General features: G+C 43.3%; 3 protein-coding genes across 5 annotated transcripts; 1 reads left to right on the top strand and 2 right to left on the bottom strand.

Moving 5' to 3' along the window:
• Positions 1-20,661: 20,661 nt before the first annotated feature.
• Positions 20,662-67,462, bottom strand: PDXK (pyridoxal kinase). The gene is made up of 11 exons (XM_038132567.1): positions 67,152-67,462; positions 48,175-48,229; positions 41,328-41,432; positions 38,210-38,293; positions 36,510-36,556; positions 35,505-35,590; positions 34,642-34,687; positions 32,155-32,266; positions 31,055-31,191; positions 30,426-30,492; positions 20,662-29,704 (listed from the first exon to the last, which is right to left on the bottom strand). Exons 1-11 carry the CDS (start codon positions 67,236-67,238, stop codon positions 29,592-29,594), a joined length of 939 nt encoding a protein of 312 aa, XP_037988495.1. The 5' UTR covers positions 67,239-67,462; the 3' UTR covers positions 20,662-29,591.
• Positions 67,463-78,208: 10,746 nt separating this feature from the next.
• Positions 78,209-100,949, bottom strand: RRP1B (ribosomal RNA processing 1B). Its single transcript, XM_038144990.1, has 16 exons — positions 100,817-100,949; positions 96,366-96,448; positions 95,419-95,476; positions 94,631-94,716; positions 93,522-93,583; positions 92,030-92,159; positions 90,591-90,655; positions 89,932-90,095; positions 89,624-89,718; positions 88,709-88,806; positions 88,291-88,310; positions 87,768-87,896; positions 86,344-87,086; positions 83,368-83,514; positions 82,561-82,627; positions 78,209-81,499 (listed from the first exon to the last, which is right to left on the bottom strand). Exons 1-16 carry the CDS (start codon positions 100,947-100,949, stop codon positions 81,309-81,311), a joined length of 2,271 nt encoding a protein of 756 aa, XP_038000918.1. The 3' UTR covers positions 78,209-81,308.
• A 1,014-nt stretch (positions 100,950-101,963) lies between these two features.
• On the top strand, positions 101,964-133,397 carry LOC119708107 (heat shock transcription factor 2 binding protein). 3 transcript variants are annotated; one of them, XM_038154057.1, is made up of 8 exons: positions 101,964-102,031; positions 104,138-104,288; positions 108,692-108,795; positions 112,563-112,712; positions 116,593-116,731; positions 118,103-118,220; positions 122,636-122,739; positions 132,532-133,397. In XM_038154057.1, the coding sequence occupies exons 1-8, from the start codon at positions 101,996-101,998 to the stop codon at positions 132,738-132,740; spliced, it is 1,011 nt and encodes a 336-aa protein (XP_038009985.1). In that variant the 5' UTR covers positions 101,964-101,995; the 3' UTR covers positions 132,741-133,397. The 3 variants fall into 3 exon arrangements, with proteins under 3 accessions (XP_038009985.1, XP_038010007.1, XP_038009997.1); XM_038154069.1 differs by having other exon boundaries at positions 101,967-102,031; positions 104,141-104,288; XM_038154079.1 differs by lacking the exon at positions 122,636-122,739.
• Positions 133,398-143,712: the final 10,315 nt, after the last annotated feature.

Below are 143,712 nucleotides of genomic sequence, written 5' to 3'. Positions count from 1 at the left end.
GCCCAGCCATGGCTTTGGGTGTGGAGGGACTTTCTGCCAGCACAGAACAAGTCTGCTAAGGAACCTCCTGGAGACCACAACAAGCAGGCTTGCTCCAGGATTTAGAGCTGCCCTCTCTCCTGTGGTGAAATTTCAGCCCCGGAGAGGGGCTGTCCTAGCTCAGGGGCTGAGGGGGTTGTTTAATTGTAGGAAGATGTTTAACTTCCCTCCCCAAGCCATCATCCTCCCAAGCGCCTTGTAAAGACACTCCTTCACAGCTTCATTTTTATGGCCAGACGTAAGTACAGATAATTTAGAGTCTTCCAGTTATTATTTCTCATTAGTTTTTAATTCAGGAGAAGAAGCTCATACAGTCTGTTAAATGCTTTACTCACTGCCTCGCTGAGACTCTCATCTGATTTACTGATGGGCTGTGAGGACTTTCTCATTGATTTTTCTTTGCCCTTTCACTGCATTACTCTAGTACAGGAGTAAAAAGATTAACTGGGATTGGTGGGTGGCAGGATGAATGTGCTGGCAGAGGAAAGAGAAGCCAGGCTAGGAGAAGACAAAGCAGTTCTGGGGCCACCAAGGGATGTGTTTGAGTCACCTCATTGCTCTTGTCATGTACTTTTGAGAGCCCATCAATGAGAGGTGGGAGGCACCCTGAACACAAAAAATCCTGTAAGGAACAAAGAGGGAAAGAGAGAAGCCAGGGACTGGCCAAAGCTTCACTTTACTGAAATGCATGATAAAAGTCTGGAAAAAATGTTACAAGTCTTTGAGGAAATAAAAATCAGAAGGCTGATTAAATAAAAAATACACACCAAAATGTATAAATGTATTTAAGTCTCATAGCTTTGCATCATAGCTGTGGTTGTGAGGGGAGCATGAACCATTGAAATCACCCCAAGTGACAGAGTCACCAACAAAGGAAGAGGCAAGGGAGGGACCCACTTGGGGCACAGAAGCCAAACCTGAGGCAATTAAAATAGATACTTTCTCCACCTGGAATAGGCAGCTGATCCATACCAACAAGTCAGGAATTCAGGGAAAAGGGGGAGAAAGATTTTTAGATGGAGGTAGAGAGAAACAAGGCAGTACACTGCAATTATTGAACTCTCTGACCAAATAATATTGTTTTCCCGGACTAATTAGTATTCTATGCATCACAAGTAGCACTGAAAAAGAAACCCCAACTCTGACATGCCCTCCACTTCAAGCTCTGGCTATTTATAGCCCCTCCATTTTCAAGAGTGCACCAATTACAGCAGCTCTGCCTCGGCCTCTGAGTTTCAGCAGAGCTGGGAGGGGGAGCTGGCCAGAACACAGCCTCACCATCCTGCAGCCTTTGCTCTGCCTGGCCCCCTTAGTGGGGGGCATATTTCACCCCAAGGCTTTCCTGAGATAAAGGATGCTTTGTCCAAACCCTGCAATGCAAACAGGTGACCTGTCCCCTTGGTTTTGGCTCAGACTCTGCTCTCCAGTTCTTGCTCTCCATGGCTGAGCCCATCTGAAGGCTGCCAGGAGCAGCTGATGGGGAGCCAGGCCAAGGCAGCTGCTCCAGAAATCTCCTTTTACTCCCTTTTCCCCTCCTCCCTTCCTTGCACAGCCCTAGAGATGGTGCACGGGGCCAGGGCAGCTGCTGTGGCAGTGCTTGAAGCTTCGTTGTAAGAATAAAACTAGAGAGAAAGGCAGGGATTCTTTCTTATCCATACCCCAGGCTTTGAGACACAACTGAAAGCAGAACAGAGCTTTGTGAATAAAAGCCTGGGGACTTCATTTTATCATCTTACTCCTCAGAGAAAAGCAGCAGATCCTGATGAGGGGCAGTAACACATCCCAAGGAGAAACATAACTTGCTGTTTCTGACTTTCATCCACAGAACTGACCTCTGTCTCAAAGACAATGAGCTTTGCTGTAGACGCTGTGATTTAGGGTATATTCACTTTTTTTTTTTTTTCAATATTAATATTTTCTAGCCTGGGAAACGTGCACACAAACACCCCCAATCTGCAGACCTATGAAAATCAGCTGCTCAGCAGCACCATGTCCAGCTTGTCTTGAAGGATAAAATGCAGCTGTATCTTCACTATGAGGACAACTACTGTTTTTCCCCTACTTTCAGTGCCCAGAGCACCCCAAAACCTGACTGTGAGCACTGGAATTCATCTTTTTATAGTAGTTTTGGGGGCAGCATCTCAGTCTTCACAGCAGGAGGCAGCTTGCCATGGAACCTTAGCAAAGATCACCACAAAATACTCAGCAGCAGTTCTCCAGATGTAATATTTGGCAACAGGCTTTTTTAGCATTCCAGCTCACTCCAGCCCAGAAAAATCTGACTCCTTTCACCAAATAATTGTTAATTTGAGAGAGCCTCTTATGCTCACTTCATTCAGCGTTTTGTGTGCTATTCACTTTGGAAGGACATTTTTCTTCTTTCTGCAGATGGAGAATCCTGTAGCCAAATAGTTCTGGATGTCATCCCAGGCCTTTTCTTCTCCCTTCCTCATTCCCCTTCTTCCCTACATCTTCCCAGGCTGAAGCAGACTTTTCACAGGTTTGGAGGATTTTTAATTTAATAGTGTGTTTGAAAAACTGGAGTGACTCGGGGGATACAAAACATATGCAAAGATGTGATGATTTCAACTATAAAATTTTGAAATCCAATGCCTTCTTATTCCATGCCTGCATTAATTTGGTTAAACAAGTTACCACTGTCAGCTATTCTTACAGATGCCTTCCCACCTCGATTCCCAAGAAAGAGCACAAACAAGAACATGAATTTTCATTCCTTATTGAATGTACCTGTGCCCATCTCAAATTTCCCAAGGCCATTTCCTGAGACATTCCTTTGGAATGTTTGTATTCCAGGTGCATTTTAGTACTTAAAAAGAAAAAGAAGTGAGAAACCATTTACCCATCACCTCCACACACCTCACTTAATGCCCTCTTCACTCACTTCTTTCAATACTGAATTGAACCTTGCTAAAGAGTAAAGAATAGGTACGAACAATTTTTTTGTCCAGTTAACTGACTCTGAAACTAACAGCTTTTGCTTCCAACTTCTTTTTCTCTTTTTTTTTTTTAACAGAAAATTGGCAAACTAACCAAGCTAGGGAAAAAAAAAAAAAAAGACAAAATTAAGGGATGAAGGGTGGAGAATGTCCCAGAAGGATGAAGAGCCAATAAAATACTTTTTAGTAGAGCACAAGTGATTTTTAACAATATGTCACTGACATTCTCTAGCTCTGACTGGAGGAACTGACTGTGATCCTCCAAGGAATGCAAACACACACGTGCAGCATCTGCAGCAGGAATCTTTCTTGGTCAGTCCCTGAGTGCCTAGCTTGCTTGCCATGACCATAATGCTGTCCTCACCTGTGAAAAATCCCAGAGTGCAGATATTAACAACCATCCTTTTAGCACACAGAATGTACCTCCTCCCTCTCCCTCCCAAAATTCCTGAAAAACAAAAGGTTTATCAAATGAAATGCGTATTGCTTCTGGAGGTAGTTACCCCCACACACCTGTACAGTTTCCCCCTCTCAGAAACAGATTTCCTCTGAAAGGACATTCCCAGATGCCCAGAAGCCAGGACAGCCAAAGCTCCAGTCTGGTGCTTTCTTTATTTGTCTTGTTCCCTTATTTTCACCAGCAGGATAAATTCCTTTTCTTTCCCTCTCGTTACAAATGCCCTGTCACAAAGGCAAGGTTGGAAATGGGGGTGTGTGTTCTGTTTCCATCTGTCAGAGCTGGGGCAGTTCTCTGCTGTTCATGGGGCAGATTTTTCTTTATCTCTCCCACAGCCAATCCTCCCTCCAGGAGATCTCTGCTGTCCATGGCCACTGAGTGTCCCTGCATGGCTGAGAAAATTCCATCATCCCACGGGGAGATGCTCTGCCCAGGGCAGGAGCCAAGCATTCCCACCTGGATCCAATCTGAGCCTGGAACAGCACAGCAGCCTTTGCCCCCTGCATTCCCAGAGGAGCAGCTTTCTCCTGCCCTGCATTCCCAGAGGAAGAGCAGGCCCATCTCCAGCAGCCCTGGAGCTGCAGAGGAAAACTCCAGCCTTGTGCAGGATCCCTGCTCCAGCAGAACCACAGCTGGCACTGCAGGAGGGCTGAGCCACCATGGAATGGCCCTGCTGCCACCACCCTGACCCACAGGGTGCTAAGTCAGATTCTGACTCTGGCAGTGATTTTTTTTGTTGATGTTTGTACTATTACATTTGTATTTTTAGTTTTCCCAGTAAAGAACTGTTATTCCTACTCCCAAATCTTTGCCTGAGAGCCTTTTAATTTCAAAATCATAATTATTCATAGGGAGGGGGTTTATATTTTTCATTTCAGGGGAGGCTCCTGCCTTCCTTAAGCAAACACCTGTCTGTTCAAACCAAGACACAAGGTATGAACAGCAGGGGATGGAGACTGAATTGTGGCTGGTCCCTGCCCCAGGCCCCCTGTACTGCATCAGGGGGTAGAAAAGAGGGCAGAAGGGAAAGAAAACAAAAACAATGATTTAAAATTTACCAGTCAGCACTCCCTGAGGGAGAAGAGGGAAATGCAGACAAGCAGGTTACTCTTTAGGAGCACACCTGTTAGGTTGGTCATGGTGGGAACCCTGCCTCAATGCCTCAAAATTTGGATAGGAAAGAGAAGACCTGAAGGTGGGAACCATTAGGGCAAAAAACCACTAGGCACTGTAAGGACAAAAAAAGATGGTACTCCCATGTTTTTCTCCCTGTTTGTGTTGTAGTCAGTATTCAGTAATTTAAAATAGAGTGTGAGCTGCACTGTAAGGGCTTGCAGTGAGTGCCACGCAGTGCCTGCTGCTGGGATTTAGTGTTGAGGGTGTTTTCTTTGTGTCTTACCAGGGACAAAAGTCCCAGTGAGGAGGAATTGTGGAGTCTGCTGCAGCCCCAAAACAGCCACCTGCTCACTCCCCTGAGATGGGATGTGTGGGAACCCTGGTTACTGAGAATTTCAGACTTTCTGTGCTGACAGACACTGAGCCCCAAGAGAACACTGCATTTGACCTGAGGCCATGGAGAAAACGGCCAGAATTGAATGATAGAATGGATTGTGGGTGTGGAGTTTGAATAGAAGTGTGTGATGTCACAGGGTGGAAAATTTAGAGTTTAAGGTTTTAGAATATAGTAATAGATATAAAGCAAAATAGAAGTTTTGAGACAGAAACTAGTCCTCCTTCTTCACCCTCTTCTTCATGGGTTTAAGTAATATTGTGTAATTAGATAAAAAAGTCTACATTGTGAACCACGAGTAGTTAGCTAGTAAGTTAAAAGGGAAAATAATTTAAATGTCATTTCTTAATTAAACAACTTATCCTTAAAAAGCCTTGTAGAGAGAGTTTTTGTAGTTTGTTAGTGAAGTGCTGTAGAACTCACAATTTGTGAAACTGTAATATAGAGAAGAACTAATAAACAGCTGAGTCCAAACAAGAAATACCTTCTCACACATTTGATCCTGAATTTAGCAAAAAAAAAAAAAAAAAAAAAAAAAAAAAAGAAACAAAAGAAACAAAAGAATCCACAGGGTTGGGGGAGAGAATCAGAAGGGTAGCAGAGAGAAAACTGGGATGAGATAAAGACAGTCCAACAGGAAAAGCTACTCATGAAAACAAAACACAAAATTCATTCCCCACTTGCCATGGCAGGCAGGAGTTCAGGGCTCCATCACAGTGAAGTGATACACCTAACAGTGACTTGGGAAGACAAATTAACCACTCCTTCCTCCTCCTCCCCCCAGTTCTCCATGCTGAGCATGGCCCCATATGGTGGGGGACATCCCTGGGTCGTGGCTGTGTCCCCTCCCCTCTCCTCGCTGGGCTGAGGGGCAGAAAAGGCCTCAGCTCTGTGTGAGAGTGTTGGAACCCAGGACATTCCTCTGACTGCCTTGGGTGTCTCAAGACCCTGGCAGGGGGCTCAGAGACCTTGGCATGGAGTCAAAGACACCTGTGCCTTGGATTTTAACCCATGGAAAAAATTACCAGCGTTGTGTGAGGATTTACAAGCCACAAGAGTTTGAGTAGAATGACAGTTAATTTGTCACAGGGTGAAAAAGTAGAATTTTGGGGTTTTTAGAATGGGGTCAAAGAGGCAAGATGGAGGAATCTGGGCATGTCCTGTCTTCCTTCTTCTTCTTGTCCTCCACCTTCTGCTGTGATGGTGGCACTTTTGGATTGGTTTAGAGTAGAGACAGACTGTCTAACATAGGTGAGAGGTATTGGAAAATTATTGTAAATAAAGTATACGTAGTTCTTAGTATAAAAAACTAACACCACCCCAAGGGTGGTCAGTGTGCCATGAACCAGCCTGCCAGACAGACCTCAGCGGGTCAGGGAAAGAATACATTAAATAAGGAAAAATAAACAACCTTGAAAAGCAGAACCGACGCATCTCGGCTTCTTCTTCAGTCTCAGGGCTGGGAAAAAGAGACTTTCTAACACCTTGGGGTCATCTCAACCTCAGAGACCCCGTCATGAGAGCTGCTCAGCAACAGCTGAAACACCCCTGCCTCCAGCACAAACCCAAAGCACAGCCCCACTCCAGAGAAAATCAACTCTACCCCAGCCCAAACCAGCACAGCCATAGGAAATACATCGTTCTTATCAGGAGACATCATTTCCCAGGGAACAGGACAAATGCTGCTTCCCTGAGTAAAAGGCAGGCATGACCTGACTCCCTGTGCACAGCCATGGGACAGAGGGAGAAATTCATCCATTTAGAGGAACCCAGTGTGGGTCTAAGCCTGGAGAAAGGATCTGTGTGGGAAATAACCTGCAGCTATTTTAATAAAAGCTCAGTCCAACACTTGCTGGGCTCTGTGCTGATGAAAAACCAGCCTTGTTCCTCCGGCCTGCTGCCCACCAAGGAGCACAGCAAGGAAACACAGGACACCAAATGATTGTTTCCTTCACCTCGAGATTTGATGGCAAAAAAATAGCTGATTTCAATGTATCGTGCAGCCCCCCTCCTGCCTTTTACATTTCTTCAGGCATATTTATCTGCAGCTACTGCATTGATTTCAATGCTGGGGAAAGGTGTCAGAGGAATAGCTCTGGAAAATTGGAGAGCAGAACTTGGGTAGCCTTTCCCTCAGTGCAAGATCAATGAGTACCCCAAAGGATGGATGAGAACCACCAGTGTCAATAAGGGTGACTCACTGCCTCTGCCCACGTGTTCCTTGACTCCTACCTGAGATAAAAGAGAAGAATCTCAGAGAAAGTCTGGCAAACAGGTTATTTTCTCAGGCCTTGTTTGCTGATAGCTGCTGGAGCTTGTGTTTGCTCCAGGGACTCAGCCCTGGGTTTGCTTTTGGCAATCAGGGAACCTTCATGGGTTTTTTCCAATCAACAGCATGGGAATTTTCTGGAAGTCACTTGAAATGCAAATGGCTTCCACTCACCCTGCTAAATATTTTAGTAATGGAAAGGAGTATCAGAAAATAGCTCATTCTGATAATTGGTAGAATTTTCTCAGTTAGTTATACAAAGATTCCTGTACCTGATCAGTCAGTTTTGATCTTTCTTTGTTTAGACAAGCATCCATTGAAATAAGTCAGTTTTGTGCAGTTGTGGCCACAGACACTCATGCAGAGTTTCCTGATCAAATCCTCTCCTTCAGAAAACAAGAAAGTGCTGCTATTGAATCAGAAATTAAGAAGTGTTTTTGAAATGGTAATTTGATTTTACATTTTGTTTTAACATTCTTTTTTTTCTTCTTTTAAATATATCACAAAAACCTCTCCTGAGATACAATTTTAATCTTAGGAAAACCATTACCTTTTGTTCTGGTCATCCCTCAGGGGTTGTGAAGGTGAATTTATAAGAATAGCATATAATATATATAAAACCAGCTTGAAGTTACAGTACATTTAAAAGATGAGCTATCCAATTTACACCACATATGCACACAGGACCAGTTCACTTTTTAAAGAACATGATTTGTTTTGTTTCACTTAGCTAGCTTTCCTCCAAAAGAAAAATCATTTTGTACATTGAAATACTTCAAGCATATTAAAATACAGCTCAACATTCTGGCCTCACTGAATCCAATGACGGATTTCCACACCAGATTATAATAGCACCAATATTTCATTTCCAGGTAGGAAAAAAAAAAAAAGAAATCCAGCCAGCCTTTAGCAAGCTAAAAGCACCTCTGTCTTAAGACAGATGCTTTTAGGGACCCAGAAGGGGTGGGGGGAGAATGAAAAACAAAAGGAAAAAAGAAAATGGAATACTAGTGCATCAGGTTTATGCCATCTGGCAAAGTGATGAACAAAGCCTGTTGTGTCTGAGGCTGGGGCTTGAACTGCCATAAACTCTGCTCATTCACATCCACTGGGGATGCTCTGCAGGGGCATTCCCTGGGAAAAGGGGAGGGAGATGTCCCCGTGTGAATGGCCTGATGATGACAGCTCCTTCTCCAGAGGCACCACTTCATCAGGAAGGCAGAATGTGTGCAAATGCAGAAATAAGCAAAGAAAGGTCAGAGGAGCAGGCAGGGGTTGATGAGGAGAGACAAAAACCTCTCCTAGTCTCTAGCCTAGGCAAGCAGAGATGTAAAACCCCTCAGGTGTTTAAAGTCTGGCCTGGGAGGGAAGGAAATTGCCCCTTTTACTGCAGAGGACAGAACGATGTTGGCTAATCACACCCGGGTGAAATGCATGGAGCGCAGTGGAGGCTCCTGGAGAACTTTCTGGAAATGTCAGTCTTTGGGGTTATTCAGAGCAGGTCTGGGCACAGCCCCGAGCAGCTTTGGGAGCCTCAGCAGCCACTGGGGCATAGAAGGAGAGAAGGGTGGGCTGGGGAGGGGATGGGGGCAGGGGCAGAAGCAGTTTTGGTTAAGCCTTTGCGTTTCCTAGCGAGCAGCAGCCCGTGGGTTTCTGCATCTTTATGGTTTGCTCTGAGAGCAAACACACGGGCTGGGCTTATAAAGAAAAAAAAAATAAATCATGAAAAACCCCCATATTTGTGCACACTGATGAGAAGACCTGTTATTACACATACCAGAGGTCACAGAAGAAGGCATTTGGAAGCTGCCCAGGCTGTCCTGCTGTAAAAGCTGCCAGGTTTTTGCAGCGCTGCCTCTGCGGCTGTGCCCGAGGCACCACTGGCAGGCTGAGCCTCCAAAGCTCGTTGTGGGCAGCTTGGCAGGGACAGGAGGTTTCTGGCAGGTAAACAAAGCTCTGGTGGTTGGCAGGCTTCTATCAAGAGTGTGGAAGCAGGGGATATAAAAAGAAGGATGGTTTTGGATCAGCTGGAGTCGCAGGTCTGTGCTTGCAGACGCGCTGCGGGTCACCCTGTGCTGGGGGACAGCTGCTCCCAGGGATGCCAGCAGGAGCAGGGTGGGACATCCACTCTCCAAGGAGCCAGGGCTAGGTCATCAAGGGTTCTTACTAGGCAAAAAAGAAAAGAGAAGCCCACCATGGCTCTTCCAAAGTAGCTGCTGTACCTTGAAACCAGTTACGAAAGCACTCTTCGTTTTATGTAACAAAACCTTTTACTTTAATCTTTTCATTTCAAAGTGCCTGGGGTAGAAAAAAATGAGCTCTTGAGATAAATGCGTCAGATTTCATGGCCGCTTCATTGGGTATTTAAGTCCAGCTAATTTCTTACAAGGTAAGAAAATTTCCCGTGACCCTGGATTCCCTTTGTTCCCCCTCAGGCACACAGTGCCCAGTCTGTGCTCTCACAGCAAGAGTTTAGAGAGCCTTGGAAAAAAATCTCCTGCAGGCTTGTGGGGGAGGAGGCAATCCTTGGTTGGAAAAGATAATTTTTTGGTAAAAGGCAGCTTTTCCTCCAGCTGATCCTTGAATCAGTTAGTGGCAGTCACCATCCTCAGCTGGCTGAAGGAGCCCTCCTGGATGTGGGTGTATCATTGCCTCTGCATTATTCCTCTCACTGATATCATGGGAAGGGCTTGGGGTTTCATCGCTGAGTAAAGCAGACTGCTGTTAGGCTCCTGGATATCCAACACTCCAGTTTTTTTCCATCTGCTGTCCTTTTTGATCAAATGAGATGCTCATACTATCCTAGGTGTGAGAAGAGAGGCAGACCAGCATCAGATGACTTTGATACCAGTTTATTTGTTAACAAAACCCCACAAATTTTGATGGAGAAATCATCAAGCTTTCCTGCTACCCATGCTAAATATCCTCTAGCTGGCATTCCTCCTCCTCCTCTCAGAAGTTCTGTTCCTTGGGTCACAAAAGTTTGTTCAACCCCTTTTCACATCTTCATGTACATACACTTACACATCCCTACCTCCAAAAAACACTCAGTTAAAAAAAGATTTACACAATGTTGAGGTTAGAATCCTCAACATTTCCCTTAATTAAGCCCATCAAGAGGCCCAGACCCAGTTTGGCCAATAAACCCTGGATAACAGGGCTTGAATTCCAAGTCAGGAAGCCATCCAGCCTGGAACAACGCTGAATATTGAAAGTCCAAGCTCTCCCCTGTTAATGAGCACATGCATCAAGAGGCGGAGCAGTGGCCTGTGCTACCTACCACTGACTGCTGCTGCTAATGAACAGATTAAAAGCTGTTCTCTTCTCTCCTGTCCATATTCTTTACTGAAGGAAGTTCCTCCAGTAAATTAAATCCTCAGGGAAATTATCATTAGAGGGTGTAGGTCGGTGAAGTATATTGGAAATCTGCTAAAATGGGGGTAGAGTTGAAAGCACTTTTAATTAATTTAGGGTCCAATCGTCCCTGGGATGTCGAAGTGGTCTCTCGCAATACCCCCCAAAACTACACTTCCAAGAGACAGGTGAGAAAGGTGTCAGGATTCCCGGGATAACGAGTGGCAGGAGGCAATTAGCAGCTCCACTCGTGAAGATGAAGCAGGGAGAGCAGCACACAAACAGTCTCACCGGCAGAAGGTGAGCCAGCGCTGACAGCTGGGCTGTGTCTGCTCAGGTTACCAAGGATTTCTTGCTTCACAGCCTGTCTGTAACACCCAGGGTGCCAGAAGCCTCCCAGAGCTGGTTTGGGCTCACAGCACTCCCCAGCCCCTTGGGTTGAGCACAGCAATGCAAAAGAAGAGCCCTGAAATGGTAACGAGCTGCAGACGTGACACGGCAGCCACAGGGCTCTCAGGGTGTCAAGGGATGTGGCTGAGAAAGGGGCCTTTTTGGCCCAGAGCCAGGTGAGATGATGGAGAAGCAGGAGCTAAAAGTGACCTTTCATTCCCCAGTGCAGCCAACAGGTCTGCAGTGATGGGATGAGTTGGTACAGACTCCAGAAACGAAGCCCATCATCACGCACATTGGAGATCTGAGGGAAAGGTGATTAACATGCCCAGATTTTTATATATTTGATAAAAGTGCTAAATATTACACAGCAGGATAAATTCTGGGCTGCCCTGGGAGAGGCTGGGAGCCTGCCTGAGCTGCAGCCCAGCGTTGTGTTGGGGAAGGAGCAAATAGCAACGTGTGTCCCATGGCAGGCAGGGAGTGCTCCCATCCTGTGGTCCTTTACCCAGATAACACATTTATCACTCGGGCTTTGCACAACAGAAGGAACTGACTTGCCTTGCTCTGATTATTGGGATATGCTAATGAGTTCTCAGTCACAGCTAGATAATTGCAGGAAGCATCTGAGACCTTAAGAATTGCATGTCTAAAACCAGATGTTTAGATAATGAGGTCCTCAAGAAACCCAGCTAACAGTAATTAAACAGATAACAAATTTAACATTTAACAGCACCAATTGCTATTTTTTTTTTCCTTAGCAAATTACCACTAAATTAGAAATCGCCATTTCTTTGCCCTGTGGCTATTTTTTAACTCAAAATGACAACAGGGGGAAAAATTTGCCATCTCACAGAGCCTTTGCTTCTCTCTGTTTTCACTGTGGATCCAAAGCAGGGAGAGGAGGGAAGGCAAATAAATGTCACTGAATTAGAAGCAAAGTGATGAGTGCTGGGACACAGAGAGCAGTATGTGGAGAATGTCAAATAAGAAATTTCAGGAATGTATTAAAGAATTACAGTGAATTGGATGGTGGTGACTCAAGGAGAACAAGATCTAGATGCTCCTTATAGGAATTACCAGTGCCTGACAACAAATGCACCCCCAAAGGAGACTGCACAAAGAGAGAAGTCAGGGACCCCTCTGAGGCTGGAGAAGCTGCAATGCACATCAGGGCACCTGCTTGGCAACAGGGTTTTAAACCCCTGCCCCAAAATACACACACTTGCCCTGATAAAGCTGGAGGGTGGCCACGGGAGAGCAGGAATATAAAAATTCAGATTTAAATTCAGGCTACATCAACATTGCAAGGACAAAGAACTGCATTAATGCTGCTCTCTATTGACAGATAAAAGCAAAACTCAGGGAACATGACTTGCAATTCTTTTCCCCTTTCTGTAACTGGCTAATACTCTTGGGACCCTCTGGGATGTTATTATATCATTGGGGGCTGTTACTGGAGAAGGTAACAAACCTAGGGAATTTAAGGAAGGAGGGAAAGGCTGTGCTGAACAATGGATTGGAGTTTTTTTTTTTTTTTTTTGCTGCCAAGTATCCCACAAAGGATGAGAAAGAAGCAAACACAGGCTCCTGAGTTAAGGTTTGAGTACAGCAGGGGCTGTTAATTATTGCCTTTAGCATGTCATGATCCACATTTGCTGAAATGGGAATGTCAAGAGGGAATATCATGCACAGCCTGGATTCAGGCAGCATTTATACCAGCTGTGGAGAGCTCAGTCAAGGATTTAATGTGCTCTCTTCTCTCCAGCTTATCTGTTCCACCAGCCCAGGATGTCACCCTGCTTGTTATCAGATTGAATGGGGTGGGCTTTGGGCTCTGATTCTCCCACTCGACCCTGAGGTCCTGTAGTTTCTCCTGTTTTTTTACTGGGTTTGGCTTCATGTTCAGTCTTCCCTCATTTTATTACTGTCAGGGTGCTTCCATCCATTCTTCAGGGGATGTTATTTCTCTAAGCTGTGCAGTGTCTGGGGGATCAGGACCCTGCATATTCATCACCTCAAACTTTTCTTCCAACTTTTCATTTTTTTCTCCTTGTCTCCCTGTTTTCTTCTGCCCAGTTTTCAAAGACAGTGATAACCCCGCTGCTTTCCTGCCTTCTGTTTGTTCCTTTAGGTCCTGCTCCCTTTTATTATCATTCTTCAGGAACTGCCAAGCAGCTGTTGGGTGGCTGCCGAACATTTTACAAACAATTCCATTTCCCTCCTGTACGTGATCCCTGGCCACCTTTAGGTGTTCTTCCACAGCTTTCCAGTGGTGCCAGCCATCACAAGTGCACTCTCCTGAGGGTTCAGGACTTGGATTCCTTCCATGTTGGTGAGGAATCAGGGATATCACTTGCCATCCTGCCCACTCTGCTGATTTGTTATGCATTAGTGGTTCCAGGTTGCTCCAAGTTCCACCATCAAAGGTATTAGCAGAAGTAGGTTCAATATGAATTTGTAAAAGTGGGACTTAACAAAATCTGATGGCAAGGGTCACTCTGTTACTAACTACACTGATGAAGCACACAAAGGAAAATTGAGTTAAAATTGGCTTAGAATGATTTACACACAGACTGAAGATGCAAAAGGTCAAAGGCAACCCTCCCATTGATCAGAGGACCCTCCCTTACCCTCTAAACCCCTGATAAGGCTTAGGTGAGCTAGGTCCAACCTTAATCTCAGACTTCATCAATAGTTTTTATCTAAAAAACTTTATTTAGCAGCACTTAATCATCGACTAAACATTTGTGGAGTGAATCAATAGGATTTACTACAGTCACAAGAGTGATTTAATTATAGATCTGAGATCCCGATGTTTATACTATATTTGCTACAGGGATTTCAATCAATTAACCCATGCACAAACAAAGGAAAAAAAAAAAAGATAAATATATGTATGAAGGATTCAATATATAAAGGTATTTCTGTTAAAAAAATCCCAGTGAGTTCAGTTAAATACTTCAAATGTCTTGGTATTTCCCAATGGGTGAGGGTGGAGCTTTGAGCAGTGAGGAATTTCATCCCAGGCTCTGTTGTCAGCCTTTGATGGCCATCCTCTGAGTATGGAAAACCTGAGGCTTGGAGAGCTCCAAGAGATGTCCTGATCTCTTGCTCTTCATGCTAATCTGGCCCACATTCTTTAGTCCTGTCATCATCTTCCTCTGAAACAGGGAGTTTCCAGCTTTCCAGCTTTATCTCCTCTCTATCTTCTGGTTACTCCAAGATTCTTGAAAGGTCATAAATTTACAATCCCAGGTATCCAATCTCCAGCTCCCTTTGGCTTTGTTCATTGAAGCTTGTCAGGGTTAGTTTCAGCAAACCTAAGGTTTGGGTGATTTCATGATCAAAGTAACAATGAGGATCTGTGAAGAAACTCCCAAGTGCTCACACAGGCACTGGCAAGATGATGTAAATTGGGATGATTTCTGGCTGCTCCATCTTCCCTCCCCAGGGCTCATAAAAGATTTCCCCAGGCTGACCTCACAATTCTGAGATGGGGTAAGAGCCTTCCAGAAAATAAATGATGAAGAAACCCCCAGTCATTTAATAATAAATCAAGAGCAAAATCTATTTATAATCCTTGAGGTCATGAGGTAATGCTTTGGGTTGAGTCTCCTAATTTTAGAGCGGGAGCCACTTTGCAGATCCTCTCTCTCAGCCTTTCCTTGGCCTTTTGCAAGCCCCTACGGGCTGTGTGGCACCTGATTAAAAATGTCACTTAGGGATGCAGGAAGGATAAAAGGGCTTTCCAAGAGCCACCTTCTCTCCTCCTCCCCTGAGCTCTTATTCTGTGCTGCAGCTCCTGTGCTCAGGACTGTGGAATTTGCAGGTCCCAGGACGAGGGAAGAGATGAGAATCTTGACTCCATGCTTCAGAAGGATATTACATTACATTACATTACATTACATTACATTATATTACATTACATTATATATGCTATACTAAAACCATGCTAAAAGAACAGAGAGACAGACACAGACAGAAGGCTGGACAAGAACAGAATAAAATAGAATGAATAACAAAAACCTGTGACTGCTCAGAGCCTCGACACAGCTGGACCATGACTGGCCTTCAAGCAAAAACAATTCACATGAGACCAATCGAAGATTCACCTGCCACCTTCCACAGCAGCAGAGAATTATTGTTGACATTTCTTTTCTGAGGCTCTTCAGCTTCTCAGGAGAAAAAAATATGACAGCGACACAGGACAGCACCCAGGACTGTGCTGTGTCCTCAAAATCAGCACTTTAGGACAAGGCCCATTAATTGCTGAGGCACGGCCTGAAATTCTTGAGTTCCCTGGGGAGAGATGAGCATTCCCAGCCTGCAGCACCAGCCAGGAGCTGGGAATTCCCATGGGGCTGAAGCTTTGGACAGCTTTGAGCAGGCTTTGCTCAACAAGGTCATATCTGATAGAGAGACTCCAGGGAGCTTTCTCAAAAGGAGCCTTTGACTTTATTCTGATTTGCCCTGTGTTTCTGCATCTCTGTTATAGCGACAATTGGCCGTTTTGAGATTAATTTTGTTTAGTCTGGGGCGATTTCCTCTGTCATTTGGGGCAATTTTCTCTTATGGCTGGGAAGAGTCATTCACTCCTCAGGGGAAAACCCACCAGCTTCAGTTCACATGTTCGTGAGAGACTTTGGGAGGAAGGGAGAAGGGGCAGGTGGGGTTGGCCTGGGGATGACCATTTTTAGCAAGGAGGGAAAAACTCCACTGTCCTGCTTTGCTTTGGAAGAGCTGCCTAGCTGGGGTGCCTGGAGGGAGTGCAGCACTACCATGATAGACCAGGAAAATGCAAATAACTCCCCTGCTTTTTTTTTCTACAGCTTTAAAAGAAATAATGAAATCTAATAATAAATAATAGACTATAAATAAATATTATTAACACATATATTGTTAATTAATAATATATAATTAATATAAATTATATAAATAATTTTTTACATTTATAATAAATTTTAAAAATAAATTTTCTACATTAAATACATGACAATAAAGGTGATTTTATTTTGAACATTCAGAAACAAAACTCAGACTTTTCTTTCCGTTTAAAACTGCCTTTTTTTCTCTTTGCATTTTTGTCCAGCTAACACTGTGGATATTTTCCTGCTCATTTCCAGTGCACCATGCCCTTGCTTCAAAAGGTTTTTCCCACTCACCTTCAACAATTCTGGGTTTCCAAGTAGGCACCTCTTGGGGTTATCCACAACCCTCCAGCTCAGGCAGTGAGGGGCACCCCCCACCTCAGAGGGGGGAAGAGCAGCCCAGTTTTTGGGGGGTTCCTGGGGAGGGGGAACAGAGAGGGAGCAGTTCCCTCTCCCTGGAGCACTGGGACAGAGCAGAGAATCCATCCCCCTGCCCGGGTGTTTTCAGGGCTGGTTAGCCCAGGTTTGACCATCAGAGCACTTCAGCAGGGCGAAGGTGAATCCAACATTTCCTGCTGGTCTAATAAATCAGCAGCTGCACCATTTCCCAGCTCTCTCTCCTTGTTCCTTCGTGCCTTCCTCTGCTCTGCAGGAAGCCACTTGACAGGCAATAGAACAGCCCCTGAGGAGTGTGGTGGGGTAACTCAGCTCCACGCAGACTCTCTCAGAATATTCCCCAAAGGCAGGACTGATTCTCCCCCAGAATCATTCCAAAACCACCGTGTCCCTGGTCCCAAGAGAAAGGCAGGAACAACCCACTCCTTAACCTCATTTGTCCGTATGAAGTGAGGATCTCACTATCTGTCTTAAAAGGTCCCATGCAATTTATTAAATATCTGTGCCCTCCTTCCAGCCCTTTGCCCCGGCACTATTCTGGCAGCCTGGTGGCTCAGGAAGCTGATCCAGGTGAAAAGCAATCCCATTTTTGCCTGGCTGTGGTTTTCAGCAGGAACAGCTCACTGTGGGCTTCCTTGGCAGCTGAAGGGAGAGCTCTGGAGTGCCCTGCACTGAACCAACCCCCTCAGCTGCCTTGAGCCATGTGTATTTAACCAGCAGCAGGTGGAAATTTCACCACACACCTGAAAACCCCCTCTGTCCCTGCCCCTGTCACCCTGGCCTGTCCAAGGCACCTCTGTTGCAGCTTAACTGCTTAAGTGTCTGCTGCGAGAGCCTGAATTGTGTCAAGGGGGTAAAAAAGCCTGAAGAATGATTCAGATCCAGGGAATAACACAGGTGACCTCTAAAAGTGTGCCTTAGATTATTTGGGTGTGTTTATCTTACTGATAAGGGCAGCCGGGTTGTATTTTTTTTTTAGCAGTGGTTTAGCAAACTGCCATTTAAATCTTAAACACAAAGCTCCACCTTCACTAGCATGAATGAAGTTGGGTTTTGCACTCCAGCAGCCTTGTTGGTCACCAGCACAGCCCAAAAAGCCCAACTGGAGGAGCCCAGGCTGAGGAAGGAGCCTGAATGTGTTGATGCTGCATCATCAGCCAGGACCCAGGTGTGAAAAGCCGGTACCAGTGAAGGGGGATGTTAAATCCCTCCCTGGTTTCCCTGCAGCTGAGGTATTGCTGACAGCAGATTTAATTGCCTTTGTCCTGGCAGGCAGCTAATGAGCATTGTGAATAATGCCATGGCTTTCCAGCCCTCCTGAAGCCATTTGTGGGACCTGACTCATAATTCAACTCAAATCAAAAGGTTGCCAACCTCCTGTATTACCCTTCTGTTCATGCTTCATGCTTATTATTCAGGCTAGCCTTTGGAATTAAAGGGAGGCAATGGGATAGGGAGGTGGCAGTAGCTTTTGTTGTTTCACTACAATTCCTCTTGGTTATGTGGCCTGTAATGATCTTTTGCTGTGTTTGCAACTAAATTTATTTATCAGAGGAAAACAGGGGTGAAAAGAAGTCCACCAGGGGGTAACTAGCCTGCTCCATGGAGAGGGCTGGGCTTTGGGCAGTCACAGTTTGTGGCTGGGGCAGGAATGTGAGGCTCCAGCCCCTTTCATCCTCAGCAGCACTCCTGGGGCACCAACAGGGCATGCAGAGCTCTAAGGCAGAATGGACCTTTCTGTAGCAGGTAAACTCCCTGTTCAAAGCCAAGTTACATCCAAAAATTCTCCCTGGAGTCACACCCACCTCCTGAGCCTTTTCCTCCTTACATTTCGTTCCCCCTGGCTGTCTGCTCTCTGCACCACCACAGCAGCATTCAAACCTGTCCCAAAGGGACTGCAAGAGCAGTGTTTCTCACCCAGTCCCTGATCCTCAGCTCTCCCAGCTGAGCCAGGGAAAGACCTGGCTGCCACAGTGACCTCCTTTTTTTCAGGAGACATTCTCTGGTTTTGTTTTTGGTTTTCTTTGGGTTTTTTTGTTTGTTTGGTTGGTTGGTTGGTTGTTTTTTTTTTTTTCACAGAGCCCCTGGGCTGTGTAGATAAATACAGATATAGAGAGATACAGACAGATGCCATAGAATCACAGAATGGTTTGGGTTGGAAGGGATCTCCAGTATCATCTAGTTGCCATGGGCAGGGACATCTTTCACCAGACCAGGTTGCTCAGAGCCTCATCCAGCCTGGCCTTGGACACTTCCAGACTGGGTGGAGCCCTGAGCATCCATATGGATGGATGGGGCTGGACAGAGCTCTGTACACATCTCTGTATAAAACCTGATGTGTGCATGTCTTTGCCTATGTGCATCCATGTGAATTGAGTACGATATGATTGTTATCATGGATCTGTAATTCAGTCACTGGTATAATTGTAGCCAATCCTATTGAGCCACTTTTTAAGTGTTAAATTAGTTGATGATTAAGAGCTGCTCACCTCCTCTGCACCCTTATCCACATCCTTTACCTCCTTACCCTTCTGCATCTCTGGTCTCTGTGTAAATCATCCTAAATTGACTCTAATCTGATTTTCTTACACATGCTTCATCCACGGCCTAAGTAATAGAGCCACCTTTGCCACTGAACTCTAATAGTTGCACTCTGATAAATTCATATTAAAACCTGCTTCTTGCCAGCCCCTCTGACAGTGGCTCTCTGAGTGCCTCAACTGCTCATTCTCACAGGGCTGTGAAGAGGGAGCAGCTTCAGCACTTTCCCCTAAAATATTCACATCTTTTCAGACCTCTCCCCAGCTGCTGTTTGTATGGGAAATTGTGGGGTTTCCAGCCCCAGATTGGGGTGACCCCGAAAGATGGAAAAGTCTCTGCTCCAACCCGTGCCTTCAAAGAAAGACTCAGTAGTCTTCTGTTGTCCGGTCTCAAGGTTGTTTATTGTTGGTTATCTACAAGATTCTTCTCCCTGAACTGCTGTGGCCGTTCAGCAGCTCAGACAAAGGCACACTGCCCTCCCAGGGGGCTGGTGCCATCTTTTATATCATATATTACATACTACATGTTTATACCTTTTCCCCAATGCCTACTATCTATATTGAATGGTGACTTTCTACTCTAAACCAATCTGTGAGTGCCAACATCACCAAAGACATGGAGGCTAGGAAGGAGAAAGAAGGAGGACAGGGCACACCCAAATCCCTCCATTTTAGACCTCCTGACCCCCATGTACAAAACTTGGACCCCTGCGTACAAGGCTTAAAACCCCCCTGTACAGCACTCAAAAATCCTTCCTTTCATTCCGTAATTACTTCTACTACAACACCTAAACTTTTGTGTGTGGCTTGTAATTCTTCATACAGAGTTGGTAATTTGCTCCACGGGCTAAGATCAAAACCCCACGTGTGTCTTTGGCTGCATGCCAGGGTCTCAGAGCCCCCTGCCAGCGGCTCTGGCCATCCAGGGCACCCAGAGGGATGCTCTGGATTCCGACAGGAAATAGGAGAAACAAACAGATGAAGTGGAAGCATTGGGCAGCTCCCAGAGCTCTGATACCTGGTTTTGGTCAGACTTGGAATGTGTCCCACGTTGGGAGTGTTGGGATGGAGGATGCAGGCTCAGGAGAGGTGTAAGGGAGAGGTTGTGATGAGGTTGCAGTTCGTGATGATGTGGTTCAGAGCCTTGCAGTGGGGACTGGAGGGGATGGAAAAGTCAGGAAATTTGCTGTGGGTGTGCATTACCGATGGCCCAGCATCAATGAGTTGTTCTGTGGGCACTTAGGAGAAGTTTCTGGACCTTCATCCCTGTGGAAGATTTCAACTTCCCAGACACCAGCTGGGAATGTCATTCTGCCAAGATGAGCAGATCTTGGAAATTCCTGACTTTTGTAGGAGATAACTTCTAATCACAGACACTCAGTGAGGCAACTGGCAAAGATGCCCTCCTAGACTTGCTCTTTGTGGCTAGCAGAGGACTTTTGGGGATGTAGTGGTTTGTGGCTGCCATGGCCACAGTGAAATGGCAGAGTATATCATTTTCAGTGTGATGAGAAAAATGTTCAGTGGAATGAGAAAAAAGGACAGCAGAGTTGCTACCCTGGACTGCAGGAGAGCAAATTTTAGGCTATGCAGGGAGGTGTTTTAATGGAGTACACTCAGAATCTGCTTCTGAGGGTTTAGGGAGCCCACAAGGGTAGGTCAGACTTTAGGAACCACCTTTTAGAACCACTGGAGCAGATGATTCCACTGTGGTTTGAGTCAAGCACGTGCAGCAGAAGGCCAGCTTGGCTGAACAGGGAACTCCTCACGGAGCTCAACAGGAAACAGAAATCATGCAAGGTCTGGCATCAGAAGACACAAAAAGCCAAAACTCCATTAGAGTTGAAAGAGAAACATCACCAAAACCAGAGACCCATGTTTAGGAAAGGAAATGTATTTTATTGAAAAAAAAAATTACATTTCACTTATACACCATGAAAATACTGAGTTGTGTGTTATTTTCATAAGAAGAGGTCAAGACTTGCACAAGAAAACCACATTCTTTATTACAGCATTACTCCATGAGATGAGGCTCTGGTGGCATCTGCACTGGGCATTTTCACTAAACAGTAGAGCAGGGCTAAATGTGCTTTGGGCAAAAACCCTAAATATTGGCCTCTTCCAGGTGCTATTGCCCATTGAAGACATGGCACTCATTTGGTCAATACTGAATTATTTCTGAATTAGAGACAAATCTCGTATTTCTCTACTCACAAAGGTCCTAGGCAAATTCATAGCTATCCCTCCCCTCCATTTTTAACAATCTCAATTAGTTTTCCACATTCAGCCAGATAAAAGCATATTAAAGCAGAATATGGGCTGCCAGTCTCCCACCTCCCAGAAAGAAAACAACACTGAAAGGGGATGCATTGCACCAACAAACACTGACAGCAAATGGCAATCTCAAATTTCCTCCTCACCAAGGCATGTATTCACACCTAGCAGGCATGTGAATGTACCAAATGCAGGACAGGAGCGCCTGCAGGTGGCATCCCAATGCCATCTGTCACAGCTGTGTCCCAAGGACTGTGCTCCAGGCCAGCTGTGACGGGCTCCATCACACCTCTGACAGCCCTTGTGAACTAGAGACCTCTGGGGTGGAAAATCTTATCAATCTGTCAATGAAAATTAATACTAATGCCTCATAATTCCCAGCAAACTGCCCCTTATTTATTTATAGATTTATTGATGTCATTTTTTCCTTTCTTAAAGGGGGTGGAAAGGAAAAGAGCCAGACCTGGACAACTCTGACACCATTCAGGTGCTGTGAAAACAAACTGGGCATTTTCTCCACTTGGATCTCCCCATTACATTCCCTATCTAGAGCACTGATTTATTCAATGCTATTTCCTGCTCTGCTAGGCACAAGCATCACACAGTTCATTAAGAACAGCCACCCCAAATCTTTTAGTACTATAATATTTCTGCTACACAGGGAATGGGATGGATTGAGAACACCAAACACTGATTATTGTATCACCAGCTCTTCTTTCAAGTACTTCACTACAGAGATTTCCTTTCTTTACCATTAACAATGCAGCTCTGCAATTAGGTCCTGCTCAGCCAGCACCTCACTGCCAGGGAGAGGCAACTCCACTCTCCCTCCTTTTGAGCAGCTGCATTGTCCCAGACCCTCTCTGGCAGCAGCACGGGCACTCATCTGTTCTAGCACGAGGAGGTTAAGGGAACTAAAGAAGATTAAAACTTCAGGAGTTTTGGCTGGATGAATTCCCCCATTGATTTTAGCTCCTTCATGTCCCTTGTTACGGGGAGAGGCAAATCAGGGACAGCAGAGATGATGGGAGAGGAAGGTCAGGGCAGTTTTATGGTGTAGCTGAGGTGGACAAGGTAGGTCTACCACAGCAGCTGATACTTCTCTACCTTTCTTTTCAAAAGCACAAAAGCCAAGCCTGAATCATCTGAATAATGCACTTCCAGAGTCTCTTGGTTCTCCATGGCCTGCAGGAGAAATCTAAGGGAATTACGCCGTGGCCAGGAGAGCAGGGGGCTGTACACCAGGAGCTTTTGGGTGCACAAAGAGCTGTGCTGAACCACAGCCTTGGGACAGCACTGCCCAACATCCCCAACAGCTCCCACCAGCCTCAGCTCCCACTTGCTCAGAGTTAACTCCTCCACATTTCCCCCGCAGGAGGATGCAGGGAAAACAGTCCCTCTGCCACCACCACGCTGCACCCACGGATTCCCAGGGGAGGAAAGCCAGGCACAACAAACCCGAGGCACTGCTGTTCCCTGCCACAGCCTCCCTCCTCAGCAATGCATTATTCATTTCTGTGACATTTCCACTGCTAACTTAGCAAAGCAGAAGCGCTTCTTTTTTAACACATCCAGAAATCGGGAACTCTCGGGAGAAAAACTCAGGAAAAATTCTCCTCTGCTTTTTGCAGTGGTGATTTATTCACAAGAGTGAGGATGCTGCCATGTTAATTAAAAGGGACGTAACAAGTGGTGCTCAGTTTTGCCAAATCACCAACTGCTCTGGTAGGTAATGGCATTTATCATAGGACAATGCTCCAAAAACTCCTTTATGATGCAGATCCTTGTGCTTTTTACAGAGACCCTCAAAGTTCAACCAAAAAAATTAATCTGGACAGTTGTGCTTTAGCTCTGGTCTCCCAGCCATAAGAAACAAAAGACTCACTCTGCTTAGCAAGATGAAAAAAATCCTGCTCTGGTTTTGAACCCCGTGAGCAGCTTTGCCTTTTGACTGAATGGGATTTTATCAGGAACTCAGCTCTCCTGAAAGGTATTTATGAATTTGAATTCAGAACAAACAACTGAAATTCTTCAGGCTATTACAGCTGACAAACTACAGGGAAAAAAAAATCTTTACTTTCCTCATTTGCCTATTCAGCTGTCTGTGCACAGGTTTAGCACAAGCTGTGAATTAGCTTGGTCAGGTCCATACAATGGGGAAAAGCCATTTTTGTTCCATCTCTTGGCTTGTCCATGTTGCTATTAAGCACTTTTAAGACCCCCCCCGGTCTCATTTAGTTAAATAAACAAACCCATCCCCAATTTTTAACCTAACCTAGATGTATTTGAAACTTCTTTCCAGTGCAAAAATTCCAGGCTTATGCCACAAAGCTTACCTGATTTTAAAGTGGATAAGGTAGCAATATTTAGGGTTTTCTTTTTAAACAATGGTTATCTACCATCCTATTGCCTCTCTCTACAAGGTAGAAGCCTTACTGCAGGAAGGATACAACTTGTAATGGCCAACCAGAAAAATACACGAACACTAGAAAGCCTACAGTTTCATCAGAAATTAAATCGTTTGCTATTACACAGAAATTCATTGTTTTTCTGGCACAGAAGTAGTTGAATTACTACACACACACCTCAAGGACAATCATTTAAGATGTGTAAACAGATAACAGGTCCACCTAGTCAGTACAAAGCACCACACAAACTTTAAGTACATAGAAAGTTTGCTCATAAATATTTCTTTGTTTAACAATTCAGCACTAAAAAAATATTACTTAAAAAGGCATCTTTTATTAAGTTATTCAGTTTGTCCAGGGCTGGTGGGGTTGTACTATCCCTACTATATTACAGCCACCTGACTCTCTTTCCAAACCATTTTACTTCTCTGGAAGAAAAGGCTGTGTGTGGCTGGGACCCAAAGCTTCAGCACAATCTATAAAAATATAATTCTTTAAGACCTTCTGCTCACATCCTGAAGGCCTACTCAGCCAGCCCCCCAAATGCTGTTTCCCACCCCTACCACATTGCAAATAAAGCTTCAACATACACACACACACACACAGAGTACATAAATTACACTCTTCTACACACAGATTTTTTTTTCTAAACAGCAATGCAACCACGAGGGCAATAGGTAAGGTGTGATTTCAGTGGTAACATATGGCACAGCCTTCTCATATTGCTGGTTTTCTCTCTCTGAATAATGTGCTGCCTTATTCACTGCTCTGCCCGTTGGGGGATTTATTACCATTATTTGCACTGTGGAGGCACTGATCAGGAAATGTGTGCACATCTAGCAGCATCCCACCTGCCTCGAGGTCCTCTGCTGCCAGAGCAGCCAAAGCACCAAACTGGCGGCACTGGGGCTGTCACCTGGCACTGGTTCCCTGGCTGCTGAATGCCACACCACATTCCTCCCTTCTGGGAAATGGTGACAATGGCTGGGTGTCTCCTGAAGCAGCGCCCTGGCAGCAGCAGCCCTTGCTCAGGGCACACTCCTCCAGTGGCTGACTGAACCTTGGGGGTGCACCTGAACTCTGCTCCTGCATGCGTGTACAAACTCACTGGTTTACTCATTTAAGGACAATGATGCCCTTTCAAGAGTTTCCATTTCTTTGAAAGAGCTATTTTTGGGCTGTGATTGAACATCACGAAGCTTAGTTTCCATGGCTGACAAATGTCTCCAATGGAGGTGTTTCAGAAGGCTACAGAACTGCTCAGCAGGCTCTCACTTACCAGGAACACGAAGAACATGTGCTTGCAGGAAGAACAGCTCTCTGGATATCTAATCCTGGGATTCTACAGTGACTACAGCCAATAAGCCAGTCGAGCAGCAAGGGGATGTAAAAGGGATGTGTTTCCCTTTATGAAGAAATATTTTACTACCAGAGTGACCAAAATTTGTAACATGTCTCAGCTTTTAAAAGCGTTCTTCACCTGGACAAGAACCTTTACTTGGAAGGGGTGTTTTTCTCTTCAGTATAAATAGAAACCAAACCTCTCCAGGACACAAGTGGAATGACACAGCACTTCCTGCTCTCCTCAACCTGGATCCCTGCTCTCCTCCTCCTGCAAACCACCACGCTGGCAGGGACACTGCTGAGTGCTGGCAGAAGCTCTTGTTCCCACATGAGGAACATTTGTTTCCCACTCTACAGCCCTGTGTGCTCTACCCTACACAGTGAAGGTACAAATTCACACAAATGCTGCACAAGGAAGAGATCTCAAAATGAGTTATGGCTCTTACTCCAAGCCTCTCTGCTCACCTTGTTTGCAGGAAAAAAGAGCACAACACAATGAGGTCCTACACATACAAGCAAGAAGAATGCAAGGGAGTGGTGCAGAATGCCAGAGACTTTCTTCCCATGAACCTCTTAAAAAATAAATTAAGACAACAAGGATGATACTTCCACATCCACATCTTACAGTAAAGTGATTACAGGGCACAAATGTGCTCTCTTCCATTAACTACCCTTTCTCTATCCTAGGACATAACTAAGGAAACATTTAATTACATCCACTTTATTCAGCAAGACTATCAAACCATTCTTGTGCTGTTTAATTTGGAAATGATTAACATATTTAAAAATAGGATCTAACAATTTGTGTGTGCACAGTATAATAAAGGTAGATGCTTTTATTACAATCTTCCTTGCCACATATTTTAAAATAAAATTAATCAATACAATCACCATTAACAGTCTCAGACAACAAATTAACACCATCCAATCAAGACACAGTTAAGATACTCAAAAGGCAGTATGAGTAGCTGGAAACCTTGGTCCTCCAATTCTTTTGTGTAACACATGGATTATGGATTTCTCCCCATCTGAGATAAAAATCAGCACACAAACATTAACAATTCATACTGCAGGTTTCTGAAGTGTTTCTATTGAGTGTGAATAGCAGTGATTTTAGCACAATGTCTTTATGCACTTCTCAATTCTCAGCATGTAGAGACTAATCCAGGCCCAGAGTAGATGGTTTGTAAACAACTTTTGGTCTCTCCTGCACAGGTGGCTCCAAAAAGGAGTGAGTGGACTTGAGCAGTGGCCACAGGCACAGCAAATCACTCCAGGAAAAGGGGATCTGACACAAATTAATTCCAGAATGGAGAAAGAACGTGAGGGCAGTCGAGTGGACACAAACACAAAGCATTCACCTCTCCCACAGCTCCATGTGCTGCAGCAAGAGAAGCCTCCTGTGCCTCTGAGCCCACACAGGTGGCACTGAAGCCACCAGTCCCCAGCAGGTGAGGGCTGCACTGCTGGCTTACACCTTTCCTGCTCCCAGGATGGCCAGGAAAGATTATCCATTATTACAAACTCCATCTCTGGGCTAAAGTGCTTGTTCTCCTGTCATCAATTGGGACCTAAGCTAGTTTAAATTAACCTTTTATCTTTAACTAAAGGTTTGCAAGTGAATCAGACAATGCTGCTCAGGCTCCTCCAAGCCCCTAAATAAACAGTGGGCACTGTCTGACACTGAGACAGATGCATGAGACAGACAGCAGGAACTCAGGAAAAGATACAGGTATAACATGCAGGAGGAGAGAAGGGAATGGAGTATTAGACAGGACTGTGCTGAGTCTTTGAATTTTGCTCTGCACGTGAGCTTTGTGTAACTCTAAACAAATAAAAATGTGTACCTTGACATTCAAAAATACCTGTTAGCCTGCTGTGGCTACAAAACATTAGCTACAGAATATATTAACAGGTGATTTCTGATGGCAAGAGATGTTAAGCCCAATTCTTCACCGAGGATAAAAACCTGAGCTCATTTGGATCAGGTCAGTGGGAGTTTAAAACAGGATTCACATGAGCAACCCTCAGGGACTCAAGCAGATGAAGCCAGCAGCCCATTGCTACAGGATCCAGCTACTGTGAAACAGAACTTCTGCAAATTGAGCACATTAGTATGAATAGTCTTTTTTTTTTTTTTTTTTTTTTTTAACATGGTTATGTTACAGATTCTAAGAAAGGTGTGAATTACTGAACAGATCCATTCTCTCAAGAAGTGGGCAAAGATTACACCTAACAGGTGTAAACTGCTCCAACAAACATATCACTTTGTCTTTTATGTCAAGACCATGGCTCCTCACGGTTTATAATTAAAATCTTGTTTGCAAGGTAGCTCCAAGCGTCCCAAACTCCAAGCTTCTTTATTTCAGAGAAAACAGCCCTTGCCTTGCTCTCAATCCTCTTGTGAAGTCTGTTTATTCTACTGGCAAAATAAAATTGTGCTGTCTCACACTTAGTAAAAGGGCATTGACCATTGTCTGTGCAGGCAGGGAAGTTCAGGATGTTGATCCCTTCTTCCTGAGAGGATAGCAGGGATTATACACTTCCACGTGAAATAGTCTAATTTTAAAAGATTAATAAACTCCTTCTTATGTTTGGAATATGGCATGCAGCACTTGGTTAATCAGTGTTAGAAACAGTTAAAATCCTTTTCATGTCCAAGTGCTGAAACATATCACCAGCTACAGTATTTAAATATCTTTGCTGAAAGCAAGTATCTCAAAAGAGGTAATTGTCTTCTGGCACAGCTGCCCAAGCAAACAGCAGCTTATCTAAAAAGGGGGGGGGGGGGGAATATTAGTATGAGTATTTTCCAGCCCATCTGGAAGTTTGTGTTGCAGGGAGAACAAATTTTAAAACTGTAGTGCTGCAAAGAAAGGTTGTTCAACATGCTCAGAGAATCATGGAATGGCTGAGGTGGGGAGGGAGCTCTGGAGATCCTCTGCTCCAACCTCTGAGCAAGCAGGGCCAAGTACAGCAGGGTGCTCAGGGCCATGTGCAGTCAGCATCTGAGTATCTCCAAGAATAGAGACTCCACAACCCAACCTCTCTGGGCAACCTGTGCCAGTGTTTGATCACCTTCACAGTGAATTACATTTTTTTTTAATGTTTAAATGGATTTTCCTGTATTTCGATTTGTGCTCCTGTCTATTTATCACTTCCTTGGGCACCACTGGGAAGAGCCTGGTTCCTTCTTCACTGCTTCCCATAAGACACTTGTACACACTGTCAAGGCAGGTCACATCTTTTTATGGGTTGGGCAGCAGCCATGAGCTCATATCTCTGTTACTGACTGATGATTTTAGCAACTCTGCCCAACACCAAAAGTATTATTGCTAGAAATTTATTTCATTACAGTGGTTACTAAAACTGGCTGTAGAGTCTCATTTTGTAGATAAATTCCTGCTGATTTTTTTTTCCTTAAATTCTCAAGTAACATAATTTGTTTTTTCACTTCTGATGCCAAATGCAGGAGAGGAAATCAATCAGAAATGCATTTTCCATCCCCTTATGCAGCCTGAGACAAGTAAAGCTCCTCAATTTGATCTGGATTTAACGTCACACTAGACTTTATCTTGGGACAAGCAAGAACATGGATCCCATACAGAAATCCTACACAAGTGTCAGTGTCCTATCCCTGTCAGCAGAGCTGCCTTGCTGCTTTAGTATGTGGCTATGAGCCAGGGGACACTGAAATTATTCACAATCCCATTCTGAAGCCTTATCAAGCAGAATTGTGCATTAATAATAATAATAATATGTATTTCTGTAATATCTAATTGGTGTTGCTTGCAGAGACTTCATGAATAAGTTGATTTTTCTACTTCACTGCATTTGGTAAACATGTGTTAACTGACCAGGTCTTATTAAACCAAAAATGCTACTTTTGCCACATGGCTTCATTGCTAAGGCTGCCAGCAGGGCTCACTAATGTTAAGGGAAGTGCCCAGGTAGTTTCTAAGCACATCCAGCCACAATGAACAAACCAAGGCAGCCAACTCCAGGCTAAGAGCTGCTTTCTCTTTTGCCCTTAGTTAAAAGAGAATCAAAGCTGGCCTCAGAGGCCGCCCTTCTAACCAGTGGTACTGAATAAAGGCATGATCTTGTTGATGAAGATGTTTTTGGAGCAGCTTTTGGAGGAAAATCAAGTGGGCACCCACAGACATGAGAAATAAGCAGCCAGAACCTGTGCCAACTGAACTTGTGCAGCTGTTCGTGGACAAGAAACAGGAGCAGAGATCAGCAACATGAATGACACCTCAAGGTCACTTCAGAGTACTGAACACGCCAGACATCTTCACGGTACTCCTACACACGAGCAGAGCTGTGTGTGTAGCTTTAACCCTGCTTAGTTTCGTAGCAGCTGAGATACTGAATACCAGGGTAGGTAACCAGGTACCTCCAGGAAAAGGGAGCATGGAGCCAGCTCCATTGGCACTAGATGCCATCTTGAAATACATTTTCCAGTCAGTCAAGCATTCCATTAGCAAATTCACATCTTTGGCAAGGCAGGAACATTGCTCTCTTGCCCTGGGTAATCACACAGACTAAGTGAATCTGACAGACATTGGGATACCTGGGAATAGGCTTCGATGCACACTAACTGTTCTGGATTTAAAACTGAGCAAGGCCAGCACATATGTTTGAGAGTGGATATCTGCCTATGCTGGGCACTATTTCATGAAAGTCAGGTTTCTGTCACAGATCTAAGGCAAATATTACAATTTACAGGAAAGAAATGAGGACATGGATACATTGTGCGTTATTGGAGACGTGGAGCCTTTATAACACGGTGGCTTTCACTATGATCTCTGGGTTTTCTATGTCCTTTTTGCTTTGGACCATTCTCAGTTCCAGCTGGGCTGAGTTTGGTTTGTTTCCTTCTCCAGCTTGCACTAAAAAGATGACATCAGAATGTCATTAAAAACAGCAGTATAAAAAGAAAACAAGTTACATTGTTCTGTTACCCCACGATTTTCTCTACCTGCCTCCCTTCCCCATTCTCCCTTACTGCTCCCTGCTAAAGGCTTCCAAGGTCAGCACTGATTTCTTATCACCACTGTTCCACACCTCTCTCCAGGAAAGAAACATAGCTCTGCTGTTAATGAGGAAGTCACACAGACATGCTCAGAGAACCCACAGATTTCCTTAAGAACTGAAAGATGGGAACTCCAAGAGAAGCTGAAAAAAAAATCGCTCCTTGCATGGGCCAACACAGCAATAAATTGATTATTTGATAAACCCCTCTCAGTGCTAAACACACACTCAGAGGGACAGTGGGTGAGCTACGCTGAAGCAGGAGCTCTCTGGCACACCAAACTCAGCATCTCCTCGAGTTCTGCTGGTTTTGCAGAGCTGACTCAGGCACAGTCAGCACGACTGTCACCCAGCACAAGCTAAACAGTGACATCTGCAGTCAGCTCTGGTCAAAAATGGCCCTGGAGGACACAGCAGCAACATGCAGACTAAACTACCAAGCTCTCATTCTGTAAATTCTCTGCCTGCCTCTGCAGTGAGGGGATGCCTTTAGTCAGGAAACCCAGAAAGCTCCTTGAATACTTCTTCTGATGCCAATCCAGACAACACGGGAATGAGGTCTGGATGAATTTAATTTACCTTTTGCACTCTTAATGGTCCTTTGCAGAACATGCTGCATGGCTGACACAGTCTTTTCACATGCCACCTGCAACAACATATTTAGGGTTCAGTAAAACTTCAGCTACCTACTTTAATATTACTTAATTTTACTTAATATTATTTCAAAAAAACTGCTATTAAAGAGGAAAACATAACTGACAAAACAAACTTGATGACAACTATGCAATGCAGAGTTTGGGGAAAAAAAATTTTTACTTAATTCTCCCCAAGGAGGTATTAGAAATCATAACTGTATCAAGGACTCTGTGTCCTTAAGGGAAAGAAACAGAAAAATGGATTTGAGAAATTATTTTCAGTGCTTATTATGAAGTGGGGATAAAAAATGTAATTGTAAACATGGATGCAATCTGTCTCTCTAGAAAGAACAACATCCTATTTGGCAAAATTACAAAATCAATCTAACTGAAATATGGCTGTTCAATGTCCCTTTTGGCCAAAGGGAAATTCTGTGGCTTTTTCTCTGAGGTGAGAAAAAAAAAGCCAAAAGAGAAGACAATATTTAAATAATGTCCTAGGTTAGAAGTTTTTAAAAATCTCAAGAGAAACTCGGTCCAAACTTGCAGAGAGATGAGCAACTTCTCCCCCACCTTCAAATTGTTTGGGTGCTTGTGTGTCCATGCCAGAAGCATAGCAGCAAACAAGTCTCCTGTTCCCACAAAGACAGCATCCACTTTGGGAGACTCCACTCGAATTCTCTGTGTTATCCTGGTACCATCTGCTTTAGCTACAACACAGATCCACAGGTAAGTGACAGACCCAGCCACTAATACAACAGCAATCACTAGAATTTAAGAAGAAATCTTTTTAAAAGTCACTATCAGATCTGAATTCCTCTGCTGTTTGGAACATAAAGGAGAATTGTAAACTTTGTATCAGCTCTTTTAAAAGGTATAGCCTTCCAAAACTTGGCCAGCTTGGGACAGCATTTACAACTTCTACGCTGTACATACTTCATTTAAGAGGGAGGAGGGAGCTACCACCTTCATTTTCATCCCTCAAAACTGTGCCTTTCTCAGGTGGAAACATTGTGTGACAGTCTGAACACACAGGGAGTCCTGGTGACAGCACAAAAGGGGGCACAGAGAAGAAGCAGGAGGTATTTTATAGCCTATCAAGGGAGGAACAATCTGCTAAGAGGAAGGACGGAGTGACTTTTCAGAAAAGCATTCAAACATGCGTTCCTGTTTCACATCCTCACTGCCAGGGTCAGCACCAGGGGCTGTAAGAGTCCCCATAAACCTTGCCCAGGACATCCTCCTCCTCTGCCCAGGAGCTGCAGGGAAGCTCAGGCCTGGGCACCTGAGATATGGTGCAGATATTCCTGTGCACAGCCCTGCTGTCCTGAGGTACTTACTGAATTTTCCAGATTCATCTCAGACCTGGCTCGCCTCCCTAATTCTGGACTGTCACTGGGACCTGTCTGCCACCACCCCCCTGTCCTGCTGACCTTATTCAGGTCCTGTGGGTGGGGACAGAGTCCTGCCAGGGCTATGATCACACTCAGCTCCTGTCCTCCCTCATGGAGCAGCCCCAGCCTCACCAGTGCTGATATTACTGCAGGACAAGGGGCTCACTTAGGAATCTGTGCTGCTCCATGCACTGCAGATGGAGCTACTTCTTCAAGGAGTGACTGCAAGCACAGACGGGTTAAAGGAGAGCACAGGTAAGGAAGGAGCTCTTCACTTACTTTTTCTGTGGCTTCCCAGAGCAATCAGGTAGTCATTTCCTAGAGGTGCCTGTAGATCTGAGCTTGTGATCACCACAGTCTCTGGTCCCATGGCATGGAGCATATCCATTACCTTTCAGTGTGCAAAAAGGCAGGAATCAGTCACTGCAATATGCGTGCAATAAACTTTCATTCATAGTACTGAGGATTTTTAACAAACACCTTATTTTGCCATCTTTTGTAAAGAGTAAAAAACCAGTCCCACTTGAATCAGGGGCATTACTTTGAACTAGGGGAATCAAAACACCCACATTTAAATGTAAACACTTGTTAAAATATACAAGTATTTCTGTTTGTGTTATCTTTGGATGTTCCTCTGGAAAGATTACTCGGTTTCAGCTGTGATCAGAATTTTTGCCTGCATCATGTTTTCAGAACATATTGTCAAAAGAGTAAGAGAATAAATATACAGACACATGCACCTCATCTGGCATCCTGAAGCACTTTCTAGAAAGCCAACAACTCCAGGTCATGAAATCTTATTTAGCTACTACTTTTAGAGTTACCAAAAATTTAAAAAGCTAAATCACAGGCACAAGTGTGTCTATCTTAATCTTCTTTTCTCATTCTGTTTCAACCCCCAAACTACAGCTGTAAATTATAAACTTTTGCAGATGTATTTCCATTCTGTGTTCCTCACTTGAACTCATTAATACTCTGCTGCTGACATCACAATTGGTTTTTACAGACAGAAGTGATTTTGATTTCACAGAAAAAAGAATGACTTCAATAATGAGTTTAGTATAAAACATGGATAAAATATTAATTCTCCCAGAATAGTTTAACTAAAAACCCTCTCAGGCTAGCTATGACTCATGAGCAGCTGAATGATAAGGATTTATTTCTGCTATTTTTTAATACTTTATTGCTTTTCTTTCTTGTCTAAGCCTCCAAGTTTCTTCATCTGTCAGACCTCTTTGCACAGACATCAGTGGGGTTTTGGAGAAGCAGTAAATCCACCAGCACACACTGACACAATCAGTCTGGGCAGGAATATTCAACTAAATTTCATTCCTCAGTCACAATCAGGGACCCTAATCTCCACTGTCTTTAGTTGTAGGACTTAGTCCTTTCTACATTAATATCACATCATGCTTAATTTTCTGTTAGAAGACACTACTGTCATCACAGGTCTTGTTAAGGAAAGGACAGCAAGCATGAAATCATGGAAATCAATGCCAGAATTCCTGCCACCTTTAAAAGGGACAAATTCCAGCATGGATTATTACTCAGAACCATATATGACATGCAGCTGGAAAGACAAAACAGATTAAAGTATCCTGCAAACAACTTCTTTAAAAAAATATTTCCATTTCTAAGTATAATTCCATCTTTTTGGGAGGGATTTTTTTTAAAGCCCATCACAAATCAGAGCTATGGCATTATTCAGTCAGAAGACTAATTGGCAAAACTGTTTAGCACATGCAAATCAGGTTTGCAGCTGAAGTATGCAAATTTAAAACTAATGGCTGCTCAGCTAATTATGTGCTTCTCAAGACTGGTTCCACTGGTGAGATGAGAACAGAAGAACTGAGTTGCAGGTTGCTGTTATCCTCACCCAGCACAGTGGGGTAATGTAAAACTGAGGGCAGTGGGAACTCAAAGAGATGAGATCTCTGTAGCTGCTTCCTGCTGTGAAGGGATGGTGACCAACCCGTGTTGTTTGATGTCGCTATAGCAAAAAAAAACAACAAACATTTGGGCTGACAGACCCCCAGCTACTCTCCAGGGTGCCACTGCAGCTGCTGCTTGTTTAAAGATGTTGTGTTCTTTTGAAGTTCAAAACCAAACTGGAGGGAATTGCATCAGTCCGTTATGAAAGCACTTGAGTAGCCAACAAAACAAAGAGCTCAGCCCTTCCCAAGACATCTATAAAACCGGATTTCTATTTGTCCTTCGCCACCAAGCCCTACCAGTTTTTATTTTCTTCACTTTGTGTGAAAGGGCAAATCATTACACCTCCATGCAATCTACTTGCAGGCCATCTATCAGCTCTGTGTGGCAATGACAGCAGCTGTCAGTGCTGTGGATTTATCTGGGAGAATGGGGAAAAGCTGTCCTCACACTCAGCATTGCTGAATGTGGACAGCAGAGCCCCAAACAGGTTCCCCTGGGGTTTTCACCCCAACCAAATAATATCCACAGAGCTGGCATTGTCTGGGTATTTGCCACGTGTGCTGCTGCCACTGCTCCTTCACTGCAGAAAGCAAGTTCAGAGAGATGTTCTCACTACCACTGTAATCCCTTTATCTGGAGCTCTTTTGGGAAGTTTCTTTGGAATTCTGACACTGAAACAGGAAACCTTTTGTGCCTGAAGTGTACAAGCTTTAATGATGAACACATGGCAAGGACAGAGGCCAAAGTGACTCCAAGGCTGAAGGCAAACTGCAGCACTGCAGGCAGGAATGCAGAGAGATGTCACACACACCCCACCCTTCGCCCACTTACCTCCAGTGCATCTTTTTCTGTGTAAATCTTCCTGCCTGTGAGTAACCTGAAAATGAAACAGGAACCTTAAAAGAGCAGGAATTCTCCAGGCAGAGACTGTTTGTTTGCCCTTTCAGAGGAGGAAAGCTGGGACTGCACCAAACAGGCCAAACCCATCTGTAGCTCCACGGTCTGCTGGCCCAGACCTCGGTGTTTGAGAGCTACGTGCACAGACACACAGTGCACTCACAGCAGCCCTACCCTGCCTCCTCCAGAGAGCCCTGCATCACAAACATTCCCTCACAAGTGTTTTCTCTCCCTCTCCCATCTAGCTGCTCCCTCCCCTTAAGGGCACAGCCTGTGCTGCACCACCACAGATTATCTCCTGACCAAAGAGTCACAACTGGGTACACAGGACAGGCAGGAGGCATTTAAATTCTTAGATCCTCTGAGATGTTCCCACGGTGGTAATTCTGAGTCTAATTTTTTGTGGGGGGCGGAATTTGAACCAAACTATTTCAGTTCTGATATTCTGTCACATAACAAAAATTTTCATAGCAATGGGTAAGGATGGGGAAGGTATTTTTTAACCTGTCCAAGAAACAGGCCTCTGGTGATAATAAGAAATAATCATGAAAATAAGACACTGAAGAAAACAAGAAGAATCTTTTCCTCACATAACTCCTGGATTTTTTATTGGTTTTGACATGCAGCAATTGAGGTCATCTGAAAAACACCACTTAAAACTAACAGCTAAAACCCAAAACCCAACACCTACATGCATAAGGTACTATATTGAAACAAATAAAATTAAGGGGTATCAGTGTTCCCTGCTTTTTTTTTTCCACAAGTTTATTTGGCTAGAAAAAGAAACACACACTTACTCAGCTTCAAACTGGTTAGGAGTGATTATATCTGCAACAGGTACAACTTTGTCCCTGTAGACTGGCAGGAGATCCTTGGGCACATACTGGGGAGGAAAAAACAGAGCCAGGAGTTGTCAGCAGTGTCTGAGATGTGGGACTGCAACTCTCCTTCCCTCAACCACCACTCCTGCTGCCACTGAGTGACCTGACAGCTCCAAACTCTGCAACTGCAGGGGCAGAGCATCCTACAGCTGGGGACGCTGTCACCAACAACCCTTTCTTACCTGGAGGTGATGGGAAGCACCATTTTTAAGGAGATGGACATAAACTGGCAGCATTAAAAGGAAATGATGCCTGGGTGAGGAACTTTGAAGTTCTCTCTCACCAAGGTGACACAGCAGCATTAGGAAATACAGAGTCCCAGTTCAATCATGTCCTTACCTCCAAACCAAACTGTTTTGTAAAAAAAAAATGGATTAAAAATGAATGGATTTTTGTCAGTGTGCAGCCTGGTATTGGCACATGGGACCTTTCTGTCACTGATCCCAGCCCAGAGTCCAACAGCTGTCAGATCCCACACGAATTAAGTCATCTTCATTTAGGCTTCAGGGCTGTGTCAATTCCCAGGATGACTGACAATGGCACCCAGGCTACCAGCCAGAACACAGCTCTGGAGAGATGCTGAGAGAACTCCAGAGAGACAAGGATGGGGAGCAGGGGGATATTTTCCTGTGGACAGGGTCTGTAGGGGAATATTTTCCTGTGGACAGGGTCTGTATACCCTCTGTTGTCTCAGGAGAGAGCCAGAAATAATCCCAGGGCTGGGCATTTGTCATTCTTTCCAGATACCAATCTCATTCAAAACCAAGAAGTTTAAGTACAAACTTACTTGATTCTGGGATCCAAAGCCACACTAAGGTAAAGCACCTTTTTTTTTTTGTTGTTTAAAAAATAATAAATCTTTGTACATCTTTATACAACAAACATTCACTACACAGAGAATCCAAACAGAAAAGGACTCACCATAGAGCCTTCTCCATTCCACTTGTCACCCATCACTGGATCACACACTGGAAAGAAATTTAGGTTTAGAAATAGGGTACAGTTATAAAGACCCTGGTGGGAAGGAGAAATTTTAGGTTACAGTGGTGGCTACAGAACAGCATTGAGCACTTCAAAGCTTACACACTCTCACAGCTCTTGTAGCACACTGAAATTTGTATCTGGCAGCTGCTAATTTTGAAAGAGTAGGTCATGTGCCTTAAAAAGTTTTCTAGAATGGTAGTATGGAGGGGAGAAATATGGGAGAAGATAACAGCTCTGAAAAGTGTCCTATTTTTACTTTAGTGTGAAAAAATATATTCCAAATGTACACACCAAAATGCTGTGTGTGTATTAAATAAAGTGTTATAATGAAACAATAAGAAAATTCATGCCAAAGTACTTGGTGTAATGGTATTAACACGATTGGCACAGGTTCTGGATCACCAGCAGTACTGACAACTCCCTCCAAGTGTCCTCAGTGAGGATGGAAACAGCCTAGCATTGCACTTCAAAAAGGAACATTGAAAGATCTTTAAGCAAGATCAAAAAGAAGCACAAATCCAAAGGTATCAAATCGATCTCAGTATTTCAGGAAGTTTCTATGAATAAAAAGAGGGCAATTTGTTTTACATTTAAAAAAATATTTTCTTTACGTTAGAATCTATTTATTAAACTTACAGGATCTTAGAAGCCTTGTTGTGATCTCACCACCTGACCACTTCCTTCCTGTTCTACACAGTGAGATGTCTCTTTCTGTTCATATTCCAAAAGAGTCTTTAGCTTTCACACAAGGCTATGAAGAATTTGACAATCCAATCATGTAAATAAAGACTAAAAAGCAACAAAGCCCAGACAAGATTTCTCTGCTATATTCTGCTAATTAAGACCTATGCTTTGTTAATTTGAAGTCAGGTATCACCGCTCAGTACAACACCCTGCAAATCCTGCCAATCATTCTAGATATTTCCTGGCCACGCTGTTTACAGAGCCTGAAGATGACAGCTCAAACCATCATCCCCAGCTTTTTATCCCACTAAATCCTCACTGACTTTGCCCCATCAGCTGAAATTCAAGCCTATGCTGGTTATGTTCAAAATTCCTGAAACACTCGGGAGAGCAAGAAAGGGAAAGAAGAAATCTCTTCTCCCAGGCTGAAGCCTGGAGCCTCTCACTCCCTGGCTAGTCCTGGGGAATATTAGAAAGCACCAGAGCTAAAAAAGCCCTGGAGTTCAAGGTTAAATCATGAAGCTTATGAGGCAAAGCAGGACATTTCTGGGACGTGACGTGGAACCGTGGCAGGGTGACATGGGAGAGCCTGTCCTGCTCTGGCTGACTTGGAAATCAAGGAGAGGTTTCATCTGCCAGCACACACAGCCTCTGAGCTAGCAGCAGCAGCTGGCTGGGATTTTTATTTTCTCCTGGATACAGACAACCAGTCCTCAAGGCACACTCTCCTTTGGATGGCATAATAAGAAGCTCACTGAAAGGCAGCAAACGCAGAGATAAAACCCCACCTCCCTGACCACCTAAAGCTGAAATGCAACATCCCTGCAGGCCCAGCTGGCTCCAGACAGACCAGAAGTGTTGTGTAACATCAGAACAGCGTTTCCATCCTAGAATGTGAAAATGATGAGCATACTCAGTGAGGAAGCAGGAAGGATTATAATGCACATCCTTACCATACACGAGGTTAGAATTTTGTTGCTTCAACTCCTGGACGATATCCACCACCATTGCAAGAAATGATGTGTCTCTTGTATACCCTTTCAGGAAAAAAAAAACAACAAACCAAAACCACCTTTGAAGTCCAATTTCATGAACACTTTTGCTGGTTTTAGTTTTAGACAGGAATGCTGCATACTTCTCATTCTTTGGATAAATGCATTTTTATAAGAGAGGTATTTCAGCAGTTGACTCAGGAATAACAGGTTGTAATACAAATTCAGACAGTGCTTGCACAACTACAAGTATAACCTTAAAAATCCATTTACTAAGAATGTTCTATAGGAAAGGCTCATGTAACTTCAAAATGCTTGAACATATATGAACAAAGGTCAGGCTAGAAGGAAAAAACATTCCCTTTATTAAAAACAATATTTTGATCAGTATTATTTTTTATGCAGTAAACAGAAATTTTTTCAAAATTCCATATACTTTTCTCATGCTCTGTCTTGAGCCATTTTTTTTATTATTGATAGTGTTCATGCTGATAGAGTCCAACACATTAATGCAATAGAGATTTAACCTTGATAATTTTAGAGCACTCTCCAAAATACCAATAAAGTTCCTATTTTTCAGGCTTGGCAGTGAAATAAGCTGGAAATAAGTTTTACTGTATTTCAAGTCCCCCAGCACAATGCTAGCTACACAATATTCTTATTTAATCACCAGTTTTTAAATTTTATAGGTGTTCCTTAATTTATATATTTATGTAATAACTTTAGTTACAACATTTACGAATTATCAATTTGATTTTAATTTATGGTAGTTCATTTCTTGGGGAGGTGCTGGGCAGGGCCAGGAGCTAGACTCAATATTTGTGAGTCCCTTCCAACTCAGCATATTGTGTGATTCTCTGATTTAATACTATTATTTTTAGCAAGGCAGCATATTTCAATGTCCTTGTAAATGTCCACTCTAATAAAATATTTTAAACTACATTAAAAAAGTAGATTTTGGAGGTTTTTTTCTACAATTGAAAAATTGATCAATTCTTGGGTGCTGCAGAGAAATTGAAAAGATTTTTTTCAAAATGCTGGATTTTATCCGTGAAATGCTGATAATCAATCAAAAGAGTCAAGCAAAGATATTTTTTTAATGACCTGTGATGGCAGACTGGCTGGAAAATAATACTAATAACATTGAGTAAATAATAATAATACTGAAAATAATACTGTACATCACTGACAGAAGTGTTTAAAACACTCACACTGAACTCCAATTCATCTCTTACCTTGAGTGTCTTGCTGTAAATGGAACAAATACAAGAAGATCTACAAATAACTAACTGTCACAAAAAGTCCATGGAGTGTTACCTTGTTATTAACTGGCCTAAAGATAATAATTTTAATCTCAGCTGAGATATCTACAATCATCAGACAATTAACAGTCAAATCCCACCTGCTGATAAATTGCTTTTCAGTGTTTAAATAATCATATCCAGCTTGTTTGTGGTACAAAGTAGTTGTGCACTGCAGTGAATAACTGCTTGAAGAGAAAAAAATCTGACTTTTGGCCCTGAATTTAAAAAAAAATGGGTTTTAAGTTCAGCCCCAGTGCAGCTGAAGACTAAAACACAAAAAGTGTTATTAGATGTTCAGAAATTACTGCTCTTTCCACCCGTGCCTTTTTTTGTTCGTACTAAAAATGGCTGCAGCAAATGAGATCTTAAAACAAACTTGAACAACATACAAAAATCCTATTTTAAAAAACTTTTACTAATAAATAATCCCTATTTCTCCCAAATTCATTTTTGCTGAAGATTTTTATTTTCCTTCTACCATTTTTTATCTCTTACATCCATTTTACCAGTGATAAGAAAAGGAGTAGAGGTCTTTTCCAAGAGTTGGAAGTGAAATAAGAAAGGAACCTTTCTGCTAAAAGAATACTCAAATATTATTTATAAATTTTGCACACTAACATCTCCTGAAAATTGCTACAATACAGTGTGCTTTTCCTGGAAATGTTCTCTGTGTGAGTTCCTTCCAGGAAAGAAAGGGTGTTTATCTATTTCTCAATAACAAAGAACCCATTTATGCCAAAATTAATTTCTTAACCTTAGTTCAATCTATTTGCTATTCAGCCTCCCTTATTTTGGAGATATTCCTTGAAAAAACCCTGATAATATCTCTTTGGACATGCCACACCCTTTAAGCCAGAATGACTGCTTTGGAGTTGTAAGCTATGCACTTAAAATTTCCAGTTTTCCCTGTGTACAAAGAACATTCCTGCATGTGGAAGCCATGAAATCAATCAAATCTGGTCATGTATTTCTGCTTACCTTTAAAAAGTCCCTGTTCACTGCTGTAAGAAATTGATACTGTTATCCAAACCACAAGCACAGCTCTTACTGAGGTGAAATCTGATCAGTAACCTACTTCTGAGAAGCAGGAATTGGGTGAGAAGAAATTTTTACTAAAAACTTCTTGTGGAATCTCTCCTTTCTATGAAGTATTCTACCAGAAATTCTCTTTGCTTGTATTTATAAACACTTAGTGCAAGCAGAAAAAAACACTGCAGAACTGGATTCACTCAGATGACCTCCACAGTAACAAGAGCAAAAAATCAAGATATATGACAGTCAAAACCAAGACCCAACTCTACTCATACTTTGCTCACTGTCCAAAGCAGTAAGCCTTAAAGATCAAGTTAAAAAAAAAAATCAAGGACAGAAAAAAAAATCAAGGCAACTGTTAATAAAATCATGCTGCAGAGTGCTAGTAACGCAGACTTGGGAGAAAGGGTTAGACTCATGTCTTCCTAATAAATTAAAAAATAATACTCTGACATTCCACATCCATTGTTCCAACAGAGGCACTCCCAAAACATTAAGTGAGCCTGTACATGCCTGGCCTGCACAAGTCTGTAAATGATACAAGGGGATCAATTTACCTACCCAGTTACAACCTCCCAGCTGGAGAACTCTGGCTGCTCCAAGCTAAACAGCACCAGCCAGTTCAGACTATAACATACAGCTGAAATTTTAATTGCTCGGCTCGCAACAAGGAGGGATATGTTTTACGTTTCTTCAGCCCTGTTTGCATCTGCTGGGAAGTGCAGGGAACAAGCTCCTCTTACCTGTGAGCACATAATCGTAGCGGTTGACCTTGTTCAGCTTCAGTCCTTCGTAAAGCTCGTGCAGCTCATCTGAATTCAACACCTGACCCTTCCAGTGGGCATAGCCTGCAAAGCAAACACCAGGGTATTGCCGTGGGTGTTCTGGGCAGTCAGGACTTGGTGAAGCAAAGGAGAGATCTTGACTCCATTTCAGAAGGCTGGTTTATTATATTATGATATATATTACATTAAAAAAGACCACGCTAAAACTATACTACAAAGAACAGAGAGAAAGATTCATCAGAAGGTGAGACAGGAATAGAAAGGAATGAATAACAGAGTTCTGTAACTCCCAGAGAGTCCAAGAGCTGCTGCCTCCTCGATTGGTCACCAAGTAGAAACATCCCAGACTGACCAACCGAGGAAGCACCTGCTGCATTCCACAGCAGCAGATAACAAATTGTTTACACTTGAAGCTGAGGCCCTTCAGCTTCTCAGGAGAAGAAAATCCTAGCAAAGGGATTTTCATAAAATATCACAACCACACCAGGGCATCTCTCAAAAGATGGATCTTCTGTTTCAGATCACACAGATGATCCACGTGGAGGGAGCACATCCAGTATCAGCATAGGAAGCATTTTCACCTCCCCTCCTGTGAAATGCTGTTGCTGAATGAAAGCTGCTGTAAGCACTGAGCTCAACTTCTCCTTAGCACCTCTGCCTCCCAAAGGAACTGGAGTGGCTACACTGCAGTCTGAGAGTGTCTATTTAACAGCAAATCAAGCTGAGCACACACAAGCTCCTGCAAGGCTTCCCAAGGAGCTTTTGCAAGTATCCCTTTCCTGTGTGGAGGAGGAAAAACGTATGTTTTAGATTTCACTGGAGGAGGGTGTCAGTATAATCTATTTTTGTTATCTTATACTATATATAAAAAAAAGGAAATATTGACAGTTAGATGACAGTCTTAATAGGCTTACAGATCTGTCTGGACAGAGGCCTGCACCCATCAGATAAAGCATCCACTGGGACCTGCATGTCACAAACAGAGTGACCACAGCAGACCACAGCAGGTCTTTAAGTGTACATGGTCACCTGACAGACTTTCTTCCCAAAAATAGCACAATTTCACTGCTGAGGATCCTGGAGGAGGAAATGAGTAGCAGAAAGACACTACAAACAGATAAATAACATCCATATACTCCATATATCCTCGAATGATCTCTAAGAATTACAAGCAAATATTATGCTCAGCTGAGAGAAGCAGATGGAAGGTGGAAGTTACTTGGGGTAAACTCAACTGATTCCAGCAAACAGTGGAACAAGGCAGCCAATTCCAAGGAAAATAAAAAATATCTACCTTAACAGAATCTGAACATTTGTTGAGAAATGTAAATGCACCTTGCACCTTGTCATCAAAGCCTGCCCATCTAGATGGCACCAAACACTCCTGTGTATGTAAGAATGGGGCTTCCTCCAGGATATTGGATGAGGCATCCACAATTTAGCTCTTTCAATCTCCATAAATTCACAGTTTGTTAAAAAGCTTATCTTTTTATTGAGTGGAATGAGGAAAAGTGAAAGGTTAAGTGAGGTATCCTCTCCCATACCTCCCCTGTGTAAAGACAGTGGTATCTTGTTTGTTTTAACTTCTGCTCCTGCAGTTAGAAAATTCTGTGATGAAAACTGTTGGCTTTGATTATCACTCTAAACTGACTTATTAGAGTGGCTGCCAAAAGGTGTCTAGAGCCTGGGATAAGCACATTTTTCAGATTTCCTTCCTGTGAATGCAAACAGACCCAGGGCATGGTGAGCAGATGGATCATTTTGCTCTCCTCAGCTCACAAAGGCCAAGCCTCTAAAACACAATTTGCTGCCAGCTGGCTGGGGGCCTCACTCACATCAGCCACCAGCACTCCCTCCCAGGAAAATGCTGCTCACAAAGTCCCTGTGAAGAAAGGGGCAAAATAAGGGGTTTCTGTTCTGAAGAACCCCTGAGTGCATGTAAATCCAGGGTTTGGTTTATTTAACACAAATGCAGATATTTGCTCTCTCACATCTGCAGCATCACACAGAAATAATCAGTCCTCTCCTCTTGTCCAGCCTCTGTAGCACTGAAAAGCCAGTTAAGGGACACAAGAGTCCTTCCACTGGGGCCACCAAGGAAACTGGGGGCACTTTCCACCCAGAATCAAGGCAAAAAATGCTGACATTTATCTTACACATGGCCATAAAAATAACTATTATAGATGGCCCAAGCAACCTGGATACTTTCAGGAGCCATTCCTACAAAGACCTTGTAAATTCAAAAGTTAAAAAAAAGTTATTAAAACAAAAGTTCACCTTCCCATGTCAAGCTGTCTTAAATGCACAATGCACAGTGCTCATGTTACACTGATCCTCCACTGATGGAGAGAAATAAATACAAAACCTCAACTTTAGGCAGCAGCCCAGCTATTCTCTGGAGCTGGTGTCACATCCATGGGGTAGGGACTTTGAGCTCTGCAGCAATGACTTCCACAGGTAACCTGAAGATCCTTTTAATTACCTGGTAACGTGTAATACAACCTGAAGTCTAAATACACGACAGCCAGAGTTAAAAACAAAGCCCTAGGGAAGCTCTCAGGGAAGCCCCAGCTATTGAGACATTAAAAAAAAAAAAGAGGATGCCTTCACTGGAGCTGCAGAGAACTGTGATGTCACTAGGAACTGAATATGTTCATGTAATAACCAAACCAAATCAAAACTGGCAGCCCCACTATGCCCTTTCCCCAGGGTAATTTCACATAACATGACAAACAGAAGGGGCAAATCCCATGACCCTGCATTTATCCTGGCAGGATCTAACACCAAAAAGCAGAAAGAGAGAAGAAAAAGCCAGTTACTCATGTTCAAAAAGGGATTTAATGAGCTGGAGGATGGGGTCCCAGGAAGAGGGACTATCTTGAAAGGGGTAAGGCAGAAAGGAAGAACGCTGAGGCCTCCTTGTTTTGGGTAGAAAACCACCAAATAATTCCCCTCAGTGCTGCTCTGAGAGAGCAGAGAGAACACTGCAAATCATGACACAGCTCTTCAAAACCCCACTTGGCTCAGATTGCATTCATCTCCCATGTCTGTAATAATTTTAAACACACATGAACATAAACACTTAAATAACCTTATACCCCTTCTGCCTGGGTTATTATCTTTTATTGCAATTACCTGTTATCTATTTGCTTTCAGCAGATAAGGCAACGACAAACAAGTAAGATTCATCAGTCTCCAAGGAAATGTCCTGGTTCACTTGTATGAAAAATAAATAAAATAACAAAAACCACAACCAAGAGAGGCAGCTAATCCTTCCCCCAAGATGAATTTACATGCTTGCCTTCCTCTGCTTTTTTTTTTTTTTCCTTTGTAATGTGTTGGAATAATCCTCTTAATTACTTTCAAAAACAAGGATGAAAGAAAATGAAATTACCAGGCATATCAGAAGGAAAAAAAAAAAAAAACCAACTGACCAACACAGCAAAAGTAAAACAAGCTACCATTTTAGTATAGCAGAGCATGTAAGATTCCTTTGTTTTCCAGCCCAGAACATTCTGTTCTGAGGTTTGAGTTCTTCCTGTGGTGCTCCCCGCAAAACTATTCCAAGTGACTCCAGGAACAAAGAATTTCACATGGGAAAAAGGAAAAAAGTTGTAGTGTTTAAGGCCTGTGATGGACAGGCAATCTGAGCCCATCTGAGTCACAAAATTCACATTGCACACTCCAGCAAACAACCTGGTCTGAACACATGACTCATCTGTAGCTACCAGGAGGCCTCCAACAAAACCAGAAATTAAGTACCAAATTCCCCACTGGATTTCTCCTAGCTGGTCACAGAGTGGGAGTAAAATGTTACCAGTGTCAGGCACAAGTGGAGATCTTTTCTTTCTGCCCTGCACACGCAGGGGTGAATGAATCACCTGGGTGGGCAGACTGTGCACACTCACATCAAGATATAATTGTAGTTTCTCATGTGTTAGCCCTACCAGCCAACCCAGCCACCCACTACACACCCACTAAGTGGAAGTCAAACGTGCTCAAGAATAAAAGGAAAAGTAACAGAAAAAACCCCAGGTATTTGTTCCAGAGCTGTTTCAGAGGTAGGATTTGGATGGTAGAATAAGCACATTATTGCTTAAAATGAACCTACCAATGAGAAACAAAACTGGAAATCACTGAAGAATTAAAAAGCTACCCCAAAAATATCAATTATACAATTCAAAATAAATCTAGGTCTTTATCTTTGCACATCATATGAGGTGATGCTTCTATAAAGGGTATATTAATATAGGATAAAGAGCACAGTCTTAATAGGCTGTATGACAGCTTCTTTAATTTGTATGTGCAGCATGATGCCACTCAAGTGTGAGTCACTCTAATCACTGAAGGTCCTCACGAAGCAACATGACAAACTCTTCTCCCAGGGGCACTGATTCAAAGCACATTTTCCAAATTTCAGGATTATCAGAGACTAAAGAAAACTGCATTTTCTGAGCAGGAGTCAGCAGAAAGAGGCCCGTGGTATCTTACTAATTTGTAAACAGGGCAAAAAAAAAGAGCAATAATGATTCACCAAAGTCTGTTAGTCATAAATTCTCCCTGCATTTTATTTGCTGCTAATTCCAAATTTAAAAACAGGGGAAGAAGGAAAAGTATACCATGTCCAAACCCCACACATTCTTCCACCTGTGCTCATCTGGCATTCTTCCAGAAACTGAAGTTCACAGCTAGATTTTGAAGGAGGAGTTTGTCCTCCAGGTTTAATGATGATGACGGAAATGGTCCTTGTAAAATTTTGTTCTCATAGGAAAACCAAGTTACCTTCACCCATTCACCCAGCACACCATGCCTGTGTATTGCAGGACAGTGCCAGACACAAGCTCTGCTTCCCAAAACCATGAGGTTGTGTGGAAAACTTTGGCATTTTTTTAACAGGTTCAGTAAAACAACAACAACAACCACCCCCCCCCAAAAAAAAAGCCCCAAACAACAAAAAAAACCCCAAGTAAACAAACAAACAAAACCAAAAAAACCCCAAAACAAAACAGAAAAAAAACCCCAAAATAAACAAAAAAAAGTGACTCCTAAACATCAGGAGTAGTTCCAATATTTTAAAGACTTGTGATATTTGAGATATTTTTGGGTTTGGGATGCTCATTTCAGTCTTCATGTGGGAGGAGAAACCACAAATTTAGTGTTCCTTCCACTGTCTGCCAAACCTTGAATGAAACACTGGTAACCTGTCCTTGGCTGTGATATCATTAAAAACAAATTTAAAATAATATTTTTTTGTTTTAAGAACCTGGTCCCCCTAATGTAATTTTTCCACCTTCAGAAACATTCAGTTTATGGTCAATAAAACCTCTATGAAGCTCTTGCAGTGCCCTATAAAGCTGATTTAATCTTAAAAAAGAAAGCCAACAAACAACACGTGCTCATGCATTTCAAGTGCCAAATAATGTGACATGACAAAATTGCTTAATTTCTGGAAGATTACAACAGTTTTGCCCAGCTATTGAAACTAAACAACAGAACATTTTAAACTCCAAAATTAAATAAATTCTTTAAATAAACAGAAGTCACATCTAAGTATCTTTGAAAAACACAAGAGAACCTTTGTACTGTGCTAAAGGGTACAAGCAAAATAAGCAGATTTTTGCCTAAGCCAGGGAAGGCCTCATTCCCTTGTTTAATTATTACCTTTTTTGTGCCCTTCCTCAACAAGCAGAGACAGCTTTAAAGCCACCTTTGAAACATTCATTTTTTCTTCCCAAGGTGACACTAAATTCCCTCCATGACAGTCATCTTACAGCCTTTTGAAAGCTGCATGAACAGAGTCTGATCTCTGTTTCCAAATCAGTAGTTTATTAATAGAGCTGCACCTGTAGAGATAGTAGAAAAGTACCTCAACTTTTGCCTTCTTTTTTTCTTTTGTCAGAAACAACTTCTGCTCTTTTCCAAGATGTTGAAGGCAGAATTTGCTCCCAGATTATTCTCTGAAGCCACCTATAGATTTTCTCTATAGTATCTAGAGTATATCTATATATCTAGAGTAGCTCCCCTCTCAAACAACCTGCCACCACCAAGACAGCACATGAGTCTTCAGTGATCCAAAAATAGCAAGTCACTTGGAGCTCCTTTATGGGTGAAAGGTATTGCTAAAATAAAGATAGATTTCAGCTTTCTTTTAAGATATTGAGTACTCTGCACTGTGAGTATTAGGAAGTCTGAACATGTCAGGTGAGTGCACTGCATTCAGGCTTAGAGCTTAAATAAAAATACACCCAAAGGTATTAAAGCCTTTCTTCCCACCAAAATGAGATTTTGGGATACTTGACAGTACCTGGGTGGGCATATAGCAAATAAACACTGCATCTACCTCAGTGTTTTTCTGATGTTGGGGTGGGTGACTATGTGACTGTGACTCTCATAGAGCCATGATTCACAGAAAACCATTTTGAAGACTCCTTTGTTCACATGCCTGGCTGTGGAAGTGGCTGTATTTGTGTTATTTCACTATCTGACTTAATCAGATCACTGCCTAACAAAAGAAACTCACACTCTGAAGGGCAGAAAGGGACGTGCCCACATCTATCCTGCCAATGCCCTACTCCCATATTCAGGCTTCTGAGAGACTTGAATCAAAACATGAAAATTACATTTCCATCCTCCATGGTGAAAACGTGAGTGAAAACATAAGACCAATGTCCTCTTTAACTGGTTTGTGGCTCCCAAAGAGTCTTATGTCTTTACATAAGACCAATGTCCTTCCACTGCCTTGGGATGAGGTGAGCCCCATGCTGAGTGAGTTCAGTGACTGTGGAGTAGATCTGTAAAATTTTACCTGTGTGGTTTGAAAACTGGACAGAGTTCACCGTATCAACTTCAAATCCCAAAACCTGTAACAGAACACAGGAATATTTCTTTTACTAACACAACTTTGTTAATACATTACCCACATCACAGAAGACAGGAAAGAACTCCTGGATTTTCAGGGCATACTTAAAAATCTTGGGAGCTGAGTCAACGAACATGCAACAAAAGTGCCACTGGCACAGCTCAGGATGCTCATGCTGGAGTTCATCTGGGGATAAGGCCAGAGAGGCTGCTCCAGCAGCAAGCACTGAAACCTTGAAGAAAGCCTTGGCTGGCGTTTCTTGGCAAGAAAAGAAGTACAAGGTATAATTAATGCACAATATGGAGGGATGATGCTGTTGGCATTCCAGAAAACCCAATTTTTCTAAAAGGAGGACAGAGGGATCTTAAAAGGGATCAATACTACTATGGATCACATCTCATCCATACTTGGATGTCACAACCAGTTCCTTTACAACTAAAAGAGAACAGAAAGAAGTCACAGAGAATTCATTTGGGGTATGATTAGGCAATACAAGGGAGAAACAAACACAGAATAAAAAGAGCCTAAAGCATGCTCTGAAAGCCACCTGCTACATTGCATTACCAGCAATCCAAATACTGAAATACCCAATAATTTCCTAGAGCAATCAACAAATATTCTTGTCACCCAAAAATATACAGATAATATGAAAATAGGAGCATCCAATCAGTAGAAAACTAATGAGGATTTTTAACCTGACAATACCTGTTTAATGCAGACAGGCACTGCTAGTCAAGCCATTTTTAGACATTTTTATGTCACGCAAGGAATTCTAATGCAAAAGTGACATTAACAGTGTGACAGCCGAGTCTTTGTTTCCTCATCCAGCTTGCTCTGAGTAAGAAATCTCCTCAAAAGAAGTGCTGCTATGTATGGCTCAGTGAGTCACGCTGAGAGATAACAGGAATGATGCACCACTGTGCATGATCCTCTTTCAGGCAATTTGCTGGGAGGGGGGAGTGAGCAAACAAAGCTTTTCCAGTCACGTTTTCCACCAGACTCATGCCTCTCCTTTTTTTGTCGTGAAGGCAACTCCTTCTCATAGATTAAAACCCTTTTGGGTGTCTGGTGGCAGACATCAGGCTTTCCCTGTGCCCGTACTTTCCCTGTGATAAGCCCTTCATTCCAAGGGCTACAAGATGAAGCTACGTGCTGTGACAGGTTGTTCCTTCTGCCTGCAGGTGCTACTCTTCTGTTGTTTCACAGCTCACGTCCACACGGGTCTTTCTTAGAATAAATCTCTTATTTCAATAGTTAATAAAGGTTTCTGTTCCTTCCTCACCGGAAAGCAAAGTAATTTTGGATTAGTGGTACACAGAATGGTGGGTTACCTCAACCTGACCAGGTTCAAATTAAGCTCAGCACCTATGCTCCTCCCAGGTTCTTGTTTCACCTTGATGGATTTTATTTTAAAGTCCCAGGAACTGAACAGTTGGGAACATGACAACACTGTTATGACCTTAACCTTGATGCCTGGACATGCTCTTCAAGCAAATAAATGGGAATATGGCCTCTAACCAGACTATCACCCCATAATCAATTCCCCTCTCTGTAATGAAAAGACCTAAGTATCCTTAAAGTATCTTGGCAATAACTGTGAATGAATTCATTTTCTCTGCAGTATTCAGATCACACCTCTCCAACTACTTAAACCCTAAGACTACAGAACACACTTGCAGTGATTTACTGACTGATCAGGTTTTCACTCAGTGCTTTAGGGAAGGAGAGCAGGCACAACTGCTGCAGGCAGGGCAGCTCTACAACACTGGTCAGCACTGTCCCATATGATGGCCACCAAAACGAGCAGTCCTTCTTTTGGGTCTTCCCCAGCACCAGCTACCATCTGATTTCTCAGCCAGGTTTTCCACAGGATTAGGGATTTTTGGCTTGTTTCGGCCAGTTAATCTGCTTCAACCAAAAGATGGAAAAGTACAAGGGAGGCCACCTCTCTTGGAGATCGACAGGTGCCAGGTTAGCTTGGCTGTACACCTGATAAAACATTAAATAAAATGCTTTGGAGAGTGGATGAAAAGCCACAGACAGCTCAAATTCTGCAAGGGACCTTGATATTCTCACTTTTCTCATCAGTCCAAAACAGGCTAAAAAAACCTTTCAAGGTCTCAATAAAAGTCACTTACTGGTATTAGTCTACTCTGTCACAGTTTCCAGTTTCCTCCAAAGTTTTGTTTTTAATAAACACGTATGACTGAAATCTAACACACCTAATTTTGAAACCTGATTCAACCCTTAAAATAACTCACAGTTACCCTAATGCATTTCCTTTTATAAAGGTGCTTACTAAGGCCCAGGCTTAGCATTCGTAGTAGAATAATCAAAAATAACGCTGAAGCCATGTTAAGCCAAGTTGGTTTTGTTTTCAAGGCAAACTGCATTTAAAAGTCCCATGGAATTTAGTCACCAGAAGACAAACTGAAAACAGGACAGAAGTGATAAAATCAGCTTTTCAGAGCAATCACCTCTTCTAGGACTAGAGAAAAAAGTGTGGCTTTATTTTGGCTTGCATAATTCATTTTAACAACTTGATAGTTTCTAGTGCATAAGGAAGTGTTGCTTTCTTCCTCCAACCAAGAGCTAAAAACCAGTGTTAGTGACTGTCATCCTTCACATCTAAAGGACATCAGAGACAGTTTCTGATGCACTGACTGATGGACACTTTCCTTGCTTACAAAGGGAATTTTGTTCCAAAGATGTCTTGTCTATCCTTTTTAATACATACTCACACTTTTAACTCCTTGGACAAACCTAACTAAAAGCACTGGTTTTGATGGGTTTTTTTTAATTAATTAAAAGTTCCTGCTCAAACCAGAGGTTAAATAAATATGAAGTGAAAGCTAACTAATTAGAAATACATTGTGTTTTTATGTACAGACCTTGGAAACTGAGATCAGAGCAAATGAATGAGACAAATCATACTAAAAAAAGAGTCAATCTCTCATTATTTGCACACAAAAGTAGCAACTATGACCTGAAATTATGTATTTAGTAGGATATAACAATTTTCCTACTGTAATAAACCAGTAAGAATAAACCTTTTCTTCAGAAAACTACCAGAAAGTAAAAATTCAAAACAGAACTAAACTCAATATATAACATTTCTTGCTTGTGTACACACACATGTTCCTTGTACCTCTGTGTAAATAAACTGAAGAACTCACCCCACTTGGAGTTTGCCTGTGGCAGAACAAGTGGTATTAGATCAGCATCAGGACTGAGCTTACAAAGAAATGCACTTTTAATGTTTAATTTTTGCTTCTCTACACCAGCTTTAGCCCATACCTGTGCTCCCCACCCTGCTCCTTACAGCAAGGGTGCCGTGGTGATATTGCTGCCTCTGGTTTGAGGAATGAGGTGACATCAGACACTCTGCAAGTGTCCAAGGGCTCCAGCTGCCCCTGACCTGGATGATCTGCTCTGCTACAGGCTCTCCAGGAGAGAACAATTCCAAATTTCCACTCTGCTCTGCTGTCACTCTGTGTAAGTATCACTTGCTCACAGAACAGGAAACCTTGGGCAAATCCAAACCCAGAGCCAGCGTGGGTAAGAGTGGTAAGTGCTTTTCCAAGGAAAAAGATGGCTGAGTCCATCCTAAATCTCAGCCTGCAGTCTAAGCACGTGTCAAATGTTGTTCTTCCTAAGACCCAAACCATAGCTGCCTGGGTCACATCACACAGTGATATTTGCAATTGAAATCTTAAAGGAAAATGGGCAAACTCAATGTATTTTTTAAGTATCTTCAAATAAAAGAGGCAGAACTGTTATACTTCTAAAATTAAATCACAAAACATTAGAACTGGAGGAGGTCTGTGCAGATCTGAGTAACACATTTCAGAAAAATGTTTGCAAGATTAAATCCAAGTACACACGCCAGAGCAGAACACATGAGGAGAAACAATCAGCACGAAGCACATTATGCATGACATCAAATTCTGCTGAGTTCTTCATCCCAGGTAACTGAAGGGAAGGAACAAATCTCACCCAGTTCTTTCCCAAAGTGCTTTCCCAGCCTTGCAAAGAGAAAGTGGGACCAGGGCAGGGATGTGGTCTAGAGAACTACCCAAATGCACCTCTAAAACCAGCCAATACTCAAGGGAAAAATCAACATACAAGAAGGGAAGAGACTTCAAAATACATGGGCAACCTCTAGAGGCGCTGGCTCTTTTGGAAAAGAGGATAGACAGCCTAGTTTTCCTAAAAGCACAGAAGTGATTTAAACTTCTATCCAGCCATTATGCTCTAAATAAAAAGCCAAGAAATGTGTCTCCTTCAGGTTTAAAATTTTACAAGAGATACCAGTTGTTTCACCTAGTAGAGCAAGGCCCAGACAGACAGAAAATGCCTTGAATTGGGTAAATTACATAAACAGCTGGATCTCAGTTATGGTTCTGTCCAATCATGCAACCCTTTGGACTTTGCCACTATGCTAGTTACAGCTTTGTTTAAAATTTACAGTTTATCTTCCCAGTCTTCCAGAAAACATTTCAACCACATTGACACTAAAATCTGTTACTTCATCACCTCGACAAACCATTGCCGAAGACTGTCAGAAATCAAATATTACAAACACACATTCCAGAGGAGAGCCTCAGTTGTTATGTAAAAGGAAGGCTGAAAAACAAGAAGAAAACCATTTCACAGTATGGAAAACTGTGAGTGTAGCAACAGAGAAACAAGCAGGAAGATTTTGAAGCAAATGCAACATCTGAAATTCAGTTTTAATAACTGCCAACCTTTATGTTTATATTTGTGTAATCTACATTATGTACCAATGGCCTGGAGACAAATAAAAGTACTCATTTCTACCTCCTAATCCTATTTGGGATCTGATTATTAACACCACTTGAGTCAGAAAACTGTTAACTTCAAAGATTAGCTCTGCCTCAGAGTAAATATTAATATAATTTCTCATTTAACAATTTTATTTACTCTGAGAAATGTGAAAAGCTGTTACTGAACTGCTTCTGTTTAAATTTGCATTGCAGCTTTACTATGCTCCTGCAGGGGAAAAAAGGTATATTTCCAATGTCACACACTTTGTTAGTACTCAAGAAATTCTCCTTTTGTATGCAGTTTGGAGAAGAAAAATGTATTATGGGGTTTTTTTAAGAGAGAAATGTCCTATATCTCCTAAGTGTGTGAGAAAAACTGTCACTTGAACTACAGAAACATCTGAACTGAACTAAGTTTTAGTGGTTTTCAGGGTACTAAACATTAGAAAAAACAACAACAAAAATATTTCCCAATTTCCAATGCATTATATGTACATATTCAGAGAAAGGGGGCTTAGGGGGGGCTGAGATGCTCTGGGAGGTGCTGTCACTTGAGGTTTTCAAGACCCAAGGAGGATAAACCCCTTAGTAACCTGGGCTGAACTTAGGGCTGCCCAAGCTTTGAGCCAGAGACCCCTGAGGTCCCTTCATCATCCTGTGAGACAATTACCTACAAAAACCTCAGTTTTATCCATTGCAGAGCTCCACGTGTAAAATCACACAAAATACCACCACCAGCTCCCCAGCCTGAAGTTCTGGTTCCAAGGATAAAGCCCAGGGGTACTCTATATTTACTTTATTAACTATGCCAGCTTTGACAGTAAAGATAATACATCCTTTGCTGTTAAATGACCAATTTAACTAGAATGTTTTCATTTGTACTTAATTTAAACAACCTTAGAGAACAATGACCTAGTTCTGCAAGAATGAAATTCAATTAAAACCACCTCTCTACTCTGCAACATGACTGGTACATATTGCCCTCTTAGGGCACTTGCTTTGTGCCTCCAGTGGTATTTCATTTTCAGGTTTGAAATTAAAACCATGAAGCAGTAATGCAGCTCAAGTAAGAGGAAAAATATGGAGTGAGGAAAAGGCAGAGGGAAAAAAAAAACAAAACAGTGTAAGAAAAGAAAAAAACCCAAAATTTGTTTAAAACCACCCTGTGTAGACCTACATACATGTTTCTTCAATAGCATTTATGTTCCTGATACATGGTGACAGTTTGCTGTCTACATTTCATGGAAGGAAGGCAAGACCTCCATCCTAAATCTTCAGGTCCTTCAAAGTTCTTAGTTCTGGAAAACACTAGCTTTACCATACCAGAACACACCCAAACTAATTTTCTCAGATGAGTCCCCAAACAAAACAGTCTGTAAACCACAAATCCAGGGAAAGTGTCAGTAGCTGAAGTTGTAAATCAAGCTCAGCCAGTCATTCATGCAAATTCTTCTACTGTGAACACAAGGCATCTTGGTTTTTTTATTATCTGAGCTACAAATGTGCCACAGGTAAAAATCTCACAACTCTAAAAGACAAGTTTATCTCTAAGGGAAACACAGTTTGACAGGAAAAGGGCACAGAAAATGGTTAAAAGGTAAGAAGGAACAAGGTTCTTCTGACCAGGAGAAGAGAACCTTTGAGACTCCACTGCTGAAAGGAGGATTTGACTTTTTTTCATGCACCCAGTTGTCCCCAAAATAAATGGAGCCTTGTATTATAACACTTAAATTCCTTAAATTATAACACTTAAATTCCTTGTATTATAACACTTAAATATTATAACACTTAAATTCAACTCTTCTGCTTTGTAGCAAGATACTTGCAAGTAAAACTTTTATGGGGAAAGGATGACTCTTCTTCTAATTAATATTCAAATGATGAAACATCCAAGCCAGGCATGTCCCATCCTTTGTGCCAACAAATGGTAACAGACTGATGAGTTAAAGTAGGAGTAAATACTAAAAAAAGTTGAGAGGTATAACAGACACCATCAAAATGAGCCAAAACCAGCCAGCTCCCTCAGCCTATCCTTGTAAGAGAGATGATCCAGTCCTCTAATCACCACACTGAAAAGTTGCCTCTAATTTTCAAAAATTAATGGCAGCACATGACAAGCCATGGAGCTCTATAGAAAGAAAAAAAAATGTCCTCAGCTTCAAAGCCAGTCAAACTTTCCAAGCACTGGGGAGTACCTTGGTTTATATCATTTAAAGCACACAGCAGCATTTTAAAAAACAAGGGAATATTTAAGGGCAAATCCTGTATCTCAAGTATATACAAAAATACACAAAACACAAATATTCCCCCCCACCCCCAATTGTTTTATTAAGAGCCTGTGAGGTTTACCTCAACTGTGGCATCAGTCAAAGGACAAATTTTAATAGCAGAAAGATGTACATAAACCATGGGGGTTACCAAGACTTAACTGGACACAATTTATGAGGAATTTTCAAGAAATCTTGTGGTAAGGCTCCAAATTGCTGACTTTTAGCAGAGCATGTGTACAGTTCACAAACTGAATCAGCCAGGAATGCCTGTATTTGTGTAAAAAAAAAAAATTACTGTATCACATAAACCAAATCCATTCTATTCCTTCCAACTTTTTTATATATATTAAACCCCCCATCTTAATTAAAAGGCATTAACAGAATGAACTTTACTACCACTGTTAAAATTACCCTGTCAAACAAGGTAATTGAGGCTTGGGGTGTTTTTTGCAAGTGATGGCAGCAACACTTTGCAATAAGAAAGCCTCTGTGTCAGGCCATGAATTGCTCTATGCATCCATGGTATTACAAGCTGCTTGCATTAATGTGCCACAGTTTGGAACTTCACCTCACACAGCCATCACTGCAGCTCCAGTGAACAACTGTATTCCTCTGGAGATGGCATCGAAAGGTGTTTTCAAAGGCTGAATTTCTGTAATCAAACTGATTTGGAGTGGGAGAAAAATTTCCCAGTTGTTGCAGCTTGTGCCTCTCGCTATGTGCCAGCTCTTTGCTTAATTGCATCTCCTTCCATTTGCTGCTGAACCAAAAAAACATACATTGTACTGGCTGCAGAAAAGTAAAAACAATAATTCAGTTTGAGAAATAGGAACTTGGGAAAAAGAGAAAAGGCATGTCCTGACAATTAGTGAACAGGAATAATTGCTGGCGTGGGCTGATAAACTGAACTGAAACTGCTATTGACTAACCCAATCTCAATTTTCTCTGAGCTTTTAATAAGGCACACCAAATATCTAAAGAGAATTCTGTACTTATAATACAGTTGTGGTTTTGCATTTGACAAGGCACTGCAAAGAAAAATCATTAGGATATTGGGGATATTGTGCCAGGATAAAAATACTAGAGCAAATAAACTGGCTACAGGGATGCTGGACATATTGTTGGTGATTTACGAACAGACCACTTCAAATTCTGAGGTTAGAAATAGACAATTACAAAACAGACAGTAAAAACATACACCAGATGACCTTGAGAAAAATGCACCATAATGGAAGAAGGATATTAAGCCATTAGAGAGCATCCAACGGAGGGCTATGAAGATGGGGAAGGGTCTGGAGGGGAAGCCTTGTGAGCAGCATCCGAAGGGACTGGGGTTGTTCAGCCTGTGGGAGACTGAGGGGAGACCTCAGTGAGGGGCAGGAACCGATCTCTGCTCTGTGGGGACTGACAGGACCCGAGGGAATGGCCTGAAGTTGTGTCAGGAGAGGTTTAGGTTTGATATTAGGAAAAGATTCTTCCCCCAGAGGGTGGCTGGGCACTGGAACGGGGCTTGTTTCTGCAGTGACACCCCATTTTGATCAACTGAATATCCATTTTCAGGATTTATAAGTAGAGTAGAAAACAAATCCTCTCTCTTCTGCCAGAGCAGACTACAGTTTTTGTCACAGAGCCCTGGCAAAATTGGTATTCACTGAGAATTTGCTGATGGGCTGATCTAGCTGTAATATCATGACCAACTGAACAGAAAAGACTAGAACAGCCTGAGACTGCAGTGAATCAGTTCTCAAAAAATTTCTTGATTTTTCTGTAAAGGCTTACAGTGCAAGTGCAATCTGAACGGTAATTAGGCCAAATTCAAGATTCTCCAGTAATGCTTTGGAGATGCTTTTTCAAAGAAGTCTTGGAGCCACGGGAACACTTCAGAGCAAATACCACAATGTCACTAATTTTTCTTTGCACCTGGACAGATTGATTGGCATGCACTACTAACTGTTCAATGCAAGATACTCAGATGACATAAAATAAATCCCTTTATCAAAATTCCCCTCAGCCATTTTATTCAGCACTAAGAAATTCCTTGTTCTACATCATGACCATTTCCATTTCCACTCAAACAGCCTCTTGTGCCTGCAAGACACACACCCTCCTCAGCACTACTCCCTGCATCACAACAGCTCTTGTTTGGGATTGAGATGACTGCAGGGTCAAAAGATTTGTGGAAGAGCTGCTCTGTTGACCTTTCTATGGGCAGGAGGTCATTGCTGCCATCTGCAGTGGTATTAAGTGATGGCTCTGCAAGACACCCATTTAAAAAGGTTAAGGCAAATGAAAGACAAGAAAAAAAACTTGTTTCTGCTGCTGTTTTCCCCTTCATTCTTCCCACTAAAGGACAAACATAAAAATAGCAGAACAAGGTGGTGCTGGGGGTCTCTGCCTGCCTTCCACCCAAGAAACACATTCGTTACTGTCAAGCAACAGTGACTTCAGATGCTGATTTCAGATGGAGAAGTAAGTTCACTGCAGATTTCAGATTCATCATCTTCATGCTGCTTCCTACTACACTTGGATGTAATTTGACAAAAACACCATACTGTCACTGCAAACTCCTGCCAGCTGGAATCCTGCAGTGCTACACGAGGAGGTTTGCAAACACTGATAAGGAGAGGCAGACACAGACAGCAGCAATGGGTTCAACAGGCGTGGGAAATATCTCTTTTATTTTTGTGAATGAAATGGTGGAGGAGGATCCCACAGCACATTCTTTTCCTCTGATTTTTTACTTTATTTTTAGTCCTGCTGTTCATATTTTGGCTAGCCAGGTCCCTAACCACCAGTCCATTAGCAAGGTGTGGGCAAGCACATTTTGTACATCTAAGGTGGAGTTATCCCATGAGGGAGATTTGTTTTATCCAGCACATTCTTTATGTGGACTCCTTAGGTAGACTATGAATGGATCCCACTCTCCTACCAAAGGTTTAGACATTAAATTGCATGCTAAGAGATAAGTGAAGAAACAGAACAGGAAACAGCTCCATGAAGGAGGTGCCACATTATACGAAGATCAGACCAAGGCCACACACAGGAAGAATGAAGCTGGTAGAGAGAGGATGTCTCACCACTTCCTTCAGAACAAGCAGATGTCTTAGAGAAGAGCACTCTGAAAAAATGTTTCCTTCGGCAGACACCAGGTGCAGGAGCCTGGGGCTTGCTCCTGCCCTGGCACCTCAGCTATGCCAAAAGAGCTCTCTGCAGGGCTGTGTTTGGGAAATTGGCTCACAAAATAAACCCTCACTTTCTTCTTTTCCATTTTTGCCAAGTCATTTGTAACCTGGGTGGCTTCTCAGAGCAGTTTACCACATGGCCTCACAAAATGACTTTCCTTGGAGCACTGAAGTGGACACAAAATAGTGCAGGTGGAAGGACCAGCTGGCAGCATTTCTCAATCTGGCTTCTCTACCAAAACCAGCACATTTCAGTACCCTAGAGGACAGGTGACAACACAAAACTTCCCAAATTTTAATACTAACCTCCATGGGATTGTTTGGTTGTTGTATGAATGGGCACAGGCACGATGTTACTTCCATTAACTACAGTAAGAACAACACAGCTGGGTTTTTCTTAAAAAGTTATGTTTTAATTTTTGTTAAATGCTCAGATTTGAATTGATGGTTTCTCACAGATAGTGTGGTGCTCACCCCTGTGAGCCAGGGGCTCTATCCTGCCAGAAAAATGAGAGTAACCACAGTGAAGATGGATGGAAAAAGACTTTTCCTTCAGCATAACCCTGAGCAGTAGTACTCACCATCCAAAAAAAAAAAAAGTAATAAAATACACAGATTTGTAAGGTACATAGATTTGTAAAATATATATATTTGTTTTTTCTAGATTTAGGCCAGACTTCACTAAATACATGACCACAAGCTACAGTGTACAATTCTGCAAAACAGTATTAAATTTTGAGAATTTAGCCAACAATTTTTTTCTGCTGTTACTCATTTTCTTTTTCTTTTCCCTCAGAGAAGATGGAGGCAGAATGACCATGCTGAGCATCTGTAAAGAAACATGGTAAAATTTAGGAAAAAAACCCCCAAATTATTGAGTGTTAAAAATAAGGGGAGTATGAAAGATAACATTCTTGGCTTTATTAGCTAGCAATCTGCTAAATTAGTAAGAGAAAATAGGTGTCTATATTCTGATATTGTGGGACAGACCAGCTTCTTTGGATGTTTCCAATGAGCACTGTTCTTGCAGATTGTCATGGATTCCTCTCTTCAGCTTATCAATGTCATTGACAGCTGTGCCACCCTTGCTGGAGATTTCCACACAGATCCCCTTCTGCGAGGTAAAACGTGAGTGGACCCCACAGTAGGGAGAAGGGGAAGGGCTGTGGCCGGACTGGGAGAGTTGTGCAGATCAGGAAAACCATTTACTGCTAGCTTTGGGAGCAACCACACCCATAGATCAGAAAGCAGCCCTCCAGCTTTTGTTTTGCCACAGGGGAGAGACTTTCCATTTTCCAGTGCCTGCTCCAGCACCTCCTCAATCCCACACATCCAGCTGGGAAGAGGTGATTTGCATTCCCAAGACAGCAAAGTTAAATCACCATGCAAGGACTTCTACTCAGCCCAAACTACTCCATATGCTTCAAATTTACAAAGGATGACAGAGGGTGAGGAGAAGTTTGTTTTGTTTTGAAATGAACCACTGAAGAGATTTTGGTATCTCAGTTCTCACTCCTGCTCTATGGATAATTGTTCCAGATGTTAAGGGAACTGGAGCTGGGAGGTGTCACGGATGAATTAACATGAACAAATACGAGTCCTGAGCAAAGGCTTGAAAAATTTCAGGTAGTTCAGCACAGCAATATTTTTTTTAGCTATGATAAGTCACCCCACTGCTGCCAAGCCACAAGATGATGAACTAGTCTGGCTTCTCCTGGGGCTCATATTATCTATCAGCACAGACCTTCCTGGCATGTTTCAAACATTAGGCTCATCATATATATATTTTTTTCTCCTCTGTACATATTACTATGCAGCTGAACACTCTAGTTCATATAGTAATTTCAGAAGAATGGACATTTTATGTCCCAAGACTAATGTCCAGCTCCTCACATTAACCTTGCCTCACCAACTCCAGCCTGTTTTCCATTCAAAACAAGCAACTGAAGTGGAACTTCCACTTGCATCCCTTCAGCCTAAAGAAGAGCTAAAAATACCTGCTTGGTATGTGTTCAGTCAGCCATGGATAATGCTGTATCCCTTATCTAAAATTACTAAATGTGCTTTTCAAGGAAAAGTGACCAGCATTTTTTGGATATAAATAGAAAAAGTGAATAGTAAAAGACAACAATTTACTTAAAAGAATATTTTAGAGAGCTGTCAGTAACTTTGTATGCCTCCTGTTTTTCTCAAGTGTACCTTTGTACATTTTGTATATATATATATATATATATAAAATTAAAGATTCATTTTATTATTTCAAACTGTATTTTTGTTTTTAATACATTTCCATACAGTTTAACATGAAACTAACTTAAACTTGAAGCTTTTTTTCTTTCCCCAGAAACCTGATCACTCTCCCTCTGTCATCTGTCCCTGTTTGTTTATACACAAAAATATATTCTCTCATTTGAAGATTTAATTTGGAGCAGAAATAAGACATCAAATACCCTAAAAATTAAAAAAAAAACCAAACAACTGTAAGACTTAAAGACAGAAAATAAGGCCATTCCTAATATAAAAATGCCTTAAGCAAGTAAACACTTGCTACTGAGTCTCTGAGTACATTATACTCCCCACACAAACAGTGCAAATCCACCTCTAGGCAAGGTTTTCCAGTCTTTTAATAAGATTTGCAACTTCTTGACAGCTCAATTTTTTTTTCCAAAGACAGTGGGTGAATCAGGGTAAAGTATTTTTGCTTCCTCTCAAGTCAAATATTTGCATGTGCTTGTAGGCACCAAATGGGATCCCTCCTTCATCTTTTCCCTTTGCTATGTTGAGACAGATGAAAAGATTACATTTCTGTCAAAAACTATTTGTTCCCTACACATCACTACACACACTCCAGTGTAACTATTGTGTCAAACACCAGCATATGCATCTGCGTGGCTCAAACTTTCACAATTTACTATAAAAAAGTCAGCAAATTATCAGAATCATCAATCACTGTAAATATTTACCACCATCTTTTTGAAAAATTTAAAATGCCAACTGGTCAGCTGGCCCCATACACACACTGCACAATAACTTTGAACATGTCTTATAATGCTTTTTGCAGCTTCACAACTGGGTTATACAATCAGCCTGCGTGGACATCGCTCAGCATTGCTGTATTTTCATGACTGTATTTTCATGACAAAGGCTTATTTAACAAGCTGCCACTACCGAGTGGCTTGCAGGCACAGCCAGAAACCCCACAGCCACACAGCACTGACCTTGGATCAGGATGGTTCAGTCAGTCCCACCCTCTGTTCATTAGAGGCTCTGCCCAGCCCTTCAGAGTCCACAGCACATCTGCAGCCACAGCTGCACTTCTTTTAGGCAGGTTGAAATAACTCCGATTTTTCAAGCTGATTATTTTGCATTAGTAGCTGAAAAGACTCCATTCAGAGTTCAAAGAGAAAATTGAGGTCTCTTTGTTTAGAGCTGTGCACAAACATAAACTCCTATTGTTAGGTAAAAGGGAGACCCCAGCAGCCTCAGTCTAGTCTATCTCAAAGCAATGTCAGGAGCTGAAAGTGGCACAGACAGCCCTTGTTGTTGTTGTTTTTTGAGTAATAATCTACTTTCTTATCTATTGTATTTGCAGGGTGCCCTGATGAAGGAAGGAATGATGAATCTGACTCCATGTTCTCAGAAGGCTAATTTATTATTTTATGATACTATATTATATTAAAGAATACTATACTAAAGAATACAGACAGGATACTTACAGAAGGCTAAAAAGATAATAATGAAAACTCGTGACTCTTTCCAGAGCCCTGGCACAGTTTGGCACTGATTGGCCAATGAGTGAAAATAATTCACAGCAGAATCCAATGGAACAATCACCTGTGGGTAAACAATCTCCAAACACATTACAAAGCAGCAAAACACAGGAGAAGCAAATCAGATAATTATTGTATTCCTTTTTCTCTGAGGCTTCTCAGCTTCCCAGCAGAAAAATCCTGGGTGAAGGGATTTTTCAGAAAATATGAATGTGACACTTATCCCCTCCCAGTCCTCTCCCACTCACCTTCCCTCCCAGTTTACCATGCAGGTGGAAAGTCCATTTCCTACAATCTTCTGAGAGGTTCAAAGTTCTCTCAAGTGCATCTGAGCTGGGTTCATCTGGAAAAGCACTTCTAAAAAGGTCTGGTAAAGCCTTTCCCCAGAAATCCACACTGCCAGGTTGGGGGAGCCACCTTCTCTGGACTTCTTGGATTACAAGTCTTTTTCAGGGCCTCACCTTGTGCAAGGTATTCACCAGTGTTTTGCAGCTACTTGTGCTGACATCCACATAAGAAGCAAATGCTCTTTACACAGCTTTGGACAAGCCTTCCCAGGGGGGTTGTCAATTTTTTTGTGTTTTGGGTTGTTTTTTGGTTTTTTTAATTCATTCACCCTTTATCTACCTTTATTAAAAGAACAAAGTCAGGGGGGGAAAGCATGCTTCCACAAGCTCCATTTGAAGTATGGTTCTAGAGCAATAATTGTTTCAGATAGGCAATTTAGGACAATCTTTGGGTATTACAAAGACCAGATGCATTCTTTCATCTTTGTATTTATTTTTTGTTTAAGGTTTAGGTTTTTTCAGCCTTTGATCTGTAACAAAGATAAGGGCTACCCAGTAAGAACATTTCTTATTGTTACTCTGTAAAGACTTTTGATTGATTCATCCTTCTTCTGACTCATATTAACACAATAGCAGGGTTTGAAAGAGAGTCATCTTAAATAAGAGATGCACTTTATCTTTCTACACAATCCTTAAGCCATTTGACTATACTTATCAACAAAATAAAGGAAAAAAGTCTTGAACTTTTTTGCTAAGGCAGTAGATAAGAGATCTACTGATACTGGTTTTGGTCTCAGCATATACTGGACAAGACAGTTCAAGACTATCCATAAATATCAAAGAAATTACCCCTGTACTGACCAAAGTCATTTTCTCATCTTTTCTACAATTAAGAAAGAGCTAAAAATGTAGATTTACTGTTTTCTTTCCAGGGGAGAATTACTGAGAACTGGTCTGAGAACCATCAGTCCTTTTTAATAGCTGGACAACTATCTCCATTTAGCAGGAGGAAAAAAGTTAAAAAGAAAATAAAAGTAATTCAACATATTTCAAAAGGCCATTTAATCCTGTATTGGAGAAACTGTTTACGTTTCTGCAGTTTAGGTCAGACAATTTCATTCTCCAGATACAAATAATAAATGGAGCTTGTCTCAGCTTTTAGCTCCCTCTTCAAGGTAAGCAAATATAAAAGGAAGCCAGGAATTAAATACTCAAAACAGAGGCATGATTTCTTCAAATTCTATGAGTGTTAGGGAAGATAAAACAAACAAACAAAACCACCCCAAACCATCACTGCTACTGAGACATAAGCAGAGATCAACATTTTCTGGTTTGCAGGCAGAGGTGTGAACTACTCCAGTGGCAACCAAATGCAAATGTCCAGTGCCCAGGTAAAACTGGCTGGGATTTTCTCATGCCCCTCCCTTATGCTTTCAAAACTCTTTCTTGGAAGCTCATGGAGGCCGCAAGAACTGAGCACACAGACTGACACACTGAATCCCAAAAGCTGATTTTATGACGGGTGCAGTATATGAATCTTAAATTCCTCTGCCAGCCACAGTTTTCTTGTTGGTCAGAATGAGGTACCTCTGCAGAGGAGAAATCACCTTGTCCTTCTGGATCCTCTGTGGTTTGAGAAGGACTGTAACTCTCTACTTGCCAGGTCTGCTCCCTTTACTTATTGCCACATTCTGCCTACCTAAAAGGTGGGGCAGGAAGGGCAAGATAAAATTAACAGCTAAGAGATCTCTCTAAGAAAAAAAAAAACCAAAAAACAAACCACATACGATAAAAGTGAAGTTGAATGTCATGGTGATAATAATAAAAACTATGACAAATCTTAGTCAACATTAGAAACATTTAGAAACTTAGAAACTTTTTTTGTGTTTTAAAATAACTTATCTGACTCCAATGGCAACTCCCCAAGTTAATGTACACCCTACTGCTCTTATTCTCTTAAATGCTGGACAATCCTGAACCACTTCATGATACTGAAAGCTCAGAATACACAGCTGTGGAATACCTTAAGACTATTCTAAAAATAATTCAGAACTACCTTCAGAACTTTTAGAAGAGATAGTAAGATCATGCAAGCAGAGACTATTAAAACTCTTGACAAGGCAGAATTCAAAGCAGTGCTGAGGGCAGTTCACTTTCTGGCAAATCCAGATGCATGTTCCCTCTATGACCTATTAGTTAATCTAGACTGTCTAATTACTTAAAGGTATTTTAACCTGAAATTATGTAAAGAGTTCTAATATTCTCACTTAGTTCTATTACTTCCATTATTATAACTGCTCTAATATATGGTCTAACTCTGTTTTGCTGTGTTTGCCATATAGAAAGCATTTACAACACACTCTACAGAGGAAGTCCTTCCACATACCTACATTTTAAATACTTTATCTTTTACTCTAGTGGAAGCCTGACAAAATGCAACCAACTGATTAAAAAAAGATCTGAAAGAATTCTCTTCTGTGCAGATTGCTATTGATACTAATGTCACAGATTTCCACCAAAGATCAGGTCATGCAAAAACAAGTGATGTTTTTTGGATAAGTCTGCAAAGAGCAGGTGAAACCATGCCAGGTTTTCTATTTGGATGCTGCTGTCCAAACGCAGATTCCTGAACTGTTGTGTCAGGATTTCAGGCTATCAGACCTCACAAGCACACAGACACACATATCTACATACACCCTGCCTTGCAAACTCGATACTGATGAGCTCTAATAGGAGCCTCACTTAACTGGTTCAGAAAACTAAAGTAAAAAAAAGAGACTGGGAAATAAAAGCATGCCAGACTTGCATCCATCCTCACAAACAGATTGAGGTTGTCAGTTTCATGGCTATATAAAAACAATATAAGAGAAAGACTCAGGTTTGTAGTTCTCTTAATATAGAAAAGCAAAGTTTCACTTTGGGGCACCTTGCTCTATCTGATGTTCTAGCAAAACAAGGGTTTAGGTAACTTTCCAACAAGTACAACTTCACTAAGAGCTGCCTACATAGGATTTGCAAGTGCAGCCAGCAGTGCCAGGAGTCTGGCTGCTCCCCAAGTAAATTTCTTTTCCTCCCACTCCAGAAACTTCTTGTTACATTATACACTGAGGAATACTACACAGTGTGAGTGCAACAGCCTCCTGAACAAAACCCAGCTACACCATCAACAGGGTTTATTTAACTCCAGCAGTATTTTATACCATCACAGCCAAGGAACTAAAAACACTTTCCTGGAACCCATCTGCCAAGTTACACAGCTCACCTGCCACAGAGAGGTTAAGCTGCAGAAAAGAAAACCTTTGACAGAAAATTAGAATGGCAAGAGAGAACAGCTTAAGAGACTGGAGATTTCTGGAATAAGTACTACTGTATTCTCTTCTGCTACACAGAAACTGAAGGGAGAAGTACAATTTCGAGATCATTTTGTTAGGAAAGGAAGGACAGGTGGCCTGCAGTTCATGATCTCCTTTTTGGCCTGGAGCTCTACATACTCGTACTTTTCCACAACACTCGGATCACACACATACATCACCCTTCACCATACAATAATTTTCAAGAGACTTGGTTACATTATAACTGGAGGGTGATATGGGGGCGTGACAGTGGCTTGTTGCAGACCTGATCTCATTTGCATCATTTATCAGATTGACACAGTACATCATCTCTCCTGTCTAGGCAAATGATTTACCCCATTTGTAAGCACACACCAAGATAACCAATGTCACAACACAGCGTGCACCGGTAATGAGGCTCTTCGAGAGCTCCACACCGACACGCGTGTGTACAGGCACAAAGACCTCCCGATGGGCAGGCCCCAAATTAGCCCTTTAGGATACAAACCCTCCACAAGAGCCAACAGTGCCATGTGCAAAGGTCCGCCCAATGTTTTCCCACCACCGGCGAGATCCAAGCAAACAGCTCTGAAGGCAGCACATGACAGCCACGAAGGACAAGATCCAATTACACCCCCGAGCCCGGGCCATGTCAGGCAGCTCCTCGGGCCCTGCCTTGCACACGCACTAAGTGGCCCCTACACCCCACTACGGCTTCCTCAGACCATCCAGGCTGGGGGATCACCCAGCCCCACCGCCCCCAGGGGCACGCAGGGCTTAGCTGGGTGCCAGCACAAGGACACCGCTGCCCCGGGTCCCCAACACGGGACACGGCGACGACCCTGCCTTAAGAGGCAGGAGCCCCGGCTGGATGCGCCTGCTGGCGGCAGCGGAGCCGCCCTCACCCCGCAGGCAGCGCGGAGCCGAGCAAACCCACCGGCAGCACCCCTGCTCCCCCTTCCCATGCCACAGCCCGCCGTGCCACAGCCCCGGGAGGAGCTGCGTTAACGGGAGCGGCGCGGAGCCGGCGGGAGGCGCAGCCGCAGCGGCCGCGGGGTGCGCGGAGCCCCGGGACGGGCACTGCCGCCGGCACCGGGACGGGCGGGGAGGGCGCCCGTGCGGTCATCTCCCCCCGGTGCCCTTATCTTACCCCGGCTTGGCAGGAGCCGCTTGGGCACCGGAGCTCGCCGGGCAGCGCTGCCGTCACACCGCCCGCCCGGCTCCCCGCGCCGCCCCGCAGGGAACAGCGGCGGAGGGAGAGGGAGAAGAGGAGGAGCCGGTCCGCGCCCGCTCACCTGCAGGGGGAAGGTGGCCGCCTTGTTGCCCACGTAGCCGCGGACGACGTGGCTCTGGATGGAGAGCACCCGGCACTCCGGCTCCATGGCTGCGCCGCGCGCGCCTGCCCGCGCCGGGCCGAGGTGGCGGCGCCGGGAGCAGGAGCGGGAGGCGGAGCGCGGGCGGCGTGACGCGCTCGCCCTGCCCGCCTGTCACACACCCCCCGCGGCACGGAGGCAGCCGGGGAGGCGGGCACCGGCCGGCTCCCAATGGCCGCCTGCCGCCGCTGTGTGCGGCGCAGAGGGGACACGGCTCCCACCCACCCGCGGGAGCCCCGGCGCGGCCCCTCCGCCCCCGCACACCCACCGGCGTCACGCGGTCACGCCCCCCGCCCGGCGGGGCCAACGGCACCGAGCGCCGAGCACCGGGCCCGGCCCGCTCCGCTCCGCCCCGGGGCTCGGACACGGCGGGAGCGGCGTGCGCGGCACTGCGGTGGCACAGGGTTGTTCCCGTATGGCTCTGGAATATGTCCAGTGAAGGACGTTCCATATTCTGGGCTGTCTGTCCCAGTGCTCGGTCGCTGCACAGTGAAGTTCTTCCTCATGCTCGGGTGGGACTTCTGACCATCAGTTTCTGCCCCTTGCCTCCTGTCCCCTTGCTGGGCACCACCAAGCAGAACCTGGTCCTTGCTCTGACAGCCCCCATTTAGATATTTATACCCATTAATGTGGTCCTTCTCATTCATCTCTTCTCAAACCTGAACAGGCCTCAGCCTTTCCTCCTAAGAGAGATGCTCCAGTCCCTGACTCGTCCTCTTTGCCCTCTACTGGACCTGCTCCAGGAGCTCCATGCCTCTCCTGTCCTGAGGAGCCCAGAACTGGACACAGTAAAGGAGCATTTTCTACCTGAAAAGAGATTGTAGTCAGTTGGGGGAAAGTCTCATCTCCCCAAACCTACAGTGAGAGGACTAGAAGAAATGGCCTGAGTCTGAGGCTGAGGTGATTCAGATTTTTTTGCAGTTTTAGCATGGTCAGACATTAGAATAGGTTGCCCAGGGAAGTGGTGGAGTTACCATTCCTGCAGGTGTTTAAGAGACATCTGCATCTGACACTGGGTGATGTGGTTTAGGGGTTACAGTGGTACAGTGGGGTGGACAAACTATGCTCCCCTGTGCCATGCCATGAACCACCCACAGTTCCCCACGTCCCGCTGGAAAGCCAGGACTGGCACAAACATCCCACCTGTGTGACAGTTTCCCTTCCTTGAGTGTTCAGAAAGCCATGTGGAGCCACAGGTGCCACCTGTGGCAGCCCCACAGGCAGCAGTGTCTGGAGGTGGCACGCTGGCCCAAGCTGTGGGTGCCCTGACAGAGCACCACCCTTTCAGCTGGGTTCTGAAGTGACTGCAATTGTGTGTTATTGACCCAAAAGAAAAAAAAAACCCTCCAGAGAGCTGCCAAAGAGTAAAAGAAGATGTATGCGTTGGCTGGAAAGTGCTACAATACATCAAGGCTCTGCTGAGATGGGACTTGGTAATGTGTTTGGGAATTTCATCTTCCTCTGGCCATTTGTCATTATTGACCGTCACAGGTCCAATCACAGCTCACAAGAAACAGCACCTGATGCCTCTTGTTCTCCTGCATGGAAAGCTTTGAATCGACTCTTGAAATAGTGTGATTATTTCTTAAAAATGTGAAAGAGTATTTTCCTCATCATAAGTAATCTGTTGGAAAATGACAGAACATACTGTTCTCTCTTCAGTTGTCACTTGCATTAAAAAACTTTGGGCTTATTCTAGGCTGACCTTACTACCAACTGTTGCTTCAGCCCTTCAATACATATTTTTATGAACGGCAGAAGTCACTGCATCTCCATGGAGGGCCAGAGGAATGAATTATGTGCATCAGGTATGCTCCCACTCCTCTAGCTTAGAGGACAATTGCTGGAAAACAGCTTTTTCCCCCCTCTTTTCTCTGGTTTTCATCCTTTGCTCAGCATTATTGCTCGTTGCACCACTTTGACCTTGTAAGCAAAGATACACACATACCAGTTCTATGCAGGATTGCTACTTTCTTCCTAATACCCTGAAATGTCTGACAAAATCCAGTTCCTAGGAAATTTTATGCTTTCCCCAGAGGAATATCTGAAGCCTCTCTGGATGGTTTTTTAATTAAGGATTAAGGAGTAGAACCTGCATGCACAGAATGTGTGTGACTCAACAGTATCCAGCCCTAACATTTTTCAAAGTATGAGGGAATCTATATCTCTATACACTAAATAAGATGCCACAAGCAAAACAAAGGCCAGAAAATAATTATCCTTCTCTTCCAGAAAGCAGCTCATCTAAAGGTGAATACACAATTTTTGAGCAGTAGTTTTTTGTACAGACTTTGCCATATTTATTCATTAAGAAATCAGGCCTCTCCCTCATAAAAAGGACTGTCTCAGAAAAAAAGTGAAGCTTAGCTTCAATTTCATAGTGATTGTGCTTCCTACTGTGCTATCCTTCTCAAAAAAATAACTCCCAGATACTCCTCCAAATTTGGGTATTACTAAGAGTGTTCAAGGAGTAAATAACTGTTCAATGGATGACAGAAAGATTCATTAAGAGAAAAAGAAAAAGGCAGGGCAGGTTAGATTAAAATGTCAGCAATAGAGCAGCTGTTCTCAGCTTCCTACAACAGCTGCTGCTGTAGAACTGCTTGGATGATACATCCTCAAGCTCCTGGCCTCTCAGTGGACTGTGCATAGAGTTTTACAATTTATTTTCTTTAAGGTAATCTGACCTCTCAAACCAGATCCCCTTGGTCAGAGCAGAACATTTGTTAGAAATAATGAAATTTGAGAAGTTTATCAGAATTTGATCAAGAAACACCACAGTTTATCAACAACTGGCAATCTTTCTTCCACAAATATTCCTCTTATGCTTTCCTTCTACAACTCACCTGAATGTTTCTCACATCTCCCTCACTCTCTGCTCAGCCTGGCAGTGCACCCACCCTGTGGCAGACCTGAGGCAAGAATACACATAAGAGTTGCCCAGCCAGCAGTTCTGGAAGATACACATCTTTCCCTGCCCTCCTTGCTCCTGGGCAGACAGGACAAACATCCTTCTGGGCCAGTTGTTGCACAGGCTGCCTGCCTTCCTATATCTGTGTTGTTACCCTTTGGAATTCCAGCTCACTGTGCATGAAGAAATTGTGAGATTGCAGTGATTAACAAGCTTAACATGGGTCTACAATGTCACAATATTGCAATAAAGGTCACCACCTTGGACTGCATAAACAACGGCAGTCTGCCAGATACAGGAAGCCATCCTGGACTCCTCCAGTCGTACTCAGCACTGGGTGGGTCTCTGGGGAAGTGTGCCAAGTTTTTGGAGTGGTGTTTTATTCAAAACGGAACAGTGGCACCATGCAAGAGGCTGTAAGAAGGGTCCAAGGCTCAGGACACACAGCCTAGGAGGAAATGGTTTCTTTATCTTAATGAAAGCTCAGCTCTAATCACAGCCTACAAATACATACAACACAGAGCTGTGAGGGAGCAAAAGGGAATAAACCAATTTCCATAATGGAGGCCTTGCTGCCATTATGAAAGGGATTATGAAACACACAGAAAGAGATTGCTTTAAAAGATTGAAGAGGGTTCATTTTCAGTTTGTTTGTTTTTCATAACTACTGGAAGAAATATTTTATGAATATTGATAGCTATGTGTAAGTTTGTTTTGGAACAGGGGACAGACTTTACCGGCCGAGGTCTCCTGAAGTCCAGATTTTTGATTTAAGCACAATGGAAAAGATATGGGGATGCTAAGAATATGATACACTGAGCTTGATGGAAGATGCATAGAGAGAGGGCTTTAAATCAGATTTTGTGCATTGTGTATGGATTCTATAAATCATCATAGATGTGACAAAAAATAAAATAGTCGTGGTTATGTGAAAACAGTATCAATACCCACTCCTTTCCTCAGTAAGTCTTGAAGGTGGCAGAACTGGACCATCAGAGAGTAATAATTAGAATAATAGAATCTTTATGGTTGGAAAAGACCATTAAGATCATCAAGTCCAGCTGTCAAGTCCACCACTAAATCATGTCCCTAAGCACCATATCACATCTCTTAAATACCTCCAGGAATGGTAACTCAGCCACAAGCAGCCAGTTTCAGGGCTTAACAACCCTTCCAGTGAAGAAATTTTTCCTAATACCAGTCTAAACCTCCTCTGTTGCAACTTGATGCCTTTTCCTATTGTCCCGTTGCTTGTTAGTTGGGAGAAGAGACCAACCTCCTCTAAAATATCCTTTTAGGTAGTTGCAGAGAATGAAAAGGTCACCCCTGAGCTTCCTTTTCTTTAGGCTGACCATGCTCAGTTTCCCCAGCTGCTTCTCACAGAGCTCATATTCCAGGGCCTTTCCCAGCTCCAGTGAAGAATGTACCAGTCCAAGCCAGGTTTTTTCCAGAAGAATTCTGTGGGAAGTGGTGTCAAAGGCTTTGCTCACATCTAGACAACATCTAATTGTGCATTCCTCAGTCAGCTTGATTTAAGATACTAATTTTTGCTTTTCAGTTTAATGTTTGCTAAGACAGATTGTAAAGTACCAATTTATGATTGTGATAATTGCCATAAAGTATTAGCAACATTTGATGTAGGAGGGCACTGTTATCCTTGTTTCATGCCAAATTTTCCCTTGGCCTCATTAAAGTGGTTAACTTTGTCAGGAATTGTCAATATTAAGGGACGACATGATCAGAAGATCAAGTGGGCTGTGTATTCATTTGACTCATTTACATTTTGACTCAAATGTGTTCTCTGTCACTGACTTGCCAAAGCTACATGTAGTCTGAGCATTCTTGCCTCCAAATGTCAGGCCCAGTCTTGCAATCCTCATATCCATTGTTTGACTGAGGTAAATGGAACTGCTTGTGGGATAGCATCCAAGGGGTTGGGTGTCCAGGTGAGAGATGGGCCAGTGATAACAAAGTTCTGTTTAAAATGCTGCATTGCTGTCACAGGCTGCCACAGCTGAACAGAGCTGTGTAGCATGGCATTCTTGATCCTTATCTCCTCCAGAAACTGAAAATACAGCTTATTTATAAAAACATGCAACGCCACTATGCTGGGCAATTCTAAGCTAAAGTGCTCCTTACTCTGGTACAACTCCCCATAACTATACGCAAAATATTTTGGCTGGTGCTGATGTCTGCACATATTAGTTCCAGTGTCCATGTAATAAAATAGTCAAAGTTAATGAAAACCTGGAAGCCTCCTTTGCTTGGCTAAGGGAGCTAAAGTTCTTTGGATTAGCTTGCAGTTTTGTCCTGAATGTTCATGCTTGCACCCTCAGGAGCCAGTTCTATTGCACTCAGTATCTACTACCTAATACTGGGGAAAAGGATCTCATTGTCAGGAGTTGAATTCCAGTTATCTGTTTTTGTCCTTGAATTATATTAACTATAATTCATATAATAATTTAAGGGGTAGCCAAGTAAGTGGAAATACCCCTGCTTTGGGAAGCAAAGTAGGAGATGCAAGCAGTTATGAGGTGACACAGTACAAAATGTGTCAGGACAACAGCTTTAGAGAAATGTATACAAATGTTTTTCCTCTGCTTCACTTTTAAGGCACTTTTGGGGAAAACGTGAAGAAATTGGTGATATTTCATTGCCTTTAATTCTTTGATTTCAGAGACACTTCTGTACCTGGTTTTTTGATATTTAACCTTGAAAATTGTTTGACTTAGATTTTGGGTCAGAAATTCTGCACACACTGCATATTTGTTTTATGAAACCCGATAACAGCTGGAAAAGAACAAGGCCTTTCCTCGCAATGGGAATAAACCTCTCAGTCATGAACTGCATCTCTCAGCAGTTTGTCCTGCGTGTGTCTTGCATCACATGCTGTCGTCTTGCAGTCATGAGTCACTTGCTTCAGCTCCCACTGCTCGGGATATCGGCTTGGCAAAGCTGCACAGCTTATTCCCTGGGGAAATGTGCACACAAAGCAGTGGGAAGCCAGGCCACTGCAGAGCTGGAAACAGAACAGATTTGCATTTGAGTTCAAGCTGCAGGGTGTACATGCTAAGTTGACTAATACCACATCTATTCCTAGTCCTGTTACCTGGGTAATGGTAATTTCATTTTGTTCTTTCCCTTCAGTGGTTACAAAGAGATTTTCTACTTTAAATTAACCTTTAAAAATCTGAATGAAATACAGTAAGTTCAGACATGAGCTACATAATTTTTTTCAGCTGTTGTAATTTCACTAATTAGCAAAATAGTAGTAATAGAGGACAGATTTCAGGAGTCTGAGAGATGCTGGTTCTGTCCTAGGCTGGAAATCCCTTCTAATTTGCTCTTGTTTTCGTCTGTGTTATTAGGGGACAACCCTCCCTACTCCTGTCACTTTGATCATTGTAATTAGTAGCAAAGTCTAACCTATGTAGTTCTGAAAGTTTCCTGGGTTTTTCTCCTTACAGCAAAAATAAAATGGTAGAATTAAATCAGCAGACATTATTAGGATTTAATACCAAACTTTGAAACTTGCATTCTCAATGATTTTTCTCCAGGACAACTATCAACCTCTACAATTAAATAAGCTAAACTGATAAAAAAGATACAAAACGTGCACAAGATAAATGGGCAAAAACGAAGAGTTGTCATCTGGTTCTGGCAGATATTTGAGCTAACATTATCAGCAGCAGTGGCAGGTTCCTTGGGCAGATAACATCATTGTCCACAGCCAGTTAGAGATAATCAGCAAAAATGTGTGTGCAAGCCCTGAACATGCCAGTGGCCAACTGCAAATTCCTGTGCCTGGCATTGCAATGCAGTACAATACTTCCTACTCTTGGCAAGCAGCTCTGTACAGCTCAGACCCTCAGTGGCCAATTTTGCAGCTTGTGAACAAGAAAGCAATTTCTTGCCCTCTTGCCAGAACAGGTTCCTAAGTAGATTTCTAGGGGAGAAAGAGTCAGCACACTCTGCTCTCTGATGGTCTGCTGGAAGGCAGTGCAGACCTTGTGAGGGATTCCTATCCTCCTTTTCAAAGGGGTTAATTAAAGAGTTGAAGGCTTTATTTTCAGAAATAAAATTATTCCATGACAATATTCTGCAAAGGCAAGTACACATTATTGGATTAGACAAGTGTTTACATTTCAAGCCTTAATTTTATAGTAGATGTCTCCCAGATGTTTACCATAGTGGCAAAACCTATAAAAACATGGAGCAGCACTGGAAGGAGATCTGCTCCCTAAACTGAGTTAGGCCCTTCATTTCCCTGAAGAGCCTAACTCTTAGCACTTCCAAGTTTTTTCACAGACTTGTCTCAGTGAGGTAGGATTTAGTCAGGGACTCTCTCCCCATCCCCATTCTTTACTAAAGAGCAAAATTTCCTCATAGAGAGCTATTTTAGTATTGTATCTTCCTTTGAGTATGATCACTGAGAAGGGCGCAGGTTAGAACCTCACCAAATCTTCACTGACTGAAAGCATTCAACAGCAGAAGGGAACTCTAAGGCATGACACAATCACAAGTCTTACTGGACTTGGAAAAGTCTGGCTTTTTGTCAGTAAGAAGATCTTGAAAAATTATTTCAACCTTTTTCTGTCCGGTTTAATTCTTTACCTCACTGACCTAGTATGCATGTTTTTGTGCTGCTCTGCCCACAGGAGAGCTGTAGGTTAGAAGGGTGAGCTATTCTGGGGATGAGGAATTGGCTGGATGGACACAGGAGTCGTGGGCAGTGGTTCTATGTCCAGCTGCAGGCTGGGATCAGGGGTGTCCCTCAGGGCTCTGCCTTGGCCCTGGGGCTCTTGCATGGCTTCCCCAATGGCACAGACAGCAGATCCAGCTCACCCTCAGCACATTGGCAGGGGCCGGGAAGCTGAGAGGGGCAGGTGACACTGTGGAAGGATGGAGCCGTGCAGAGGGACCTGGACAAGCTTGCAAAGTGAAACCACAAGAACCTCATGAGGTTCAACAAGGCCCAGGGCCAGTGCCAGGTGCCGCACCTGGGTAAGGGCAGTCCCTGAGTGACAGAATCATCAAGACTGGAAAAGACCAGCAAGATCTTCTGCCCCAGTGCCAGAAGTACCTTTTCCCCAGCTGGAGCTGATTTCAGCACAGTTGCTGAGTTGGCTTTATGAGTTTTGTCCTTATCTGGGAAGTTGTGCCGAATGTCCTTGTGGCTGTCACTCTGAGCAGGAGCTCCATGTCCCCAGGCTTTGTGCACCTGCCCTCGGCTCTGACATCGCTGGTGCCTCTCAAGCCCCAAGGCTCAGCCAGGCCATTCTCCCCACAAGGAACTGATGTCCCTGACAGCTGGACATCAATGGCAGCTGGTGTGCCACCGGGCCTGCGGGGCCCGGGCTGGCGCTGGCAGCGGGCACTGATTGTCCGGCTGTGCCCTCAGGCAGGGACAGCGGAACAGCGCCCGCAGCGCCCGCAGCGCCCGCCTGAAGCGGGACGGGCGTTTCTTGGGGGGAGCCGGCTGCTCCCTCGGGGCCTGGGCTCCCGGCTGGGGAGCTGAGGGGCCTGGGGGGCAGCAGGGGCTGTGCAGGGCAGGGCCCTGGCTCTGTGCCCCTGCTGCCTTCACCTGCTTGGCCAAGGCAGGAGAAGCTGCTGCCTCGGCCGAGTCCTCGGGAGCAGCATCAAGGTCCTGAAGGAGCTGTGGGTACTTGGGGTTGACCCAGATAGTGTGGATGGTGATGCATTCCAAGTCCTTCTGTGACTCCTTTTTGTCACTGTTGCCTCTCTCTTCGGACAACTTTGGATATGGTCGGACTTCACCTTCGGACAGCTCTTGGTCAATGGAATGTTCCCATTGGGGAAACATTTCCTTGCTGTTGTTTTCTTCCTGGGACAGGTCTTGGATTCCCATGTCCAGCCACCTGGATAGCTGTTGGTGTGTCTCAAATTGCAGGTGGCACAGCTCTGGGTCGATCTCACCTTCTGACAGCTCTTGGTCTCTCTTGTCATCCTGCTTGCACAGCTCTTGGACATTCACATCTTGCTTTTGGGATGGCTCCTGCCATGTCACATCTTCGCCGTGGGACAACTCTTGGTCTCTCTCAAATTCCAGTTGAGACAGATCTTGGTATTTATCTTCCCTTTGGGACAGCTCTTGGACACTCTCATTTCCCCCCTGGGGCAGTTCCTGGCCCAAGTAGGGTTCTGTCTCTCTCTCCTCTCTGGCCAATTCCCACTCCACAGTCTGTGGCCCTGGCAGCTCTGTCCCCCCTACTGCCCCCTGCCCCTGCTCCCTGAGGGCTTCCAGCCACCCAGGGCGGGGGCTGGGGGAGCAGCAGGGGCTGGGGGGGCAGCTGGGGCTGTGCGGGGCCAGGCCCTGCCTCTGTGCCCCAATTGTGGGGGAAGAAAGCGACTGCCTTGGAACATCACGGGCTACAGGGCCCTGTCCTCCAGGCAGCTGCTCTCCAGCCCCATTCCAGCTCCCTCCATCCCCCCTCCCTCCAGGGCTGGCCGTCACCCGGGGTTTCATGCGCAGGCCCGGCTGCTCCATGGCTGGGGGGAAGTTGGGGTTCACCTCCTCTGTGAGCGGCTCCATCGTGCTCCACCACAGAGGCTCTCAGGGGAGCTGCTTGCTCCTGGCAGAGCGGCTCTCCTGGCACTGAGCACCCCAGGGCTCTGCGCCCCTCAGCTGCCCCTCGGGCAGGGCGGGGCTCTGCCATGTCACAAAGGCCTCTGGGCACCACCATGTCCTGCATCAGCCCGGGCCCTGGCACCACACATCTGTGTCACAAAGGGCCACACCCCACATCCCTTCAACTGCCGATCCCACTGGAACTGGCATGGAGCAGCCAGGCTTGGCTCTTGTAGGCCCTGATGTGCCCAGGCCCCTGGGAGGCTTTGGGCACGGTCCCACACCACAGCCCCAGCCCTGCCCTGCAGAGCCCTGGCTCTGGAGGCTACCCAGGGCACGAGCCACTGGCCAGAGGGACACAGCCAGGGAGTCGTGGGCAGTGGCTCCATGTCCAGCTGCAGGCTGGGATCAGGGGTGTCCCTCAGGGCTCTGCCTTGGCCCTGGGGCTCTTGCATGGCTTCCCCAATGGTACAGACTTGGCCACAGAGTGCAGCTGTTTCAGTTTCAGAATTTCAGATCTCTGCTGCTTTCTCTGGCCTGGTCTGGCCCCCAGGCACAGGCCAGCACCTTTGATAAAGCAGCATCTTTTGATCATGTGTCCATATTGAAGCCCCCCTGCACCACTCCCTTCAGATGCTGTGCTGTGGTTGTGTTTGAGGGTCCCCAGGACGCTGGAAGAGATGAGAATCCTGATTCCCAGTTTCAGAAGGCTGATGTATTATTTTATGACATATAATATATTATAAATGCTCTACTAAAACTATACTTAAAGAATAGAGAGAATGGATTTATGAGAAGGCTAGAAGGGAATGGAATGGAATGCGAACAAAAGCTCGTGACTGACCAGAGCCTTGACAGAGCTGGACCAATGACTGATCATCAAGTAGAAACAACTGACATGGACCAATCAAAGATGCAGCACCTGTTGCATTCCACAGCAGCAGGTAATTATTGTTTTTCTTTTCCTCTGAGGCTTCTCAGGAGAAAAAATCTTGAGCCAGGTGCAGGGCCTGCCACTACCTGAGGTGGGGTCGCAGCACCCTGTGCAGGATTTGACTGTACACAAATTCTTTCAGATGTGCTGCTGGTAACAAGCAGGCCAACAGCTTTCCAAGTGTCCATCTCCCAGCTGGCCTGGCAGGCTGCAGTGCACATCTTGCCACATTATCATTGTGGTTATCAATTTTCATCACCAAGCAGTGACAGGGTGTGATCTACTAATTTCTCCTGAGCAGCCTTTTAGGTGCTCTTACCCAGTTCCAAAGGTATAAAGTTCAAGGTGTATGAACAACTATGTCCTGTCCCAAGCCTACTCCAAAAGTGTCTGAGTCTTCTTCAGTTTGGGCTCTCAGTACTATCAAATAACAGGAAAAGACAGATAGCAGGTGCACACCAGCAAGAACAACTTTGTTTTAAGTGGCTTCCCAGCTGTTACCCTCTCCAACCTCCCAAATTCACAGATTTACCCAAAATACAACGTCCACAAAAAATATGGTTTATTGGACTAGATTAAAAGATGTAATGCTTAGACACTGTATTTGTATTAACAATGCTCTTGCAGAGGAACATAAAATGATACTTTTTTCCTGTCTCTAATGAAATCTCAGAGCAGGTAATTCATGACAAAGGGCACTGGATACTTTCCAAGTCACACAGCTTTGACAGACTGACTATAAGAGATCTTGCATATCCAATAACTGAAATACAATTTAAACTTTTTGCCTTGCTGAATTAATTCTGTGCTTTTGAGTTCTCTTAAAGCTATGAAGAATTATAAACTATTAGAGCTTGACAAAGTTGATCAGATTTTGTAACAAAAATACAGAGACAATCATTAAAAACCACTGTCCTTTGAAAGTTAGGCCACGTTATTTTTGACTCAGAGCATGGCTGGCAGCTAGAAACACTGAAAAAACCCATCAAACAGGTCAGATGAGTTTTCCTTTCTCTTTTCTTACCAATACATCTCTCCTCAGAGTACCATTGTGTCTATGCAGTGAATATTGCGAGTTACATTTCTTTTTTATTTTCTTTCCTTTTTTTTTTTGTCTACAATGTTTATTGGCATTGTCACTATCCAACTAGTTTGGGTAATGTATTCAAATGTGACCCAACAATGCTGAATAAACTGCATTGACAGTGGTCGGGTTTCGTTTGTAAAGTTGTCCTGAATGCAATTCCAGACACCACTGAAGACAATACCCACCTCACAGGTATATTTACAAAACACTGCACCAGTTTCATGGCACAGATGGATGATGGATGCGTTGCAACAAGCAACCACATCACTAAAATTTTAGATAAAAACCTGACTGCCATTTCTGCCCGCTCCATTTAACACTGTAGGCAACAAAATAGTTGGACAAACAACAGGTTCAGTGGACCTACAATCAGTATATTTCCATAATAAGTTATATGTATTCAAACCAAACCCCCGTGTGTCTGCATCCTGGATTTTTCTGTGCACACCAGATCCACCGAGTGACTGTTTGCATTTCTATCCTTGGAGGAATGTGGCATCTCCAATGTGAAGCATTCACAACCATGCACATACAAATGGTTTTATGCATATTCCACAGGAGACTTTTCACCCACAGGACAAAGTAACAGTACAACAAATTGAACAGGCTGTTACACCCTACTTACCATCATCTTGTCAATAAAATCCATTATGCTAATATACAATGAGTTTTTTAAAACATAAAGGAACTATATTTGCATAAATGAATATCATTCATTTATCAATGTATTCTCCAGAGTTCTTTATTGATCACAGAAAGAGCTACAGCCTAAACCAATACCAAAACCAAATGAAATTCAGTCCTTCACTGTAAATGAGAAAAGAAAAGAGCAAAATTAATTTCTGGCAGTACCACAAACCATGGACTGTTACAAACTTAGTGAGAGAACTGGGACGGATTAGAATGGAGCATCTGAGACCAACCAGCCATCTGGGAGTACCCCAGTATTTTGAAGCAACTGTAGATTAGGTACAAAAGAACAGTATCAATACTGTTGCTTATGAGGAGTAATCTGGCAGAGGACTGGTGAAAACCAGCACTGAAGTGTGCAAATATGTCACAAAAAGTACTTCTGCTGGCTGAAGTAGCTAAATAAACATTTATCAGTTTATTTAACTGATAATCCAGTTATCCTCAGACAAGGTAGTGAAGCAGGTTCACCCTCTTTCTTAGAGGATCACAGGAGTAACTGGTGTGAGGCTTCATCAACAGCTTTGCTCTGGCACCAGGCTGTGCTTCCAAGCTGAGCTCTAATGCAGAGATCTGCTGCAAAGCCTTTGCCTCATTCACATAAGGAAAATTTCCAAAGAAAGATTTCAAATCTTCCAATTGTATCAAAAAAGGTTTTAATTTACCCTCCCCCTCCTCCCTGTTCCCATTCAGATTACATAAATGATCTCTTGCAGCAGTGCACCTCAATCTTTACCAAAGAAGCTAATTAAAAACAAACACACAGAGCAGTAATAAAATATCCAAATAAAAACTGAATTCCAAGAAATGCCAAGTGGACATCTGATTCTACATCAAAACCAAAACCAAGCTGCAAGGGCTGTAAAGTTTCACCCTGCACTGAGAGGCACAAAGCTTTCAGAGAGATGTGTCCTACCCAAAGATGCACTACACCCATCTAGCTCACTTCAGTCCAGGCAGAGGTTCATGCACTGAATGAGGGCTGAATTCTGGCTCAGTGTGGTGACACAGCTGCTAAAGCAGAAACCCAGGAGTCCTGTCAAGACCTTCAGGAAAGGCAGCAGAGGGGCTGGGGGAAGACCTGGAAATATCAAAGATTTCTCCTACGCAAGAGCACGAATTTCAGTTCAGTGAAGAGAAGGAGCCAGCTCACAGTGCGACAGGCTCAAGCCAGCTTTGGCACTTGCATTACTGAAAATAATGGGGTGACTTGTCCCCAACTCAGCAGGCAACCAGCTGTGAAGGTTTATTTGCACCAGTGACCACTTGAGCAGCAGCTAAGGGTTTCTTATCCCAGGGACAGCTCTCTTGCTGGCTGCAAAGCTACCCAAGTCCAGCTGTTATTAAACAGACACACAAGGTAATCATTATTTCCAGAAGAATTAACAGGATGCCAGGGGTGACACATGATAAATGACAGAGCAGAATTTTAAAATACATGACCAAGTAAGCTTAAAATTTGCATTGCCTTTTTCCAATTTAAACTCTGTTTAATGAATGACAGTTTAACAGCATGAAGTGCAAGTTGTCTTACACTGGCTCAAAAAAAAAATTACTGGAACAATCAAACCCTGAACATTCCTTAATTAAAAGGACAAATCTCTTGGGAATGACATGGGCAGAGACCATACTTTTTGTAGACCAAACCTGAGCAGAGACTGGGTTTTGTTTCTTTTCTGTAAAAAGACAAAACAAGTATTTCAAGGTAGAGCTGAAGTGGTTTTAAAATAGTAATGACCCAGGTCATAATCAGAATTTTGTATATACAATTTGTATTAACTTAAAAAAATAAAGAAGTTCAAAATACCTCCAGAGAACATTCTAGGTTAGCAAAATGTCCTGTACAAAAGTAGGCCACATTTGTTGGTTTAAAAGAAGTCCACAGCAGTTGGTCTCTTCTTAGCTGACATGGTAAATGGTCTCTTCATTTGGGGCTCTTTTGCTGGGGTCACTGTGGGTGACTTCAGCACCCCATGACGAGGTTTCTGTTCAGGATTGAAAGCCACACGGGAGGGTCCTTCTGGGCTCACTAATATACTTTTGTCAGTCTTTTTAAATTCTGTTGAAAAACAAGCCAACAAGTTACAAAGAAATGCAACCCCTGGAATAACTGGGCCTGTCAATCAACTGTGGAGTTTCCCAGCCCGAGAAGCCCGAGTTAGATCCTCAAGGCCAGCAAGGCTCAGAAGCCTTGGCAGAGAAAAGGGATGGTGATGAAGCACATCTCTCAGCAGAGCCCCCTGGGGAACAGGGTCTGCTGCAACCCACTGTGAACCCTCCCCGTGGTTCCACAGAGCACCAGAAACCCTGGGTCTTTTCCTCAGAGACAGGTCTATCCTGAAAAACACCCCACTGGACTTCAAAAGATGACAGTGGGTAAGCAGTGTCTACTTTGACTGCTGAGCAGCTCTAGAGACTCTTGGCCATCCCTTCAGTCAGCAGGGAGGCACTTATTTTTCATTTTGTTCAGCTGTGTTATATTAACATGAAGACGTTTACCTAAATACGCTGTTCTCAATTTGAACTTGACCTTTTGCACGCTTCAGAGAGTTAAAAAGTAGCTAAATGAACACATGGAATATAATTGTATGCTATGGAGCAAGACATTTAACAGGGAAAACACCACCAGCTTACAGAAGGGAGGTGACCTTTATCTACTCGTGATCATTCATAAGCCACAAGCAGCCACAATAAAAAGCAAACTTTGCTACTACAAAGTCTGATTTTATCAGCATGTCAGCGTCTTTGCCTTGGGAAACAGAAGTGAGCAATGAAGACTGTGAAGTGCACGTGTTTCCAGAGGAGCTCTGCAAACAGGCAGCTCAGGAAGTAAGTTCAGCACCCTGCCGCAGTTTTCCACCCATCAGGCTCCTTCTGCAGGTCACTAATGCAGCACCCTGGAATTGCTCAAGTCTAGCTGCAGGGCTGAATGTCCTAAACTTTACCATCTCCTCTGGCAAGGAACTTGAGGAGGGTTTGTAAACTAAACACAAATAGTAAGACAAAAAAGGAACAGAACCATCCTGTTTTAGAGGTGTCGCACAGGTGTGTGAGTGTGTACAGCTTCCCCATTCCTCAGTTCCCAGAGAGACTGTGGACACACACACATATCAGACTCACCTGCAGTCATGTTTTTATTCAAGCCAAACGTGACTCTTTTGGAGCTGGGTGTCTGCAGTTTGTTCAGCTATAAAGCAAAATAAAGACATGAAAATAAAATCAGATTTCTGAGGCAATGCTTTGAGTTCTTTCATCCGCACCCAGATGTAAAACAGCCTACTACTTCCTTCATTTTGCTTAGAATTGCCCCAGTCCTCTGGCACTGAGTGCTCCTAAGACAGCACTGTTTTCCTAGCCAAAAGCAAACATATTCCATTTGTGCAGAAATCACATACTCTCCTTCATGTCATTATGTAAGTCAACAACAAACAAGAAGATATTTGTGTGTTAAACAGATTGGCCCCACTGCACTTGGGCCTCAAACTGCTAAGAGGACTTGGAAAGCTTTAAATGTTGAAAAGGTTTAGAGAAGAGGGCAGACTTTTGAAGCCCTGCACTGTTGACAGTCTCCACAAACGAGAAGAAATGGAGGCTCAAAGTCCCTTTGCAACACTGAAATCAGTTTGTTTTTGCTTTCTTGTGAAATGAGCAGATTCAGAATGGTGTGTGGCAGATTCAGAATGGTGTGTGTTCAACAAGAAGGCTGAAAGCAGAAGGGAGGGAAGAAGAGATTTCAGGGACATCTGTAACTCATTTTCTGAAATTCTGGAGCCATGTGTGGCTCTGTCTACAGCATCAGCATTTCCAGTAATATCTGCTCATGTTAGGAGACTAACAGGGAATGGAAAAGACACTACAAGTGATGAGGAACTTGCTCGGGAAGACATTTGTTCCCAGACTCAGCTGCCTTTTGTGAGATCACCTCACCTGCATGGGTGTCCTGGTGGAAGAGATGGTGCTTCTGGCTTTCCTGAAGAACACTGCCTTTGGTACAGTAGATTTTTCAAATTTTACAAAATCACTTCCTGGTTTTGCTTTCTTTTTCTTCAATGGTGACAGAGCAGCACTGCTTTCCTGTCAAGGAGGGAAAGGGAAAATGCTTCAGTACAAAGTTCTGTATTAACGAATACCTAGTGCTGTGACCAGTGCTGACCACACACTCACTTCAGGTAATCACCATGTTTAGCTCCCAGCAGGTAATTTTGCAATTAGCATGACAGAAAGCAGAAGTTTAAGGCAAGCCCTGTGCAGAAATAGGGAAGTCATTGCAAAGCACAAAAGGAAGAACTTGTAATAGATCTGCCAAGCCCAGCAGAATGCAAACAAACACGTTTTCTCCATGTGCATGAGGATATTTTGCAATTGATCCATCTCTCCTGCACGTAAATGATCATTTTTTTTCCTTCACCATAAGCAATAACTCTTCCGTGGTACCCCTGGATGAATAAGATAAATAACTAATGAACAAACACATCTTTGGGCTAAAATGAAGACTTGGAAGAAAAAAATGGAGTACGAAACCTGACTACACTTTCAGAAATTCAGCTACTGTGTAATGCTACTGGTTTGCTGACTAAAATTAATACTTTTATGGTATTTAAAGCAATTCTTGTCTCCAGTACAAGGCAATTCTTAGGAATTGCACTGACAGAGCTTTCTAACCTGCTGTCTGTGGACTGTGGTGAGAGGAAGTTCAGTTATGCTTCTCATCAACCTAACGACATGGAATTCTGAAGGTATTCACTGACAAACTGTGGAAAATGTAAAGCAGATATGGCCTCTTTTGATCTGAAAATCACTTCTGCTTCAAATAAAAGGAAAAACCACAAGACTTCTTGTTTTCTGAATTGTGGAGACAACTCTTGAAATAATGCTGATCTCGTCTGGTTTTTTTCCCCCTTCTCCTCCTCCTCTTTCCTCTGAATATTTGAAGCTAATTCTCTGGAGGTGTGTGTTGTCCTTGAAATCAAGAATCAAAACATGCCCCTCATTTCTGGGCACAAGGCCAGGATTACATAACTAAAACAAGGAAAGCAAACAACATGATATTTCTCAAGCAATGAAAACAAAATTAGCAAAGCTTAATTCCTCTGCATTTGTACATTTTAAGCTTTCCCCTGACCTCTTCTTTCTTCCATCAGTATTCTCCCTCTCCTCCTAACTCAACTTCCAAGTACCTTTCCTTGTCTCCATCCCTTTTAACACATACACACTCACACAACTATGAGGACTGAGCAAGAAAAAGCAAATTCCATTATTTCTTTGGAATTCCACGTGAAGAGTGACCCAGTAGCCCATGCCCTGCCAGCCAACAGGCCAGTGCTGGGGTTGTGCTGCTGCCTTTCCTTCAGTGCCTGTGCTAAGTTATGCCAACAAATCACTCCCATGAAGTCTGCAGGAACTTCTGATCTTGAATCTACCACAGCTCTTGGAACCTGTTGGTCACCTGCAGCAAACTCTCACAGAAAGAGATGGGGGTGTCATAATCATATTTTTTTACAAATTAAGCTTTTATAGGCAAAGAAAAACCAGGTGTAAAACATGCAATACTGAGGCAACAGGAGACAAAGCCAATGGTTCCTACTTTGGAAGCCCCACAGTGAGAGAAATGCAGTTTGAATAGTGGGGGGAGAGAGAAATTTGGCTCTTCCCACTCAGCACTTCACCATCAAAACACAGAAAATGGCAGTTATTTTATTACTATTTAAGCAAAGTTTCAACATGATTTTTTCTTCTCCTGTGAAGGACTGAGTAGTTATATCTCCATATACATGGCTGCACTACTTAACTAATCCTACAGGTTTAGACATAAATCAAACAGAAGTGAGCTCACAGGCTCAAAACATGCAGCTTTAACTCTTTTCTGGACTCATAAACTCATCTGTGCTTAATGAATTTTTTTTTCCACCAAAGTAAGACTGTCAGCAAGACTTCCAAGAATGTAACTAAACTCCTGAATGTGTTAGGGTGAATATCCATGGGAAATGAGCAGTTGAAAAGAATTCAAGTAGCAGCAGAGGGAAGAACACCTGCACTCTCTTTCTTAGCTACTATCAAAACTATACAGTGCAAAATGCTTTCTGACTCTCAAATCACTGAGAAAAATCAACACTATTCTACTTATTACAAAGAAGAAAATGGGGGTAGAGAGGTAGAGAGGTCAAAAAAATTGGTTGTTCCCAAATTGCAAGGCATACATTTTTGAAGAAGATGACATCAGACCTTCCTAGTGAACAAGCACAGCGTTGTGTTTATAAAAAACTGGAACATTCATACATGTGATCACACAGCCATTAAAGGTCACAGTGTCATATTCTCTATTCCAATGTTCCAGTGTCTATTCTCTTTTCCAAATCCTTTCCCTAGACAGCCCTAGCAGCTTTTTTAAGATGGAGTAGTGAGCAAGCAGAAGCAGCCACTCCTGGAATTGCTGTGGGCAGTTTCACAAGGAGCTGATCCTAATCTTGTGTGCTGCTGCTGCTGCTGCAGAAGGGATGTTCCATCTTTCCATTTCTCACTGTTTTGCCAAAATATGATGCCCTTGGTGAGCATGCTGTAAAGCTCAGAGACCAAATCCAAAAAAATCATTAATCCAGGGACCAAAGAAAAAAAATCAGACAAAAAAAATGACAACCCCATCTTGTCCCCTAACATCCCATCTTTCAGCTAGATGGGTTCTTCCAGCTGAGTGGCTGGCACAGGATTTAGTGTGATTTTACAGCAGGGTGTGACACTGTAGCAGTGTGTGTGTATTTCTAGGGAATCAAGTTCTTTTTTGGTGACAATGCATGATGACATCAGCAAGCAGCCCATGCAGCCCCATGCTCAGAAAGCTAAAGCCAGATCAGAAAATGAGCCTGGCAGTTCCTGAAGCAGGCAGAGAAAAGAACGAGATGTACATACCACCTTCCTGTTTTTCTTGCATACAGTCTCCAGAACTCCATTGGCTTCGACAGAGTTTAGCACCTCTTTCACTTTTCTCTTCTTTTTCAGAGCTGCTCCATTCTGACTGGAGACTTTCATCCCTTCCAAACCAACTAACTTTGTCTTTGTCTTCAGTGTGACCTTTCTGGAGGGTGCAGATTCAGCCCCTGCCTTTCTTGGCAGGGTCCCCAGCAAGCCTTCCTTGCTGGGTTTCAGGTCAGTTTGCTGCACAGGGGGATCCCCATTCACCAGGACAGCCTCTGCTTTCCGCTTCTTTTTCACAGCCTTAGGAGGTGACAGTGTGACAGAAGAGCTGACATCCTCTGCTGCACTGGCAGTGGCTGGTCCATTCTGACACACTGGTTTTGCAGGAACATTCTGCACTTTTGGATTCGTTTTCTTCAACTGACTCTTTTTACTCTGTTCTGTGTCAGTCAGACTGTTCTGCACACAGATGCTGTGATTTTCTCTGGTGTCAGTTGCTACATCTGTGGTCTCACTGGCCTCATTTACTAGCAATTTCTTTCTCTTCCTCTCCTCTTTATTTTCTGGCACCTTTTCCTGGCTAGAAGCATTGGATCCAGATGTTTCAGCTCTTCCCTCCTCACAATTTCCATCAGCTGTTCCAGAATCAGCACTTGGGCTGTCCCTCTTCTTCCTTTTTTTCCTCTTTTTCTGGGGAACTGATGGCACCTTCCCACTTGACAGCTCTTCTTTATCCTCTAAATCCATCCCAAAAAGAATGCCATAACACACATGTGAAACACAAAGGTACTTACAACAACTGAACTGTAGCCTGTTTTTGTTCTTTTCTTTTAAAATAGGTGCACCATTTTCCTGTTATCAGCCTGCACAGTTTTACTGTTACAGCTGCTCACTACATTGCAGTCTGATGATGTCTGGCCTAATTAATATTTTGCTAATTTTGCCTTGTCACAGGTAAGATCTAAACCGTTCCCTGTAGCAACCCTATTTTTCATAGCAAAATCCCTAAAAGGAGTTATTACCCACCTGTTAAGCTCCTCATAAGGGCAGCTCAGGGGTTCAGTATTGCAACATCCCCAAATTCTTATATTCTAACACTCATCTTGTTTTAAGACTGACATGTTTCTGCTGTCCTACAGCAAATGCACCTGCTCAAAGGAACAGTGCAAACAGCTGCTTCCAGTTCTACTTTTAACTGAAATTTTTGAGGTGATGCTTGCCTCAGAATTAGGAAGAAAAATCCTCCCACTTTCCAATGAGAACTGAATTTCACATTTAACCTTCATCACAACAGGATACAAATCAGCACATCCTGAGCAGTACTGTTGCCTTCCTCAGAACAGCTTTTATCTGACACTTTGCCAAACTGCACAAGTCACTGCAGATTGTCTCTCTCCCAAATATTGATCCTGCCTTACCTTTCACTTTTTCCAGCTCATTTTGCTGCCAAGGCTTGACAGCTTTTTTCTTTCGCTTTCGCCTACCGGACTCATCATCATCTTCTTCATCTGTAGAAACATCTTCAGGAATATCCTGGGGGAAGATTCCTGTTGAGGAAGGATAAGGTATCAGAAAACTGAGAGTCCTACTTCTTCATATACAGCATAACTCTCACAGAAAGAAAAAACAACTCCTTTTTCCCCACCCAACCTTAAAGAAAAACATACGACCCATTCCTATTTGTTTAAGCAAAAATAATCATCTCTCATTTAAGGACAAAGTACAGGGTTGCTCAAATTGTGAAAGGAATTTGGCCATCTCCAAAATATGTGTAATGTGTCTTAGTGAGATTTTTAAAACCCACAAACCCCCCAAAATAATATTATTGAAATGCACAATAAAAAAAGAGGAAAGAAATAATTCCAATACACATTGTATGGGAATATTATATATAATTTAATGGAAAATAACTACTGTCTCTGTCTGCTGCTCAGTCCTTACCTTCTGCTAAGTCCTGGAACCTGTAGGTGAGAAAGAGAAAAGAAAAATCAAAACATTATTACTCATTTAGTAGCAATAATAACAATAGCAGAACAGCATCACTGCATTTACTATGGTTTTGTCAAAACAGGAACATCATATTTTTGCATAGGAAGTTACAAACTCCAGAAGAGATCTGCCTCTACTCAAACCAAATCACTGAAAGTATTGAGAAAACAACAATTTAACACTTTTCCTGCATCTGTTCCTTGCATCACACCCAACCTGATGTCACATCCTGCAGTTCAAACCCACGCTGTGCAGATAAACCCCAGCTGGCTGCAGCTGGCTGGTACCAATGAGGAACAGCATGACAATGGTGTCAGGACAAGACAGTTTGGGCAGAAAGAAAAACAAGTAGTATTTCAGCAGAACTCACTTTTTGACCAGCTTGTACAGCCGCTTTCTGTTCAGGGAAGGTGTATTTTTCTTGCTGGCAAATTGGAAGATTTTGTCAGCCACAGCCTTGTAATCAAACTGTTGGAGGGAAGTACAACACAGCTGTTCTTAGTTTATCCACGCAAGATAACCCAGGGCAGCTTGTGGTACAAATATATCAAGTATTAAGTTCAATAGGTAACTTGTAAAGATACACATCTTGAAACAGACACCTCCTTTAAACCCAAAATGTCTTCCTCTGTTGGAATTTACGCCCCCTTCACACACTGACTTGTACAGATGGCTGCTTCATTAACAGAACAGCTGAACTTGGTATCACTTTCACCAACATTCCTAACCCGATTTCTTACTCAAGAGAGAAGCCAACCCACTTCAAAACTCCCATAAATATTTCGCTAAATATCAGATTTAAAGTGTGCCATGTCCTAATTCTTGCTTAAAAGCCACAGAGTCATGAAGTGTATCCACCTGCATGTGTGTTTGATGGGAGGATCTGTCAGAATCACTACACTGCACTGGCCCTGGGTTTAGAAAACCCAAATTGTAACATATTACCCTCTCTCCTATGTATCCCATCATCCACGTTCAATGAAAATTAGGCTGATTGCTTCCCCACCCTCACTGACTTGGCTTTTAGCACACACATTATTAACTCTTTAAACAGGAAGAGAGGAGCAGAAAACAGAAGGAATGGGAGAGAGGAAAGAGGAATTTAGACATGGATTTATTTTACTACCACTGACAGAATACACATTACATAATTACCACCTTACAATAAACCAGATTAAAATTTTCTAACATGTTTATTCATTAACACCCTTTACTTCTGCACCTCTTGAAAGGGATGGGGAAAAAAGAGAGCAGAAGTATCAGTAACAGAGCAAGAGCCACAAACCTGAAGAACAGTCCCGATCCCATCATCAGCATTTTCATTGATATCCTCTGTGTTTTCAGCATTCTGTGCTGATTTTCTTGACAGACATCTGTCTGCTATTATAGAAAAAAGACTGAATATTGATATTTTGTCTGAGATAAGTGACTCCAAAACAACAAGTTTATTAAGCACATCTGAAGAGAAGACAGGAAAACACAATTATCCTTACAACACATGTTTCATTGGTTCAGAGCAGAAATGTAATTTCAGGAAACAGGTTCTTCCATCCTAGCAACTCTTACCGGGGCAATTTAGAGTTTCCTCCTTACCTTTGGTTTTAAGCATCTCTTCATTTTCCTGGTTGCCTTCTTCAGAAACATTCTCCTCATTGCTGTTGGTACCCAGCTCTTTCATCAGGTCCTCGATGGCGAAGGGGGACTGATCCACGATCATCTCAAAGACACCGGTGGCCACAGCGTGGAGCACACGCCGACTGCCACAGAGAGCAGGGTGAGCACAAAGGCAGACCATAAACACCCTCCCTCCCGTGTTAAAAAAGTGTGAATTTGAGGAAAAATCGATGAGAAAGAATGTGGAAGAACACCAAGCTCTTCAGACAATGGAAGTCAACCTGTCAACCCTAAACAGAAATCCTTTAATCCAAGCAGTGTCCTGCTAATGTGCCCCTCTTAAATGTCACTCTTTATATGCTGACCTATATTACACTGCAAAGAAGCAGCACAGCTGCTCTATGCATTAAAAATATTAAAATAACTGGACAAATTACCCAACAAAGGTTGATATAGTTCTCATAAATCCATGGAGACTATATTTGATAAACACAAGTTATCTTCATATGACTGTGCACATTGCTGGTAAAATACCCTTCTTTCTCTACATTCTGAAATTATGATTCTTCTATTCATTTATTACTATATTCAGAGTTTCTTAATTCTTAACAAAATATTTATCCTTTCATCAAACGTACTCCTTTGATTTGGCAGCAATTTTGCAGAAAGGTTCGATGAACTTGAGATTCTGGTCTGCTGTGAGCTGTTTGATTGGAAAGAAAAAAAAAAGTGAGTACAGAAAATACTGTATGTGTACACTGAAATTCCTTAAATATTGGTGTTTGTACAGGAATTGGTGTGGGGGATCTTCTTTAACAGTCTTTCAGCATATTATCTAATTCCAACTGCCAGAGGTATCCAGGACCTTTTTGTTACCACTAACTTCCAGATATTCCCTGGAAGTATTCTCAAAGCACTGACTGCCTTGCAGACTTTATTCTGCTGAGTACAGAAATACAACAAAGCTTCTTACGTTAGATAAGGAATGATGAGGCAGAGAAAGCTTAAATAATTTTGTGTACTTTGCCAAAGGTCTGTAGCAGACAAGAATAGGATTTGGGTTTCTCTTAACTGGGCTGCCTTCACCAAAACCCTCTCAGCTACAGTAGAGCTTAAGATAAGGACCCTTCCCTTCAAAATCCAATTTATGAGCATCATCTGTGCTTTCATACAGTCTGGGGGACTCACTCCCCTCTCCAGGCTCCCAGTGTGTGGCTTAGCTACAGCTCTGTGACTGTGGAGCTGCAGAAATGATTTGGGCTCCAATTCTCTGATGCAGACTTCATCTCTCCCTTGATCCACAATCCAAAACCTCAAAACCTTGGATTGGTTTGAATCCAGACTGCAAGCAACAGGAATGGAAAAGTGCTGACAGCTTTGCCCATTGCAAGGAGAAGTATCAGAGGCCAGAGCCAAGGGGAGGTAACTGAGGAGGAGCCTGGGGTGAACGTGGGGCAGCAGGAAGGGTGGAGGGACAGGAGAGATGCTCCTTGGCTTTGTTGCTGCAAAACTCTGCACCACTGGAACAGCAGCCAAAATTAAGGGCCATCAATTAACTGTCACAGCAACACACAGCAGAGCAAGACAGATGTCACCAGCAAAAACAAACATCTGGGGGGTAAACTGCACAGACAACAATAAGCAAATATTAGACAACTGTGAAAGCTCAATTTCCTCCTCTATTTAGGTGCTACACAACGAGCCAAGAGCAGGCTTTATGTCAGCCTTTGCAAAAGCAAAGACTGGAAAACATGCTCACACAAGGGAAATTACACTGAGTCCCCTCTGAAACAAAGAAATGAGAACAGTCTAACTATTCTATCACTATTTTTCCAACCTCAATTTGGAGCAGCATAGCAGTACTCAGGAACTTGGGAGAAACTACCATATTCCCACTGTCAAAGACATGAACAAAAGTAAAAGCATAATTTGTGGTAAGTCACTTTCTTCATGCTAACTCAGGGTTATATTTAAAACCATTAAAAATTACATAATCTAAAAAAATTACATTTCTTCTAAGATGCTTCGTGCCACAGTTAGCATCAATCAGGAATAAAATGACAAAGTATTTTCTAACCTCCTTTGCACCAACTTTAGCCAACTCATCCAGATAGATATCAATGAAATGGAACTTTATCCCAGTGGGAGAATTGCTGTCTGGGTCCATAATTTCTTTCATTAATAGCTGCAGCAATGGTTCAACTAGACTGAAAAAAAAATAAAGAGGAAAAAAATAAGGTATTAATATTCAATTTCTCATGTCTTATTTGCCTTGAAAACAAACTCCACTTCTTTGCAGTTATGGGACAGCTACCCAATTTGAATTTTCTCCCTTCTTTTTTTACCCTGAGGCCTATCATCACTATCTTTCAGGAAAATGAAGTTTTGTATATTCCAAGCTTTGTCCCCTGGCATTGTTTAGGACCTGCTGCAATTTTGCCCAGAACAAACATTTCCAGTCCCAAAGAGAATTCAAAACACTGAAAATCCATAAACATTCTTTCAGTTTTACTTTAATACACGTTTCTTCAAAAGCATTTTAAAAGACAAGAGGGAAGAAAGTCATGCTAGGCAGCTTCTTGACTCCACTCAGGAGGGAAAGGCAGTTCTGGAGCTCCCTCACTCTGCAAAGAAAGGAATCATGATCCTCTCTTCCCACACTGCCTCCTTCCAGTGAGAGATGGAGGCCAAAGCCATAAGAAACCTTGTCAGAAATCACTTTGGATGGCCATGTGTGTGGGAAGAAGGGCTTCAGCTTTATCAAACCTCCTCCCACACCTTCTGCTCCTGTCAAGGAACATTTTCATCTCTTCAACTTGAGGGCATTTACCCAGTGCAAAATTAAGGTGGAACAGCAGGGATGGGGTGTCCTTTAGCTGTGGATTCCTTTCTGTTTCCAAAAAAACATGCCTGTGTGCATCCCACTTTTCAGAGGGTGAGAGAGAGAAAGGAAAACCTTAACACTGGGTTATCGAGCACTTTCAATTAAAGGATTTAATCTCTTCATCAATTCAAAGACAACAAGTTTAGAAGTGGGACAATAGCTCTAGACAGAGCAAATGATTGCAATTATGTGCCTTTTAATAGAATACAGAAGAAATACGAGCAAAACCACTGAAGTTTACAACAATCAGGAGCTAGTTTACAATTAAGGGGTTCTGTCTTATCAGAAGAGAAGTCACCATGATTAACCACAATAAAATAAATACTTAAAAAAAAAAAAAGAGTCAGAGGCAATCAGAAAACCATTAACACAAAAAAAAATCCTTTTCTGTATTTTCTGGGATGCAGGTTCCCTGTCCAGTCTCTCTGTAGCTGATATTTCATTGATAGCTCTTCTGGCTACATCAGAAAATGAAATACATTAAATACTGTATTTAATTTAATGACATGTAACACATTACTATGTTACTAAACAAAGTGATATGAAGGACAAATAAGCCTTAATGTTAAGGCTTCATGACAGTGGCATCTGTGGAAAAGAAGAATCTATTAAATAAAAATATATTTGAATACAGGCATATTGGGTGACTTTTTCATGATGCAACAATGTTCAGAAATCTGCTTACCCCTCATCCCATTCATTTCTTTTCAGCACTTCAAAGGATTGCCTCAAAATCAGACGCATCAGCTGCAAAGCAAAAATCTGTTAAACTTGTTGTTTATGCAAACAGGTAAAGGAGCCACTGTGGTGTAATATGAACAGATTTCATGGTCTACCTCTACAGCACCAAGTGTTAAACACATGCCTCACATGAACGTTTTGACAGATTGTCTGACATGTAATGCAACAGAAGGGTGCTGTGAAGCAAAAAGGACAACAAACTATTTTCATATGCTAGGCTCAAAAAATTCATTATCATTTCTATAGAGCTTCCTCTTGATTCACATTCCTGATTTCTTCATTAAGTACTGCCTTAATCTAAGAAAAGCCACAGCTTAAACTGGACACAACAATATGGGACAGATGATAACAATAATAATTCAATTTACCTGAAAATTGCACTAAGAGACAGTCACATGTAAAACAGCCACATTCTACTGGCTCAAAACACTTCATTTACTGAAATAACTTCTATCTGCTAATATTGGGAAAGAAAAACCACCAGTGAATGTGCCTGCAATTAACTTCTATCAAAGAAGAAGATAATGGGATTTTGTTCTTTACAGAAGTATGCTTTTTAAGATTTGAGTTCCTATTTAAAGATTCTGTTTCCTATAGAAAGAATTCTGACTACTGAATGTACTACAGTGGATACTTTACTGGTGGAAAGCTGGGGTCCTAGTGCAGAATCATAAAAGAGTCTTTAAACATTCTGATCTAAACAACTGATGTTGATACAGGGTCCTTTGAGACAGTATCTGTATTCCAGTATAGAAATCAATGAGAAAAATCGCTGTGTTAGAAGGGAAAGCACTTCAACACAACATAAACTGTGCTGGCTTTTAGGTTCATGCAGTGGTGAGTGGCAGCCTTTAAACCAAACATCTCTTGCAATGTGTCAAGAAGATGATACCTTGTCTTCTCTTACAATACACACCAATGCATGTGCAGACAGAGCTGCCTTCCAGCACACCAGCACCACACATTTTCTAGGAGAAAACACCACCCAGAGAGGTATAATTACCTCTTATTAATTACCTCTTATTAATTATACCACCAGAGAGGTATAATTACCATGTAGTACTTGTCCAGCCGCAGATTGTCAATCCCGTTCCACTCCCGGTTCATCGTCTGCCAAAATGTCTGGAGGAACAGGTGTCCTGCAAGGGAGCAAGGAGAAACACCTGCATGTCTGGCACACTGGGCTGTTCTGCTGATCTGAAAGGATCTCAAGAAAGGGATGCAGTTCCCTGGGATTCTCCTAGTGACAGGGACAGAGCTGTGGGAAGACAGGCTTGACACTGGTACAATAATCAATTAAACTTGAGGACAATGCAAGAAAAGGCACGCAGCTACTTTTAAAAGCAAGTTTAATTACAGGGACAGATTTGTATCTATTTTGTGTTATATACACACAATGTGTTATATACACATATTTGAGCAAAATATCTGTTCTACACCCATTTCTACCCATGCATTTTTGGCATTGACTGAGTACTCCATTTCATAAGCATTCGGAACACCAGGGGCTTAACAGCTCATGAAACAGGGTTGGTTTGGAGCAGGAAATACACAGAACAGTCTATGCAGAATGGAGAAGTAAGGGGACAAGTTTGTTTTGCTAACTGTCCTCAAAAATCTCACCTGTATCCCACTGAAGATACAACTCTTCTGCTACAGCCAGAAAAAACCTGCAGCTTTGGCCTCCCTTAATGGAATCACACTGACCAGTTGGACAAAAAGGACAGAAAGAACCACCAAAACAGCCCCTCTGTCTGTCTGTCTTTAATCTGGCACTGTGATAGTGGAATCACAAAGAGGGAAGCACCCTACAAAGCATTAGGTAATTAAATAGTACTTACGAGTCTCTGTATTCTGAAACACGTGGATAAGCTGGGAGATATTGGCTGCAAGCTCCTCCTAAAAGTAAATAAATATAGTTAGTGTAGCATGTTTTAGAGTTTGGTTTCCTCATTAAACACATGACCAGCAAACAGCAAGAAGTATGAATTTCATGAAACATCTCTCAAAATGAAAAACATTCTCTCAACAGCTGCTTTAGGACTGCAGCTATCCTTGCACTGGGACTAGGTCAGCTGGAAGAGAAGTTTCAAGGGTATCAAAACCTGTTCATTTTACCAGATCTCTGCACAAACCATCTCTCTGACAGCGGACATAATTAAATTAGGAGAAGAACCCCATGTATTTGAATTAATAAATGATGCAAAACTTGCGGGGCACTGCTCTCACACAGGTTTCTGTGGAGGAGTGTGAGCTATGGATGAGATAAACCTTGTTCATGCAGACAAGTGATCTGAAAATTGAAGTTACTGAGAGCTGGTACTCCAAAACCAGGATCTTTGGAAAGTAGGAAGACAAACTAGTAGAAGTTGACAAAAATATGCAGTAGGGACAAAGTTGATAGTAGAGGAAGTGCTACTGAACTAACAAAGGAAAAGGAAGCGTGGAACTTTCACACTAAGATTGGAACTTTCACACTAAGATCTGCACTAATGTTGTAGCTGCAGTTAAGGGCAATTTAGCCACACAAAATCAACATTTCACGAGGCATCTATTTTAGCTCTCCTTTTGAAAAGTGAACAGCTACACCTGCCCCTCAGAAGGTGAGCCCAAATATGATCTGTTCATGTTCAGATCACTGAGTGACAGTCACCTCTTCTCCTCCACGTGCCACAGATGGGCTGCAGGGGAAGGGAAAAAAGATAATTTTCTCCATTCTAAATTGGTATGTTCCTAGAGTGTATTTTGGAGGGGCCCCCTCAAGCAAATACAAACCCAGTTACTATACCTGAAGCAGAGGTTTATCCTGCATCCACATGCAATAGAAAAGGCCCTTCCATATTTTCAGCAGTTCTTCCTGACTGAAGCCACCTACAGTACAGAACAAGTCTGAATAAAGGAAAAAAAACCACACATTTCCACCAAAATATTTTCACGCAGCTCCCTCTGCTCCCTGCTTTCTTCATTGTTTTTGTAATTGTCTCTGGGTTGCTACTGCAAGCACATTAATTGGAAGGCAATTTAGCATAGAACAGTGACAGAAACTGTAACCTTGGACTGAAACAACAAAGATTTCAAAGCAATCACAGGTAAGATGACTACCAAGATAATTCTGATAAATGCCTCTGGCATATTTTTAACACCAAGTCTGAAAGAATTTAATGACAGTATCAGAAATAGTTTTACAAGAAACACGGTATTTTTTGTTTTGTTGTTTTTAACAAGTCTCACTCTACCAATAGTTTTACTCCTTACTAGGGGTTTGTTTTGATAGAATGAACTTATAGCAATCAACACATTTATTTCTACATTAAACTTTATAGTCAAAGAGCCTGAGCAACTATAATGAAAGTTTTTCTGATGCAGTCAGTCTTGGGATGTAGTAACACCTGAATTTTAACAGCAAAAAAAAATATTTTCACATTCCAGAAGTAAAGTACTACATGGAAAGTCACTAATACCTGCTCAAGAACTGGATTTTTCATTATATCAGGTAAATTTATGTGAAGCAAAGTTCTAACAGTACATTGTTACAAGGCAGCTACAGTGACCTACTACAGCTATTTTCAAACTATGGCCTATTACATACTCCTAAGCAATTTAATGAAAAATCACTTTGAAAAGGTCATCATCTTCAGTAAGCTCAAATTTGCTCCAAAAAAGATTACTGTCTCAGGAGTCTGCAAGTTGAAAAGCTTGAGACACAATGCAAGATGTAAATTGTGCACCTTCTCCTCTGACCAAGTCATTTGAAAGCCATTATCACTCAGACAAAAACACCTGCAGACACATTAGCCCTGCTTGCTTGAAAAGAAAGGAAGTGAGGAAATATGCAAAATGTAGGAAGCAACGTGTCCAGTAATATTAAGCATTAATTATAAATTTCACTTAGATTTGACAGTACTGTTACGATAAAAAATGAAACAAATTGATTAACTGATTTAATATTAATTGAAATATTAAAATTAATGACATTTCTTAAGAGAATTATATGTGATACACTGAGTGGCAAGAAGCAGTTTTAACCTCACAGGCAGCATTAACCCTACAGAGGCATCACCTGCTACCTACAAATGTGGCTCAGGTGTTCACAGAATTGAGTCACAGAATTATTCAGGTTGGAAAAGACCTCTCAGATAATCACTGCAAGGCCACCACTAAATCATGTCCCCAAGTGTCACATCCACACATCTTTTAAATCCCTCCAGGGATATTAACTCCACCACTGCCCTGCACAGCCTGTTCCTGTGCTCTGAGGGAAGAAAACACAGACTTTCTTGGGGTTGCTTTTCATACACACAGGGCTTTTTAAAGTGTCCTAGGCAGTCCTGCGTCCATTTGACCAAAAATTACAGCAATTTTCTTATCCTAGTGTCTCAAAAGAGTAGTTTCAAGATTGTGTTTTCTGTTCAACTTTATGTGCTGTCCCCAGCCACAGCTGGCAAATAAAAACCACTAAAGTAAGGTTACTTTAAAACCTGAATGCATTCTATTAGCAACCACAGTGCCCAGAACTGAAGGCCTTCTATACCTTGAACCTAACCAGAGAAAGATTTTGGCTTTAGGGCTTGAATTGTAACTGTCTGCATAGTAACTCTGCTCTGTGCGTTGTGGGAGCTGGGATTAACGTGTTACAGCCACTCAGAGCTACTTCAATGCAAGCCTTGCCAGCCTTTCCCTCTGGGAGCTGGGCTGCTTTGACACTGCTATCACTGAATTTGTTACAATTTTTCCTATTCTAGATAATTGCAATGGACCAGATCCACACGGGCACATTTCAGTGGAGATTACAGAAATCCTTTACAGATCCAGGCCCAAGTAAGCACAGCTCTGTCAGACAGGAAACCCCCCCAGCAATCTGCCCTCTTTCACTGGAAGTTATTTCTGTTTACTATTCTTTAATCAATTCCTTTGGTAGTTTTCAATGCCTTCCCCAGAGTTTAACTTCTTGCTGAAAATTAAGAGCTCTGGCTCTCTGAGGAAGCTCCCTCAGCCTTAGCACAGACCACACAGAGCAGTCCTGTCCACCTATAAAACACCCGACAGCCCTGAACATCAGCTGAACTGCCAAAAGTCAGCACCTTCCCAACTCCTCAGGTCAGGGCAGCTTACCTGGGTTGCCTGATGCGTGTGAATCCCTCTCAGAATACTGCATGGGTATAATAATATATATTATAATATAATTGCTAATTAATAAATAACTGCTAATAATAAATAACTTTATATATACAATTATAGCTGCTAATTAGTAAATAACTTAAAAAAAATCCCTCTCTCCTGAACATGCTCTTTCTCCAAGCCTGAAGAAGTTAATCTTTGTTTCAATACTACCAGTTTGGATAGTACCTAACAGCAAGTAAAACTGAGAGCTCTGGAGATTAGTCACCCTTGTTTCCTACTCATTTGCATTCCACGGTGTGCTGATTTTAACATGCAAAAGGCTCACAGCCCAACTGAGCAATTTCCCTGTGATGGTTTCATGATGCTCTAAAGCAGTGCCTGAACTTGCAGCCTTTTCCCTCAGTTATGGGCACCCCTGTCCTTCCTGTGGCTGCTTCCACAAACTGCAAGGAACCTGCACTTGGCAGTGAGATGCACAGAGCACTGCTGAACACACAGCCCCCCTCAGAAATCAGTCTCCAGAGCTAAAAAATAGAAAGTACCTGGGAGGTACATGATGTACACCATCCTAGTCCCCAGGCAATCCCTAGATCCATGTTAACTGCCAGGAATGGGACAATGCCTGTTTGGCTCCCTGGCCTGACCCTGTAAGGCTGTTCTAGGTGTCCTTCCTTCTGTCAGAAATGGCTAATGGGTCTGTACTACTTGGAAAGGCAAGAAACAACATTCCCTCTACAGTCTTTTCAAGGAATTCACAGAGGCCCGACCAGCACTCCAGCTGCAGTTCAGCTCTTGGGGTCAGCTCTGGGCTGGTTCCCCAAAGCCATATATATATATATATATATATGTATGTATGTATGTATGTATGTATATGTATATATGTATATATATGTGTATATATATGTATATATAATATATAAAATACAGATGCAATAATAAATAATTTAAATGTATGGTAATAAAATAATGAATAAAGCAGCTTATAAAATATATGTTTTATACAAAAGAAACAAACTATAGGTTATACATTACATTATATATATATTATATGTAATATGAGGTATAGGAGTAACACACATCCATGTGGAAACTGTGCACATGTGCAGAGTTTCAGGTGCAGGGAGCTCCAGACTGGCCTTGCCAGCCTCAAACTGACTCCAGGGACATCACTGAACTCTTAGTTCCAAGGTGCCAATATACAGCTCCAAGCAGAATTTTTGGAAGAACATAGAAAAATAGCTTCTGACACCATGAACCGAAGGTAACAGGTAACCCAAATGGGTTACACAGAACCAGCTGCAATTACACACGTGCTGAAAGACAACTTAGCTTTCCTCGATTCCCTCTGATGCTCCTGAACATCAGTCATGGAAACAGACAGACACCACCTCACAGAAACGACAGAAGATGAAAACTTTATGCTGCATAAACCGGGATGTTTCCAGCCTGGGTCACATCAGCGCATTTACGCCCCGTTCCTTGGGAACGAGAGCACACGAGCCATCCCGGATTTGTTAGTGCTGCCAGCGAGACCCTCCCTCGATCCAAGCTGATCCTTGCCGAGCCCTGCGGTGCCCGGAGGCCCTTCCCGAGCGAGGATCCACCAGTGCCTGGAAGCTGATCCTTGCCGAGCCCTGCGGTGCCCGGAGGCCCTTCCCGAGCGAGGATCCTCCAGTGCCTGGAAGCTGATCCTTGCCGAGCCCTGCGGTGCCCGGAGGCCCTTCCCGAGCGAGGATCCTCCAGTGTCCGGGCTCCCGGGCGCGGGGGCTGCGCTGGCGGCAGCGCCGGGGCAACACGTGCGCATACACGGGGGAAACACATGTGTCAAACAAACAAACAAACAAAAACTAAAAGTAAAAGCAAAAAGTAAATTAAAAGAAAAAAAATTAAAAATTAAAAAAAAAAAAACAAAACCCGAGAGGAAGCCCCGAGGAGGCGTGCCGGGCTCAGGGCGCACACGTGGTGCATCCTTCCGTCCCCATGCCGCCCGGCCGCTGTGGCTGCCCCCGCCACGGCACCGGGACCTGTCCCTGTCCCCGTCCCCATCCCTGTTCTTGTTCCTGTCCCCAGCCCGGTCCCTGTCCGCCCCCCCGGCCCCCGGGCCGCCCCGGTCCGTACCGCCGGGCCGCTGGGTCCGCACGCCGATGTAGCCCCGCAGCTTCTTGAGGGCGCGGTCTCGGATGCGCTTCTCGTTGGCGGCCAAGCGCTGCGCGAACTGCACCTCGGGCGGCTGCCCGGCCGCGGGAGCCATGGCCCGGCCTGGCCCCGTCCCTGCCCCGCTCCCGGCCCGGCCTGGCCTGCCCGCGCCGCGCCGGGCTCCGCCTGATGCCGTCAGCGCCGCCGGGCTCTGCCGTCACCGCGGGAGGCGGAGCGCGGCGATGGGAGCGGGGATGGGGCGGCATCGCGGAGCGCGGGGCTCCGCGGCACCGGCGCGGCGGGATCGCCCTCGGGAGGCACCGCCGGGGTCTCCCCCGGCCCGAGCACCCCACAGATCACAGAGTCATGGAGGCTGGAAAAGAGCGTCTGAGATCATCGGGTCCAGCCGGTGACCGATCACCGTGGCTCGGAGCGCCGTGTCCTTCCTCAACGGAGCGGGACACAGCACCTGCGGTGCGGCCTCACCTGTGCCCCGCACAGAGGCACAATCCCTGCCCTGGTCCCGCTGGCCACACTGTTGCTGACACGAGCCAGGTGCCATAGGCCTTCTCGGCCACCTGGGCACACCTGGCTCACCTTCAGCCTCTGCTGACCAGCACCCCAGGTCCTTTTCCTCCGGGCAGCTTTCCAGACTCTCTTTCCCCGGGCTGGAGCTGCGGGGGCTTGTTGTGACCCAAGTGCGGGACACACCGCCTGGCCTTGTTGAACCACTCGGTCCTTCCATCCAGCCTGTCCAGAGCCCCCTGCAGAGCATCCCTGCCCTCCAGCAGACCAATCCTCCCTCCCAGCTTGGTGTCAGCCCTGGAGCCTCCAGCCCCAGCGGCACCACGGCAGGGCCGGGCTGCAACTCCGCCCAACCCGGTATCGTCCCGGCATTGTCACGGTGTTTTCCCGGCATTGTGCCGGTGTTGTCCCGGTATTGTCCCACTGCTACTCCAGTGTTATTCCATGGTTATCCCGGGCCCGCACTGGGCGGGGCTGGGGGCGGAGCCCAACCATCAGACCACGCCCAGACCACGCCCCGTCACGCACACAGCCAATCGGAGTGGGCGCGGCCGCAGCGGGGGCGTGGCCACAGCGTGTCCCTTCCCGCCCTCACGCCCCCCACGTTCGCACGACGCCGCTGTCGCCGCTGTCGCGATGTGGCGCAGCGCCGGCCTCGCTGGCGACGCGCAGGTATCGCCAGCGGCCCGGGGGACGCTCGGGGCTGGCCCTGAGGCCGGGCCCGGCCCGGGAGGTCCGTGCGGGCGTGGGTGCCCCGAGGAGCAGAAGGAGCGGGTGGTCCTGGGCCTGACGCGGCCCTGAGGGGGCGATGGCGGGGCCGCGGGGGGAGCGGAGCGGAGCGTGGCGGGGGCTGCAGAGCGGTGCCAGAGGCAGCCTGGGCTGCTGGGGAGTGAGTGGGGAAAGGGCTGGCAGCGATTCCATCGGTTGCTGGCAGCTCTGCCCTGTTGGGCCCCCCAGGCCGGCAGGGAAGGGGGATTCCCGTCGCTGGGCTCACACCAGGCAGGACATGAGCTCAGGTGCTTTACTGGGTGACTTCACCCCTGTGAAAGACCTCGCTGAAGTCAGATTTTCTACTTCCAGGCACCTGCTGTTACTGTAAGGGCTGGACAGCAAACTCCTGTTCTGTGTCTGTATTTACCTTTAACATACTCCTGTAGTGCAGAGAGATGTGGAGAAGCTGCTTAAATACAGAGAAAATAAAACTTGTCTGCTGTAACAGCAGTGCTGCAAAGACCTGCGCTTACAGTGGGAGCTGCAAAGGAGAATTTCCTCCTTACTGCATTTTTCATATCTCAACACCAGTCTTTCACAGCGTGTTTTATTTGAATTCTGCTTTTGCTAGTGAACAGGGCGATTTTTATGTACCGAATTTTGCTCTGTGATTCTGAGCCATGCTGAATTCTCTCTGTCACTCATGGCTGCTGACACACAGATGGCATTCCTTTAAAGACTTCTCTTCCCGTGTGTTTGCTCCATGCTTTCTTGAGACCTAGATGAGTGGAATTTTTCTGGAGTCATGTCATGTGGTGCTATTTGGCCTTATGAACCTTGCCACAAGCACTTCCTAGATGCAACTCAGAGCTTACATTTCAAAATAAAGCAAAATCTTTCTTCCATACCTTCATTACATCTCTGAACCTGCAGGAGTGGGACTGACCTGTCCTAAAACTCTCTGGATTTGAAAGACAGCTGGGAAAGAAATAGAGTAGGAAGCAAACCTGAAAGGAAATGTTCAATCTGAGGAAGTAGGGAAGCAGAAAGAATTGTAGGGAATGGTTGGAGAGGATGACTTCCATTTTTCTTATGTGTCTGCTATTTAGAGGACTGTGGGGATGGCACATTTTGAACCTGTAGGAGATGAGATTTTGGTTTGTTAGCCTTTTCCCTCTGGAAAAAGATGTGATCCTTAAAACATCTCATTTTGTCAGCACTGTTCTCAGTGCAGTGCCAAGCAGTACTAAGGTATAACTTTGCTTTCTGAAAGCCTATTCAGTGACGGATGTTTTAGTCAAAATATGTTAAAACTTTCTTTTTGTTGGTGTGTGTATATCGGCCTTTTTAACATCCAGCAGAGTGCACATATATGTACATCAGAAATTGCACTTTACTGGGTTCTTTGTACAGACATTGCTCTGTAATTTTAAAATTAACACACATTCTGCTGGAATGTTGAATGAAAATTATTCTACAGCTATAGTTTGGCAGGAGAGGAAATGTGTAAACATTTCTGTCTTAGTTTGGGATTAAATTGGGTTTAAACCCTGAGATTGGGTTGCAGATGGCTGCAAATAATTTCTGCTCTTCACAAAAGATAAATTGGTGTGAAAACTGTACAGTTTCCTCCAAAAGAGGTGTTGTAATTTAGGACTGAGGATCTTGCAAATGTTTGCATTAATTAAAAAGCTGAGTAATTGTATCCTTTACGACAGTCATGAAACAGCAGCTTGGTGTGTGCTGCTCACATTTTAAAATGTGAGTGTAAATTTTTGCAGCATTCCCAGATGCCTTGCACACATTTTGGGTGAAGAAACACTTGAAGGGAGGTAATGCTATTTACTTAAGGCCACGCTGGCAGAATTTAAGATTACAGTCAAAGGGTCAACCTCAGAGACTTTTGGATTTGATTGCTGGATAGAGCTCATTAAAAAGTTACAAATTGCTGGAATGTTGTCATAGAGAGGAATATTTCTGTCCAAGAAAATTGAAGCAGGAGAGCACTACGGGACTGCAGCAGTGTCTTTGGTTGGTTGCTGGTTGGTTTTTGTTGTTTTATTTCAGAAGGCTGAGACCAAAGAGGAATTCGTAAAAGTCAGAAGGAGGGATTTGGAAAGGCTGACAACTGAAGTTATGCAACTGCGGGATTTCTTACCCAAAATAGTAAATGGAGATATCCTGGGGACATTCCAGAAGCTGGATGCTATTGAATCAAGTGAGTAGCACCATCTTACAAGCTCTTGCAGTTTCTGCCAGAACTGCTTAGAGCTAACTGTTGTGCTCCAGAAATAGCTGTAGAGTTTGTGGAGCTATTCCAGATTCAACTGTGTTGTTCAGTGGCTGCTTCAGTAAATTAATGTGTTTGTAGTGAAGAAAATTACAAGCTGCCTTAGGAATAATCAGACATGTCAAATTAATCTTTAAAAATATTTTACTGTGGATAAAAGCATATGTAGTTGAGGCAGTAAGGGAAGCTGTATGAGGAACAAAAAGTGTTTTCTCTTTGAGAAAAGGCAAAAACATTTTGTTTTTCAAAAGGTGACTTTCACAGGAAAAAAACCCAACAAAATAATGGTAAATAGCAGTGGGTAAAAATTTGAAGGAAGAGTGAGTAATCTTGTATTTGGCCTGTCTTATTTTTTAGCTTGTATGCTTTACTAATTAAAAAAAAGGATTCTGTAAAAAAAATCTTTTTATTGCTGTCCCCAAAGTCCATTTTTCAATGGTGGGTTTGTCTGTGCATTATTTTTTTCAGAAATAACCCCACTCCCAACATGCCATCAGGGCCAAATAGGAGTCAGCTCCATCTCTGGTCTGTAGCTTATCTGCAGCTGCACAATTTACCTGGATTGGGGTTTGCCTGGAAAGACATGGAACAAGCTCTGACACAGATTACAGAGAGTGTGTCTCTTCTAGAATATCAAGTGATAAATGGAAAATTAATTTGCAACAGGCAGCTAAGGAAAAGCAAGGTAGGGCCTCAAAGCCTGTGTCTGACAATGTCATGTATTGGGGCAGAGCTTCCAGCTGCCTCAGTGATCCACTTTTGGGGAAGATACTTCCATGTCTCAAGCAGTGGATAGGATCTGGAAGTGTTCTCTGTTGCAAGGCATCAGGGACTGTTTCCAGTTGGAATAGGTGTTCAGGATCCTCAATTTTACCTTCCTGTCTTGAGGTTCCTCTCACTGATCCTTCTTACGTTCCTTGTGCTCGGCATCAAGGAGACGCTGTCCATCCAGAGCAGGCTCATGGCATCAACATGGGGATTTTAAGACTTCTTGAAATGTTCTGCTGGCTGCCCAGCATTCTCTGGCTCCTTTAGGGCAGGACCTGAAGCTGAGACAGCTTTTGAATTCTCTGGAGTCTTTCTCCACAGTGGAGATTTCTCCTGCAGCTGATGAGGTCATTTGTATATTTATTCAGGCTCTGGCCATCGTGTGGGCAACTGGACAAGTCAAGTGGAGATTTTTGCTGCTCCAGTCTTCTCCTACCCCTGCAGCATGAAATAAGGCAGGCTGAAAGGAGGCTTTGGAGCATATAGATCACTAAAGGGTGGACATCACAGGGACACAAGCAGCCCTCACTCTCAGAATGGTGCTGTTTGCTACATACAGCCTCTTGGTGTGGCATGTGAGGCTCACAGGAGTCCTGGCTGCTCCTAGAGATATTTTTTCATGTTCTTACAGAAGCCTAATGTGTGATTTGTATATCTCCAGACTTCCATCAGCTGTTGCAGTTTTCTGGTACTTGAGCAGCTGAGTCTCCTTTCCCTCAAGAAGTGCAGATTACAGTCGGAGACTTTCAACACCTCTGACCCATTCAGTTGTGAGACTGGTGGAGCCTTGAACAGCTTTGAGAAACCTTGAGATGTTTGCACGTTTCCCTGGTGTGTGCAGCTCAATAGGACACACATTTCCTGTGGCTTCCCAGGGGTGATGTCTGAGATCTGAGCTGGCAATGCTCAGTGCAGCCAACACCTGCTTTTCAGGCTGCTGTCAGGGTCTTCATTAAGATTTTTGCCAGGGTAACTGTTAATTTCTAAAAGAGGATTCCCTTCTCCGGAAGAGTGCTTGGCTCCAGGAGTCTTGGAAATACAGCTCCAGCATTTTTCTGTATTATTATGGATATGTTTTGTGAAACTCACTCCACTTGGGAAGTGTTAAAAATAGCATTTAACATTGATCTAGCATTTGGATCAGTAGAGTTGGAGTTCCATCACTTGTTGGCATTCATTCCTATTACACTCACTTTTCCACCTGCCAGAGCTTTGAGATTAGATCTCTGGTCCAGAAAGTCTCCTCGTATGACCTGTAACTTTCTGTGGATGAGACCAAGTCTACCTCACATCTGAAATGGGGGCCTGCTCTTCTTTCTTGTGGCCAGTGTCTTGTTCTGCTTTGGAGTCTCTACCTTGGGAGCAAGTGCCACTTCTTCCCAGAGTCTGATTTACCACTGCCGTGGTGAAGTTACATATTTCTTCTTTGTGTGAAGGTGCCATTTCAACTTTTTTTGTTGCTCACCCAAGTTGGTAGTGAAAGCTGCTTCTTTCTCTTCAGAGCAAAGACACAGCTGGGAGAGCTGACTGGGCACAGCAGGAGAGTTTCCACAAGTGAGGAACAACTAGAAGTAAGTCTCTTTTCAGCAGTTTCCACTATTGTCCTTTTTTGCCCCTTCTACATAAAACATTGAAGTACCTTAGAGGATGTTGACACATCCTGCTTTTATCTGAAGCTCTTTAAAAAGTCCAGGTTGCATTGTGCTAACACTCAGTAGTCATTATTATTATTCCCCTTCTGGCTCAGGTTTGGTTCTGGGACCTTTAAAGTTTGCTGGTGAAGGATGTGGCATCTTTGTGTGTCTGCTGGATTCAGGTTGGATTCATCCTCTCAAAGGCTGGAAGTGATTCTTCTCTTTCTGGAGGGCTTGTTTTCTTGCAGGCACAGAGATTCTCACTGAATGAACTTACCTGGCAAGGCTCTTGGCCTGCTGTGGGTAAGCAGAGCATGTTCTACTCCTGCTCAAGACATCTTGCTGTCAGCTTCTTAGGACTCACACCCACATAGTCAGAAGTGCATGAGACTGAATTTTCTTCACTTGACAGAAAGGAAGTTTCTTGCCACTGACCAGAGTTATCCTCAAAAACTCAGTTAATCCATTCCTCCCTTCATTCTTTTCCTTTGGACTGCAGATTGAAAAGAAGTGAGTTGCTCAGAGAGCATGTCCTGGCACAGAGATGTTTGTCAGCAGTGAACCCTTGCCTTGCCTCTTTGCTTTCTGCTCAAAAGTGTTGCTGGCTTGGGATCTCACCAGGGCTGAGTGGAAATATGTTCTACCTCTTCAGATAAATCAGCCACAAACAGCTTTTCTCCTTTTATACAGGCTACTCAAAGCAATGTGTGTATACTTAAGATGGTAAGCGTGTCAATTAGGACCAAAACAGGAAGGTATTTATTTTCAAATAATGTAGAATTACAAAACAGAATGCCAGAAGCCAAGTCCTTTGTTTAATAAGAACATATTGGGATAATCTTTAATGGTGTTGTATTTTTATGATAGAATTTGATATTATTTTTGTTAATTACATTAAAAAATGCTGTCACATGTTGGAGGAAGTATTTCAAGTATGTTAAGCTGTAGACCAAACTGTCATGTTCAAGGGTACGGTGTTTGAAGTGGGTTGTAGTTTATTTTTTTTTTAAATAACCAAGGTTACAGTAGATGCTGTCTGGATTTTACTTTTTGGAACTACTTAAACATGTTTCCTTTTTCAGTATAAATAATAAGCATCCAAGACTGTGGTTTTTAAAAGTAAAATATAATACATAGCTATTGTTAAAACTGTCCTTCAAAGTGAATTTTTTTTAACAGGCATCATGCTGGTGAAATAGAATACTTTAAACTTGATTTCTGTTCACTGAAATAAAGTGCCTAAATTAGAATGAATTTCTTCTAACATCAGAAATTTGACAACATCATAAATTAATTTTATAAGGGAATAATAAAATTTGCTTGTAACTGACATAATGTTTAAATACTTTATAATCATGGAATCACAAAATGTGTTGGTTGGAAGGGATCTTAAAGATCATCCAGTTCTAACCTCATTGCCATGGGCAGGGACAACTTTCACTAGCCCAGGTTGCTTATACTACTTTATAAAAACTATTTTAAAATATTTGGAATAGTTGCTTTTCGTTCTTGCTATCCATGTAAGTTGTAAATTGTAGATTGAAACACTCACTTTTGACTACTGTTGATTTTTTAAAATGTTTTTAATATAGTCACTGACTCGGGTGAAATTTCACTCGCAGAATTTTCATGGAAACCAACATGAAAACAAAGTAGAAAACTGAGTAAATTTTCAAAAATCTTCTCGACCCTCGGTATTTAACAGCTACATGTGATTCTTTTAAATCAGACCTGTTGTTTTGCTTTCTCAGAGCCGTTGCCACGCAGCAGATTGTGAGATTCCCGTTTGGCCACGGGGAGGTGATCTCGCACAAGCAAACGGCTGAGGCACCTCAGTAAAGTCACACTTGGTGGATTTCTTTGCTTCAGTGCAGGCCCGATGACCATAATGTGTTCCTTCTTTCTTTTATCTGATTTATCCTGTCACAGGCCTGGAGAAGAAGGAGGAGGAAATAGAGCAGCTGAGGATGGATTGTGAACACTTCAGAGCCCGTTTGGAAACGGCCCAAGCAGATTGCATGAGAGAGAAGAAGGTAGATGTGCTGCCAGGATATTGGTATCTGTGTGTTTGAGTTCTAATAACAAAAGCAGTAATGATAAAATTTTCATTTTCATGTCACAAAATGAATCCTCAGTCTCAAAAACAATTTGGGATTTCTATCCAAATAGTCATCCATATCCATATTAACATGTTGAAGTAAAACACTGGGTATTTGGGAAGATTGTGGCATAGCTGGGATCAAAAGGTCCTTCCCAGAATCAGTTCTTGTGAATTTAACATTGCTATAACATATTTGCAAGGAGGACAACAGGAGAGAGTTTAAGCAGTACAATGTACAGAATGAAAGCAGCCTCTCTTGGTTTGCTGTGAGCTGTGTACCTTTGTTTAGTGTTAATAATCTGTCTCAAAGCACCTATTGATCCAATTGCCATGTACAGCTGAGAATCAAGGAGCAATTTCAGGGCTTCTCTTGCTCTGTCAATACTGTATTTAGTGATTATGAGAGGAGAGATTCCTAACAATTAAGGAATAGCAAAGACACTGACTTCTCAGACTGTGAAGCCTTTTGGGTTCAAATGATTCTCTGGGAGAATCAGTGGTGATTATTTGCTGCAAAAGTTAATTTCCTTGGAGCCACCTTCAGTAGTCAGCAGTTGGAGTTGTACAGCTGGCATTTGCCAGCCTTGGGATTGCACAAAGGCAGATGAACCACAAAACTTACTTCATTTTTGAAAAGGAATAGTGAGGAGTTCAGAAATGCACTTTCAGTGTGTATCTGCGTAGACAAAATGCTCTGGAATGAAGTTTGACATGATAGAATAGTAGTCAATCTGGAAAATTCTGGAAATATTCCTTATTTCAAAATAAATGTCTTCTGGGGCAGATGTTGCAGTTCAGCAGTAGGTACAGAGTTCATTTTGCTGTGCACTGAGGTCTTCAGTTGCAGGATAAAATCCCTGTAAAATTCAATGCTGTCGCTTTAGATATTAATGAAGCAAGTCCCACCCATGGTTCTTGTTAATACTACAAAATGAAGGGCAGGTGGTTTGAGTTTATGATTTCTTTAGAATTAGTTTTACTTAAAGCATGGATAGTTCACTAGGAGCAGTTGTTTTGGTGTTTCTTCTCAAACCTCTTCTGTTCATGTCTTTGTGGTTGTGCAGTGTGTGGCAGTTGTCTGACTGGGTTCTGTTAAATGCCAGGGAGGTGTTTTTCAGTGGATTGTGCTCATGGTGTTGTGGAGTCCTTCAGCTTTCAGGATACAACAAGATGGTGTGTGTATATGAATGATTTTTGTTCCTGTTAATCACTTTTCTAGTGTTTTTCATTTGGTTGCTGTTCTGCTCTAGGCATCCTTGTGTAGAGTTTCTGAATTATTTTCTACATATTTATCTTCTGAAGGAGAAGAAAATTATTCACTGAAACAAACATGGAATAAATGCATTTCTGGTTGAGCAATGTCCTTTTCTGAGGCTGTCATAAATCAACATTTTGCATTCCAAATTCTCTGTGCAGAGCAGTATCACTGGTTAGGGAATTGCTGTGCTTTCTGAACCTGAGCAGAACTTGAAGTGCAGATGTTATTCTTGGCTGATGTCTCCTTTGTCTGTCTTTTTGCAGTTCCATACTTGGGCACTGCTGTTTTCTTGTGCCTTGACCTTTTCCTGAAGATGGTGGTGTTGCGTAGCACAGGGATTCTTGGTGATGTGAGCTCTTAGGAGCGTTGCTTCCAGCCAGGTTATTTGCTTTTGCAGGCTCTGTTTATTTTTCTGGCTCTTGCATGTACTATTTTGTTTTCCTTGCCTCATTGCTTTGTTCTCGTGTTGCTTTTGATCTATTAAAAATTCTGGCATTTTTTTCTGCTGGCTTTGCATGCTTGTTGGGGGATCTGGATTTGGTATTACTGGGGTTTATGTCTTACTCAGTATTAGCATCCAAATGCAAATAAAATATATTAAAGATACATTTCCCTAAGACTAGGACAGTGCAGAAAAGACAGGGAGAATATAGGGATTAGGCAGGAAGATGCCTGAGGGCATTTTGTGGATGCATATGGTGGCAGAAAAGTTGATAGGCCTGGAAGTGAGTCATGTAAAAGATGGAATTTGGCTAATTTGCTTAAAAACTATCAAAGTATGAAGAAATAAGAGACTTTTCCTGAGAGTTTCTGCCTATGGAATCAGCAGCAAGTGTGAGTCTTTTGCCTATATGGGTGAGAGAGAGAGTCCAGAGAGTAAATACACACAGAAGTCTACTTGAGAAATTAAACTTGAACTTTACAAATCCTCACCTGTGTGTTCCATCAGCAGCAGTGCAAATGAGGCAAGTGTGATCAGGAAGTAGTTGGTGACAGAGCACACACAGCTCTGTAGTGGTTGACAACATGTGATGTAAATTTTCAGATGAGTTTACATTTTGTTCTTTACAAACCCTCAACATGAAGCATTGAGGTGAACCCCAAAACCAACAAGATACTTAAAGTCTTGATGACAGTACACGGTTGAAAGTCTTGTTCTGTTTAGCTACTTTCAAAAGTGACATAGAAAAGATTCCTTCTCATTTCCCCATACCTCATCCTGACAGCCAAACACACCGAGAAGGCTGAGCTGAGGAAGGTGTTTTCTGCAGTGAATTTGAAAATGTCATGTGTGTAAAATGGGCAGAGTAAGATCCTTCTGTTTTTGGACATTGTGCAATCTGTGATTCTCTCTCTTTTACTACTTGAGTTAGCATAATTTTTCTGGACAGGCCTTGGTCTTTCCCTGCAGCACTAATACCACCCCACCTGGAGTCAGCTGGGAGCCCCCACCCACCCTGAGACACAGACTGCAGAATCCCTGCCTTGATCTGCCTGTCTGTGCTGGCTCTAAACCAAGAAGTGCAGCAGCTTTGCCACCCCTGTGGCAGCTGGTAGGAAGCCAGTGAGACCTAGAATCCTGCCCAATTCCATGATATCTTTCCAGCCAGCTTCCCATGTGATTGGAGAAAATACTGCCAAATGGAGGTTGTGCTCTGGTTCTGTAGGGTTGATCTGTTCCCTCTTTATGCTTTGTGGCAAGAACCACTTAGCAGCTCACTTAAGTGATCACAGAATCACTGTGCTACAGAACAGTTTGGGTTGGAAGGGATTTTGGAGTTCTGTTACCTCATTCCAGCCCCGCTGCTGTGGGCAGGGACAACTTTCACTAGATCAGGTTGTTCAGAACCACATGGATGCACAGTGGTGCCTTGGCTCTCTTGCAATGGAAGGTCCTCCAAACTTCAAACCTTAGGTGTGTTTTTTGGGCCTCTTTCTTGCTTTACCACTGCTGCTCAGGATTATGCCAACAGAAAAGAGCTGGAAGAGACAACAATATTTATCCTAGATATCCAGCAACTGTTCCGTGTTGGCTAGAATAGAAGCCTGTTGTGAAAAACAAAACAACCCTCCCCTCCTGTAAGATGTTTCTGTATCTTTTGGAAGGTGTCAGGGAAGGCTGGCCCCTGATGCTGAAATCCCCTCTCTCCTGAAGAGACATGGGGCTGTTTGCTCAGGGGGAGATGTCTCCTGCCAGGCTTCTCTAGGTGCCACTCAGTCTCAGTGGGTCACTTGGTTTGACCTTGTGGACAGTTTCTGGTTCCTGTCAGCCTGCACTGCTTAGAGACAGCTCAGGAGAGAAGGGAATGTGTCTGCAACTGCTCTGAGTTACCCTCCCTTTTCAGAGATGGCCATGATTGTGTTTCTTGTTCTGTCCCTTAGCCTAGAAACTTGGTGTGGGAGACGTGAAGTGCAACCAAAATTTTCTTCCGCTGTTCCAGGAGAAGCTGGACCTGCGGCAGCAGCTGAACGAGGCCAAGCAGCAGCTCCTGCAGCAGGCGGAGTATTGCACAGAGATGGGAGCAGCAGTGTGCACCTTGCTCTGGGGAGTGTCCAGCAGTGAGGAGGCTGTGAAGTCCATTCTAGGAGGAGTAAGTATGGCAGGTGAATAGTGGTTCCTGGGAATGCCCTCAGGCCTTTAAAACAATATCTTTAAAATCAGGGCCTTGCTGTGGAGCACACTTTAAGGATGTATTTCAGAAACTGTCTGGACAGCAAAAATGTTTTCTGGTTTGCACGTTCTTTGGGAACCATCCATTCTCATTTAAGAAGGGTTAGAGCTGTGAAGAGTTATGAATAAATGCAGTAATTATTTCTTTTGTTAACAAATGAGGGTTATCTGTTTTCCATCACACACAGCTAAACTGAAGCAAGGCTACAGTTAGCACAACGTAAATATCTTCGCAAGCTAGCAGAAGGAGAGAATATTTCCTGGGCACATGCAAGAGTTTCCATGCCTGTGGAGAGCTTGGAGGAGCTATTTCCATAGAGAAAAGACAGCTCCATTGATTATCAACTTCTTTAAATCTTTCTGCTGCCGTAATACGGGAATGACTCTTGGAAATTGAGACCCTCACTGCTCGTGGATGTATTAAATCATCAATATTAAACATGGGCAAGTAGACTACTTAAAAAAAACCCCAAAATAACAAACCACAAAACAGAAAAACAGTTAATGACAATGGTATTATTGCAGCTATCATGATTTCACTGCCAAGTGCAGCTGATGGAATTAGGAGGGACTAAGGAAACAAGCCTGATAAAAAATATGATTTTCATTCTTGACACAGCCAACATGAGAAGGAATTGCTGTATTTAATCTGGGTGAACTGATGCCACAGTTTCTTTTGGCTTGATTTTTCAGCAGCATGATGAACAGCTGAGTGAATAGGATTAGTTCATTATAGTAAGTGGTAAACCAATGTGTTTGTAAGAGTTGTTCCAGTTGGGTGTTCCAAAACACAATTACAACTTTATATTGGATATTAGAAAGCTGTACAGTGATGCCTTATTAATGATAACTTCTGATGATTCCAAATGCAAGCAGCAGCAGTTACTAGGAAAAACATCTGTAAACATTGTATAAAGCATCGAAAATTCAAAGAACTGAAGGCTGGTTGTTGAAAGCAGTCTTAAGTATTCAGTTGAATTAGTTAAAAACAAAACTGTTGCCTGAAGATTTGTTTGAAGGTAAAAAACCCAAATGTGAAGATGCTATACTTCAGGGGTTAGGTTGGTTTGAAATGCAAACTAGTAATTTCCAGCAGTCATTAAAGCCTGTTGAACTGCTGTACTTCTGGTGAAGATCAGAGCAACATTTGGGGGCATAATTTTCTTGGGATGGTGCATTTAACACTGTGAGAAACGTGCCTGGGCTTGGAACAAGACTCCCAGGAAAAGCATAAATGGATTGTGTGGCATTGTGTCAACTACAGATTGCAACTGGCAGTGAGTCAGGTCATTAAAAGATGATGGAGATTTGTCATACAACATATTTGGTTTGGGTTGTTTTGGGACAAGTTGTACAGCCTGTAGCTTCTTCCCTCCTCCCCTCAGAAGGTGCTGTGAGCACGCAAATGCATGAGAACAGCAAGGGTGCTTTGAAACTGTTGCTGATATTTAAGCGCATGGGGAAGGTGGCATCAATTCAGAATCATGTCATGCCTCACAGAACAATGCCCAAGCTTTTTTCAGTCTTTGAAGCAATAAAGAAGTAGATCTTTCTTCCAGTCCTGTAATGCCAACGGAATGAAATTATGTTAGTGACCAATATATCTTTTGTGTCCATAAGGGTTGGGAAAATCAGAGCTTAAGCAGCAGATTTGAAATGTGACACAGGTAGTTCTCAAGGCAGTGGGGGAGAGGTGCCTGCTGGTTTTGCCCATGTTCCTAGAGAGAATTTGAAGAGACATCCAGAGAAGCACCATGAGAGAGTTTTCAAGGTTTCCTACCTGCATGTACCAAAAAAAGAAGTAAGTTAATTTCCATGAGATTGTTTTGGATGTCTTTCAAAAAGCTTCAACCAGATATGACAAGCTTCTCACATGGAAATATAACCTGGAGGTTTGATTTCAGAACAGCATCAAGGCTTGCCTCAGCTTGAGAAATTTTGGATCCTACAAGGTGTTTTGCTACTTCAGTTGTCTGATATGGTGACAAACGACTTTATATGTTGTGGCAGCAATTTTTCATGTTACCTGGAGCTTTCACACAGGAGTTCCACAGACAGCAGAGGGTTCATTGCACCATCTGAGCTCAAGCACCTTAATGGCTGCTTTCAGAACTGTCCTTATCTCAACATGTGTGGGTGAGGCGTTCTTCAGTCCCATGAAAATGCCATCAAGTTAATAAGGGACAGTGCAGAGTGTGCAGTGTTTGCTATTTATAGACCTGATGGGTCTCTGCTGGGGCTCAGCACTAGTTAAGTAGTGGCTGTGTGGAAAGGAGGATCAGCAGAGAGGGCACCAGTGAAACCTCAAGAGGCTGGCAGATAAAAGATTTCTCTTGTTTTCTGTGCAACATACCAACTGCTCAGGGTGCTTAGTACCCTCGTGTTCCCATGTGAATATGTATTTTCATAATGACTTGTTGGGCTCTTCATTTTCCCTCTTGCTTCTTTGAGCTATAGTTAGTGCTTCTGTTAAAATTGCTGTCTTGGAGGAGTGGTGTCCATATAAAAACTACGTCCAGCACATGCAGAATTGTACTTACCTTTCTCCTCTTTCTCCATGATGCCTTCATTCCTGTTGTTCTGGGGCCACAGCATCATTTGTGAAGGTACTGTGTTGACTGAGCCTGCTTTTTGTCCCCTCTTGCTGAAGTCCCCCCACAGGAGCAGTGCATCTTTAATGTGGTGAATGTGCAGCAGTGGAGGAATAAATAGATGTTACCACTAGCTTTGCACATACTGTCAAAGCAGTAATTTTACAAAAGTATGAAGATTTTCAGTCACTTTACGAAATGAATAAAAGTTCAGGCATTTCTTGAACTCTCCCATTGGGTCACTTTTGGGAATGACTAAATGTTTCATCTGCTTCATGAAACAATTGGAAAAATTATTAAAGACACTGGGAAACCCAGCATAATGGGCTCTCTGCCACACAATTTTGGTTATGAAAGCCTTCATCCTCTGTGTGAAATAGAGTTCCAGCAGTGTTTTACTAGTCAGAATTACCAATAAATAGAAACAGGTCTCTCCATCCTTCTTTGTGGACTCTGCACCTCAGGCCAGGCTCTTTGACCTGCCCTGAGCTTTGTACCAGCTGGTGCTCCCTCAGCTGAGATATGTCTAAATGGAGGAGGATTGCAGCTGAGGGGAAAAGATTCCCAAATTACAGCTGGGCTCCTGTTCATGTGCTCTGCTGTGGTGATTATTTTTTCTCACGTGACATGGTTGACTTGAGTACAACCTGTGACCCAGGAGAGACCTCCATTTCCTTTTCCAAGGAACTTCTGCATAGCCTGTTACTGTTATTGAGCAATTAATGAGTCCTATTAGGATCCATTTGAATTCTGCTTTTTTTTCCTGGAGACTTCATTGTTTTCTTAGGAGTTTCATGTTAAGTCTCCAGTCTTCAGCTGACTTTGACAAAAGCTACTGTAGTAGGCCAGGTGAATGTGAAACACCTGGTACAATTACTGCAAAACAAAGAGATAGCATTCTTACTTCTGATAATAAGCTTTAATTCTGCTGGTTGATTATATATTATTGTGTGCTTCAGGGGTAGATATGCAGTAGTTCAGTTTTATGAATAAATGTGGCCTTGGGTAGTTTCCTGTTTTCTTCTAAGCTAGTGGTTTCAAATATTAGGGGATCAAACATGTCACTCAGTGAATACATGGTATTTTCTGTTGCTTATTTGAAGTAACTGGATATTTTAATAATTTGGAAGATTGACCAGTTTTACTGTAGCATCTAATAATTATAGTTGCTGTAGTGTGTGTAATCTTTCTTCTCCTCCATACTTGCAGAGTAAAGCAGTAAAGTTTTTCACAATCACTGCTCAGACCATGGAGAGCTTTGTGAAGTCATTAAGTGAAGACATGAAACAGCAGGATTTGGATTCTGAGGAAAATCAGTTTGTGTTAGCTTTGGCAGGGATCGTAACAAGTAAGTTAATGTTGTGTCTCAGAATAGCATTCCACACCTACTGGGAATGTGCATTGCCTCATAGGAGCTGCAGTAAATGCAGCTTTTCAAAGTTGACACTGTTGATATCTTGGGTGACTTTCTGGTTTTCTAAAGTTCTAGCAAATTTTGTTACTGACACTTCTGTTACAAGCTGTGCTTCTGTGCTGCCTGTGACATCGTTAAGGACTAGACAGGTAAGAGCCGCTGAGTTCTGCAATTCCCCATTGCATCCCTCAAGTCTGGAATGAAACAAGAACCATTGTACCAGTCTTGTATGTTCACATTAGTTGGTACACATGGAGCAGTTTGCTTTGTGAATCAGCAGTGATGCTAACATCGACAAGGTTACAAATTGCAGATGGTGCAAGTAGATCAGCCCCAGCTTAAGGCACGGACTAAGGATTTTGAAAGTGCTTAAAAATTTTCTTACTGTCAGATACACCACACTGTCACTGTATAAGAGAAGGTTCTAAATCTGACTTCCATGCTAAATATATTTTTCTAGGTCCAGAAAATAAGTAAAAAGCCACGTACCTGTTGTAGAATGACTGTGCTTGGTTTGGGAGGCTGGGAGGCTGATACATCATCTGAATTTCTGTGAAACTGTAGCTATCAAAATTACACTAAAGACATGATGCAAGATAGACAGAACAGTGGATATTGGTGTAAATAAGTGATTCTTGAATGAACAGCTTTTCTGAGTGTGGGATTTCTAGATGTTGGGATTGTCAATAAAGATAAATAAAATAATAAAATTATTATGTGATGCATTATGCCACTGTACTAAGTAGGGGGCAGGTATAAGGGAAAATAATAAAGGGAAGTCTGCTTTGGAACAGTAGCCTTTGCAAATAATTTTGTCATTTGGTTTGTGCTTGAATAATTCCACACTCGCAGAGAGGTAGGAAAAAAACTTTTGTTGAGTAGATGTTCAAAAGAGTTTTGGTTGTGTGATGTGCCAGGTGTATTGAATTGAGTGATTGTAAAACTCTGCAATCCTGTTCCTTTAAAGTGGGACCTGTAATGATCAGCTTTGTTGCAGTCACACATTACCTGTGGGTGAATAGGGCCTTTTGTTTCACAATTTACTGTGTTGCTATTGGAACACTGGGCATTCTGAATAAATGCTTTGTTTACCAATGCAGAATTTTGAAGGAGCTTGACCGGTGTTTGTTGTAAATTTCAGACTACATTTACCTACTAGAAAATACTGTGTAGGTAAATGCAGTCTGAAATTTACATCCATGCCATAGTTCATTCTTTGCAGCTGACCAATCTTTTTAGTGGTGCTGATAATTAGCAGAAACTTCTGTGTGAAATCTGATGGTGATGTTTTGGGCTTTCCCACAGACGTGGCTGCGCTGGCGTGTGGCCGTGAGTTCCTGGTCAGTTCCAGTCGGGAATTACTGGACACGATGATGCATCTCCTGGGAGACATGAAGCCGGGACTCTGTAACAAATTTAAAGTGTATGTTGACTTTTCTTGCCCCTTTCAAATGAAATGCATTATCTTGCAGTGCAGCTCAAGTGATGACAGTAGTTTTCCCACTCTCCCATTATTTCTTTCCTGGAGAGGAAACGTAATTTTTGGAAGCTCTTTTCCCAGTAGTGTTCCTTGCGGATATACTGGGCTTGACTACAAAGCTTTATCCAGGTTTTGTGTCTCTTGGGAAGTCTCTTAAGCACCATAATTCTGTAAAGGTGAGCAGGGGTGCCCTCTTCTAGCCTGGGAGGGGGTCATAAGTTTGGTGTGAAATAAGGAAGGTGTGTGAGGTCAAGTTTTACAGCAGAGAAGATGTGGGAAATGTGAACTCATTTTTATTCCCTCCTAATACGAAGTGTAAAATGTTGCATGTCCTTAGTGAAGAAAGTGAGTTATGGAGCTGCTAAGAGCAAAAATTAAATCATTTTAGGCTCTTTAGCAGCCAGACTCACCACGCACTTCAGTTTGTAAGAGGCAATGCCTGTAAATTGACATTGCAATACAGCTCTAAAGGCAAGCCCTGTTGCACAGTTCAGCTACTGCAAAAGTCCTTTTCAGCTGATGGAGAGATTAAATAAACAATTGTCTTTGCCTTTTTCTCCAGGACCTTACAAGCTGAGGATGTATGGCCTTGGTTGAGCAAATTACTGTGGCCTAACGAGTGGCTCATCTGCTGAACTGTGGGCACTGGCTCTGTACACCTGGTTCATTTGTTCATGAAGGTGGTTTGAGCCACTGTGGTGTTTTTTTCATAAATACACAAACAATTCATGCCCCAGGCAGCTGTCACAGCTCAGCTGACAAACAGCAGCCCTGTCAGCTCCAGTAGCTTGACCACATCCAGGCACACATTCAGGCAGGTTGGATGCGATAGTCATGAAATCAGGCTTGGTCTCACTTTGGAGAGGTTTTATCTTGCCTAACCTCAGCTGTCAGAGAGGGGGATGTCGAGCATTTGCTGACTGCCTGGGCTCCTTCCCACACTCACTGGGAAGAGATGGTGCTGTCAGGTGATTGCTCATGTGAGGGGGAGCAAGTTGCCCTCTGAAGGTGTTTGCCTTTCCCTGTTGGGTGGTGAGGGGAAGGCTGAACAGCCTGTGCTGTAGATAGTGGCTTGATGATTTGAGATCAGTTATTCACTCTGTTTCCCAAGCAGTGGGCTTGAAGGTCAGTGGTAGGGGTTTTTTGAGACTATCCCAACTGAAAGAATTGCATGAGAATCTCAGTTTATGAAATAAAAGGTAATTTGTGCCTTCATGTGTATAAAAAATCAAACCAACCAACCAAACAAAACCAAAAAACAATCCTGAAAAGGGGATCCATGCTGTTTCAGAATCTGTGAACAGGGTAAAAAAAAAAGAGGACTTTGAGAGGAGGAGGGAAGATGTTTCTACACAGACACTCTGAATTTCAGATGGATATGTGTCTATGGGTTCAGATAAACTATTTTTGATCATTTCATATTGTATTAATGTGATTGGATTTGAGAGCCTTTCTTTTGAGTTTATGTCTTGGGTTGCTTGTTATTATACTTCAAAATCTGCTTGCTTTGCAGAAGAATTACCCATGGTGCTGTAAACTTGGCTGCCAGTACAGCACTGCTGGTAAAATATGCATAGAACAATCCCATGAGGTGGCAAGGAATTCAACAGGGGCCAGCTTGGTAGGCTAACAAATGGAGGGGAGCTTGGAAAAGAGGTTGCTCAAGGTGGTTGATAAGTGAGAAATATTAAGCATGTGTTACAATAGCTTGAATTTTTTTTCCTTACTCTGAACTTGCCATTGGATTAAAAAAAAAATGCAGTATTCTGACATTAGAGCAAATGCCAGAAAGGACATTTCTTCATGGCCTTGTCAGAGAATGAGGGAGCCTAATTTGCTCAAATGTTTTAATGCAGAATGTTTCCCTGTGTTTATCTTTCATGTCCATAATCAAAAAAAGAGTCCTTTTTTTAATTTATGAGCTCTGGATGTGTCTTGTCCCTGTTCAGTTTGAAAAACCTGTTACTAACACTATATTTTTTCTTACCCTTTTGGGGAGTTTTACAGCTCTCCAGCTCAGAAAAGAAAGGTTTTGGAGGGTTGGTTGATTTGTTTTTAAATTGTTCTTTGCATGTAAGGTTTTTTTAGCTGCTGGTTAACCTTAATCAGCATTTTCATAAGCAGATGTGTCAGAACTCCTTTTTGTCCTCCCATAGGGAGCATAAGCCAGGACAAAATGAAAGACAACTGTGAGACAAGGATATGAAGGTTTCCGTAAATTCTAGTGCAATTTCAAAGTTAGGTGAAGATGGACTCTGCAGTCATCATAAATAATGTTTGCACATACATTTATTTACATATTCATACAGACAGATAGATTTTTAAAACTACACCTCACAGGTGAAAATGTCTGTTCATTACTCTGGAAATGCAATGTATTTTTTCTTAAAACATCACCATGGTGTTGCATGGGAGGACATCAACTTGTAATGCAATCGGTTGAAGAAAAAATTTGGCTTTTAATTTTAAATGCTGTGGTTGTCTTTTGCTTGGTTCTGAGATTTTATGATTATTTTCTAGGTTTAATTTTCAAAAATATTTTTCATTGCTTTGTGACAAATCAGGGGAAACCGTGAGTCTAGTTCTACACACAGCAGTATCAAAGTAAGCTGATAAAGAGAGGAATTCTCTTTCTTGTTCTAGCAATCCTGTGTTCTATTTGGATGAATATATTAACAAAAAAATTACAGGGAGAGCCTGTTGCTTACTCCAAAACTGCTGTGATATCCACTGTAGTGTGTGAGTATGGAATAAATAAATCCCAGGCATCAGCCTGAGTGCTGAGACTGAAATCTCAGGGGTGTCCTTGCCTTTCTAAATAGCAGATGTGAAAGACTTTAGGTTTTCTTCTCAGTGGTGTAGGGTTTGTTCAATGTTTGTAATTGTTACACAGTCAATAAACATTTACATAATTGTTTGTAGCTGTAATTAAATGGTTAAGAATATTCAACTTTGCTTGTGTGGCAGTTGAAAGTAGCCAGTAAAGAGACATATTTAAACATAATAGTACATTTTATATACTAATCCCATGTATTAACAAGACAAGAAAGGGCTTTAGCTGTGCATTTAGTTCTAGATTTTAAAGAAAACATTGACAGATAGAGTAGTACAAGATGTTAATTAAATTTGGCTTGTCTAAGTAGGAATAGAGTATAAAATGTGTAATCAAGACTCACTTCACATTTTAGAAAAAAACACCAGAAAGTATTGTTTATCCAGTAATCATTTGTGTCAGGTTTGCTTCAATAAGCACTTTTGCAATTATTATTGCAAAAAATATTTACTAAAATGTGCTTATTTTGGAAGTGAAGGTGGTTATAAAGGGCCTGGAAATGCTTCTCTGTTGTGCCTAGGTGAGTGTGTTTAATTAAATATGCTGTTATGCATTAATATGCCACTGCATTGGCTTGTGGGGTGTTCCAGCACTCCAAAAACTTCAGCACTTCCCTGGATCACCAGCACCAGTCCCTTTTGTCTGCACAAAGCAAACAAGTGAAATAAAAATACAAACACAGCAGCGCCTTTTTACGTCACTTTATTTCTAACTGCAAATGTCAAACAGATTAAGGGTAAAAGACATTCTCAAGAAATGTTAACATTGCCATTATAAGATGATGGTTTATTGATCATTTCCATTCTGGGTGATTATAGGTAGTGCAGCGCTCTTTTGTCAGGGCTTGTTCTGGGAGCCCAGAGCTGCAGGGGCTGGATGAAAAGCAATGGATGGCCTTTACCAGCTGCAGTTTCAGATCCAGAGCACCTCTCCCTGCTTGGCAGTGGCCGCTGGTGCAGTAGATTTAATAAATCTGCTCTTCCTTCTTTCTCCTCCTTTATAATCAAACTCAGAGCACATAAATGGCACCTCTTAAAACTCAGTTTAGCCTGAAATGGGTCACTACTTTTCTCCTTTCTGAAGGTGTCCACAGGGTGTCCAAAAGTCTGCTGGTGGCATAGGAGCTTAAGCCATGAGCTCTTGTTTGAGAATTGGATGTGAGGTGTGAAGTGAATTTGGAATTAGCATTTCCCTTTTGTTTGGACATGGTGGCAGTGCAGTGACACACAGGTTTATCTCAGGCATGAGAGAGAGCAGTAGCCAAGCTGGCTCCAGAACAGAGAACATTCCAGCCCCTCCTTGAGACCTTCTTACTCTTTTCCATGTGTTTGGAATATGTGATTTAACAGTAGAAACAAAGGTTTGCACAACATTGCTTATATATAATTTGAGATTATCTCTGTTACCAAAATATAAATTATTAGCACAGACTTCTGCGTTGGTACATACTTGACACAAATGGCAAAAGGTGCTGAAGCATGCAAAGAAATTAAAGGCCCTCAGATCTCCTTTCTTTCAATTCTAGGCTAATGCTAATGTCACTTTACAATGTGAGTATCAACTTGAAAGGCTTGAAGTACATCAGTGAAAGTCCAGGTTTTATTCCCCTGCTTTGGTGGCTGTTGAATGGTAAGTTGCTCTAAGAACCTCGTAAACTGTGACTTTCAGGATTTTGTAGATTTGCAATAGATGTTGCAAATAACAAACCAGAAATTTATGTCTGTAACCTGATTAGCTTTTGATAGAATAAAAGTAAACATAAAGGGCAGATAGCTGGAGGAAGGAGATGTGCATTTCCCACAACATTTTTGACACTGTATGTAGTATTCCATTTATGTGAAGTTTGAGGGTGGTAGATTTAAGAATAGGGAATGGAGAAATTTGATGAAGTGTTTTTTAAAAAAGCTACTTGTTTCCTCATGCCAACTTTAAAATACGCCTTAAGGGGAAACTACATATCAGTTCACTACCATTAGCACAGGAAAATGTACACATTTGGGGGGAGGAAGCCAAGTCTGTAACTTCACTGTCCCATTGCAAAAGTGTCTCTTTCTAAAGAGAGGCCTTGTGCTCTAATAGGATTTGGGGCTCCAGGGCTGGAGAGCTATTCCCAGCCGTGCCTTTGGCCAGTGCAGGACTCCAAGGACGTCAAGGACTCGTGTTGTCACTGTCAGGTGCATGAGTGACATCAAGGCTCTGCTCTTTGGGAGGCTTCAAATCCCTGAGCAGGAGCCAGCAGGGATTGACGTTGGACTGGGCTGGCAGCTGCATGCACAGCTCGTGAGGGACAGCAGGGGGACAGAGCTGTGACACTGCCCTGCCTGCGCCTCCTCAAGATTTATGAGGAGATTTTAGTGTGCAGACAGGACTGGGGAGGTTAATTATCCCTCTGTGCTGCTAAAACCTTGCTGGAGTATGACTGGTAAATACTTAGAGCAGCTGAAATGAGGGAGGTTGCATCTGCTTTTTCCAGACATTATTTTGATGCTGAGTTTTTGAAAAAGCTTTGGTTAGGGTTGGTAAACTGAAAGCTATTTGTATAGCTCATGGTTCCCTTAACTGTTTTACAGAAAATGTAGCTGCTCAGGCTTTTAATCAAATAATTTCCTGCTGTGAAATGCCACAGGCTCTCTCTTCCAAGGTCTCAGGAAATTAAGTAATCCTTGTAAGGGAAAACACCATTTCTATTGGGGTTTTTAATAAATTTTGGTAAAAATGGGATCCTCAGAGAACCTCCAATACATGGTACTTTGTTCAGCTGTGGTTTGAAATTTTCCATGTTTTAGTCCAGGTTTTCCTTTTAATTTATGTTGGCTAATATATACATAAGCTGTTCTAGCAAAAAATACCAACCCAATACATCCTCAAAGAATCCTGTCTGGCTGTGAGTTCCCAAATATGCCCTTCCAATTGTTGTGATAAAACAAAAAAGATAATAATTTGATGCAGTCTGTTGTCCAAAAAAGGCTCCTAGGTCAAGTAAGAGGATGAAATGGGAAACACTTGTAATTAATTTGCAGCTACTAATGGAAATGATAAGTAGAAAGGCTACTCTGCAATTTGGAAGTGCTAATTGCTTCTGGTTGGGTTGTAGAAAGAAGGATGATCATGGCTAATTCCTTGACTTTTTGATAATAAACTTCTCCAGTTACAGCAAGGGAGGAAGATTCTCAGATAAAGCAGTTCTGCAGGTTCAGATTCCTGACTTTGGAGGAAGTCTGCTTTCTGTCAAGAGAGAGCTGCCTGGTTTGGGTATCAGATGAGGGGTCAGATCCAAGACCTGATCTTGTTCCCATCATTTTGTGTGAGATCTCCATACTTTTCCAACATTCAATCTACTTCTAAATATCTCTACTTGGAAAATTCAGCAGCTTCCTCCCACTCTTGCTCCTCTCCTGTTTCCCTGACCAGCATCTTCAGGTTCTGCTAGCCAAGGTTCAGCTCACAAACACCTGGAGCTGCCACACGTGTGTATAAGGTCCTGTTTTCCATGCAGGAGAGTAGAGCACTACCCTGTGCTGGCAGAGTATCCTGGATGTGCTGCCTGCCTGCAGGAAACTTCTTCAAAGCCTGTTTTGATTAAGGCTTATGACATGACAGCTCTCCAGATTTGTATGCTTTTATCACCATTCCCACTAAGAGAGGCCCCAGAAATCCTCCTCTGATTTTTTTTCTTTTCAGAGAATCATCCTGTTTGCTTTTCCATTGTCAATCTCCAAATGTCCATGACCTCAGCTTGTACATCAGGCCCATCCTTCTCCCACTGCCTTGTATGCAGCTGATAACTCCCTCAAATTCTTTCTCTGAGTTCTTAGTCTCTGCCTAGCCTTGTTCCCTGAAGAAGAATGTCCTTCCCATTAAATGAAGAGAGGAAAATAATTGACTCGCTTTTCTTTATTTCCCTTTGTTGTGTCTGAGGCAAAGAGGGATTGGATTCAGGTTGTCTCACAGCATTTTTGAAGAGACAGAAATGTGCCTCAATGTTGAATATGCCAATTGGAAGAGAAGGAAGGGAAAAAAATCTAATAAAGGTTCCTAGGGGAGTAAGAATGTTAGCAGCAAACTGTCCTGCTGTCTTTGGGAAACCTGGATGAGCTGGTGTGACTTCATGTTCACTAACAAGAATTCTTAATAGCTCTTTCTGCTGGAGGCTGTACTGTCTCCTACTCATAGGAGAATACCAAATGTTTGACACAATTTTTGAAGATAATGCAGGTCTCTGTAGTTTTATCACTTCATGGGGTGGGCTGTCTTTCTCTTCCTTTTTTCCCCTTCCTTTTTAAAACTTTCTAAAAGATGGACACCCTTTAATAACCAACACTGATCACTGGATCCTCTGTGTAGGTATCAGCTGTGCCTGCCTACACCTTCCCAGCCTGGCACCAGCATAAAGCACATGAATGATGACTCAGATTTCTGTCCATGGAGCAGCTTGTGGGATCAGTAGAGTTCTGCTCTTGTGGAGCACCATTTGTTTGCAGAGCAGCTGTTCCCATCTTGGACAAGATAGGCGGCTTTAGTTTCCTCCATCAGCTGCTGTCCTTGTGTTGGTGTCCTGGCTGAGGGTTTCACATAACTTTCAGATTTAAAGAAGCCCTGTCCTCAGCCACAGAAAAAGAAGCTTGTGTCATATTGGGTAGAAATCCACCTGGGATTTGTCAGTATTTTTTTTCTGGTGCTTTCCATCTAAAGACCTCCATTCTGTAACTCCCAAAGAAGTGGATTGGAACATTACTCTGCCAAGGATCTCTTGAAGAATAAGAAATAACAATCAGCTCCAGTATTAATAATAAAGACTTAATATTTTTCAATTTTGATCATGCAGAACATCTGCCAACAAATGAGTGCTAGAGAAAAGGAGTCTAGGCTCTTCTCTGCTTTCTGTTTGGTCAAGGTTTTTTGGTTGGTTGGGGTTTTTTAACACTCTGTGTCTTTATTTTGTTTTTTTTTCCCACTTTTCTTTGAATGCAGGCAGTTTAAAAATTTTGTCTCTTTGGATACTTGAGAAAGCGTGGAATTCAGAGACACTTTGTCAGTGACATTTCTTGTCCATAGCTGGGAAATTGCTCCAGGTACTTCATTAAACAAAACACAAAAAGAGAACTAGGACTAATTTTAGATCTTGCCCTTCAGTTTCCTCCACCACAGTTCCATGTGGAAATCCAATTTTGTTTATCCAAATTCTTTGCAAATGATGGTCTCTATTAGAAATGCTTGTATGAAGCAGATTCTCACTCTGCTGTCTGCACCCTCAATATTTGCTTTTCATTACTAACTCTGAAGGTTTTCTGTCTGAATTTGTTATGGCTGTGAGAGCTTTTGAAATTTCAGGTTATTTGCATGGCAGCATGTTATTTAAAAAACATCTGGACAAACAGAACCATCATATTTATAAACTGATGTCTGCATTAAAACAAATTTTCATTCATAAATCAAACCCAGTCTTTCAAGTGCTCAACAATTTCATCCTCTTGTCATAGAACCATAGAATATGCTGAGTTGGAAGGGACCCATCAGGATCATTGAGTCCAACTCCTGACCACACAAAACATCCCAAGAATCCCACCATGTGCCTGAGAATGTTGTCCAAATGCTCCTTGAACTCTGGCAGGCTTGGGGCTGTGACAACTTCCCTGTGGAGCTTATTCTAGTGCCCATCCACCCTCTGGCTGAAAAACCTTCTGATATCCAGCCTAAACTGCCCCTGATTCATCTTCATGCTGTTCTTCAGATGACGAAATCTATCTTGAGGAGAGGATTGCCCTTTAAGACCCCATCCATTTGGGTAAATGCAGGGATGTCAGCTCTGACGCAGCGTTCCCTGAGCCTCAGTTGTCTGGGAGGCTGGAAGAGTGGCCAGGGCAAGTTTCACAGAATGCTTGCCCTTTTCCATACTCAGCTGCTTGCCCAGATGGAGCTCAGGGCTGTCTTTGCCATCTGAGCAGGAGCTTCTTGACAGGGTCCTTGCCTTGCCTAACAGCTCATGCAAATTGATGTTCTGTGAGGAGCAGTGTTATCCACCAGCTACAGGGCTCTGTGCAAATTCCTGTTCACTCTGATCCCCTGAGTAGAGGCCAGGCAAATTGGGACTGAATTGCTGCTTCAGTTTGGATCCTGGGAGTCTCTCTCAAGGATTTCCCTTATAAAAGCATGACAAACATGTCTCTGGAGGAGAGTGGGGAATTCTCCTTAGCTGAACTCCATGTGGGAGTAGCCACCCAGCCAGGGAGGAGACTGACAGAAACCCAGCTGTAACACAGGAGCTGGGGCAAAAAATCTGCAGAGAGAAAGTGCATTTGTGTCTGTAAGAATTGCAGCAGCAAAGCTTAGCCTTTTTTTCTACTCTGGTGTTCTCCCTGCTCCTTTTCCTCAGAGCATCTTTACCACAACATTTCTTGTCTCCTCAGACCTATCAACAGTATAGAAATGTCTGGAAAACTGCAGATGTTGCCTCAGCCCTGCCAGCACTGGCAATGCAAAGAGATCTTACTCGGGGGAAGGCGTGGCCGTGGCTGTCTCTGTTGGATGTGCTGTGAACACAGAGAGTCTGACAGGCTCATTACAAGGCAAGGCTGAGAGGCAGATTGCTCCTTCCTGCTGGAATCAGACAGGAATTGAATTGAATCATATCTACAGCAGTGGTGGGAAAGGTTTGAATTTGTAAAGTCATAGGATGGTTTAAATTGGAGGGGCTCTTAAAGAGCATCTCCTTCCAACCCCTTGCTGTGGGCAGGGTCATCTTTCCACTAGACCAAGTTGCTCAGAAGTCCATCCAACCTGAATTTTAACACTTCCAGCAGGGATGAGGTATCCACAGCTTCTCTGGCCAGCCTGTGCCAGCGCCTTGTCACACACATAGTGAGGAATTTCTTCATAATATTTAATCTAACCCTCCCCTCTTGCAGTTAAAAGCCATTGCCCCTTGTCCTGTCACTACATTCCCTTGTACAAAGTCCCTCTGCAGCTCTCTTGTAGCTCCTTTAGGCACTGGAAGAGGCTCTGAGGCCTCTCCAAAGCCTTCTCCAGGCTGAACAGCCCCAACTCTCTCAGCCTATTTCCATAGCAGAGGTGCCCCTGCCCTCTGACCATCCTTATGTCCCTCCTCTGGACTCTCTCCAACAGATCCACGTTTTATATTGTGAGCTCCGGGGCTGGAGGCAGCTCTGCAGGTGGGGTCACACCTGAGCAGGGCGGAGGGGCACAATCCTCCCCTCCCCTGCTGCCCACGGTGCTTTGGATGCAGCCCAGGACACTTTTGGCTTTCTGGGCTGTCAGTGCACATGGCCAGCTCATGTCCAGCCACTCATCCACCAACAACCCCTGAGTCCTTCTCCTCAGGGCTGCTCTCAATCCCCCAGCCTGTGCTTGCGCTTGGAATTGCCCCGACCCGTGTGCAGGACCTTGCACTTGGCCTTGAGAACTTCTGTGCTCTTGTACACAGGCAAGGCTGTAAACAGGGTGCTGGCAATAAATCTTGCATTCAGGTGGCCAGGGGACCGTGTGGCCACGTGTAAATTGAGTTCACACAACTCTGAGCCAATTGTGGATAAGCTGTTCAGCATTGATGTAATGCAATTACTTAAACACTGCTGTAGGGGACAGTTCATCTGAGAGCCTGGTGCTAATGACAGATGTGACTAAAATCCATCCACGTTATCAGCTGCCTTTTGTCAGTGACCGAAAGCCAGTGACATCAAACTGAGCTGGCAGCTTGCAGGACGTCAGCCAGCTCCAGCAGTTTCAACACCTTGGTGAAATTACATCAGCACCTCACGATGGTTTGTGATCCTGGCTGAGGCAAGCAGCTTGATTTCTCCCCCTCTTCTCCAGAAATAATGGTGATAGTTCTGAAATTGTCGTTGGAGATGTGTGTGCTGGTGGTTGGGAGGATGTGATGCACTGATTTGATTACAGCTAAAGGGTTTTTTTGATCTTGTACAAACAAAATGTTACGCAGCTAGTGTAGAAATGACTAAATCTGGAAGCTGTTGACATAAATATAATGCTGAATAATGAAGATTCCTTACATTTCTCTGAGTGCTTTGTAGACAGGGCTTTTAGAAAACGTCCCTAATGATATTGGAGACAAGAGAATGATTTCTCTGGTATTTTTTTAAAATCCTCTTAGGAAGCATGATTATCCTCAATAAGTAGTATTCTCAAAACCACATGTAATCCTCAGGGAGTGTATTTTAAGGCATATGTATTTATTTAACTCAGAACATCTCAGAATACATTCAAAACAATGGCAATCTGAGGTTAAATGTGTATTAAGTCATCTTCTGGTGCAGGATCATTTCCTTCCTTTGCTGGATGCCCGTGTGCCTAATCTGTTCTTCATTTGAGTGACTCAAACTGTTGAGCTTCCCTGGCTGCTGCTGGGGATTCTTCCTAGAACCTCTCTGCTCTTACTGGAAAACATTCTTGTTTGTCAAGCTGGAAATCATTTCCTGATCTCCTACAGATCCTCATTTTCTTGGCTCCCCTGCTAAGGCATCTCCCCTGATCGATTCTGTAATTTCTACAGCCTTTAAACACTCGCAGATAATACTAATATTGATTCCTGTAACAGTATTAATAACAAAGCTCTTTTCATCTTACATATATGAAGCTTCCCAGCAGTACTGCAAGCCATTAAAAGTATTAGTGGCTTTATTTCAAGGAGGAATAATGTCACACAGAGGAAGATTGTAAATGAACGACATAGATTTCACTCCCCAAAGCTTCTTTCTTCTTACCTATTTGGGCTGTAGTTTGTGGCTGCTGTTTCCAATGAATAAATGTAGAATAATACTAAGAACAGAAAAATGGAGAGGTGATCTGCGCAGAAATTGAACACTGTATCAGGCAAAAAAATAGGCCTTAAAAATACACAGTGTGGAAGTCATGGAGGCAAAAATGGAAGGCAAGGGAAGACAAATTCAAGGTTTTAGTCATATTTTGATTAGGTCAGAATAAGTCTGAAAACCAAAACTTGTACCTAGGTTTTTTCCGAAGGATTCACTGAAGTGTTGCTGGCCAGGAAATTGGACATAAAGTCTTGCTGTCTGTGAGGTTGAGCTGCAGCATTTCCCCAAGAGTTACGAGTGCTCATCCCTCAGGAAGTTGCACCTGCAGGTACAGCTGGAGGTGATGATGGAAAGAGACTCCTTTAGAGCCTTCAGCCTGGGTGTCAGCAGTAAGAGTGGCTGTGCCATGGGTCTGCAGCACTAATCACAGGGCCTTTATTGATCTGACATGGTTAAAATTGTCCAGCATGCCCAACAGCGAGGATTCTCATTGCACAGAAAAGGAGAAAATGCACGTTATTTTTTGGGTGTGGACAAAACCTGTGTCCTCAGATTACACCCCACTCTGCTGGTTTTCCAGGAGAAAGTAGAACTCCTTTCTTAAGAGGTTAACACTTGATAATTTCCATTTATGATGGAAAATGGGGGAAGAGAGCGAGAGAGTGCCTGTCTTTTGGGTGTAGATCAGATGTCACAATCTTTAATATTGTTCTTCAGCCTTCTGCTGTTGGGAATTACTTAAAAATCCCCATCTCAGCAGTAAGTTTCATGCTGAAATCCAGAGTCATCTTCAGTGTCCATCACATCCTGTTCTCTGTCCCCCAGGTGCTTTCAACCCTTAGGCTTTAATGAATAATTCTCCTCAGTCCTTTTTCAGGTCACCATTGCTGTGTGTGAAATAAGCCAGGAAAGGAAAGAACTTGCCTCAGCCCCACCAAATACCTCCTCCAAACTCAGTGCACTCTGGTTCATCACTGCACTGGTTTTATGCTCCTTCAGTGAGATTTTGGTCTCTCTGGTGATTTTGTGCTCAAAGTGATCTGAATTAATTTTGTCAACCTTTCTGCACAATCCTTTATCAAAAGCTTGCTGAAGACTAGGTATGCTAATGAAAAACACATTAAAAATGCATGGCACGTGGGACAAATAACTGCTTCAGCTGTAAAAATATATTAGATGTTTTCATTTGGAATATGCAGAATAGGGAAGTCTTTCTACCACATGCTTTTGATAAAGCTGTAAACCACTAAATGCAAATGGGCCGTTGCAAATGATTAAAATGTAATGCTCCTAATGTTTCAGTAATTAAAAATGCATCCTGTGTTCTTAGCAGTGGAGTTATTACATGTCTTCCTGGCTTAAGTCAGTCAGAGGTCTTTGCTGCATTTCCCTGGCACATTCCTGAGCAGCAGTGCTTCAATACCCATTTCAGTTTTGTGCAGACTGAATTAAACACTTGAAAGGTTGATATGTGGTTGCTAGAAAGTTTTATTAAGATTAATATTTTATTGAGCTTTGAGGAAATCCAAAGCCTCGTATAAAAAGAAATTAAAGAAAAGCCTGATGATTTACTGCAGATTGTTGGTCTGTTTGTTTTTTTAAGTCTGAATAATCATGGGATACAGTTTGTTCTGCTCTTAAATTGGATTGCATCCAACAGTACATCCTGGGTACTGACTGGATAAATTCAGGTTGATAAATTCCCTGCTTTACAGCAGTTTCAACATCTGAAAAACAAGAGAAAGTTTCCTGATTATCTCTCCCTCACAAACACTGCTGGGCAGAATCCGCTGAGAGAGGACAAAAATGTGGTTTTCAGGTACCTCCTAGAGCCAGCCAGCCAGCAGCAAACTGCACCTGAGAATTACAACACCTCTGTTGGGGAAGATGAAACAGGAAAGCCTTATAATATGATTGCCTGGCAAAAGATTTTGGGAATATGGAATCTGTAAGTGAGATTGAAATGAAAGCAAGCTTTGAGATACCTTAGTTACCGAACAACTGGAAAACAATGGTATGGCTGGCTGAAGGTAATCCCCTTTTGATGAAAGCATACCCTCTGCTTGCAGACAGGTCCGAGGGACAGAGCAGACCCTTCTCGCTTAGCAGAAGGGTCCAGAGAGTAGGGTTTAAAGTTTTTAGGGTTTAAAGTTTTTAGGGTTTAAAATGTAACACAGTATGGTAATGTAATGATTCTTCTAGGCTGTATGTAAATGCTATAGGATTTGTATCTTGTATTAGATTAGTTAGTGAGAATTAGAATATTCAGCAAAGAAGAAGATTTTATGGTATTGTAACGGGAACTTCGCTCTCTTTTACTCTTCCTCACTCTCTCATCCTCTTTACCACACTCTTGCCTTCTTTTCTCTTTACCACTCTCTTTACCTCTCTCTTCCTCTTGGGGGCCTGCTCCGAGCTGCAGCTGGCAGCTCCCAGCAGGGCCCCTGCACCCAGGCCCTTTGCAATAAACCCCAAGTTCCAAAACCTGCCTTCAGAGATCTCTCATCTCCGTCCGTCCCGACCGTCCTACCCCCCGTCGCTCCTACACACCTCCTTTATTCCCTCTCTGCCTGCTGGATCCTTTCAGACCCACTTCTAACAAGCCCTGGATGCTTTTCTTCCCTGCTTTCAGACCCGGACACAGAGGTTTGCCTGCACGCCCTGCGGCTGCTGCAGTCGGTGCTCCTGGAGCCGGAGGTGCTGGCCCGCTCGGGCGCCGAGGTGCGCCAGACGCTGCCCTTGCAGCGCATCGTCGCCCTGTCCCAGAGCCGCAACGCGGAGCTGCAGGCGCTCGCCAAAGAACTCCTCGAGGATCTTAAAATATTTGAGTACGAAGCGTAGAAGAGCTCCACCAAATGCTTACGTCTTTCCTATATTTTTATGCTGCAGGAGTTGTTGGAGATGGGCTTGACTGAAAAAAAAAAAAACCCAACAAACCCTCTGCCTGAGTTCCTCTGACAAAAATCCTTTTCGGGAATTCGAATTAACCCAGCTAAAATCCAACTTGGGAAAACCTGTTGGGTTTTAGATACCCAAATAAATCTTGGGTGGTCTGGTAGAGATGGGACTGGCTTAATTTCTTTGAGCAGAATTTTATTGATAATGGGTTTCCAAAATGGTCTGTGGTTATGTTGTGTATTTGCTGTCTAGATGGAGTAAAATATTCTCATTCCTTGAGAACAGTTCACTGCAGAGGTAAATAATCCTTTTGGTCCAACCTTAAAAATTACTGTACTACGAGGCAAACACTGTTGTCTGTCATAACTCTTCTGTGTCAGAATGCACCCCAAGTTCCAGTTTTATTGTTATTTCTCACCTCTCTCTTTGTATTGTAATAAAAGAAAACTGAAATTCTGTAGCATGTAACGGATTCTGCTTTCAAAATTTGTATTCAGCTTCACTCTTAACTGCAAGTCAAGCTGATCTGTTGCTGCCAGGCATGCTAGAAACTGGGCTATTGTTTTTAGAAAAGCCCTGAGAAGGGAAATAAATTGCTGTTGTCTGTGGTACCCAGTTGTGTGCTGAAGAGGCTAAAATGAGCTGCTGCTCTGTCGTGAGCAGCATCAAATCCCTCACAACCCTGGGGTTTGTTGGAGCTTCTGAGTACAGCTTGCTCATCTCAGGGGTAAATGCAAACACTTGGTGCTAGATATTGGTAGAATTTACAATGTATTTAGAAAATATTAGCATTCATTTCTGTGAATGAAACAGAGCCAGTTAAGTGAAGCTGTTCAAGGGAACAGCAAATGAGAAGTGCAGGTGTGGTATCACCTTTTTCCATACTAAAGTTATTGCACCTCATCTGGGAACTCAGTGTGTTAACAGAAAACAGTGTGGACTTCAAATTACACAAAATATGAAGTAAACTTGATAGGATTTAAATATTTTGATTGGCAGACAGCTTTAGAGGGAGACCACTGTAAAAAATGTGTAAGTTAAGGTATAGGGCATCTCCCTTTAGGCTGTTTGCAGAATGATGGATGTTCAGAGTTAGAAATGTAATACATCAGCTTGAAATGACTTGGCTCAGATGCTGCAGATGGCAACAGTCCGGTTTGGGGCTGTAAAATGAAGATTAAGGTCTCACATACACGGGTGGGTTGCACAGGGTTCTGCCATGTCTGATTCAGCGCTACATTGAACTTAGCAAGTGAAGATTTGTGGAAGGCTTTAAATCTTCCGTAAAGTGTGCTTTCTTTGGATTTGTTTTCTTATCTTGCTATCCTAGTTAATCCTCCTGGAGTTTAATCCTAAAGGGATCAAAATGATAATTGCTAGTTTCCTGGAATATCAACTCATGAAAGTGTTCAATTTTAAGAAACACTGAAGGGCATCATCCACTTTGCATTGAATTATCTGCTCACAAAGGTCTTTCATCAAACTTTGGAAGCCAGTAAATAACAGAAGAAGAAAAAAGTAGTTCTGCAAGCAGAAAAGCTGATGGAGCCTCATGTCCTGTGGATTTGTGATATTTCTTGAAAATTTCCCTGCCCTTCCCAACCTGGAGCCAAGACCTTCCAAGGGTCAGTGTGGTGTGCACAAAATGGGGGTGACCAGGTCAGTAAGCTGTCGTGATGGGCCAAATTCAACCTTATGAGAGGGACTGGCGGTGCATCTGCACCTCATTTCCATGTGAAATCAGGAAACAAAGCAATCAGGACTGTTCATCTTAATTGTGTGTCCACTGGCATGGTCAGCCCTGCTCAAAGTGGTGATTTGAGATACAGTTTTCCCCAGCAAGCTGCTCAGATCTGGTGATACTCTTCTTTCAGTGTCTCCCAGATGACTTTATTTTCAGGTGTAGCTTGCCAGGACTGTTTATTCAGAGCCAAATCATCAATGACCCACCAACCTCGAGAAAGTCTTTTTTTCTGTACAAAGTGTTTCATTATGCAAGACTGAAAAATAAGAAAAAGTCACCTCATCTGTGAAATACAGTGTAAAAATACTACAGGGGAAAAGTATCAGAAACATCAGAGAAGAACCTGTGTCAAACAGTTCTCTAGGGAAGTCTGTGTGTTTTCCCTAAGCTGACTTTTTCTAGGTGTTCACAATTATTTGAGTTTATGAAAAAGAAAAAGACAGCATTTGAGGGAAACTTATCATGGGGAAGCAAATTCATAATACTTTTTTGGTGGAAAAAAAAGTGTGACTAGAGTCAAATGATGCTGAAACAAGGTGAGTGGATAAAAGCCAGGGATAAGCCTGACCTTTAACATTCCAGAGTATTTGAAATGTTCAAGGTGTCCCATATTTAAATGTTTTAGTGAAGTGAAATGGACATTAGTAGTTGCAGATTGCATGATGAGCTGTTAGATCATTCTGCTGTTTTTCAGCTTCCTTCCTTCCCTAATCCTTCATTTGATGGAGCCAGGGACAAGCCCCTCCTGCTCCTCCACAGGTCTAGGGCTGTGTACAATTAGTTGAACCTAATCTCTGTGGAGTGAGGCCTGCAGCTTTCCTCCCAGGAGTCTGTTACACCCCATGCCTATTCTTGAACGTGTTATGGTGGGATTCCCCCAGACCTTGGCATCTGTCATAAACTACTGATCTGTTCTCCCCCACCAGCAGCATCAATGCCTTCTTTGCTGTTCCTTTTTCCATCCTAAAATAGGAGGGAATCTCATGCCGTTGGCCATAGAGGAAGCTGCAGTGAGTTGTTGAGATGAGATGCCAGCTATTTAGATGGCTTAAATTAGGTGAGGTGAATCCTACCCTTTGGTGTCCATTTTGCAGTAACAGGTAAGAGCAAGTTTTCAGATTGCCCTACTGTTTGCAGACAGCATTTTATAATCTTGTGTGTTGATAAGCTCGAGAGATCCCTGCTGGAAGAGAAGAGTGTCTGAAGGTCTAATTTTTCTTCATGTGGTTAGTGCTAGAAGTAAGCCTATTAAGTGACTGTGGAGCTCCTTTGAGTCTCCCTTTCTCCTGGAAGACATCTTTTTTGACAGGTTATGAATAAAAGAAAGCCTTTGAATAACAGAGACTTTGAAAACTCAGAGTGTGCCAAAGCTTTATGTATGAAGTTGAACAATGGGTGGCACACAGGACTCGGTGTGACACAAGGGGCTGCTGCAATTAAAGACTGGTCAACAGATGCATTGTAAATCTCAGCTTTCATTTTGCTTCAGATTTGCTCAGTTCTGAAACTGAGGACCATTAAGAAGCTTTACTGGTTTAAAATCAAGAGTTCAGCCTGGACTGTAAAAAACACTGGCTTCGGAGTGTTGCTTTTTTTGGATCCTTTTGAAAAGTTGTGATTCTTCTGTGTAGTAATTGATTAACTGAAGTACTTAATTGATTAACTACATTACTTGATTAACTGGATTGCTAGCTTACAGGAGTAAAGGGGGTTCACACAGTCAAAGCACGAGTTTCAGCAGCTGTGGTCAAAGTCCAGAGTTAATCCAGCTTTGCCATTTCCTCTGTTGCACAGTCTCAGAGTTTCAGTGGAGGAGAAAACGTGACTTTGGTGCTGCTTTGAGATTATCAGTTACTCCAGACTTAGACACACATAACTGAAGCTAAAATTTGACTCAGGCTAAGCTATCTCAAAAGATGAAAAATCTGTTTTAACAGCTTGTAGAAGAAAGTTCACAGTATCAGCTGCACAATTAAAAGTGGACTTGGCTCCTTTCAGTCTGTTTACACTTTACAGAGCCCTGGAATGATGCCTGTTTGCTGATGCTCCAGGGAGACACTGGGAGATACAGGGAGATGCTCTTCAGAGTTGATGTTGGTGGTAAATTAGATGCAAAGGAAAAATAAACGAGGATCCCCTAAACTTTATTCCTGAAGCTGAAGAATTTTACTGTGTAATGTACTGCCCTACCAGCTCTTTGTGTGGTATCTCAGGCTGGTGTTCAGGCTGCACCGTGATCTGGCTGGAAAGAAACTGGCAAACCCCAGCAGAAGAAAGCAAGCTGGTGGCTCTGTACCCTGTGCTGAGGGACAAGCACGGCAGCAAGAGTGGCCTGGCGTCTCTGGAGGGCACTGTGAGAGCTTGGGTGGGAACAGCAACCAGCTGTCCTGAGGGGAGGTGGTGTTTGGTTCCATGAGGACACTGGCCCATTCCCAGCACTCATGAAAAAGGCAGTGAACTGGAGCTCGAAGTGCATAATCCTGTTGTGGCTGCTTAAGAGGGGGAAATAAGTCCCTTTTAAGGAAGAATTGGAGGAAGAATGGGATATGTGACAATTTGGTCTCGTGGCCACAAGTGAACTTCCAGATGATTCAATTTCAGCTGGTTGCACCAGGCATTTAGCTGCTCCTTTGAGTTATCATTTGCACTTGTGATCTGTGCTGATTAGCACAAATTGGCTTTCAGAATTGATAAGATTCTACAAGTCTTGCAAATATTGCATGATTCATCTCCTCTACCGCCTCCAGTCCTGTGAGGTGAGGAGAAAGGAGTTTTCCTGGGGAATAAGGAACATCTTCTTTGCTCTGTTATCCCTGCCCAGTGCTCATACTACAAGTTATGAGCTATGCAGAGCATGGCTGCCCCTTCATTTCTCTTCATAGCATTTCATTTGCAGCTGCATCTGGCCATGTTTGTGTCGTTTGTAATTTTCTGGTTTCTATGCAGGAACTTTTGCAACTGCTGGCTGCTGCTTGAATATGTGATTTCCAAGTTACAGTTGATAAAAAGTCATTAGAGAGCCCTGGAGGGCATAGAGATTTAAACTTCTCTGATGCTTTACGATGGCCTTTACAACCTATAACTTGCTCAGTCGGAAGCCTTGAAAAGACTTTGACCAAATTGTAGTTTGCACATGTCATTTATGGGAACTATAATTTTTACTGTGGGTGTGACTGCAGTGAAAGCACTTCAAATGCCAGGTCCTTCCAAGTGCACGTGTTTGCCTGTACTGTTGGGCTGCACGTGGGAGAGGCAGCAGCCACTGAGGGCAAGGCTGGCATGGGCTGGGGATGGCAAGGGATTGTGTGACCTGGGGTGGACGGAGAAGATCAGCTCTGACTGAGCTGCCTACGTGGCTTTCGTGCCACCTGAGTCTTGCTTTGAAGTTGTATGAGAAGTTTGAACTTTGAGTCTTGCTTTGAGGCAGGGGATTGGGTTGGGTGTTAGGAGAGCAGGTGAGCTGCTTGAAGCTCTCTGCAGAGATAAATCCCTCCTTGCTTCTGTATCACCACCAGGGTCAAATAAAGTGCAGCAGTCACCCTGCTGCAAAACAGAAAATGGAAAATGTAGGGGAAAAAAGCCCAGTTCTTGGATCTGCACACCTTCCTCCTGAGCAGGATCTGTGGTGTCCAGAATCAGTTTCATAGAATCCCAAATGGCTTGGGTTGGAAGGGACTTTAAAGATCATCTCATTCCAACCCCCTGCCATGGGCAGGGACACCTGCAGCTGGACCAGGTTGCTCAAGGTCTCATTCAACCTGATCTTGAACACTGCCAGGGATGGGGCTTCCCCAGCCTCGCAGTAAAGAATTTCTTCCTAATATCTAACCCAAACTTCCTCTCTTTCAGTTTGTACCCATTCCTTCTTGTCCTATCACTACAGTTTCTGACAAAGAGTCCCTCTCCAGCTTGTCCCTTGTCAGACTGGGCCCTGCTGCCTGGGAGTGGGCTGGGAGACTTGGCCAAGGGGGAATGAAGCCTCTGAGGCTGCTGGAGGCAGGGCTGAGAGGCTGGGGCAGACATGCTGAGGGTTTCAGCAGTGCTCCAGTCTCTTCTCCCAGCAATGGGGCATCATGTTTGTGCTCAGGCTGGGGGCACTGAGATTCCCAGTCCTGAGTGAGTATCCTGAGTTGCCTGACTTCGGAGAGGAGACCAAAAGCATCAAGGCCTTGCTTGTGCCAGGAAATGGTGCTGGCATTTTGTGGGATGCCTTTTCCAAGGAATAAACCTGGACAAAGGACAGGGTGGCCAACCTGGAGGGCAGCCAGCCACTGAAAACCCAAGCACAGGCTCTTCTGCTGGCTTCCCCATGTGTCCTCTGGCAGCCCTTGCTGACCCTGGAGGTGTGTGGGTCACAGGGAAAACGGGACTTCTGCGGGATCTGTAACACATCATGGACCCACAGTGTGGGTGGGCAGGTGGCTACCTCTGCTTCACACGCGCAGACCCTCCATTAGGCTTGCAAGCTCCCCAGCAGGCACACACAGAAGCACACACGCTCTCATCACTGTATTCTGCACTCCCCAGCCTGGCTGGCTGCAGCTGCATTTTGGAAAATGCAGTGGATGCATCATCCCGTGGCTGACGCAAAGGGGACCCAGGGCTCTGCATGCACTCGGAAATTGTTCAGCAGCAAGAAGCTACCGATAACGCCTGCTCTTCCCAAACATCCTCTCTCCTCTTCATATTGCAGCAACTGTTTTTTCCTAGGGATTTTCACGGACATCACCACCGCCCTGGTGCAGCAGGAGCGTGATCTCTTTGAGACGAGAGCGGCTGAGTGCGGTGAGTCACCCTCATTGCAGTAAGGAAGCCCCTCCAGGAAGCCTCTCTAGCAATGATCCTGCAGCCCTGCTCAGCTCTAACAATGCTGACAGAGTGTAACACTGCCCCGGAAACCTGCCCAGATTGCTTGTCAGGCACAGCCAGAGCCTCCAGTGCCCAGGCAGCTCAGCCAGCAGCAGACACATCCTGGGCAGGGACGCCAAGGGAAAGGAGGTGCCCTCTTGGCTGTAAATGGCAAGGGACCAAACGGTGCTGGAGTCATTTCATGAGCACTGATGGCGATCTGGAGCACTGTCAGAAAAAAAAGGGATGGCCTCTGGGGATCCTGAAGTCAGCTGAAAAGCTGAGCTGCTAAAAACAATAGTGCTGCTGTCAGTGGCTGAGGGAGAGGGGAGGTTTCAAGGGCAGATTACAAGCATGAGAGCACAGCGACACCGAGGAGGGAGCTGCCACGGAGCCTCTAACGGAAAGCGCTGGTATCCCACAAGCTTTTGTCCCCGGAATGATACACATTTTTCAGGATTGAGAGAGGGAGAGAGTGCACTTGCCATTAATTTTTAATTATAATGGAGTGTTCTGTAGTGATAGGGAGCTTCTACTACAGGCTGTCTGCGTCAGAGGTTGACCCACTGGCAACCTTCTCAGTGATAAAGCTGTCACAAGAGAACAGAGGGAAGGACAGGAAAGTGCTACTAAGGCACTGCTATAATGCCACAAAAAAAAAAAAGGGGAAACATTACTACACAAACTAAGCATTTCCTCTGAAGTGCCCTGCTGCTATTAAATTTCAGATTCTTAGACCTGCATTCCAGTTTCTGCAGGCACAAGAAGATTGTACAGCTTATGCTCCACTGGTGGCCAGGAGATGTTGTCTCCATGGCCCCTGCTGGGGCAGGAGATGCAGCCCTGGGGCCTGAGATAAACTGCTGGGCTTATCTTGGACTTGGGGGATGCGGATTCAGTTCCCTGTACTGTCACAGACCTCCTGTGTACACAGGGAAACCACATGGAGCAAATGTGCTGAGGGACTGAGCTTCTGTTTGAGCATTCCTGATTTCAGAGGGAGTGTGCTGGAGTGTTCAGTCCTCCAAATCAGTTTTCTGCTTTGGTTCTCTTTTCATGTCACTCCCCTCCTTTCTGCCTTGGCCTGATCACCTTTACCTGGATTGCAAAAATCTTTGGGGTAAGTAAATAAAGTGTCTGGCAGGCACAAGAAGGATGATGCTGCAGTCCAAGTAATGAGTGGCTGAGGGAAGGAGAAGAGGGAGCCTGAGGTGTTGAGGACACCCAGTCCTGCTCCCAGCCAGTTGTGTAGTCTCTGCTGTCCTGATAGTCCTCCTGTGGCAATCAATGAGACCCCTGCAAGCTGCTGAAAGAACCCATCCTAAGTCCTACAAGTCCTTTCCAGCCCAGAAGATGTTGCTCCTGCCAGATTACCAAGAACCCTGTGGAAAAACAGGCCCTGGGCTTTCAGCTCCTGCCTATCTGCAGCCCAGCTTGCTCACAGCAGTCTCAATTTGTGTGAGTGAAACTCTCTTCAGCTCATGCTATGAAAGCCTAACGTGGAAGAAGCCAAAAGGAGCAGCTCCTCTATTGCCCAGAGCATTTCTGCTCTCACCACCATAAATTGTGGGAGGGAGAATTTCTCCAGGCCTGTGCTCCTCTGCTTCTCAGAAGGGAGACTGCTAAGATCCTAAATAAGGATCCAAAGATCCTAAATTAAATGCCAAAATCCTAAATGAGAATGAAACAATCCCTCCTGGAGATCTTGAGGGAAGACAAAAGGACAAAGGGCATTCTGGAACTAAGACGAAAAGAAAAAAGAAGCTTGCTTCCAAGGACTCAGCCCTTCAGCACAGTGACGTAGAAAGAAGGAGATTCTGTTTACGGAGGAAGTGAGATAGGAAATGAGGGTGGGGGAGGGATAAGCAGTTAGCCAGGGAAAGCTTGTCCTTCGGGATGCAGGCCTGTTCCCTGGGGAGCTCTCCCTGGAGCAGAAGCCTCTGTGGGTGGCTGCAGTGCCTGTGGCCAGGCTGTGCTCTCCTTCCTGCTGCAGCACAGCAGAGCTGGCTCCCTGCCATCCCTGGGGGGGGTCCTGGCTGCATGCTTTTGGAATAGTGAATCTGTTCATTCTTGAAGAACTCCCCTGGAAAATAAAAAGTACAGTCAAGGAGCAGGCAAACTAAGATTTGGAGTGTGTCTTAGGAACTGGAAAATGTCCCGTGTGTTTTATGTTTCTGAGGCAGCAGGTGCCTGGGGAAGCTTCGTGGGTCTGCAGCATTGTTCTGCCTGTGGATCAGCACCTCCCAGGCCTCCGGGCAGGCACAGCCTGTGGAAGTGCTGCTCCTACACCTCATCCCCCAGTCAGGTCTCAAAGCATTCCTTCCTTCCTTTCACAAGGAGTAACCTCCCCATCCTGCTGAGCCGCTGGTGCCTTGGCCTGTGTGTCTGATCAGCTGGCAGCAGGGAGGCTGCAGTGATGCCACCCCTGTGGGGCTGCAAAGGCTGGTATTTCAGCCTCTCTGCATCAGCAGTGAGCATGGATTGCAGCAGGGGAGGAAGAAGGGAGAACAGCAGCAGCAGTGCCCAGAATGCTGCCTAAAGTTACCTTGGGCAATAGGCCTGGGGCACCAGGAGCTGCCCAGCTGTGGCAAGGTGCCTTCTGTCTGCCCCATGGCCACAGCCTGCACAGGGGAAGGCAGGCAGACAGTGGAGTGCTGTGAGCTTCTCTTTATCCAGATCCTGTCCCAAGGGCTCTCTGTGGTTCCCTTCCTTTCTCTGCCCTGCAGGGGATGCTTTGTTTTTTTTTACCTTAAAAATCTCGCTGTCCTTGAGTTCAGAATAGTAGCCAAGGCCAAGGATACAACAGGGGCAGGGAGGAAGGTCTTCCTGATTGTTGTCTGATGATGGGAATATTTTTGCATTTCTTGCCCTTTTTACTCTTTTCCATAAAGAGAAGCATCTTCTTCTGTTCTGCTCTATTGCCTCCTGTGTCCATAAGCACTGGAAGATGTGGATGAGCCATGTTGGAAATGGCTGGGAAGTGCTGTGCTGGCTCTTGTCAGCAGCAGGTCTGATCAGACCAGCATGCTGCTCTGATTTGGAGCTGTGTGATGGGCTTGAAGAAAGCACCTTCAGCATCATGCCCTGCTGACTATCAACTGCAGGGCTTCAGGAGCCTGTGCCACAGGGGGCCAGGACAGTATCAACCACAAAATGCTACAGAAGTAGCACCTAATATGACCTGTTTAACAGCATTTCTGCCCAAAGCCAGAACTAACCTGCAGCTGAGCAGCCGGGGAGCTGTGTGCAGGCAGCTGGCTGGGTTTGGGGGTGACTCAGCTTGCTGAGCATGTGTTCCCTCAGATCTGCTCGTTTCCCACCTCCTGCCTGACTTCTCTATCTGGCAAAAATATTTGAAGAACTAACTGAAAGTATGTGCTCAACAGCATGACACAGGGTGTGGGTTTCTGTGAACAACCCAGGTTTTCTCTTGAGAAAACCAATGTGGAATGTTTGGGGAAAAAAGTTGGATTAGGTTTTACTCTGTCTCTTTTTTCTCATTACGATACAGAGCAAAGCCAACAGCACAAAAGGACATGAGTGGGACTTTGCCAACAGAGAACTGAAGCAAAATGTAACCTCAGCACTGATGATGTCATTTTCCAGATGAGAAGCACTGAAAGGCATTCCCAAGCCATTTCAAACGCTCTGCTCCTCACCTATCACTTAGGCAGAGCCAACCCTGTGTGCGAGCACTGCAGAGCAAATCTCTGCCAGTGTTCATGCTGTACCAAGGGCTCTGCATTTGCCTGTGCACCCTGGAGTGTATCTCTTGGCTCCTGGGGCTGGGATGTTCTGCAATTCACTCCCAGGCAGTTAAAGGGAAACTTGCCTGTCCTTCCAGGAAAGTCTCAGGGAAATCAGTGGGAGGTTTTGAAAACTGATTTCTTTCCACACGTTCTCTGTGCAGAGCAGCAGCTCAGGGCATCACTGTTGCCCTTGACCACACCAGCTAGTGGAATTTTCCTGAGCCAGAGTCCTTCTAGGTGGAAGGGTAGTGGGGTAAGAATGAAACTTGTATGTCTGCAGAGAAAACAGTTATTGGTGAGAAATCCACCTTTTGATGGGCAACTTTTCCTGAAACCTGGCTCCTTAGAGTTTTTCATAGTAGGTAAAAATATATCCCTGTGCAATGAGTGCAAATGGGCTTCTTGCACCTCTAAGGTGCCTCTCCCTGCAGGTGAGGAAGAATTTGAAGGCTTCTGTAGTGTATCTCAGTGAGGATGTGCCACTGATCCTTGCTCCAACAGACAGAGTTAATATTTGCTTCATCTATTTAGAGATGAATTGGAAATTCCAGCAGCTGCCATCTCAGAGGAGCAC

This window comes from Motacilla alba, chromosome 1 (assembly GCF_015832195.1).
Source record: "Motacilla alba alba isolate MOTALB_02 chromosome 1, Motacilla_alba_V1.0_pri, whole genome shotgun sequence".
NCBI classification, from domain to species: Eukaryota; Metazoa; Chordata; class Aves; order Passeriformes; family Motacillidae; genus Motacilla; species Motacilla alba.
Note: the sequence above shows the minus strand (reverse complement) of the source record. Positions and strands in the feature narration are given on the sequence as shown.

What these genes read in the sequence shown, in the direction of transcription:
- RRP1B (XM_038144990.1), bottom strand. Translation starts at nt 100,949, where the DNA reads ATGGCTCCCGCGGCCGGGCAGCCGCCCGAGGTGCAGTTCGCGCAGCGC. An exon ending in AGAAATGAATGGGATGAGGG is followed by an intron (nt 92,160 to 93,521) that starts GTAAGCAGATTT and finishes TTTTTTTTTCAG; the next exon opens with TCTAGTTGAACCATTGCTGC. An exon ending in GAATAAAAACATGACTGCAG is followed by an intron (nt 81,500 to 82,560) that starts GTGAGTCTGATA and finishes GTTTTTCAACAG; the next exon opens with AATTTAAAAAGACTGACAAA.
- PDXK (XM_038132567.1), bottom strand. Translation starts at nt 67,238, where the DNA reads ATGGAGCCGGAGTGCCGGGTGCTCTCCATCCAGAGCCACGTCGTCCGC. An exon ending in GGAATGGAGAAGGCTCTATG is followed by an intron (nt 35,591 to 36,509) that starts GTGAGTCCTTTT and finishes TTTCCTCCCCAG; the next exon opens with TATGTGCCCAAGGATCTCCT. An exon ending in CAGAAAAAGATGCACTGGAG is followed by an intron (nt 32,267 to 34,641) that starts GTAAGTGGGCGA and finishes GCACACTGAAAG; the next exon opens with GTAATGGATATGCTCCATGC.
- LOC119708107 (XM_038154057.1), top strand. Translation starts at nt 101,996, where the DNA reads ATGTGGCGCAGCGCCGGCCTCGCTGGCGACGCGCAG. An exon ending in ATTGCATGAGAGAGAAGAAG is followed by an intron (nt 108,796 to 112,562) that starts GTAGATGTGCTG and finishes CCGCTGTTCCAG; the next exon opens with GAGAAGCTGGACCTGCGGCA. An exon ending in GCTTTGGTGGCTGTTGAATG is followed by an intron (nt 122,740 to 132,531) that starts GTAAGTTGCTCT and finishes CCCTGCTTTCAG; the next exon opens with ACCCGGACACAGAGGTTTGC.